This window comes from Sesamum indicum, linkage group LG8 (assembly GCF_026168435.1).
Source record: "Sesamum indicum cultivar Baizhima isolate 11 linkage group LG8, ASM2616843v1, whole genome shotgun sequence".
Lineage (NCBI taxonomy): Eukaryota > Viridiplantae > Streptophyta > Magnoliopsida > Lamiales > Pedaliaceae > Sesamum > Sesamum indicum.
In genome coordinates, this window is record NC_142664.1 from 17,539,815 (window position 1) to 17,655,603 (window position 115,789).

Here is a 115,789-nt window from a genome sequence, read left to right on the forward strand (position 1 = left end):
ACCTAAACCCCATTTGCTAACCCCACTTACAATGTCTTTTCTTCCCCACCGTCTGCTCATGTGCACTTCTTTGCACCCATGTTTCTTATGTCCGGAAAAGATTCAATTATTAACGACAATGTCATTCCAATGACTCCTTGACTCTATGCACAAACTTGGCCTAAAAGAGTAAGAAAATTAAGCACATAAACCATTGCTTAATTCCCAAAAAAAAAAAAGAAAAATCTAGTACCCGATAAACAGTAAAAGCATATATCTAAGGAAAAATCTCTTACCGATACGACGAGAGATAGAGAAAGAGATGAAAATGAAACCAAGAATTTGAAGCAAAGATGGTTTCTTTCACTCATCTTCTTTTCCAAATTGCCAATTACAAAAACATGTATGATGCAACATCCGCTTCGAATCTTATCTATGTGGTTTTACATTTAGGAATGATACATCGTAATTTAAAATGAAAAACTACTAAAAATAAAATAAAATTAAAAGAAAAAAGAAAACTCACTCAAGAATCAGCACCATTAGATGAACCCGGAGCTCTAGGTGAGGTAACGGGGAACAAGGGCAAAAGTCGGGGCTCCGAATCCCTCGGGGTATTTGCCGGCGATGGATGCAGATAGAATCCTTTTTCTTTAATGGCCTGTTCCTCCGCCGTTGTGTGCAAGTTACTATCAGAATTGCTAGCTCGGTTAAATGGGTCGGGTATTAGAGGAGTAACAGGGCTGAGCACCAGCGACGGGAAATCAAGAATACTGGGGGAAAGAATTTCCGGCGTTCCAGGTCGGGGGGAACCGGAGTACCCGGACAAGAAACCCGGCCTAGAGTTGACCAGCCCAGGGCCCAAAGGGCTGATCTTGAAGTTCTTGAGACTGTTTCTGCGTTCGTAGAGCTTGGAAGCTGATTTGTCTTTTCTCGGCCCAGTCTTGATGGGGGGGATCGGGTTCCGGACCGGGTCAGGTCGGGAGGCGACGCGGGCCGTCTCAGTGGACCCGGTTAGCATTTGAACGACTTGTTTGAAGGAGGAGGTGTCGGCCTGGACGAAGGTGGTGGGATACGGGTTGTTGGATTCGGATCTGGTTATGGGAGTGGAGGATGGTTGCGGCGTACGCGGGGAGGGGAGGCGATGGTGGAGGCCATTGCTGGTGGTGGTGCTGCTGCTGCTTGAACTGTTGGAGCTATGGCTGTTTGGGGATGGAATGAGAGATGGGTTCTCCATTGGTGGGTGAGTAGAAGTTGTGTTTTCGCTGGAGAAGGAAGAGTTTATGTTCAATGGAAAGAAGCAGAAGAAATAGAGAATAGAGAGAGTGGCATATTTTATTCTTGCATCATGACTTGGTAACTTTCTTTGGTTTGGTAAGAAAATTGCTGTTGTTTTGTACTTGGTTGAGGTAATCCGGGAGGCGCGTACCAAACACTTTCGGAAGAGGGACTTGGAGGTGCACGGCACGTGCAGGGAGAGAGAGTGTTGGTAACATCGGGGCACAAGGTCCAACTGGAACCAGGGTATTAGTGGTGATTGGAATTTCGGACCAGGAGATGATGGTGGGGACAGTCACAGAGGGTGGGAGATAACAAAGAAATAATCACACAAGTTTCAATATTTGGCATTGACTTCAAATTCCGCCCTTTCTTTGCTCACCACTACACTCAAACCTAATACAAGTGAATTTTGATGTGGAGTAATTGTGAGTGGTAGCCCTTTTCATGTTTGTATATAGTGTTGGGTAAAAGATGAAGGTAGGACAAAAGTAGGAGGAAAGTGAAAAGAGAAGTCGTGAATCCCCATTCTCGATTATTAAGCAAAGTGCTAGTTTGAACGGAAGGGACCACAACCAATTTGCTGCTGCTTTTTGAACCATGAAAGTGAGATTCAACAACAATTTTACCAGCAAATGGGATTTTCGTAGAAAGGGTATTCATCAATAATTAGATGGTTACGTTTCGCTGTACTTTGATGCGACAATTCTACACTTCCAATACGGCTCTAATTTAGATATGAAGAAAAAAAACTCGAGATAATTTGTATTCTTTATTTGTTTGATATATATATATTGTCAAATGTCGCTAGTAGTAGTAGAAGACCATTGACCACTTTTTGTGTCGAGAAACAACTTCCACCATAATTTGATTTGACTTATACAAAATTCAAATGTTGGAGTTTCTTAACCCCTCTTTTTTTTATAATTTATAAAATTTCCCATGTCCGACTCCTGCGGAGGTGTCTAATTTTACGACCACCAGGATACCCCAAGTCAATTGTAAAGGCCCACGATAATTACATAAATTTTCAATCCAAGTTAAGACCCAACATTTCCTATATTATTGGGCTCGAGTACTATTTTGCTTAGCTGGGCCTGGCCCATTAGTTAATTTGATGTTTATTAAGTACTTCTGAGACTAACAATCGTATTAACTTAAATACTACACATAGATTTTATTAATGTAATTAAAAATCTGCCAAACCCACATCTTTATTTATTGTCTGCAAACATGAAAGCATGCTAATACTATTGGCAGCCAAACAAAGCATAGGCTAGTATCAGTCTAGTGTTTTCTAGTAATGGCATGGCAATTTCTTGTGGGGTTCAAAGGCCAAGGGTCCAACATTGAAGAGTACAAAAGGCTGCTTCTTAATCTTAACAGGTGGCTTCACGGCGGGGATCAAGGTAGCGCCGGTGGCGCCGCCGTGGAGGTTGGTGGGGACGCCGCATTTAGGGAGTGGAGAAGAGACTAAGAACACCTTGCATTTGTGGGCAGTGAGAGTCCTCAGCTTCGGCGGCATGAAGAAGAAGTAGCCGTTCTTGTCGGTCTTGGTTTGCTCCACCAAACTTTGTTTTGCGTCGTTGCATTGCAGCTTCACCACCGCTCCTGCACAATACCAACATTGTAGCTTCGAAAACAATATATGTATATGTGTGTATATATAGATATTTGAGATGTGAAAAGTTTACCAGAAAGAGGAGAGGCTCCGACAAGCGTGTCGACCCCCCTGTACTTGCAAGATTTGCAGTACACAACGCCCTGAACAGCGACCAACTTCCTCAGAGGAGGATAAGTCGGCGGCTTAACTGGTGGATAAGCGGGCGGTTTAACAGGTGGGTGGGACGAGGGAGGAGTGGTGGGTGGTTTAACCGGTGGATAAGCAGGCGGTTTGACAGGTGGATGAGCTGGTGGTTTGACAGGGGGATGAGCCGGTGGTTTAACAGGTGGGTGGGACGGGGGAGGAGTGGTGGGTGGCTTAACCGGTGGATGAGCTGGTGGTTTGACAGGGGGATGAGCCGGTGGTTTAACAGGTGGGTGGGACGGGGGAGGAGTGGTGGGTGGCTTAATCGGTGGATAAGCTGGCGGTTTAACAGGTGGATGGGACGGGGGAGGAGTGGGGGGTGGCTTAACCGGTGGATGAGCTGGTGGCTTGACAGGGGTGTGGGCCGGTGGATAAGACGGCGGTTTCACAGATGGATGAGGGTGAGGGTGAGGGTGAGGGTGGGGATGGGGGCGGGGGTGGGGGTGGGGTGCTTCAGCCGGCGGGTAATGTGCCAGAGTTGCATCAGCAGAAACTAGAGTGGAGGCGCATAGCAGCAGCAGCAGAGAAAGCTGTGAAAGCAGCAAGGCATTTGCTAAACGAGCAAAAGCCATTGTATCTCCGGTTTGACGAACTGAAGAGAAATGCAGGAATTTATAGGGGTTTTGGGAGCATAAATCGCAATTTATTTCTGAAGTTTTTAATATTTTTTTTAACAGTAAAAGTAAGGAAAGGGATCAGCTGCATAAATCGCAATAAGGCCTTGAAATTTAGAAGCGATTGAAGGTGATGAGTCTGACAGGTTATGAAAAGCTCACATGCAAATTAAGGAGAACGCTCCACTCTTGTTATGCATGGAATGGATGGTTGAATTTTCGCGGTGATTTCTTTATGCTTGTTTTCAGTAATTAGATCACACCCGCATTTAATGCTGTTTGAATTTAATCACAATTCTTGTTAAGGTTTGTACAAACTTGCAATATAATATATTATCATCATCAACTATATATGCCTTCTTCTTCTAATTTGCTATATATATAGCACCAGAAAATGAAGGGTTTTTCTAGATCACCAATGCCAGCTACAATTAACCATCTTATATTAGGCATCGTTTGTTTTTCGCTATTAGATTGGATAAGTTGTCAAATACACTTTTGTAAGATATTTAATCTGTAGGATTAAAGGTAATTTTCGTCCTCTAATTTCAGGTCATTCTTGTTTTAATCCCTTAAGTTACTAGGGTTCCATTTTGATCCCATAAAACTAAAAAAATCTCAATTTTAGCACAAATTTGATCAGAAAGTTGAGTCACTTGTCAGAAAAAATCGCATGCTAGACATGTGACTTTTTAAATTAGGGCTTGCATTGTGATTGGCTGAAAATAAAAGGCTTAAAGGCAATTTTCGTCCCCTAACTTCAGGACATTCTCATTTCAGTCCCCTAACTTCAAGCCATGACTTCACAACATCATCTTTTTCAGCCAGTCACAATGCAAGCCCCAATTTAAAAAATCACATGCTTGGCATGTGACTTTTTCTGGCGAGTAACTCAACTTTCCGACCAAATTTATACCAAATTGAGATTTTTTCAGTTTTACGGGACCAAAATAGAATCCTAGTAACTTAGGGGACTAAAACGTGAATGACCTAAAGTTAGGGGACAAAAATTGCCTTTAAACCTAATCTGTATTATGGGGTCTTGATTTTTATTTTCAAGCCTATTACAAATCACTATTCTTCTTGAATAACTCAACCCACTTAAGAAGGTAAGTAGATTGAGTCGTTCAACCCAAACAGTCGAATAAGTACAGTATAACTAATGCAAAGTCTTTTTTTTTTTTTTATCATGTAATTAATTCATATCACAAAGTAGAGGGGAACATATTTCATTATTAATATGATAATATACATATATATAATTTATTATTTTACATTAAAAGTTGCATAAATAAGAGGAGCGTTTAGGTTAACTTATAAGATATTTGGTGATATTTTCAAATTAGGGGTGGCAATATGGGCTAAAATCTATATTTTTGGGTTGGGTTGGGTTTAAAATTTTTATAATATGAGTTCAATATAGTTTTATTTAAATAGATTATGGGTTCTAAGGGTCCTAAATGAATTTTTCATGTTTAATTTTTGATTAATTTACCAAAAGTAATTTTAGTAATATAAAATAGAATTGATGAAAGATATTAATATAAATTATAATCATGAGTTTGTTAAGAAAAAAGGAAAAAAAATCAACTTATTTTTAAAATTTTAACCAACGCTTTTAATTTTGATCAGAAATATTCATTACTAACATCTTATTATAAGGTCCATATTGTATTACAAACTTTATTTTAAAATAAGATATAACGATGTATAAGTTCTAAATCCATTTTGTAAAAACTTATTTTAAAATAAGATTTAATATTTTAAAATTCGAAAGATAAAAAAATATTAAATAAATTTAGTCAGATCACAGCCTCTAGATTTATTATGGTGAGGTGCAGTAGCGTTATTAATTAAGATTCTCATCGGCTGATGATTAATTAACAATCCCATTAGTCAACAGTGTATGGGTGGGCAGTAATTACGGGGCTACAGTAAAATCCAACACATATTTGGATGGACAACATTAATTTAACAAAACTTTGTCCAACAACAATTAATTAGATAGATCGCAGATCCCGCTGGTTTTCTTGTGTTCTTAAAACCCCCACAATGTCAAATACGAGGTCGTTTACTTTTGTGGTAATAAAAAGTGGTGGATAGAACTCAATTCAATAGAATGGTTGTATAGGATAATTTTGAAATGTTTTTGTTTAATGTTTACTCATTCAGTTTAATTGTGTGATTTGTAAATTTGTAAAGTGAGTGGATGTTTGCATCTATCATAAATATTGTGGGATGAATACCAAATTTAAACAACAATGAGATTGAAAATTAATTCGGCCGCTCAAAATTATTGCTAGAGATGTAAATGAGTCGAGCTCAATTAAAAATTTGGACTTGAAATTTTTTTTGTTGTTAATAATTAAAAAATTAAAATTATTTTAAAATATTTATTAATTATGTTAAATTGACAAGCACAAATTATTTTCGTATATAATAAGAATATATTCTTAGTTTTCTTCAACTATTAAATAATTTAAAGAATTAATAATTAGTATAAAATAAGAACGAATAGTGAGCAAAATTATGGTTGAATAACAAAAGGTATACAGAATCTTGGAAAGTATGAAATAAAAAGAACTGATATATACAATTAGGGCCAAACTAAGTCGACGCAGACCCTACGTAGATCTTCTTGGAATTGATCTTGGCCAGTGTTTCTGCAGCGACTCAGTAGACTTTTCGGGGGTCTGGTGGCGGAAGGCAGTGGAGCAGTGGCGGACGGCGGCGTAGGAGGTGTTGAGATGAGGTTATCAATGGTTTCGTGCCGGAGAATCTCAGATAGGAGAAGAACAAGAGAAGCCATTATGAGAGAGTGAAAAGAGGATTTGTATGGTATATGATTAGCAGAGGGGAAGATGAATACTGAAATATATAAGGACGCAGAAGTGGTTGAAAATCAAAAGCCAGCAGCGGTGGGAAGTTGGAAATTCGCAGTTGTAAGAATGATTGAATTTTCTTGCATAGAGTGGTGGTATTTAGTGAAAGAAAACATGGGGCACCAAAAGCGGTTGGCGGATGCTGACGGTTTTCACTAAATTATAAAGCAACGCCACCGCCGACTTCTCTAAACCATGAGCCCTTACCCAATTTGCTGCACATATTTATTTTGTTGAAATGGCAAATGACGCGAGGTCCCCTTCCGTAGGCAGTTTGAAGGGGCCGCGAGTTTGGGTTGAGACTCCGCGGACCACTGAATTTGGATTAAAGGTGACATATTTCTGGTCGTCAAGAACATAGAATTACAGCAGTTGATTTTGGTGGGAGAAAATTTACATTCTGCAACGTGTTACGAATTTTAGGTCATTTCTTGACATCATTTGCGGAACACAGTTCATCAAATGTAATTTGCAGGTTGACGTGCAAATACCAAACGACGGTTTGCCGGTGCGTGCAATAGTTCTGATGGCTTTGAGATTCCAGAGGCAATCAAGCAAACCTTGCAATGGACATTTTCTTAGCAAAAGAATACATCTGGTACAACATCAAAAGAAAAACTTTTCGCCAGGAGCCTAGGATAGTCAAGTCAATTTCCCGATTCAAAATTGCAACTTGAGAAACAGTGCAAATTTGATTTGTCGCCCACGCAGAATGCCAACATTGTTGTCCAAAACACGCTCATAAAACTTCCAAGCCGCATACAATAATCTTTCGGTCATAAAAACAACATATAAAAAGGGGGTGGTTGGTCCAAACATTGAAGTCAAAAATTCCTCCCACCAAAACATCAAGCCAAAATGAGCAATATCCTAGAAACTCAACAAGGCTTAGTAGAGGTTTACAGACATCAAATAGCCTAGTAAATAAAAAGAAACTTTAGCTGTTCATTCTTTCTCCCTGCAGTCTTTTCTCCTCACATACAAAATTTCTGGCAAAATATGCAAGACGAATAACAAGCTGTTTTTGTTCTTGATGGACTCATTCTTGGTGCTCGTACAACCTGTGGTCTGGAAAAGAAGGGAATTTCAGGTAAACATTGCAGTCAATCTGTTCAGAAGGTAATGGAGAAGTAAAATCCAAATGTTGAGAGCATGTGAATGAATAACAATAAATTGTCAGATTCAATCCTGCGGAGTGTAGAAATTTGAACCATCACCAGCACATGAGCGTTTTTCAATGGTTCAAAATTCAGGCATAGAAAAGAACAAGAATAATGCTAGAAAGCCAATTAACCAGAAAGGAACTACAGATCGATCAACCAGCAAAAATTAGCAACCAGAAAAGATGTCAAAAATCAGGCGTTCAGAAACAAAACCTATCATACTTGCTTGACAGGATGCACGAACTTCAGAGCATATTGGGTGTACCTTGCAAGCTTATGTCGTTCAGAAACAAAACCTATCATACTTGCTTGACAGGATGCACAAACTTCAGAGTATATTGGGTGTACCTTGCAAGCTTATGTGTAAGCCATTTGCAGGCTTCCGAATTACGTAATGACATAGGCATCAGCTTCCTTTAACAGTTGCCATAGATAAGACATATATGTACCGGTTATGAGCTATGATTACGCGTAATGTTCAAAACCAATCATTAGAGGTGTCGCATTTTAGAGAAACTGGGGAAGATTCTTTAATTGCTAGTTCATGGTGATTAGCCGCAAGAATTGCTGTAGAGCAGCCAGTCTCAACAAGTCATATTACTCCATAACCACTGATTATCACAAGCAGCCAATGTGCTACTATGACCTTAATTATTTTATCCACTGTGTCCTCGATATAATTTCACCCCCTCTCCTAATGCATTCTGATAATGCCCCTTCCCACATTTTAGACAAAATAAATGTACATATTCTTTGTTTATGTTTCGCCGCTGATCCAGATGAGGAACTCTTCAAATTACATCTTTCATCCTGGCATAGCATCTCAAGAGGAAATCTGGTCCATTTGATAATTCGCATTCAGTATACTCAAAGAAAAATTGCCTAAAAACAAGTTTAAATGTGATGCTTAGGTTAATTTAAATAATATGCAAAGAAGTATTTAGGAGAAATTGGTGAAGCTTTGATGTAAATGCAGCAACACTCTATGATGGAAGTAAAGCACTAAGCTTACCAAATAGCCTTTCACTCTCAGGCTAGTAATCATATGTATATGGTTGCAACAATTGTGAGCAATTTCTACTATTTCAACCTTCAGAGAGCATGTAACTAACATTACTAATGAAATACATAAGACGTGCAACTTAAACAATTGCTCAGACTAATATTATCAGACTTCACCACTTCATTGCATAATAAACATATCTTCAAACTGGAGATACAACAGAAACAATTACTCGGACCTCGATTAGCAATATTGTCCGACTTCACCACTTCATTGCATAATCAACATATCCACAAACTGAACCACAATAACTCTAGTCAAGCAATATGACAACAGGGAAAGACGAAGATACAAAAGATACCATCACCACATAAAAAAATCTCACACTTTAAATATTTAACCATGGCCATCATTAAACAATCAAAAGCTGACCTTTTGCATTCCCATACAGTATTACCCTTTAAGCAGCTTCCTTGCTCACGTCCTTGTCTTCAACATCATTTATTGTGGCATTTGCATCCGCACCATCGGCCTCCTCAGCAGGAGGCTGAACCTGTTCCTCCTCTGGCAATGGCTCTTCCACATAATCATTGTCAAACGCATCCTGTGGGACATCATATATTCTCACCTGTGGCTTAGATGGATCTTTAACAAGCACATACTTGCCCTCCTTCAACTTCATACACAAGTCCACAATACTTTTGACAATACCCCACATGTTAGAAGTATTCAGATTAATCTGCGTAGCAAAATCTCTGGGCTTGTACCCCACGACCGCCAATATCACATGGTTAAAATGATCCCTAGGGTGAACCCTGGAGACATAACCCAACTTCATCATATCAGCACCCGCCAACAAAGCCTGTGCAGTCCATTTTGCCAACTTATTCGCATTGTTCTTCAACTCAGTTGCCAACACTGCACCCCTCTGAGTCTCGAGCTTCTGCCTCCAGTCCACACCAGAATACTTAGGATCGAACTCATTCAATGCGTTTAGAGTCAAAAATGATCTTTGGTTGTTTATATCTACCACACTCTGCACTTCGCACCTGGATACCAAATACATGTCATCATCTAACTTCCACCTTCTATACCTGTAGGCAACAGAAGCCACTTCCTCCCCCTCATTTGCAAATGGGTTGGGCTCCTCAAAAGCCACCTTATTTCCATCCCTAATTAAAACCTGTTGCGAAAAGTTTTGATTGATATAAGCAGCTTCCACACTCAGCGAATGTATAGAATTGATATCATCCTTCACATCAGGCAAGGGCTCCTGGGATGTCTCGTGTACAGAAAGCAAATCCAACTGTGACCCATCTCTCTTATCAAAGAACAGCTTATTCCCAACACGCTGAACCACAATATCCCATGAGTAAACAGACCTAGGGGCACACATTAGTGTCGACAAAATTGTATCAGTAGCAAAAACTGTTGCTTTATCCTCATTTGCCAGGCGCCGAATAACAGGATCATCAGTGGTTGTAACTTTAAAGAAGTTTCGGCTCTTAAAACGCTCCAGCGGCCTGCAATTCTTCGGTGTAATCCGATCATAAGACCTGTCATAAAATTCAAGCCCACCACAAATCAACATATCCTCAGGCTCTGGCACCGAAAACGATAGTTTTGAGAAAGTGGAGAACGGAATCTGATCTAGCATATTCCATTCGGGTTGAATGTCAACCGAAGACTTGAAAACAGATGATTCGCGACGCTGCGGCATCTGCGAGCGGTTGAGATTATACAATCTATCGCGACGCGCGCGTTCCTTCTCCGCTTCACGTTTACGAGCCTCCACTTCTTCATCACGGCGTTGTGGAAGCTGAGAACGTTGGTGGGCGTTGAACCGCCACCTGGGGTTGAATTTGGGACGGTTAGGATTGTAGTGGTGTGATTTGGCAGAGGTGTCGACAAGGCGGAAGGAGGAGTCTTCGTCGGCCGCAAGGGTAGCGAATGAGTCGTCGCCGGAGAAATCGAAGGCGGAATCCGCTGGGTGGTGGCCTCCCTGTTTTGATCCTGGACGGCCCTGATTGGATAGATTCCTGGTCCAGTCGGCGATCCGGCCCAGTTTCTCGGAGCGGGAGAAGGGAGCGTAGGGGACATTGGAGGGTTGGTTTGGGATGGAGAGCAGGGCGTTGGAAGAATCCGGCGGGCCCCAGCCGTCAGGGTTGAACGGCACTGCGCCTACTTCGAAGCCTACCATTTTCGGTCTGTGTTTGCGAAGTCCCCAGTTAGGGTTTATTGTTATTCCGACTGTGTGAGACTGAAGAAACAGATGGGGTGAAAAGCCCTAGCAGGAGGGAATTTGGGCCTTGTATTACTGAAACCAACTGTGTTTATTGGGCCTTTTGCATTGATTTGGGCCCAGTATTTGGGCCTATCTTTAAAGGCCAGATTCCAGCTTGGTTCGGGCTCTTATGGAGAGTACTTTGGGAATTAAATGCCGAGACTGAGGCCCATCTATCCACTTTTTAAGTTTTTACTCATAAGAGAAAAATTAAAAAATTAGCGTAAATTACATTTGCTTCTCCTAAAATTTGGCATTATTAATATAAACAAATCATGTGTATTAAGTATCAGATTAAATATTCCATGTCCTCTTTTATGCGGATAATGTAGAAAGGTAAGATATATATATGTTGAATAAATGGTTTTAACGAAAATTTTGAACTGATTGATAAGTCGTGGCCACGTTTTAATTCAGAGAGCTGCTATCGAAATGGATTTAAACCTACAACAAGCATAACGTAAAGTGTAGATATGATTACTTCTATATCACATGTTATTTCGCAATAAAAGCGGACATAAAATAAACAGTGACCATGGCTAATCAAATGACTGCTTCTATCCTTTATTGTAGAAGCGCACATGAGACACAACTTATCACAAACCACTTTTGCCTCTAAATGTACAAGTGATCATTAGATAAGTCATGCCAGCCTTATTTCCTCATGCTAATTTTATGATGTGATCTACTATTCATCTTAAATAAATTCCCGATAATCGCTACATAAACATATATGAAGCCACGAAAAATATTGATCTTTTGTTGGAATTTTCTTTGAAAACCTGATTTAGGGTTTGATTGCTTTAAATTTTAGAAAAATCCAACATTAATTTTTCTGTTTTACTTAGGTAAGTGTTTTAAACTCTTTTCACTTCTTTTAACATGAATATGAATGATTAATACATATATATGTCTGACAACACATCAGTCTCTGTTATATAGAATATCATTTACAAAACTGGCAAGGAATGACACCCGATTTATTAATAAATACTTCATACGATAGATATTATTAATCAGACAGAGAAAGGATGAGCACAACTACATTCAGCAGGACATATCGTTTGTGCTTTTATTGAAATTAAAGAGCAACTTCAAGCCCGACCACATGGTCTCAACTAATCGACATCACTCACAAACTTCCTCAATCTCTCACTTATTCTCGCAGCTACACGTTCCAGCCCATGCTCTCCATTTACCTGGAAAACGACACATACAATTATGGTCACGACCAAGTCCGTTGCTGCAACTTAATCGCACTCTTTCACCAATACATTAAAAATTAAACTTCAAATTTTTACTGAATCAAACGTTAAACTAAGCATTAGTATAATATGCATATAAAGTGACGAGTTTTACGTCAAAAAATATACAATCATCGGTGTGGTTTTCTACCTCGGAGTGTATGTTGTGGAATATGGTATCATCCACTACTGAAAAACTGGCGTTAACAACTTCAGCACCTTCCTCGTGCAGCATTCGGATAACTCGGGCGTACATAAACTGATAGTCGAGTCCAGTTCTCAGAACCACGTCCAAGGCCGACCCACTTACGCTAATGCTGATGTTGAGTGTTTTGAGGTGATCAGTGGCCGAATTTTCGGACATTCTCATTAAGCAGCTCTTCTTGTGCTTCAGTTTCTCCAACTTCTCTTGCAGCTTCTTTATGTAATCCACGCTCTCAGCTAGTACTTGCTCCGGCAACAAAGAAACCACTCCCTACCACCCACCACATAAAGCATAAAATTTAGCTCCAAAATACATTTCAATGAAAACGATCAGTCACATCTTTCAATACGTGTCTTCATGATGTAAAATTAAGGTAAAACATAGCTACCTCTCTTGATATTTGATATAATTACGAATACTCCTTATTATTTGAAAAATTATAAATATCTTTCTCAAATAAAAAATAACCACACACACGTGTGTGTTTTGTGTCTGCACATGGGAGGAAGTGATTGATGAATGTGTGTAGGAATGGAGTAATATTAAAGAACCTCTTGTGGTTGATGGGGCAGGAGAGAACTGAGCTCGGAGAGTTCCTTCATCTTTTTCGTCGTATGTTTGGAGGAACTAAGGTTTCGATCCATCTTTTACCACCGTTATCGAACAAATGGGTAGTTACTTGTGGCGTACATATATAGTCAACGTGTGTTGGAGGACCTCAACTTATATTGGGAAGTTGGAGGTGAATATGAAACCACACTATACCTACATCCACACTGCATCGCAGTCGACATGGACCAATCTTGATCACTCGTTGGTGCTCAACCAACGCTATCAGCACACCGCCTTAAATGTTGATGAAATCCTACCAGCTCTATCCAAATATTTTTGTAATAATTTTTATTTTTGTGTTGCGAATAAATTATAGATACAATTATGAATTAAATAATAGTAAAAAATTGGGAGCGACGGAATCAAAACTTCAAGTGTCATTAATGTCTCAGAAAACGACTTAATATTTAAAATTTTATTATTATCATTTATAATTTAATGATTAATTAATAATTAATACTTTTAATAGTATATTATGTAGATTTTACTTATGTTAAAGAAAAAATAATAACTTGAGGAATAAAATTTAATAGATCTGCAAAATCTTGAATTCAATTTATTACTGAAGCAAAGTCAACACAACTTTAACTACCAATTTGGATCAAAGTCAAATATTGGAGGACTCGAAATGAGTACATGAAGTCGGTAATGTGAAGGCAGTGGCGTCCATAATTGAACACATTTGACTATTTGCCGCTCCATATTTGTTCTTTTCCCACATTCGCGGGGCCTTCGTTATTACAACTGTTGCCCAGTTGCCCCCTTTTTGTTTTTTCCTGTAATTTATTAAGTACAATTCTTGTCATATTACCAATTATAAGTCTTCATTTAGGGTTAAGATTTAGTTCAAGATGCATAATTGGCCGAGCTAAGCTAGTCCGGACAAGATCAGATTAAATTAATAAATAATGGGCTATTGCTCTAGACACGCTTAATATCAGACCGATCCAAATATTGAAACTTGAAATCAACCCAGTCTAATGGTTCAGGACCCGATCTTGCTGGGCCTTTTTTTTATAAAAAGGGAAAATTGCATAACAACCCCCTGTGTTATGCTAAAATTGCACAAAACTTACCTGTGTTAAATAAATAGCCATATAAGACCTTGTAAATTTTGAAACTCTGCAAAAAAGACCCCCTCCGTACAAAACTGACGGAAGGTGCTGTATACGCGGTGGAAATGAGAGTAGGGTTTTTCTTTTATCCTATTTCAGCTTTTTTAGCAGTGCAATTGTCTAAAATACCTTTCTCCTTCATTATATATATAACTTAACATCCCCTCAGAAATATACTACAAAAATAGGATTTTAAGTGAGAAAATTTTTAATTTGTCCATTTTGTTTGAATATAAATAAAAATTATATATTATAAATTAAATTAAATTATTACTTAATTTAATATATTTTCATATTTATTTATAAAATATACTAAATCAATATAACAATCCTACAATTATATGAGATTTTTTTTAACTTTTATAAAATGTTATATTATTAATCAAATTAAACTATTATTTAATTTAAATTTATTTTAATATTTATTTATAAAATATACTAAATAAATATAAAAATATCTAAAATTTATATCAATTTTTTTAACTTATATAAAATATTATATTAAAACTATTAATATATATTTAAATTAAGCATTTACTATTTTTTATTATTTTATTAAATTAGATACTTTACTAAATTATTATTTAATTTAAATATATTTTAATATTTGTTTATAAAATATACTAAATAAATACAAAAATACTTAAAAATTATATCAATTTTTTAACTTATATAAAATATTATATTTCAATTATTAATATATATTTAAATTAAACTTTTAAATTTTTTATTATTTTTAAATTTTATTAAATTAAATAATTTTAATTAATTTTTATTTATTAATTCTTCTCCGTCGTCTTCTCCAACGCCGATGAGTCGCCGGCGGTGATAAAAATGGGCAATCTTGGTCTCGTTGGAATCGTCTCGACAAGAAGAGTCGAACCGTGGTAGTCTCAGGCTGTGATTCGTCAAGACGGCGGCGAATTGACGCAACAAACATTACAGCAGAAATAAAGTTAAAAGTTTTGGATCTCACCAAAAACTTGATGAAAATGAGCAAAGTTGGTCTCGTTCGAATCTTCACATCGAGGCGAGTCTATTGGTGGTGGTCCCAGGCCGGAATGCATCCGGACGACGACGAATCGAAGCCAAGAAACTTTGTCAGTCATGCTCGAAGCCCAGTCTTTCCAGTCAATGAAAGTTCAAATTGATGGTATGAATATGTTCGTCTTGAGGAGAAGATTCCAATGGTATAAGCCATGGTCGGAAATTCTTTCAGACAACGGCGGAATTATAGAAAGAAGATTCGGAAAGAAATAGTATATATAATATATATACTATATATATTGTATATATAAATAAATATAAATAAAAATATATTTGAATTACTTAAAATTTGGATCGTTTGTTTTTTATATTCAAATATTAATGGTTGTTATAAAAAGGATATTACGGTTAATTTAGCAAAAATTAACGCCGTTAGGATTCGTCTAACGGAATGGGAGAGTATGCAATAATTTGAAAAACATAGGGGATTTTTTGCCTATTCTTTTAACACATGGGGTTTTTAGCTAAATTTTTTGAAAACATAAGGGGATTTTATGCAATTTTTCCTTATAAAAATAATATATGGCATATAAGTTTTATTTTATTATCCTAAACTAACTATTCTAATAATTTTTTTATACTTTTGAAACTCTAAAAATTATTATCTTTGTTGTTCTACTTCTAAATTTTCAGTACTTTAATTCATTAATATATTTTCAATCCTTTTTGAATTTATTATCGTTTAAATTTATTATTGAGAGCTTGTTTGTTAAATTATTATTTAAGTTTATTATATAATCTTATTTATTATTTTTTGTAATGATTTTCTATGTAATTTAATTTATTATTTATTTTATTCCATAATACAACCATAATTTAAATAATTGTTCAAAAGAAATTTTCTATTTCATACAAAAAATAAAATAAACACATTCAGCCTTAGTCGCATCCTGATCCTAGTCTCAAGCAGGCTAGTTCATGGTTGGACCTAAGTTTATAAATGGACTAAATTGGGGTCCATTTAAAGGTCTAGGATCACCTCAAGACGGTCATGAACAGTTGTGGACTGGTCCTGAACAAGGCTTTTTTGGACTAATCTGTGCCGATCCTGAGCCGTCACGGTCCACTGTGCACTTTAAGATTAATGTCCTATAAATAATTTAAAGGTTACTGATTCGAATTCCACTAAACGTGTAAATATTTTATTTCATTTAATATTTATCTTACTTAATATGAATTTATTATATTATAATATTACTGTATTATGAGTTCAACGATTGAATAGATGTACTATCGATTTATTGATGTTGATGTGTTATGTACTCAAAGTTAGGTATTGTTAGGTTCACTAACTAAAGTGAAGCACATGGATAAGTTGGGAATGATCCTCTATTCTCTATCTTGGTCTTAGGGTCAACTACATTGATATTATTTAAAATTAGACTTAATTACATAAATATCTGTATATATAAATATATATGTATATATTATAAAATTATAGGACACCTTCTGATTTTGGTGCAATATAATGTACTTTAGGAGGTGATGTGTGATTAATGAAGACCGCTGCCAAAATACCAAAAAAAGCCCTTCATTAAGGGCATTTCCGTCATTTAAGCGAGGATCCGCGTCTTTTTCATCGGTCGGATCGAACAGACCCGACCCGGATCCATCCGCCTTCGAAGACCCGGACAATGATAGCCGTCCGATCGCGGACGCGAGCCAGTAGGATGAGACCACGTGGCTAGTCAACTCTGACCTGCTGAGCCCTATATATAGACCCGAAACGTCGTCATTAAAAGGTACTTGTTACACATTTATTATGATCGAACTTTGAGATAGAACACTTTTCTCTCGATCAACCTGACTTGAGCGTCTGAGGGTCATTGTCGGGGACGTGCCCGACGTGCTCACTTTACTTGTTTCATTATCAGAGAACCCAAAATCTGATCTTGGAAGGATCAACAGTCTTTGTGGAGATCGAATCTCGAGATCGCATAATTCGACTCGGATCAGGAGGTATTTATGTAAACAGTTTCATTAAATATGAAATTTATTTCTAGTTACATCTACAATCTAGAATAAAGCAATTTTAATTTTAAAAATACTGAAGGTATATGTATAATTGAACTAATATCGGTCAACATAATTTCCCTGATTTTTCGCTGTTTGGTATACATTTCTTTTTCCAAATTATAATAAATATAATTACAAAGAAAGTGAACTATTCCTTGTATTTTAAATGACAATAATTTAAAAATTAAGATAAATTGATATTATCCACTGTAATGAGATAAAAGTGACATAAAACATTAAATTCACAATTAATTAATATTTATCTTAATTTTAGCTATAATTAACTTTTTTTGCTATGATTTTCAACTATACTAATGTTTTAAACTCGCTTAAAAAATAATAATTAATAATTATTGCACAATCGTTATTAATTAATTTCTGTCACGTTCAATTACTTGTGACCAAATCATGACAAGAAATCTAAAAATTCCACGGTACCGCGTACGCACGATTTCACATGATGTTGGAATTTAGTGGAGTCGCGGTTACGCTTTATTGGTGTGAAGGAAAGTTTAGGCCAAGTCTTGTGGCAATGAATTAAACAGATCACAAGAATCGTGTTTTCAACCAACGGAAAATAATGAAAGCGGAAAGGAGAAGAGTTAGAAAACTCTTGGACACATCAAACGTGGACCTGTCCTCATGGGCACATCAAATCCCCCACATTTTGTTTTTTTTAAATGTCCCAACACAATTTGAGTTCAATGTGATTTTTCTCATCTATAAATATTGTAGATATTTCATAAATATGTCGTCAAAATAATATGCATGCATCAAATTCACAACCATCAAAATTTATCACATCAAAAATGACATCGAGACAAAACACACGCAACACATTGTATGAGATTATACATAATATCTTGACGGCTTGGTCAAAAAATTTCTTTTAATATGATCTGAATAAGAATTTTACATTTGAGGTATCGCATTCGCATATTCAATTTAGAAAAAGGACTATTCAAACCATGAAGAAGGTCAAAAGCAAGGGGTCCCCATTAATAATAGTGTGTATGGGCACTCCTTGACTTTAGACTTAACTATATAAATATCCCATATACTTTATAAAATTATAAATATATCCCTTGAGGAATATTAATGTAATTGTCTATTAAGGATGTCAGAAGTTTGTCGAGTGTGTTTGTAATTACAATTATAATTACAATTATAGTTTGAACCCCACGTAACAACCACCAATGATACCATGTGTACTCTTATGATCTTCATTTTCCTCCCTTCAACGCGTGACTGACTTAATCAGAACCTTCTCACAGTGATGCTTACAATTTTTTGCCTTACAGTTCTGATTACAAAATTTCCAACTTATCTTTGAAATATTTAAACCTTTTGTCATTTGGATGAGGACTTTTCTAAATATGAACATGCATAATGTAATAATAATAATAATAATACCAAAAAAAATGATTAATAATCTGAAACAAGAATACAAGGAACCCATAATAACCTAAATATCTGACTACAACAATCAACGTAGAACATGTGAAATCAAACCCCTACAGTAGTAAAATTGATTTTTACTACACATTCATGTACACAGAAGCACAAGGTAATTTGAATCATCAAGCATACAAGTTGAGGGTCATACTCATATGGGAGGAATACACAGTCATCATGCATAATTACGGAGATAAATTTGCAATTAACTTATGAACCTAACTGCGCACCAACAATCTAGATTCATTTAATGAGCAGTCAATATTTCTTAGATGCTACTGATAAACGGGCGACGTGTTAATGAAAAAATACTCAGATACATGCATTCAATACCTAATCCGTGAACTTAGGTGGGAGCTTTGTCACTTGGCGATGTACGTAGAGTCCAAATATCTGATAAGAGAATAAATGTAAAGATATTTTAGCTTAGAATGCTGCAGTAATTGCAAATTTGTGCTACCACTTCTCCGTTCTGAGTAGTATGAAGCCCTTACCTGGAAATTTTCGTCTGCTTATAGCTCAGGATGTACAGCACCTCACAGAAACGATGTCGTCTGGGACAACCAAGAATGTTGGGAAACAACACAGCATGCACCTGCAGAGAAAAGGGAATTGGGGTAGGAAGGGAACCGCGTGGATTTGCTCATTTAAATACTCATCTAGGAACCCACAGTCCTGTCGAAAGATAATGCTAGTCGTAGAATAACAAAGCAGCAATGGTTCTAATGAAGCAATAATATCCTGACACACCTAAGTGAAAATATAGTAACAAAGTGAATTAGTATAGCTATATACTAGCACACAAGTGGCATGCAAAGCCTTTGGCGAATATCAAGCTAAATGATGGTGTGGAAATTAGTAATGCAAGATAATCGAAAGCTTCCGCCTTAAGTAGAAAATGACCAAATATGCAACCATAGTTAAAAAAACCTAATGATTGCATGCGTGTTAACTTGGCTTTTACATAGATGTCTGCCTAAATGCAGGCCTGCAGTCTAATAATTCACATCTGGATACAGGGAAAGAAAAAGGAAATACTGGAAAACGGCACTTGTTATAACCTTTTTTTAATTACAATGGGATCTAGTGAAACTACAAAAGCCAGATCACCCAAAAAATCAGGTAAGTTTAGGTTTAGGCGTGGACGGCGCAGTCTGATGACTAGGAGCCAGCTTTTGCATCAGATGAAGCAGGCCCTTTTTTTGGTCTTTGCATGTTAGGTTCTGCACCAGACTGAGGGTTCCATCACGAGCAAATGAAGACTCAAACTCTTCTAGTATCTTCACAATCTGCCAAAACTCGGGCCTCTTGTCTGGTTGCAATGACCAGCATTGTTCGATTAAAGCTTTCATGGCAGGCGGGCAGTCCACAGGCATGGCGGGCCTCAAGTTCTGTAAAACCCAGATAGCATTGCTTTAGTAAATGATATGAAAAATTAAATATTCTACCATTTGAAGTCTCTGAGACCAGATCAATAAAACAAAACCAGAGCTTGCTACATGAATCTTTTCTCGAACATCAAATTAAACATCAATAGTATGGTGTTCTATTAGCAATTTATATCACAATCTCCAAGTCCATAAACTGTGCTGGCTTAGTTGTATTCTAATAATTTCAAGTGATTGCAATTACGGAAATCAATAGTCATATTTGAGATACAATCGCACAACTAGATAAATGGATTCATTTGAATTAACATGCGGCCCATGATGCCATAAATTCTGTGGTAAAACAAGGTGAGGTATTATGATTACAGGTGATGGACCAAAGAGCTTCCAGAGCCAGGGCAATGTAATATTTCTTCCAACTCAATTTAAGCACCATGTTGTTTAGTTATATGCTAAGGCAGCTAGAAGTCTGTTTGAGTACCCAAGAAAAGAAGGAAGCAAGTTTGGTTGAAGTATATTCCTTTCATCACTATTGCAAATCTCAGGGCAGTACTTTTCAAATTGCATATAAATTACAAGTTCACAAGAGAACACATCAATTTGGAATGCCAAAATAGCTTTCTATATGCTGTTAATGATATGCATTAGAAGAAATCATACAAACTATCAGAGAACAACAATTATACCTTGTTCACCACAGCAAAAGCAGCTTGTATAGGTGTCATATCTTCATAAGGGATGGTTCCTGCTACAAATTCCCATAAAATGAGTCCAAATCCATATACATCGACCTTCCGCCCGTAGTGCTTCCTTTTAATCATCTCAGGTGCCATCCAACGGTAAGTACCTGGATCATCTGCCAGAAGATCACAGTATGCCTCCTCGCAAGCTATGCCAAAATCAGCCACTTTGAGGTGGAAATCTTCGGTGATGAGAACATTTTCAGGTTTGAGATCTCTATGAATGACCCCCTGTGAGTGGATGTATTCCATTGCTCTAGCAATGTCCAAAGCCATTGAGAGCAACTTGTCTAGAGGAAGAGATTTACGCCCAAGCTTGTGCAAGTACGCTCTCAAAGATCCCTCTTGTAAATATTCTGTTATGATGCAAAATACTGGTGGTTTTCGACATGCCGCTACAAACTACATTCCAATAAAATTTTAAAAAAGAATCAGGAATATGCGAAACTGATCATTATTTGTGAGGCGAGGCAAAACGCACACCAATATGCAAAATATCCATGAAAAACACATAAATATAATCTGAAGGGCACAAGCAGTCTTAGCTGTAAATCCCTAATTCTTCGACAACCAGAAAACAGAGAAAAGAGAACTGCCCAATTAATTAGTCAAGAACAGCAGAGACATTGAATAGATAGATAGCAGTACCTTTATAACATTTGGATGATGGAGACGAGACAAGAGAGTGACCTCTCTAGTAAACTGCTTCTCCAACCGAGCACCCAAGGCCCCATTTTCGTCATCATCTGGAACTCTGATTATCTTCACTGCAACCGGTTTGTCCATATAAATCCCATGGTAGAGCTGACTGTGTGCGCCATGAGCAAATCTTAGCCCCAAAAACAACTTTGAAAGATCAACCATATGCTCATCTGCAGTCTCCACAGAGGTGACCCTCCCCCCACCATGATCAAAATACTTGGTCCACGCCGAATCCTTATTCTTGGACTTGCTGCTATAAAATTTCATTGATGTGAAGTGCCTAAGGGGACTTGTAGTTCTTGGAGACTTTGATCCAGGCGACTTCGAAATTGGAGACTTGGTTCCCTGGGACTCCCTATAAAACAACTTTCCAGAACCTCTCTTTTCCAGCTCTTTCCTTCGCGGAACTGGAGTTGAGAACCTCTTCTGATGCGACCGTGCTTCCTTAAAGGTATCAGGAATTTTAATCTCTGGTTGAGGGGATACAGCCCTCGGCTTGTTGGTAGAAGGGTTATTCTGAATGTGGACAACATTTGGTCCAGTTCTCTGCTTCGCACGAGTTGCTTCTGGTCTAGATAAGTTGCCTGAAAATCTATTTGGTACAACAGTGAAAGGTACAGAGGCCAATCTGGAAGAATCAAATCGATGACAAACAGTATGAGAGAAGTTCGTTCTCCTTATCCAAGAAGTAGTCTCTTCCTCCATTCTTGCCAAGTTCAAGAACCTATTATATATCTGCTCACTACTCTGTTCAACTACTCTCCTTCAAAAATCAAGAATTTCCCCCAAAATTCACACACAGTTCACAAAAGCTATTCCAGAAAAGATTTCTACTCCCATCAGGCAACGAAGAGAGAAGAATCAAATTCCACCTCCATCAAACTCTAGGAATTCCTAAACCAATCCAATGGCAGATTACAGAATAGACCTGCAACAGATGCTATAAGAATCAAGAACCCATTAGAGAGAAGCAAAGAACTCTTCAAATCTCAAGCTGCTTTCAGAATAATCAGAACATTAATCCCGAATTCCATCAATATTATTACATGCGGGCAGACCAAACACTGTATCTTACCTCATAAAAATCCAACCAAAGGGTCCAACAACAGAAATAAAACCCTTCCAGCTTCAAAGTCAAACTCCACCTTCCTTCAAAGCCTGAAAATCCCGTACGCACCGCCAGACAAAATGAAGATCAACACGTTAACACAGCAAAAGCCAATTTAATATTACAAGAAAACAAAAGTGTACTCAATTGGCTTGAAAATAAAGGAACACCCATCATCATAATATACCCCATTCTCCCACCAAACAAAACTAATAATTGCTTCAATAGAAAAAACTTGTCTTCGCCCATTAGATTAAACAAAAACAAAGATAAATAAATAAATAAAACACAGGACAATAGGATCTTGACCTACCAAAAGGGTTATATATCCTCCATGCCCTTATTCTTGAAATTCAAAAGAGAAAAAAGGATTCTTAACCAAAAAAACCCATCCCTGAAAAGAGATGATTTTTATTCTTGTTTTATGGATGTAATAATAAAAACTCTTCAAAGTCCATGTAGAATAAGGGGTGCTGAAAATCCAATATCAAGATGATTCCGGACTCTCTTTTTCCGCATAACATTTGTATGCATACGTATGTTATACGGAGAGAGAGGAGAGCTAGAGTTGATTCCTTGGTGGACCCGGTTAAGGTGGAGCGTGATGGGTATGGTGGGAGGTCTGGTCCACTTTTCGGAAAGTCAATAGTGGACAGAGAGAGAAAAGAAAAAAAAAAGAGAGAAAATTGAGGGGTGGGGGGGGGGGGGCGACAGCGAGGGAGAGAGAGATTAGCAGTAGACTAGTAGTGTAAGAAAGGCGAGACGACGAATACAAAAAGTCACTATCCGAAAGAATTGTACTGTAGAGCACGGGGCGTAAAGGAGAAAAAGCAGAACTCAGATATTATGTGGATTTCTTTTTTCCTTTTTCTTTGAAAATAATCCCAAAAAGAAATAAATAAATAAATATCAATCACCAGCAATCATTCCATTTCAGCCTCTCATTCCCTTTATCTTCTTCTGCCCATCAAATTCTCCACCAAACCAGCGGCGGAGGTGGAACGAAATGGGCAGCGCCGACGCTCGCGGCGGGGGGCGTTGGTGGTTGGGGAGTACTCCGATTCTCTGAGGAATTTGGAGTTGAGACGGCGCTCTGGTTTGGCTTTTATCCCTGTGTGGGCTTGTCGAAGATTTCTGAACTATTACTAATTATACGAATGGTCTGAGTCGGCCCAAATAGAAGAAATGGGCCTTGGAAGTGTGAAGCCCAATACAGTATTGGTATGTGTAAAAGCATTAGAGAAACAATGCGGTGAGCGTGGATCGAACACGCGACCTTCAGATCTTCAGTCTGACGCTCTCCCAACTGAGCTATCCCCGCAAACAATACAGTGCACCAGCCGGGAATCGAACCCGGGTCTGTACCGTGGCAGGGTACTATTCTACCACTAGACCACTGGTGCTTATTGATCACAATCCTCAGTTATCTATACATAACCTTGAACTTCACTTAAATTTGATGTAATTATAATTATTTTTTTATTATTTGAAAACTTACAAATATCCATTTGTTATCAACAATCATTTAACAAATACCCTCCTAACAGTCCATTATAATTTTTCAAATAATGATCAGTACTTATAATTATGACAAACTTAAGAAGTGATATTTGCAACTTAACCTTAAAAATATAGAACCATTGAGAGATGATAGATGTTTGAAAATCAATATATTGATATGCATCATGATAACTGACGACTGGTACATGGATTCAATGTATCTACTACTCTATGTATAAGGCCAACTAAGCCGTGAACTTATCAATGAATTCAACTCAACAAGTTTGATACACAAAACTGAAACCAACAATGACTGTAATTTGTTTATAAGATTCATCTCCCCTCTACAATAGTACTACTCGAAGAGAGTGACATGGAAGAAGAAAGTCCCTGTCTGATCTCAGAAAATTCCGGGTGTGAACCAGAACCAATTCCAAGATTTTGATAATGCATAGACATAAGTTCTTTATTTCTCATCTTTTCTAGTAAGTACGTGTCCATCTCCTCTCCTTCAGCTTCGTTCTTGCCTTCAAACAATTCCACTACTTGTCTCATTGTTGGCCTGGCATTGGGGTCTGGATGCACGCATAGCAATCCCAGCTGAAGCACTCTTTCCACTTCCTCTTCATCAATCTCTCCTCTTGCCCTTAACCGTGCATCGATCACACTAAGCAATTCTCCTCGTCTCAAATGTTGCCGTGCCCAATCTACTAATGGTGGCTGGCCTTCTTCAATTGGTCTTCTACCACACATGACCTCCAAGACTAAGACTCCATAACCAAACACATCGGTTTGTGTTGATGACCGGCCGTTCCTCACAATCTCTGGTGCCAAGTACCCGACCGTTCCCACCACACGTGTGGTGCCAGCAACGTTATCGTGGTCATGGATCCTGGCTAACCCAAAATCACCTAAACGTGCATTCATTTCTTTGTCAAGTAACACGTTACTGGCCTTAATGTCACGGTGCAATACCTTGGCCTCCCATCCGTTGTGCAAATACAGAACCCCTGAAGCCACTTGCTTTAGAATTCTTATCCTATCTTCATATCTCAACAACTTACTTTCATCACACTTAAACACCCTCTTGTCAAGACTTCCATTTTCCATGTAATCATACACCAAAACTAGGCTGCCCTTCTCTTTCTTGCACCATCCTCTCAATCCCACCAAATTTCTATGCTTTACTCTTCCAAGGCTCGATATTTCAGCCAAGAATTCTCTTGTCCCTTCACTGTTTTCATGAGAAATGCGCTTCACGGCAACCTCTGATCCTCCAGGCAACACCCCTTTGTACACTTTGCCATTTCCACCAATCCCAATTACATTTTCGTTAGCAAAGCTCTTGGTTGCCAATTCAATTTCTTGATAAGTAATTCTATGCGGCCAATACTCCAATTCCCAGTCTTCCATCTCCTCCCTCTCCTTTCTTATTCTCCTACGCCTTCTAACAAACAAGAAAGCTACAACAGAAAATATGACGGCGGAAAACAAAATCCCCCCAGTCACACCTGCAACAAAACCTTTGGTCCTGCGGATTGGAGTGTTAGGAAGCTCGAACGACGGCAAACCCCCTGTGATCAACCCCTCACTTTGCGAAAAATTCGTGTTGCTGAAACTCCAAGCTAAAATCTTGTGACTTTGAATCATATCCCCGGTAGATGCAGTGAATCCCACATACATTTCATCCTCAAGAACTTGGGAAAGATTAAGAGAAACACTCAGCAGCGGCTGGTTAGGCCTCTTCATCCCCACAGGCGCCATGGTAACGTTAACCACGCTGTCAGCATAATCAATCCAAGCTTGGTAGGTTCTTCCATTATTGAGCAACAAACTCTTGAATGAACTCTCATCGGGACTTCCATCATCTTTTTTCCTGTGATCATCAGGCCAATAACCCGCTTCATAAGCGCTTACGGAATTCAGTGAGTTGACATCAATCCCAACATGATTATCATTGATATCGATAAACTCTTGGTTCCTGAAACAATCAAACTCAACCCCGAATACATGATTACTGGAATTCCCATTGTTGGTGAAGTTCAACAGCCCTAAATGTTGCGCTGAGTTGGTACCTTGGATTCCCTCGCGCGGCGCAAACAAGAAAACTAAGCCGTGCCCAGGGAGCCTGCCCTCGTAAGGCGCCATAGCGAAAATGAAAGAAGTTGAAAAGGGAAGTAGGAGGGATGAATTTGGCTGCTTCATGGGGATTCTTGAGGGGTAAAGAGCACGGCCAATGGCGAAACCGGAGTCTTTGGTAAGTGTAAGAATGCGGGATTCGATGGTGGCGTTGCCGTAGAGCGATACATCAGACAAGTTGAAGCCATTGAAGAGGAAATCAACGGCGGAAGTGAAGTTGATGGTGAAAAATGCGGATAGGATGCATAGCAGAAGTTGGTTGCGGTGTCTCTTCATTGTAGTTGAGCTGATGGAAAGAGGTAACGATAATGGAGATGATGCATTAGAGAGATGATCGAGAAGAGAGGGGGGGGGGGAGAGAGAGAATTTCAAATGGGAAAGAAAAGGTAGTCAAACTTAGACTATTGAATTGCCTTTTTTGCCCTTTGAATTTCTCTGGACAATTAATTCATTTAAAAATAATAATTAGTTCATTCCGCACGTAGTATATGAATATCAAACACTTTTGACTTTTCCTCCCTTCCATTTTTCTCCAATCAAATTATTTCTGCTACTCTCTCAATAATATTTTTTTTTCACTAATAAAAATACTAAATACTTTTCATTATATATCTAATTTTTATATTTAAAAAAAATGTTAATATATACGGAAAGGTCAATATGGTCAGTTTGTAGACAAAAAGAGTCATCATTGAACAACTCAGGCTCAAAGAAGAAAACGGAAGGTTCCAGCTAAGCAACAGACAAGAGAAGTCATAATAATAAATGCTCAGCACCAAAGATCCTTACAGCCAACGGCAGCGGTGGCGAGATGGCGGCTACCCCGCTGACCCTCCAGGACATATATAGGCTGCCTCATCTAGATTTCTTTTTCTATTTTTCCTTTTTATAATTGAAAATCTTTTGTTGTTATTATTTTTATCGAGATAGTGCTTTTTCAACTATCTCAAAATGAAATCTATTCTAAATATATATGTCATGGTTCCTTACTTCGACAGGGTACAAATATCTAAATTTGATATTTTTAGGTACTTTCTCAGACCTATTGCCGATACTAATTCAAAAATTTGTATCCATTTTTCATAATATTATGCATGGATCAAGTATATCATGGCGAATTCTTCAGAAAAAATGGCGTCTTCCACAATGAAATCTGATAAGTAAGATTTCGAGTAAGTGTTTACATAATCTTCTTCTATCCGAAAAAGTGATTCATCGAAATAATGAGTCACCATTGATATCGACACATCTGAGGTCAGAATATGTACACCGTAGTCTTTTAAAATTTAATATAATTATATATAGTTTTCTTAGAATTTTAAAAATTATATCTATTATTCTAATATTTATTTATATCTAATAAATATATTTTTTTATTAGTTAAAATTTATTTAAATAGTTAATATTAATTAATTTTATTTGTTAATTCAACAAATTTGATAATTTTAACAAACATAATAATGTATTTATTAGACAAAAATAAATATCAACGATACTCGATAATATTTCTTAAACTAAAAAATATTCGTATTTAATTACATTAAATTTTATGAAAGGTAAATATAATTATCCTTATTTTTATCAATAGATTCGGCGATGAATATTTTTGCTTTTCTTCACAAAAACCAAAATAAAGAAAATGGGGCAGTGAGGTAGCTATTGCAGAGGCGAAAAGTCCATTTGAATAAACCTCATTTTGACAATGTTTGAAAAGTCGGATCGGTGATTGAATCAAATAAATTATTGAATTATTGGTTCGGTCGAATTCAAAATATTATATATATATATATATATTTGTAACATATCAACATATTATATATCAATTTATTAAACTATATTGGGTGGCTTTGTCCGATATTAAAAAAGATAAATTAAACTTAAACACTTTAGATTATATATATAAAAAATTTAAACCAAACTTATTATCCCACATTAAAAACGCAACTTCAATGTTTTAAACTATAAACGTTGAAAAGCTTAAGCCAAATTTATTAATGCATATTGAAAAATATAAGGCAAAATTTAACACTTTAAACTCTAAATATAGATGAGAAAGCTTAAGCAAAGATAATTATACCACATTGAAAAAATATAAGCCAAATTTAAACCATTTCGGCTATAAACATGAAAAAGTTTAAGCCCAAAAAGATTTAAACTTCACTATATAATAATTTTTTTTAATGGTCAAAATCGATTTTTGACCGATTTTATCAGGTCACTGGTTTTAATCATGTTGGTTTTGGAGGTAGGAATCAGGCCGAACTCATGTTTGGTTCCTGATCGAACTGGCTGGTCCGAACCGAAAATAATGTATTTTAATATTACGTATTCATGCATGTTGGGCACGTAACATATTAACTTTAACCATTATTGACTCTAACATAATTACACATAAATATTTTATAATTTATAAAATTATATTTCTCTAAAATTTATTTTCATTTGATAAATCAGAAAATTCATAGAAGTTGCTAATAGCGGCCAAAAGAAAACTAATGAAAATCTATATTTACCATCGATTGACTTATTGCAGTTTAAAGAAATATTTTCTATACAAATCACCCTTATAGATTTTCATGCGTTAATGCACGCGACAAGATACATTTTCATTCTTATAAAAATAGTTTAGTTAAAAAAAATTATTCGATCTACAATAAGTTTGTAAGGCAATCGATTGTACATGAATTTTTACTTAACTTTTTTATAGAGGTAAGTAAATTCCATATATTTACTAATAAATAAATATATTTATTGTACAAAACAAATATGGAAAATACTAATTATAATTTTTCAAATTACTAAAAATCTATACATAATTATATCCAATCTAATTGGAGAACATTGTAATTATCACAACTATCAATGTCACTCAATTTTTTTTTCTTTTTTTCTTTTTTTAAAAAAAAAGAAAGCGGTTCGCGGAAAAGGTCTCCTAATATAAATAGAATACCAAGTAATCACTACTTGCACTTTCCCACTATTTTGATGCCAAATCCATTGCGCTTTTAAGGAAAGTTTAAATGGTGAGGCATTAAACACGCCTTTTCTTAGTTTGCAACTGCATATAGCCTGACACCATTATTTCATCTGTACCATGGCAGACATTAATGTGTTACTAAGAGAAAACACGATTCTTCATTTAGGCCTGTCTCCTGCCACTATACAAAGATGACTTAAATCCACTTCTGTTCTTGTTTAAAAATATTAATTGATTAATTAAAATGAGATTTTTTTATATTTGATATAATTATAAATAGTTTCATGATATTTGATGAAATTATATACTTTTGGATAAAGAATATAAGTTCGGAGTTATCAATTTTGCTTTTGCTATATTTTTTATTTTTAAGAAAAGAAAAACGGATGAGGTGGATGGAAAGTTTAAAAAAATATCCACTTACCTCCCATAAAAAAATATATTTATTTTTAAATAAATTAAGTTATAATTCATAGCCAACAAAGATATTTTGATTTTTTCACTATAAAAAATAAATGAAAACGTAACGAAAACTAACAAATTGACCAATTATTAGACAATAATTAAAATCTGAGAAATGTTAACAATTTTTAAAAATATTAATAATTATATTAAATTTTTAAAAAACTCGTTATAATTTATTAAAATTAAAATTGTTATTGATTATAGGTTTCACGAGGACTAGGTTGCTCATGCAAAATAACTAACATAGATAATTTCAAATTAAAACTTTACCCAATTTTTTTATTATGAGGCCTGAATCTTACCACTTGAACAGACCTTATTGGGAAACCATTCGGTAGTTTGGTTCGTTGATTTTTTACTCCACTATTAATCCTGTTAATAGTTTGAACATGTTATTATCTCCTTAGCTTATCCTTGTTCAAATTTGATCCAATTAATTTAATTATTGGGTTAAAAGTCACCTTAAATCACTTAAATTAATGAGTTTGTTCTCTCAATAAATTAATTTTTTTGTTTTTGGGAAGGAATGAATTTATTATTCATTGAAATAACTCGATTATAATTATTTCTATAAAAAATATTTAACAAAGACAGGTACAATAGTTATACCATGATGAATAATATCAGATAAATAAAATTTAAACATCTATTATTACAGTATATAACACCCACTATAATGTAGAGCAACACTCCACGCATATAACAAGGTTCGAAATCAAACCTATGACCATAGGATCCCAGTATCGCTAATTGAATTCCATTAATTTTTTTTTAGAGGATTTAGCCATTAAATTTAAAGTTGAATTTTAGTTAATTTAATTTCTATAAAATGTAAATTTATTTATTTAGTTTTGTGTGTGCCTTCACCAATTATCTATTAGTAGACTCACAACTTAATGCAATTTAAAGAAACAATTAAAATTCCCTCGATTAATTAAACAACTTGCAAATTATTATATAATTATTTTAAAAATACCTGAAAAACTATGATCGACACCTAACAACGGTATGCGACAAACATTTGCCCTAACTAAAAATAGAAAAACTTATATAATTATTCAGATGAAATTCAATGATGACCCAAATTGGTGATGGGGATGAGATTTTTACCACTGATTCTCCATCGATTTCAAACAAATTCATAGAAATCAATTACTGCATTCAGCCCTCAATTTTAGCAGATTTGTTTATTCGCTTCCTAAATTGTTTCTTTTGTTGTTCAGTGCTTTGTAATTACTGGACTTTGCGTTGAAGTCCGAGTGTCTCTCTCTTAATTGGTGGGGATTAGTGAAATGTTGATTGTCTTCCTCGGACTGTGTTTTTCTGAATCATAGACTTCTGGTTCGATCAAACACGCATAGATAAAGACAGTTTGTGTTTTGATTGGGTATGCGAAGTTTGGGAACCTTTTAATTTCTCTCTCCTCAGAAGAATTTAAGGCCTAGCTGTTGGGTTCTTGCAGCTCAGGACTCTACATTGCTGTTGTGTTGTAGTAGAGACTGATCATTGTAGTCAAGTGGGTCTCAAACTCTTAAGGGATTCAGCATTGTTCCACGTTCTTCTGCGCGATTGGGTTGGTTTTAAGTGGATTTACAAAGGCAAACTGATAAAGATTCAACTTTTTGGATAGCTTTTACGATTTGAGTATATTGGCAAAAGAGTCTGCCCTTTTGGGTTGTTTTGGGGAATTGAATATCCATTGTGAATGAGGGAAAAGGGGAGATGAGAGGTGAAGTTTGGGGATTTGGAGGACAGCAATGACTACAGGGTCATTGGGTCTTCGATCGTCAGGGAGTTATGGGTCTCTGCAGCAAGTTCAGAACAGTTCGTTATCGTTCTCAATCCAAACTTCACCGCCCTTGTCAAGAAAGCCTTCCAAGATGCTTAAGGAAAAGGACAGATTGTTCTTCTGGATCTTCAGATTTGCGCCGCGAAAGAAGGTCGGAATGCTGCTCTTGTGTCTTGTTTCGCTTGCAGTTTTCATGTGGGTTTTGATTGTTGGCAAAGGTTTGGCTTCATATTCTTCTTCTTTGATTTTTATTTGGATTGAGCTTATGGTAGAGCATGTTGAAGACAAATTGATGGTTAAGCGAATGAGATAATGTAAATTGATAATTGGACATGAGAACAGGGGATAGAATAGATCTTTTAGATGATGACAGAGCTTATGATTTGGCAGTGAAACCAAATGTGGCAGGTTCTTCTATTGCTGAATCCAACTTGGAAGTTCTGGAGAAATATATGCAGAAAATTCACGTAGTTTGCTTATGTCTTTGAGCGCTCTTATGATTTATAGAGTATGCTCTAATATTGTTGGAGGTGGGCTGATTGATAAGGCCTGCATTATTAAGCCAGCTTTTGGATCTGCTCCATGTGGAGAGTATTTATGTTTGGATCTAATTCTTATTAGTTGCAGGTGAAGATGCTCGAGAAAGCATTACTCGAAATGTAAATATTGCACCTGGGCCAATATCTGAGGAGAAAGTTAGCATCGTTGGAGCTCCACCTTCTCAAATTATTGAAATGGAGGGAAGTGCAAATGCTACCCCTCTATCTCCACCGACTGTTTTTTTCACTGGGTACAAGCTTCCTCCTGGGAATCCATGCGAGCATTTTACACTTCCTCCGCCCCCAGCAGATAAAAAGAGGACGGGGCCACGCCGTGAGTTTGAATTCTCATGCTCTTTCTTCACTTGTTCCCTTGAAACTTGATATTAGAAATTTTATCAAGATATAATGTGATATTGACCTAGTAATATTATGACACCCTTTGTTGGACTTTTGTGCTGATTGGTCTTGCAGCATGTCCTGTATGCTACCTTCCTTTGGAGGATGCCATTGCGCTAATGCCTAATGCACCATCCTTTTCTCCTGTACTTAAAGATCTGACATATGTTCATGAAGAAAATTTGTCTAAATCAGAATTTGGAGGTTCGGACTTTGGTGGATATCCTTCACTGAAGCAGAGGAGTGACTCCTATGATATAAGGGAGTCCATGAGTGTGCACTGTGGGTATGTTGTTTCCCTTTGGCACAATTTAGTCCTAATGCTGTAGACTATAGCCTTTTATTTTATATGTAAAGGTGACCGATCACTGATGGGCTAAATAGGTTTGTTGGAGGAGTGAAACCTGGTCATCAGACTGGTTTTGACATTGATGACTCTGATCTTCTTGAGATGGAAAAGTGTCGAGGAGTGGTTGTCGCATCAGCAATATTTGGTACTGGCCTCCTACAACTTTTGGTTTAATTTTAGTCTTTTTGGTACTTAATGTAGGAAATCCATTCTTGACCAGGGGCTTTTGATTTAATAAGGCAACCAAAGAATGTTAGTGAATATTCCCAAAAAACTGTTTGCTTTCATATGTTTGTGGATGAAGAAACAAAAGCCTTTTTGAGGAATTCTAGTGAGCTTGGCAGTGACAAGAAAGTCGGGCTGTGGAGGGTTACTGTTGTCCGGAATCTACCTTATTCTGATCCAAGACGTAATGGAAAGGTAAATGCCCGAAAAAGCTAGCTATTGTATTCCTTGTGCTGAAGTCGGCTTCTCTTTCTGACCTAGAATAACAACTATGCAATTATTGTTGATTTTATTGTTGATGCTGTGGTCGAGAAGGGGGTCAGGGGGAAGGACGAAGTTCACACAATTAAGATTACTATGTTTATGTTATCTTTGACAATAACATGAAGGCAGGATATTTAATTTCCTCTGATTTTCTACTAGTTGTGAATTTTGCTACTGAAATTGCTAAGTTCATTGATCCTGTAACTGAACTTGATTCATTTAATCAGAATTTTTCTGTTTTGTTGATTGTTTATGGCTGTTAATGTAAAGCAAGTGCATCTAGGGAATATCCTTCCAGTGAGACACCATTTTTTACTTTTTAGATTTGCTAGCAACGAGTGCTTCCTGATGTGACTTCAATGTTCAGGTTGTTATTATGTTCTTCGGAATGTTAACTCACTCCTTGCTTTCTGAAATGTTGATGGCATCTTGTACATCTGACGCAACCCAGTTAGCTGCTTGAACTCTTCCTATCAAACTCTCTGACCTTGTTAACACAATCAGTGGTGAATGTATGATGATGTTTCTCACATTGGTGGTATTACCGGATAGTAGTTCAAATGTTCTGGACTTTTGGTTGGAAGCTAAAAGTCATCTTTAATTCTCAATCGTTCTTTTATTTTTGACAATGAAATATGAACAAATGTGATGTATTGGTAATATCTTTATGATGTTCCATCGTTTGGTCATTAGTCACTCTGTATAACCTTTTGGGCGTGCCTTCTAGTTTTGACATGAACCTATGGGGCTTCACAGGTTTAATGTGTACGAATTCAGCTTTGTGCATAATGCTGTTGTCCTAATGGTGTCTAAAATTTGTTAAACTGAGGTTTGCTTTTGCAAATGTAGGTGCCTAAATTACTACTTCACCGCCTTTTCCCTAATGCCCGGTACTCACTGTGGATTGATGCAAAACTTGAGCTGGTTGTGGATCCAATTCAAATTCTCGAAAGGTACATCCAACATGGAACAAGTAGCCTTATTTGTTGTCGCTTCAACTGCAATTTATGCTTGAGTAGTGGTCTAATTGTCCAATTTCATGTCTAAGTTATGATAGAAAGCCTTACATCCTTAACTGATTTAGATCTTACTGTTGTTCTAGCCATCAATTTATTGGTTTGTATAAAATGTATAGTAGATTGTATAGATGACTGACACTCAGCTATTGTTAAAAAATTATTCCAGTTAGACTCTGAATTTTGACAATGCAGACCTTGAACATGTTTTAGAGATGATTTTACTTGTTATTTTTATAACAAGTTTTGTTTGGGATGAGATCAACAATTCAACAGCCATAACATTCTTATCCGATCTAGTAATCTCCAGTCAGAATGTTTTCAAAGCTTAACTGCAATATGCTGTTGTTTTATGCATTTTGTTCTATTCTCTTAAGAAAATGGATAAATAGTTAGCGAGTGAACCACACAACGTCTCTGCAAGAAATGCTTTCTGAGTGAAGTTTCTATTTTTACCTTTTCCAGGTTCTTGTGGAGGAAAAATGCAAGCTTTGCAATATCAAGGCATTATAGGCGTTTTGATGTGTTTGTAGAAGCAGAAGCTAATAAAGCAGCTGGCAAATATGACAATGCTTCCATTGATTTCCAGATTGACTTTTATAAAAAGGAGGGCTTAACACCGTATTCTGCAGCAAAGCTGCCCATTACCAGCGGTAGGGCGGTGCTTCACTAGTTTGCTTTTCTTTTCTGCTACATTTTCATTCCTTAGCTTGAATTTGATAATTTAGAATGTGATTTGCAGATGTTCCTGAAGGATGTGTGATAGTTAGGGAGCACATCCCAATCACCAATCTCTTCACCTGTCTTTGGTTTAATGAAGTGGACCGTTTCACTTCAAGAGACCAGATAAGTTTTTCCACTGTAAGGGACAAGATCCGGTCGAAGACTAACTACACTATCAATATGTTCTTGGACTGCGAAAGACGCAACTTTGTGATCCAGGTAAACTTTGGTTTGTTTGTTCGACATAAATATCTGAGTTACATAAAAAAATTTTCTGGAACAATGATCGTCAGTTATTTACTGTTGCAGGGCTACCACAGAGACCTGCTGGAGCACTGGTCTCCGCCTCCGCCTGCCAGTGTCATTTCCAATGTTCATCCTCCTCCGCCCATAGTTATGGTTGATGGGACAAAAATCCCAACCAACATCAGCACAAGCAGTCCAATCAAGAAGGTGCCCACAAAGCGTGGGAAAGACAGGAGGTGGAGGCGTCACCGGAAAATTGTCATTGGCAGTAAAGATGCCAGTACTAGTAACAATTTTGTCTAGGCAAGATTCTTAATTCTTTCCTCCCCTGTTTCAAGATCATTTAGACCGGGGCTGGGTGCTAACGTCGACATGAGAGTTGTAGGTATATCCCAATACGGCATGGTTCTTTTTCTTTTTTTTTCGTTTTCTGTACTATTTATTTTTGGAGATGCTACATTTATCAATTTTCTAATTGGTGTACATATATATTGATCGTAATAATTACAGACGGGTTTGCCACCATGCCCTTCCGGTGGTGCCCAGTATTTCGTTTCGCTCAGTTTGGTTGGTGGGATTGAAATGAATAGATATGATATTCTTATTTTTGGTGATAATTTTATCTCGTGTTTAATCATAGTAGGTAAATAGCAATGCATTATACAGTTCGTAGTAGCGAGTAAGTTGAAATCGCTAAATAGAAATAACGTCTACTGGTTAAATATTAAGTCATAGACACTAAACCTCAAATTCAAAGAACCTGCAGAAGTTCGTTGCAGGGGAGATTCATGCAATGGCGAATCGACGATGTTTTTCAAACCCTAACCCCTTAACGCCAATCGATCAGAACCCTAACTTTCATTCCCAAACTGTAGCCCCTATGTCAATTCACACACTCCATACGAGCCCATGTTTTCCGTGGTTCAGGGGGAAACTGCAATATTATTTTTGTCTTCTCTTTTTATCCTTTGTGGCAGGATTCACCGAATTTTCATATACGTTTTTATGTTTTTGGTATCTGTCGCTTGAATATTTACATTCGATCACATGATTCACATCAAGGTGAGGAATGAAGAAAGCATTCACACTGAGAGGTTGAAGTACTGTGATGTGACTGACGAGGTCAGTGTTGCATCTCGAAAGCTTACGGTCGCGCGGCATTAATTGAATAGGTCGCGTGCTGATTACTTTTTTGAATGAAATGATTGTACCTGCTTTAAGAATGCTCAACCCAAACAATAGTCTACCCTGTCAACTGATTATTGGCTTCCATTTTCCACATTACATATAGATGAGATTTCAGATATTCCATGCATTGTACTTCCTAGCGCGACTGAAAGTGAAAGCTCCATTAGTAGCAGCAAATGAGAATCCCATACTTTAAACTGTATCGAATGCTTGCCAAGGTAACATTTTGGATTGGGTATTGTGTACAATTTTATTCAGTAAGTTTTCGAATTTTGCCTCAGCATTATGCTATAAGTTGTTGGAGAAAGAGTACTTTTCGGGCTTTATTCAGAGGGAATGTTTTTGCATCTGGCTCCAAAATGCCTTACATGTTATATACATGGAACATGTTATTGCCGTTTATTCTCCCCAGGAGCATCGTTTAGAGATTGGACACTCAAATTATATGTTTGATGTTGATCAACAATTTATAGTCCTCCATATTGATGCAAATTATGCATCTGAAGTTGTACTAGCTGCTTTAACCAGTATTTGATGTTTTGATTGACATATACATACGGTTGGTCCTCTATAAAGTCCTTATGTTAGGTTCATGTACGATGCTCATGGTTGTTTATTGCTTAGACTGTGCCTTGTACGAGGTCTGACTACTCACTCATGACTTTGTATTTAGTTTTGCAGTTGAAAATTGAATCTTGACTGTTGTTTAACTTGCACATATATATGGCATTGAGATATATACAGAGTTCAACGCAGTAAGATCTATTGAATTATCAATTTATCAGCTGTTCCTCTTTTTCAAGCTTTGAAAAATTTGATATCCCTGGTATCGGTGTATCAGGAAGGAATTCCGTAGGTGATCATCGAATTAGGTCATCTGGCAAAGACTAATGTGATCTTGTAATCTTTGATTCCGTCATTTCCATTTCTTCTATAGTTTTAGTGGTTGCTGAATTGAATACTTTGCTTAATTTACTATTTGTATAAAAATGAGATGATAATGAACTGGTAGAAGAGGAATATCTTGCCCTAAATGCTCAAGTTAGGTCCATGTTGACAGAATATATCCTTGTGGGAAGGTAATAGTTTAAGAAAATTCTGTAATTGTCTTTTACATGGAGGCAATAACTAAAGAAGTACACATTCGATCATGAAGCTACTTCGGCACAGATGGTAGGCTGTTTTAAATGTTTTAGTGGTATTGGCATATTGCATCCCGAGGCTTTGTATTTACTGGCACTGCAATACAAATGATCTAGAACTGATATGGAATTTTTTCTACGTTGTTCCTCCACTGTGGTGGCATGGCTGGTGTCTTGCGGCTTTTGCTATTATGCCATTTTTCATCTTACTCCATAAACTGTTTCTTCACTGCAGGATCACCTAGTGAAAGAATTTCCACCCAGAAAACATCTTGAAGAAGGCAGTTTCGTTCTGATGTGCAACAATTTATGGAGAACCAGCAATTCCTATCCCTCAGTCTATGCATATTGAATAACTACGGGTACGAGATTGTGAAGTCTCAACAACTTTACAAGTCTGGTTTGATTGCATCCCGCGGGACAAGAGCTTTTCTTTGCTTTGGGCAAGTTTATCAATAACTGGACATAGTTGCATACATCTGGATAGAGACAATGAAACACCGTGCTATATCTTTCATTTCAAACAGGGGAGGATGCTTCATCCACTGCTTCCCTGGATAAGTAAAGCGACTTTTTGGGCTCACACACTCGATTGACATGAATCTTTCACTTTTACCCACTAAATCCGGTTATGGGATTTCCTTTCCCCCACGTTCTGCATAATCCAATAAAATACAGTATCATTTATCTTGCTGCTTCTTGACTTAATCCACTTCTGTACCGTGCAAGTTGTAGGGAGTGATAACTAGTAAAATCAATTTTTGTTGTCCCACATTGCTTTCAAAAGAAATTCTCAACTTGTTTATATAAAATCTTCCTTTCTGTACTTTCTTTTCTTATGAGTGACATGTCTGTTTTTACAATTCTCTGTTATGAGTGCACGTATTAGAGAATGATATGTTAATTTTGGGGATCAAATAGTATGACGGTTGCACCATTGTCTTACCGAAATTTTGCTTTCATGGCAATGGTTTGTCCACGACACAAGGATAACATTTTCTACATTTCCTACAAGAGTATCTTGTGGTCATCTTGTCAACTAGCATTTGCATCATGACTGAAAAGTATCATTATCTTTACTTGAACTGAAGATAAGAGTTACAAACAGAATAAGCTGATGGTATAGCATCTACCTTAAATTCTCCCTACTTTTTCAATCTTTAAATGTAGAGCATCATGTCTGAATCACAAATCATTGGGTATACTGTTATTTCTGAGTCAGTTGATCACTGAAGTACCAATTGAAAAAAACTTCAATTTACTGTCACTACAGGTTTACTAAAGTTTCTCAAAATCAAAGAAGCAACCTCTCAATCTTCTGTAAGCTGTTTCTCCATTATTCAAATAAGATGTCAATGAAATGTAGGCTTTGGCTCTTACTGTCCAGACATGTCTATCAACATCGAGTCCAAATCATCTGGTCTGACAGCATAATCACTAAAATGCCCATACTTGAAGATTGTTCATGCATGTGGGTGTCTGTCTCTCATTCAAGTCTTGTCACTGTGTATTAATACAGTCAAGCCTATATATATGGTGGCCGTAAAATGCTTTAATTGTTTGAGAATATTCCATACTATTAAAAAAGAATATGTCCAAGTGCTATTGGTGGAGCTCACTTTCTTTGCCACCTGTTTCCCTAAATATGCATATAATCACTTTTTCTAAAGCTTTTATGAGTGCTCCAACTTCTGTTTAAAATATGTAGTTATGGTAATGGAATTCTTTGTCACAAGAACAGTTCCTCCACTTTGCCAAAATGTCTGCCTGGACCCACTTTTAGGTCTTGCCTCTGCATTATTTTGAGTAAAGTTTGATGACAACATCAATACTCACTATTATATAATAATGGGTAAGTTAAAAAGAATTCCACTTATATTTATCTTAATTATAAATATTCTTTATTATTTACAAAATTATAAATATCTTCCAAAACTAAAAGTTTTCTAACAAATATTTCTATGATAGACCGTCACGACGAGTATCTATTAGACGATCATTAATTTTACAGTGTATTTCCAATTTTTTCAAACAATGAATGAGCATTTATAATTATGACAAATTTCAAAAGACTCCGTTGTAATGTACCCTACAATAATATATCGAAACATTTCATGTATCTCTCTATTCATATCTAAATATCTCTATATATATATATTTTTTATGATTTTAGAAATTTTAATGAGTAAGAAAGCTTGTGGAGCGAGCATAGGTGAGATAGGACATAGTGAGAATAATAACAGGAATTGGAATGTTAATGGTGTGGTGGACTTTATACTGTGGTTATCCCAGACATATATGCTTCTTGATTTTTCCTAAACCTGTTGAGGCACTACAAATTTATAATGTTAACAGGAGTAATTCTACAACTTTTCTTCCACAAGGGGAAAGGCAGAGAAGTGGTAGTGGGGTCCTGAGATCTTCTCACCCTTCATAGTTGCCATCTTCAATTACAATTCATTTTTCATTGTCCTCAGTCACAGAATCCTACCAAAATCTAATTCCCTGTATGTGATGGTCCCCTAAGATCACCAACAATATATGTATATAAGTAAACACCATACCAAGACAAGTTCATTAAAAAACAGGAAAGTAGTGGTGGAAGGCTTTTTTGTAATCCACCAAAAGAAGAAGACAAAGAGAAAGAAAAGGGCAATTGTCATAGTAATAAACACATTTGCACTTGTGATTGTGTGAATTGGAAAAGGGTTAAATTAGGAGCAAGTCATTTTCATCATCATCATCTTTATATATACATGCATGTGTGTGTGTGTAGGTAAAATTAAAGACCCATTTGCACTTGTGATTGTGTGTGTGCCTTTCCGACTAAGATATGTAATAGTGTTATTAGTGGTGGATGTTGTTAGAGTTGAAGACTAATGAACCAACAATGCTCTTGTCTTAATATTTATTTATTTTCTTGTAAGAATTGACGTTCAAAACATAGCTTAGAGTACTTGCCTCTCTTACAACCTAAAAACTTAGTTTAGTACAATGGAGACTGACGTCACTGTCAAAAGTGCCTTGCTCCAATTCCGACTTCCAACATCATGAGACTTGAGGTCTTTTTCAATTTAGTAGCGCACAATTATATACATACCAATATTTATTTACCTATTAAGTACTATTTTGTTTGATAAAATGTGTGTTGATTTAACATATTATTAAATATATTTAATTTTTCTATAAAATAATAATTTTAATTTTTTTAATATGTTAAGCGCATTTAAATATTAATAATATAGATAAATTATTTATTTAGCTTCATTAAATTTCAATAGACATAAGAAAAATTTATAGAGTAGAGTTAATAATAGGAGTTGGGCATCACATGATAGGCATAACCTTTTGCATTGACTCAAAATAAAAGTGCTTCCACCCATCCACTGGGCCGACACATCGGATTGTCATCACTGTGTTCCTCGCCACGTGTCTGCTTAAGACAAATTGATCAGAATCAATCTTGCTACAAATTACAAGAATTTGAGAGCAATCAATCTACCCACTCACTCTGGAAATTGGGGTTAAGGCTCTCAACTTTTTTAGATAAGCTTCAGGTTATTGGTTTAAGTTTTTTTGGATTAAGCTGTACTTATAAGAGTATTGATACATTAATTAACACGTGAAAATGTAAGATAATAATTTGATTATAAAAACATTTATTTGACCTATAATAAATCAATAGTAAGTCAATTGAACTAAATAAAGATTTTTTTTTTAATATTATCGAATTTGTTGAATTTTGACCAGTTAAGGACTTATTTGTTAGATGGAACCAAACATCAGGAATGTGAAACGTAATTCATCAAATCACAAGGAATCTATGTATAATTACACAAAATGTTAGGAAAAGAAAATATAATTATCGCTAATTATAATTTATTTTTTTTTAATTATTTATTAAATTAATATAATTTATTTACTGATTATAGTTATATTGAAGTATTAGTTGAATTAATAAATTATTTGAAAAAATGAAAGCATTAATTACCCCAAAGTTATAGAGGAAAATAAAGGTGGCAGATGTAAATTGGAAAGGACAAGGCTACTACGGTCATTGATTCCGCGACTATTGGATTTAAATTAGAGATTAATTATAGTACTAACATTTTTTTGTATTTGGTACAATTATATATCAATTTTTTTGTAATTTGAGAATTTATAAATAATACTCATAACATTTATTTTTATTTAATAAATAAATTCAATAGTTAGATAAAAGTCACCAAAATTTTGACAAAGGTATCTATTTATTAAATAAAAATAAATACAGAAAATATTAAATATAATTTTTTAAATTATAAAAATATACTTATAACAAAATTTAGGAAAGATGTGTAGTTTATACCTTTAAATTATTTAACAAAGAAAAATTGAAAAAGGTGCACCAAAGACGAGTGCTACCGGAGTGCACATACGAGGAAAAGAGAGATACTGTGGTATATTCTTGATGGTGTACAGATATAGAGCCGATTGGCCTAAAGCCTTGACCCAACGTTACGCAAACTCACATGACCACCCTGGAATGGTGAGCTAGATATACAGTAATCAAGAAACAAAGAAGAGGGCCCGTGAGATTCTGCGAGGAGCAAGTAGAAAGAAATTTTTTTCCTCTTTTGCCATGTTTGGATGCTGTGAAAAGGGGTTGATGGAGGGGATTTGGAGAGTGTCTTGTTGGCCTCTCTGAATTCCCTTCTTCAATATCTGCTTGTTTGTTGCCTGATATAATCAATTTATCATACCCTCTCTTGAAAGTTAGTTTTGTTTTTCCCTTTTTGCTTGGAAACGGGCCAAAGAATTGCGGGGAAGTTGGAGTTGAAGTGCAAAAGGAGTCAAGAGAGTGGGGGAGGTTCCTTGCTTGGAGTCAGAGTTGTGGGCTTGGTTTTGTTTGTTCAGCAGATTATGGAGATGGAGGTTTCTTGGTAGGTGTTTGTGGGTTGCATTTGGTTGACTGTTTGGGGCTGGAGGTTTCGTTTTGATTCAAAGCTGACAACGGGGTATGCTTCTTTATGTTTTTCTTGATTTCTTAGATTTTTTCTTCTTAGTTCGTGTTCTTCTGCTGTTCAATTTGTGTTTCTTTTATCTCTCTCTCTCTCTCTCTCTCTAATCTTTGTTGTTGGTTTATCAAGTGTTACTATATATGCGTTATACATGAAATCAGAAACTTTGTTGAGGTTTTAACGGAAAGTATATGAGAATTGAGTATGAAGAAGACTCCTTGAATGAGGATTCCGGGACCGAAGTTGAATATAGAAAAGACCAACTTTTTTAGCACGCTTATGTCGCCATAGTGCCTACACAGCTTTACGAGCTGCATGGCGGTAACAGATGCTTTCCTTCAGTATTTCTGTCTTTTTTATTTTTTCTTATTTTGGGGGAGTTGGAGGGTTCTGGTGAAAATTCACAAAAGAAATGAAGTTATTCTACTTGATATTGGTTCTTTTAAGAAACTTGAAAATTGGTTATTCTCTATCAAAATAACCTCTGGGAAGATCAAATTGGGAAAAGAAATGATAAAGGGAAGCATGAGAAGTAAGGGAGTTTTGCTCGGAATTTTCTAACTTCGTAGTTCACATTAGAAATGATAATTTGGTCATTCAGAACTTTTCGTGCAACGGATATTTGCTCATATGATTCTGGTATATTTCTCTGTCACATTACCTGTCTGACCAGGATAATCGTCCGTTTTTATAATCCGTTGCTGCTCAAGAAATTAGTATATCCATATAAAATAGTTTATGTGATTACACGTCAAATACATTATTAGTAGCAAATAGGAAAGATGGATAAACTCTATCATATTCCAAAAAATAAGTTTTGAAAGTGCAAGCAATCAGGGTGATAGAGATGGATTTTAGAAGAGACCTAACCCCTTAAGTATGTTATCAATATAGGTTCACAAAGATTAATCTTGTCTCCTTAAATTACCAACCACTGTCTATATGATAAATGTATGACAAAGAAGTTTCTTGGATCTCTGCCTGTTAAGTTTATTAAATTGTATGGTGGGACACTGGCATGTGGCTTAATGCTTTTGTTGATTACTTGACAGGAATTGTAATATAACTCAGAAATCATGTTTAGTGTTCTGGCTTCCTAGTTAAACTCTTTCTCTCCAATATGTTGGATTGAACTAGGTGCAATTAATCTCAATAAGCTCCTGTTATGATACTTATTGCCATTATACTCTAGAAATTGTGATAATAGAACACCTATGTTTCTTTACACTGTTTAAATTTACTTTTTATATCTTTCTTTTTTCTGCACATATAGAAGTTTATATACATTATGTCTTTTTCTTATTTGTTTATATGTCTTTGTTTCTATTTGTTTATACATTGTACTGAATTATGGTGGAACTGGGTGATAAATCTAGAAATGCTTACGGTGAGAAGAAAGTTTAAAATTACATAATCAAAAGCTGTAACTTTGTCGCTTGCATGCATTATCTCTTTTTAATGGGCTTTCCCATGCTTGCAGGTTTCATTATCATGTACTAGCTGTTAGTTGGTCTGACTTGAATAAGAGTGCTGATTCAAAACCAAGCTTGATTGGATCTATCTACAACACAAAGTTTCAGACTTACCGTTATCCTTAGCCGAAGAGCATAAAGTCTCTTCTGGGGCATCAAGGAAACCAAGCAAGTGCTATCTCCCTGTTTTGGTTGAATGCTCCTTCCGTGAGGCAAATCTTGCTCCTCTGGCATTAAGTCGAGCTACATATAATTTAGCTGCACTCAGGCGCAACTCTCCTTTGGCAATTTATACTTGGATTCTGAAGAACAGAAACTTTCTTCAAGCCCTTTGGCAAATATATGCTTTTGCAGCACTTCGGGGTAAATCTCCTATGCAAGTTTGAGTTCCTCTAGTTGGTTTTGTGCGTACATGTGTTCCAATACCCAAGGAGGGCTCTCCAGTTCTGACTGCCATTTTCGCATCCAGTGAAAATTCCAGCCTTTTGGTCTTTGAGCTGGTTGTTCGGCTAGCTGATTTGGATTTCTACCACGGTGCTGTTCACTGGCATATCCGTTGGTGAAACTTTTGTCTATTCTTGGGCAAATCTCCTTTGGCAATTTTTGGAGTCTTTGGGCTCTTTTTATCCCTGTAGTGGGGCAAATCTCCTTTGGCATTTGGAGTCTTGCGACTCCTTTTTATCCCTTTGTTGGGCAAATCTCCTTTGGCATACTATCTCCAGTCCTGGAGATACTTAAATTTGTGAAAAAGGTCTATTTCGAAGCTGAGACGCTATTGTTTTCGTCCTTTAGTCTGCACAGACTTCTTATCCTGGTTGGAGTTGATCATTTGATTCAATCTGGCAGAGGTTATCATTGGAACTTAGTCAGTCTCAAGCGTACTCAGGTGATGAGCTCTCTTTACTTTTATTTCCACTCATACATTATGCTCTTCTTTGCATTCATTTCCCCGAAAATAACTAAATATGACTGAGCTTTGATATATGTGGAGCTGATTCTGGTTCATAATGATGTCTTTTCTGGGGCGTTTGTTGGAGTACAGTTCCTGTAAAGTATCACATAGCAAAAGTACCAATATTATTATTACGTCTCATGTTGTGGCATATTTTTTTTAACCTTATCGATGTGTGTTAGCTCGTGGGTGATGGTGTCGGGAACATCTGAGCAATCTTATTTCTGAGTTAGAGTCAAATGAGAAATGCCAATTAAACCATGTTTTCCTCTGTTCAATGAATCTTGCCCCTGCCTTTTTCTGTTGGTGGTGATTTAGTTGATACTGAATTTACAAATTTATTCCTCCAGGAGTCGGCATTATGGATTCACTACTCAGTGATTTTGACAGTTTCAGTGACAGCAGCAGCTCGGAGGATCAGGAGGATATTGAGTCTCTGTATGGTGGGCAGGCCTGCACCATCTTCTCAAGTCTCGAGGAAACCATAGAAAAAATTGATGATTTCCTGTTGTTTGAGAGGGGATTCTTGCACGGGGACATAGTTTGCTTGGTGTCAGAGCCATTAGGTCAAATGGGAAAGGTGATCAACGTGGAAATGACTGTTGACTTGGAAAAAATTGATGGAAGCAAAATACGAAATGTCAGTTCTAGAGATCTTCAGAGAATACGCTCACTGTCTGTTGGGGACTATGTAGTCCAAGGGGCATGGCTTGGGAAAGTGGAAAAAATAGTTGACCATGTGACCATCCTGTTTGATGATGGAACAAAATGCAAATTAACTGTGGATGGTCCAGAAAAGATTGTTGCCCTATCTCCAGATATAGTTGAAGATCCACAATATCCTTTCTATCCTGGACAAAGAGTTCAGATTGAGTCCTCTTCTGTTTCTAGATCGACTCGCTGGTTGTGTGGTATCAGAAAGGATAAACATGAGCAAGGCATCGTTTCCAATGTTGATGCTGGACTTGTGTATGTCGATTGGCTTGGCTGTGCTGTCATTGAAGGTGAAAAGGGACCTGCTCCCGCACGTTTGCAGGATTCGAGAAATCTATCCGTGCTATCCTCTTTCCCCCATGCAAATTGGCAGCTTGGTGATTGGTGCGTTATTCCATTGCAGCAGAGTTTGCCAAGTGTTTGTGCCTCTCGCCTGGTCAAACAACATAAGCAATCAGAGATGATAAGTCAGAGTGGGGACCTCACTCCTAATTTTCAACAGATTGCTGTTATTGTAAAGACAAAGACTAAACTCGATGTCCAGTGGCAGGATGGCAGCCGATCAATGGGATTAGATTCACATATGTTGTTCCCTGTAAATATTGTTGACGCCCATGATTTTTGGGCTGATTCTTTCGTGTTGGAAAAGGGAACAGCTGATGATTCAGAAGTTCCTGGCTTTCAGAGATGGGGTGTTGTAAGAAGTGTGGATCCGAAAGAACGAACTGTGAAGGTGAAATGGTGTAAATCCTCTCTGAATCTGCTCGATTCTAAGGAAGAACAGATGGAGGAGACCGTGAGTGCTTATGAACTGGTTGAGCATCCAGACTACTCATACGGCCTGGGCGAGGTAGTTTTTAGGACGGACAAGAGCATTGTTGATCTCGGAGATGTTGATCGTGAGAGAAGCTGCACAATCTCCGAAATTTACATGGGGGAAGACGCTGATTTGAAGGGTGTTGAGATCATTGGAGATCAGATTAAATATCTCAAGGACAAATTCTTATCTTATTTTGGGACTGTAGTTGGTTTTAAACATGGGGATGTTGAAGTGAAATGGGCTACTGGTGCTACAACTAAGGTATAAATCTCCTATATTGTGTTATAAATCTATCCATTCTTCAATATCATGTATGATAGATTCTTGTGCCTGTTTAAATACTCTTTGCTGAATATTGAACATTATAACAGGTTGCACCATATGAGATATATAAGGTTGATAAATGTGAAGGTACAACTACTCCTGAGCTCGATGATGACAATGTTCAGCCACCAAATGAGGAACCTCAAGTAAAGAATCAATTGTTGGGCCAAAAGTTAAAGGTGCACACAAATTCTTATCTCTGTCTGTGTGTGAGTCTTTTTGTGCTTTGTCTTCGTGGCAATTCGAAATCTAAAGTAGTGATAATGCAGTAAATTGTAAGTCCTAGGTCAAAAGCATTAAAGACCACATTTTCTGTAAGCTGTAGCTTTCCTTAAGCTTGTAATAGCGAGCCCTGTTGCAAAATTTTCGACGTACTAAAAAGATTCAAGCTGAGAGAATAATACCGATTTTGGACCCGAAAATGGGAAGCTAGGAAAATATAGAAATTCCTAACGAGAATGGACATTTTAACTCCCAAGCTGTCGTAGTAGCTTGCTTGCTTCACTTAGAGGGATCATGAGATCGTGCTGCTACCATAGAGTTTTATGCTTGTAATTACAGCCTTAGAGGTACTAAAAGTAAATCTGTGCAGGACACCTTGGGTCTGGACTGCGATAATGCAAAGGAATCCACTTCGAATTTCATTTCTCAAGTTGCTATAGGGGTTTTCTCCAGTATAACTTCAAGCCTGTTTGGATCCCTGACTACATCCCTGATTAGTGGATATAAATACACATCAGATGGCGGGCAAATTAATGGAAAACCCCCTGCGGAGGAATCATTGGAACTTTGCAATTTGAACCTTGGCGAACAATTTCCAGTGGTAGATGATTTGGAGATGCCTGAAAAGATAACTCCGCTGCAGATTAAAGAAGCTAACGAGAATATTATGATGCCATCTAGCAGCAAGAATCCAGAATCTTTTAGGCAGTTTGATATGGTTAATGATTGCTCCGATCACCACTTTGTCAAAGAATCTGGGATGGACCTCCACTCCGCCCAGGTCAGAAATAAGACTTGCAGTTCTATAAAGTTTGTGTCGGTTGTCTTGGGCAACTTTAGTCATAGGTTTTTTCTTTTTGTACAGGTGAAAAGAGGCTGGCTGAAGAAGGTTCACCAAGAATGGAGCATTTTGGAGAAAGATCTTCCAGGTGAGAATCTCATCATATGTTGGGATTCGAAGTATAGTATTTGCCGTTAATATTCATGTCTTTTCTCAATTTTGTTAATAAGAGCCATCTTACTAGAGATGCTGGAGATTCTAGCATGTCCTAAGTTAAATTAACCAAGTATTAGAACTGGTGACTGCTAATAAAAAATGACTATGTATGCAGTAGATATTAGGATCTTCATAATGGAAATGGTAATATATTACATCTTGCTGTTGAAACATATCAATATATGACACAGCTATGTTTCTTTTGCTTTTTCAGTCAAATAAATTTTCTTACAATCTTGACAGAAACAATCTATGTGCGTGTCTATGAGGAGAGAATGGATTTGGTTCGAGCAGCAATTGTAGGCACTGCTGGGACTCCGTATCACGACGGATTGTTCTTTTTTGATATATGTATCCCCCCACAATATCCCAATGAGCCACCTGTAAGTAGTTCTTCCCGAACTTTTCAAACATTAGCGTCTTCTTGTATCTGTCTCTATATGCATACTATATTATTCTGTCTGTTTGATTCTCCACTGTCAGGTTCTCAGCCCTAGCAGCTTACCACCTCAATTATTTCCCCGTTTAACAAACAAAAGATTCGTCATAAATCTTAAAAATGCTTTTATAATACAATCCAAACGTATCTGGTGAGAAATTGAACCATTCTAGTATTAACAGTGAGATTTGTGTGCAGATGGTATACTACAACTCTGGTGGACTGCGCATCAATCCGAACTTGTACGAATCTGGGAGGGTCTGCCTCAGTCTCCTGAATACTTGGGCAGGATCTCAAAGTGAAGTTTGGAATCCAGGATCATCCACAATCCTCCAAGTTCTCCTCTCGCTCCAAGCTCTTGTCCTCAACGAGAAGCCTTATTTTAACGAAGCTGGTTATGATACGCAGATTGGAAAAGCTGAGGGTGAAAAGAACTCTGTCAGCTACAATGAGAATGCTTTTCTCGTCAGCTGCAGGTCCATGCTATACCTACTACGCAAGCCGCCAAAGGTAATCAATCTGTCACATTGAGTTTTATTATTTATCGGCAACGAATCTAATGTAAACTGTCGTTGCATTATCAGATGAAGATGATGACCTTATTTAGTTTTTACGACTGTAAATATTGTTTTGAACTCGACACCATTGTCTTCGAAATTGGACAGCATTTTGAGGCACTTGTGGATGAGCACTTCAGTCGGCGCAGCAGAAATATCTTATTGGCTTGTAAAGCATACATCCAAGGAGCTCCTATAGGGCACTCCTTCAACAGTGAAGATGCTGAACAAGAAACTCAGAAAGGAAGCTCAACGGGTTTCAAGATCATGCTCTCGAAGCTCTATTCCAGACTCGTTGAAGCATTTCTTGACAAGGGTTTCGATTGCAGCAATCTTTCAGACCAGGTTCCATAAATAAGCATATACTTGGGAAATTTGGCTATCGTTTGTGTATAATATCAGTTTCTGCAAGCTGCACGCTCGCCGCCATAAGGCGTTTGATGATGATTGATGTGTAGGGTTTTATGTGTGTTTTCCTTTTTCTTTGGCCTGAATAAGTTCAATGTACGTCGTACATAAACTCAGATAAACCATATGTAGTAATAGTGTATGATTGACTGTAATATATTGTGGTTTGCAATAAATCATGTAGCAGTGCTCTTCATTGTGTAACTTTTGACCATTACTTAACTACATTACCACCCTTGGTAGAAGGAAAAAACAACAGAAGACTACCACTTCTATTAATACAGAAGAGACTGTTCTTACCAAGTCCTGGGACTACGAGTCTGGAGCAATCAACATATTCCGCAAGAAAAGACTTGTCTAGGTCTTGAGAAAGAAAAGATTCATGACGTTGTGAAGAGAGTAGAGAAGTATTAGGAAATAAACTATTGCAGCCACGAAACCAGCAACCAAAGCTCCTGTAACATGGTCACAGAACTTAGGAACTTGTCCACAAATAGGCAGCCAACCTGCATGGCTGTTCCCATTCTTCCCCACTTGCCCTATTGCTAAACATGCTGATATGCTTGAATCCAGCAGCAAAGCCATAACCTATGCATCCATCACCAGAAAATGATGAACGAAATAAGCAATATTTACTACAACTTTTACTAGATTTTATCTATATACGGCAGCCGCAGCAGCGTTCTCTTACCAGATCCAAGATCAAGATCAAGTGCCCATATGAACTCTTGGAAGAGAAAAAGAGTAGAATAAGTGTGTAACCACTTGCAATTGCATTCATCAGCACAAAGTACCTGCAAAAACATATATACATCATAGTCTTGTCAAATTTCAACTCGAAAAGATGATGAAAATTGCTTCGTGTAAGGAAAAACGTATACAATCAGGACTGACTTGAAAGTCGGAGAATTGGTGTATTTGGCCTCGAATTTCATGTTAAAGAGTTGAGCAGAGTCATGGCTGGTGATCATGACTAGTGTTGCAGAGACAGTGGCACCCAAGGCCAGCAGCCTCAGCAGAAATATTGGGATCCTCTTGGACAAACTCATAGGATATCAACAACACGTACGTACCACTATGTAAGAGTATGTGTTGTGTGAAGGTGAGGAAGTAATTTAAACCAAGTGTGTATATATATAAATGCAAGTAAAATTATTAAGAGAGAAGAAACACAGACACGAAGAGAAACACAAACACAAACACGTACGTTGTGTTAGGAAAGGCAGATAAGTGGGAGGTGATCTTTGTCTTGTTGCCCATGTTTCTTGGTAACCTAATGACTGCTCAAAATATGTGATCTTCCCATTTCTTACCCTTCATATCAACTCTCCTACTAATACATCGATCTCAAATATTATTAAGGATAGTTACTTTTATACTTCTTTATCTATTATTTGTGTGGAAACTATTCCTGATAGCAGAAAAATAAAAATAACTTGTGTAATAATATCGACTTTTTTTGGAATAGTATATATAATCTTTTAAAAATTTGTGTAAACAATATTGACTTTTTTTTATGGATATACGTATAATTATTCAAAAGAGAAGAAGAGTTTGTGTAAACTTGTAAATATAAGGGAAAATCATATTTTTCGTTCTATATATTAATTCATTTATAATTAGATCTAATTTGTTAGACTTTCTCACATTTAGTCCCATTTGTTTTAAGAAACTTACAAAATTAGTTTCAAGTCACTTTTCCGTCCAATTTTTTACAAAAAGTCACGTGAATTGGATGGAAAAGTGACTTTTTCGTTAAAAATTGAATGAAAAGTGACTTAGGACTAACAATGAGAATTTTTTAAAATAAATGGGACTAAATTAAGAATGGGCCTATTATATGAAACCAAAAATGCTATTTTGCCTAAATATAATTACCCCTTATTATTATTAAATCCATAATTAAAAAATATTATGAAGGGCATCTTTAGTATAATAATTTATAAAGGAAATTAACAAGGTTTATCATTCTTAAATATTAATTCATGAAAGGTTTGTGTCCGAACATATGAAAACATTTTAGTCAAAAAAGAGGTCTTAATATCTTAATTTTGTTGGGAGATGTGAGGTTGAGGCAGCAGAGAGAGACAGAGAGGGGTGAGGTTGAACTACCAAGCAGCTCAGGATGTACGGCTCTAACCAGCCACCGCTAATTACGTTCACAATGTATTTGAGTTCTAACTGACCTCCACGTGTATATCTTTTGATTTGGGCCGATTTGTATGTTTTACGTGAAGTTAAATACCCATGGACCTCGATTAACCAAAGTTAAATGGACTCTCTATCTAAAACTAAAGCCCATAGGTAAACTGGGCTTATCCTTGAGGCCCATTAAGTTTTAGCCCAACCCCTACCTTAAATCATATTTTGAGTATAAAGTGAAATATTCGAATAAATGAAAGAGATCGAAATATTTTTAATTAAATACAAAATTTTCTATCATGAAGAATTTATTTAATTTAAAATAAATTAATATATAAATTAATTAAGAAAATTTTTTATTTTTATTAATATCAGCAAATTTTATAAATTATACTAATAAATGAATGAAAATAAATATCAAAAGTATTAAATACAATTTTATAAATTATAGAGGGTCAATATGTAATTATTCAAATTCTAAATATTTCAAATTTATAAACGACGCCGTTGTTTGTGTGCACTGCCGCCTCACTCTATTACCGCTTTCCGAGTCTCCGGAGTTTGCAGCCAGTATAGAAGGGCAGTCCCATTGATTTCGCGTCGCAATTTCTAACTTCTTTCGCTCGGAGTCTCTTCCGGACATTAACAACGAGAGTTGCGAGACAGTTCTGTGTGTCCGTACCAGGGCTTTGCTCCTTGAACTGACTACCATTGGACCTCAAGAACGAAGGAAATAATACTAGCTGGAACTTGATAATCAAGCAATAAAAGACACAAGAACGGACATGGAGGAAGATTACTACGAACAGGAGTACAACGAGGAGGGGTACGAGGACGAGGACGAGGACGCAGGAGGATGCATGGGCGGTTATCAGTGCTTACTTTGACGGGAAGGGTTTGGTGCGTCAGCAGCTTGACTCTTTCGACGAGTTCATTCAGAACACGATGCAAGAAATCGTTGATGAGTCCGCCGACATCGAGATTCGTCCCGAGTCACAGCATAACCCCGGTCACCAACCTGACTTCGCTGAGGTTGATTAGTTCGTGGCCTGTTTTCTGCTTCTGGTTTGAATTTCTTTGGAGTGGGCATGTATGGGAATCGCTAGGGTTTTGAAAGTGGGAGGGGTTTAATGGATTGAACTTGTTAGGATGTTAGGTTTTTTAGAGTGTTTCTTGGTGGTTTTCTTGAGAGAATTTAGTGGTTGAAGAAAGGATACGATTAAACGGAGGGGGTTTGGAGGAAACTAATGTTTCAGGAAAATGTATGATCGAAAGGAAGGGGTTTTAGGCGTTTTGTGCTCTTGGTAATTGGCATAATTGCTTGTCTTTTGAGTGGACTATTTAATTATGCGTTCAGGTAGTTGATTTTGTTAAGTGCCAGTTTCAACTTGAAATTGGAAGACCTTCAGTAAGAAGAAAAGTGAAAAGATGAGAGGCCTCGAAGCTGACCTTTTCCTAACTTTTGAGGATTTTAACTTTTAAGTAGGTTTCTGATGGAGGAATACTGGATTTTTTATAGATTCTAGATATCTAAAAGCCTTTTAAATTTTAGTTATTCAATTGCACCCATTAATTGGGTTGAAAAAGAAAACTTCTTGCTTCGCAAGGGCATGAGTTGTTACTGGGATTGGACAAGTGGAATGATTTTCATATTCTAGCATTCTCTGCATTAATATGGAATAAGCATACAGATTTTGGGAATCGCCGGAGGAATAACATGTGGACCCACTTGGCATTGTTGTTTCATGGAATCATTGGGGATATTCCTCGTGATTGGATCTGGAGTATCTGTTAGTTTGAGCAACATTTCTGCATTATTCTTGCTAGACTTTTTGTGTTTCCGAAATGTTATTAAGAACCGAAGTATCTTATGCATACAATGGAGATATTGCCTATTATCTGTCAGAAGGCTGTTTTGATGGAGGATCTAATTTATCTTGTTTCTTGATTGCTTGCAGACTATATATAAGATCAGTTTCGGTCAGATGTATCTGAGTAAGCCAATGATGACAGAATCTGATGGAGAAACTGCTACTTTGTTTCCTAAGGCTGCAAGACTAAGGAACTTGACATATTCAGCTCCATTGTATGTGGATGTCACCAAGAGAGTTATAAAGAAAGGTCAAGACAGTGAGGAAGTTACTGAGACTCAGGATTTCACAAAAGTCTTTATTGGAAAGGTAAATTCATGCAGCCTTAACCACCAAAGATTTCTCATCTTTTGAAATCGCCTTCATAACATCATCTCCCCTTTTGTAGGTTCCTACAATGTTACGGTCGAGTTATTTTACACTGTATCAAAATTCCGAGAAAGATTTGACAGAGTTGGGAGAGTGTCCGTATGACCAGGGTGGTTATTTCATTATCAATGGCAGTGAGAAGGTTTTAATTGCACAGGAGAAGATGAGCACCAATCATGTCTATGTATGTAAAAAGAGGCAACCAAACAAGTATGCATTTGTGGCTGAAGTTCGGTCCATGGCGGAGACCCAAAACAAGCCACCTAGTACAATGTTTGTCCGGATGCTTTCTCGGACTAGTGCAAAAGGGGTAATGACACATGGACATGGCATATTATTGATGCATGTCCTGTTCTTTATATGTGCTGATACTTGCAGGGTTCATCAGGGCATACATACGTGCCACAATCCCATACATTCGCACTGAGATTCCCATCATTATTCTGTTTCGAGCATTGGGATTTGTTGCTGACAAAGATATATTGGAGCATATCTGCTAGAACTTTGAAGATACACAAATGATGGAGCTGCTGTGGCCCTCCTTGGAAGAAGCATTTGTGATCCAGAATCAACAGGTATAGCCTGTCATTGCATCACGTGTTAAGATGCTAATTGCACTTTCCTGCATATTCGTCGTGGGCTCTTCAAATTCATGTGGTGTTATATGAAACAGTATCCTAGATTGAACTGGAAATGTCGGAACTTCTTTTGAAGGGATGCTGGTTGCTTTTGTCTATTTGAATTTTATGGTCTCTGGGGTTCAAAACCCATTAGGTACTGTGGATTTAACAGTCCTACTATTTCGGCTGGTGGAAATGTGATACTATCTTGTGCTTTGTAAGGCAGCATTTTATCTGGTTTCAATTTTTGCATCTAATTGGAGTCTTAATGAAGGATCTGGGAAGAAAAAAGAACGTACGGATGTATTATCGGAAGTTAAATACAAATACCTTATGGATTGTCAGAAGTGAAATACAAATACAATTCTTGGAACCAGTCATGTAAATGTTGTCACATAAATGCTTTAATCTTATCACCAATTACACTGAGAATTGTTGTTTTCTCGACTGCTTAAGCTTTGTGGCACTTTTGGCTGCCTGTAAAAGCAGCTGCCTGTTATCTTAGGCACATATCGCACTGCTATATACTTATGCATTTTATCTTCTTTTATTGTTACTTTCTTATACATAGTTCGACGATCTCATTCTACAATTACAAATGCAGGTTGCTCTGGACTACATTGGAAAAAGAGGAGCTACTGTTGGTGTCACCCGAGAGAAAAGAATCAAGTTTGTGTTACTGCAATTGCTGGACTTGATCTTTTGTTTTTCATTTGCTTCTAAATCTTATAAATAGCACTTATGCAGGTATGCCAAAGAGATACTCCAAAAAGAAATGCTTCCTCATGTTGGTGTTGGGGAATATTGTGAGACAAGAAAAGCCTATTATTTTGGGTAAGTAGTTTTCATTTCGAGTTTATTTTTACATGTGTGGTAACGCTGTTACTGAAACAATGTCTTTTGCTGCTCCACTCAGGTATATTATCCACCGGCTTCTGTTGTGTGCACTTGGCCGAAAGGCATAGGACGATAGAGACCACTATGGCAATAAAAGACTGGATCTTGCTGGTCCTTTGCTTGGTGGTCTGTTTCGAATGGTTTGTTGTTCATAGAAATGTTACACCAGTCACTTGACCTTACTAAAATGAGATGTTACTCATCTGAAATTCGGACTTCTGTTTATGGTGCAGCTATTCAGAAAGTTGACCGGGGATGTGAGGTCTTATGTTCAAAAGGTTTTTCCTTTCCACCCTTTCTGTAATATGTGGAGTGGATGATGTTGTGCTTTCTGTTGCAATTTATATTTACTTGTTTCTTTACTCCCTCAGTCTGTAGATAATGGGAAGGATGTAAATTTGCAATTTGCAATAAAAGCCAAAACGATTACCAGTGGTTTAAAATACTCACTTGCTACTGGCAACTGGGGCCAAGCAAATGTAGCGGGTACTAGAGCTGGAGTTTCCCAGGTTGAACTGAATACCGATCATCAATTAAGTCATTTCTTAAAATGCCTATTGAACGTGATGATTTAAATTTAATTCTTAGTGAGAACAGTGGTTTGGGATTAAATGTTGCAGGTGTTAAATCGCTTAACTTACGCCTCTACCTTGTCACATTTGCGAAGACTCAACTCACCCATAGGCCGTGAAGGTAATCGCTGTTTCATTCTTCCTTCAATGCTTTTGGTGGTGATGAAGTGAAATTGTTGTTAACCCCTCTCGGAAATCAGATACTTCCACTTAATTACCTGTTTCTGCCTCAGTTGCCACACAGAAAATTGGGTGGGCTCATCACGATTCTTTAGGGGAAAAGATTACTAATGTGGCTTACATGGAATGTGATCTTCAACAAATATTATGCTAGTTAATGCATATCATACTTAGTTACTTCTAGTTTCCCTTAAAATTAACTCATTGGTTTTCATAGGGAAACTCGCTAAGCCCAGGCAGTTGCACAATTCACAGTGGGGAATGATGTGCCCTGCAGAAACACCTGAAGGACAAGTGAGTGCACTTAGAATATAGCATTTACTGAATGATTTCTCTTGTTTAGGAGTTTCCATCTTCGCAAACCTACTTATAGTTTTGCTCTGCCATCAGGCATTTGGATTGGTGAAGAACCTTGCATTGATGGTGTATATAACAGTCGGCTCAGCAGCATATCCAATTTTAGAATTTTTAGAGGAATGGGGTACCGAGAACTTTGAGGTGCATGAACTGTCTTACACAGCAAATCTTAATCTTTTGATTCCTTTTTGGGCTGGTTTTTCTAGTCGATACTTCTCTCAATTCACATGATTTTTTCTTTGATTGAAGGAAATCTCTCCTGCTGTGATTCCACAAGCAACAAAGATCTTCGTGAATGGTTGTTGGGTTGGTATTCACCGCAACCCCGATATGTTGGTGTCAACTCTGAGGCGTCTCAGGAGACGTGTAAGCTTTCCTTTTTGATGTCTTTTTCCTGATGGATTTCTGCTCTCAGACATTCTGCAGTGATGGTTATAATATTCCAGCTCTGTGATCTTTGATTGTATGTTGTCTTTTCCAATATGCGCCATGCCTTCTTAAGTCGAACGCTGTTACCAAAGTGTTTCATATTTCTGCTTATAACTGATTTGTGCACTGCTAAAGAGGCTGGATTTTTTGTTCTGTGGACAGGTTGATGTCAATACTGAGGTTGGTGTGGTTCGTGATATTCGTTTGAAGGAACTCCGTATATATACTGATTATGGTCGCTGCAGTCGTCCATTATTTATTGTGGAAAAGCAGAGACTTCTAATAAAGAAGAAGGATATTCAAGCTTTGCAACAAAGAATATGTCGGGTAAACAATATTTCTGGCACTTTTATGGCCCTCATTTTGATCTGATGTCACAAAGGTCTAGCATGTCCTCTTTGTGCCATAGCTTATCTATGACGCCTTTGTTTCCAGGAATCTCCTGATGATGGTGGCTGGCATGACCTAGTCTCGAAAGGATTTATAGAGTACATTGATACAGAAGAAGAAGAAACAACTATGATTTCTATGACAATAAATGTGAGTTGTGAAGAAGCCTGCTATATTTTCTAACAGGACCGGATAGTTATACAAATGCTGAAATGCTTGTTTATTTTTCATAGGATCTTGTAAGTGCAAGGCTAAATCCAAGTGAGGCTTATTCAGATACTTATACACACTGTGAGGTTCACCCATCATTGATACTGGGTGTTTGTGCTTCAATCATTCCCTTTCCAGATCACAACCAGGTGATTCTAATTTGTCAATCTTATTGTCTCTGTTGAAACTAGCTTCAACTTTCTGACATCTGTTTTCCTTCCCGCAGTCTCCACGTAACACGTACCAGTCAGCAATGGGTAAACAAGCCATGGGTATCTATGTCACCACTACCAATTTCGTATGGTACGATTTGATTTTTCAGCACCACCACCATGTTCATCGGTTAGTCCTGTTCGCATTTGTCAAATTCTTGGTCTTTTTCTTTCAGGACACCTTGGCTTATGTGTTGTACTATCCTCAAAAGCCTCTTGTCACTATTCGGGCCATGGAGCATTTGCATTTTAGGCAGCTACCTGCTGGCATTAATGCCATTGTTGCAATTGCATGCTATTCTGGATATAATCAAGAAGATTCAGTAATTATGAATCAGTCATCAATTGACCGTGGTTTCTTCCGTTCTCTATTTTTCCGTTCTTATAGTGATGAGGAGAAGAAAATCCGGACACTGGTCAAAGAGGATTTTGGACGCCCAGATCGAGCCAACACCATGGGCATGGGTCATGGTTCCTACGATAAATTGGACGATGATGGGCTTGCTCCTCCAGGAACTAGAGTTTCTGGTGAGGATGTGATAATTGGGAAAACAACTCCCATATCTCCTGATGATGCCCAAGGGCCAGCTGCTCGTTACACGAAATGTGATCATAGCACAAGTTTACGTCACAGTGAAACTGGGATTGTGGATCAGGTCCTTCTGATCACAAATGCTGATGGGTTAAGATTTGTCAAAGTCAGGATGAGATCAGTTCGCATACCTCAAATTGGAGACAAATTCAGTAGTAGGCATGGTCAGAAGGGAACAGTGGGTATGACTTACACACAAGAAGACATGCCATGGACTCAGGAAGGCATTACTCCCGACATCATTGTAAATCCCCATGCTATTCCTTCTCGTATGGCTATTGGCCAGCTTATTGAGTGTGTCATGGGCAAAGTTGCAGCACATACGGAGAAGGAAGGAGATGCTACCCCCTTTACTGACGTGACCGTGGACAATATCAGCAAAGCTCTTCATAAATGTGGCTATCAGATGCGTGGTTTTGAGACGATGTACAATGGTCATACTGGTAGGAGGCTTACAGCCATGATATTCCTTGGCCCCACTTACTACCAGAGGCTGAACCACATGGTCGACGACAAAATTCACTCTCGTGGTAGAGGCCCTGTTCAGATTCTCACTAGACAACCTGCAGAAGGCCGGTCTCGTGATGGTGGTCTCCGATTTGGTGAAATGGAACGAGATTGTATGATTGCACATGGTGCCACTCACTTCCTAAAAGAAAGGCTGTTTGACCAAAGTGATGCTTACAGGATCCATGTTTGTGAGCAATGTGGATTGATCGCAATTGCTAACCTAAAGAAGAATTCATTTGAATGCAGAGGATGCAAAAACAAAACTGACATCATTCAGGTAATTATTTGCGCTTCAATCCTCAATATTCGGTGCCTTCTCACACGTGTGATTCATTTTCTGTGGATATATCTCTCTAGGTTGATGTGAATTGTGAAAATTTTTCAGCTGGGAGTAAAAGAATATCTTCTTTTGCAGGTCCACATTCCATATGCTTTTAAGCTGCTATTCCAAGAGCTAATGGCTATGGCTATAGCTCCAAGAATGCTAACAAAGGATATTAAAAAATCCAAAGAGCACAAGAAGAAAGGAGCTTGAAGTTCTTGGCTTGGAGAAGCTCCAGGCAACCAATGGGGCTTGGGCTAAATGCGAGTGTCACTGAGAGTTTATGACTGGAGAAGTGCATCACGAGACAATGGAAACTTGAATTACACCAATGCTGCTCAGTGCTTATGACTGGAGAATGAACAAGTTGACTTTCGTCGGGTGAGGAGGGACCACTACGAGCTGGAGAATGCTCAAAAAGCTAGTTTTGGGGTGTTGATAACTAGATGTATTTATTGATTAGCGCCCCTTCAGTTATATAAATGTTGTTGTTTGCTCAATTTTCCTACTAAATTATATTATTAGTAGTGTGATTGAACCTTACTTCAAGGCTAGTAGACAAAAGTGTCATATTCAATATAGATGGATAGATTGGTGAATCCTTTGATCGCTTGTGTCGTTCTAGCATATAGGAAGTACTTGTAACGATAGTATGAATGCTGAGAAGATAATTCACTCAGTTTATGGGATGCTTCCGGAAATTTACGAACCATTTCTACTCCTTCAATGCGTTGATGCCGAGCACAAGGTGAGTCCACTATCGGAAAATTTCATCTGCTAGGCTGCATGCTGCGCTTGACTAACGTAGATTCGAAAATCTGAAAATTAATGCATTTTCTTCATTGAATTAGAAAGACGAACATATTTGGAGTGAACTTGATTAACAATTGTTCATATGGGGTCAGATGACTGACAATTGGACAGACGTATCCATTGTAATGGAGATGGCGGCTTGCTCGGGACTCTGGTCGTTCTTCGCTCGCGTTGCCAGAATTCAGAGGCACTGGAATTTTGGGTGTGAAAGAAAAACCCTAGTCTCTGAACCTCAAAACAAAGCTAATCTGTATTTAATATGGTTTGTGTTTGGTTTCGCATGATTATTTGTCCTACGCGAGAAAAAATTAACACGCGGAGACAGTTGTGAGATCCGTAACGTTCAGTTAGTGTTATGTTTCCTGTGTACCCACCCACACCCACCAGCCTTAAAACACAAGGTTCCCAAGAGGAGACACACAAACAGCAAAAGCAACCGAATTAACATGGAAGAAGAGAAGAAGCAAGAATTCGCCACTGAAGGAGAAGAAGATGACGACGGACCGCCGCCTGGATTCCAATGCATCATCACTCCACGGCCACCACAGGAGGAAAAGGCTGAAGCCGATGACGATGAAGAAGAAGATGGGCCACCGCCTGGGTTTCACTCCGTCGGTCCGAAACCCCCTCCGTCGCTTCCTCCTGGTTAGGAAAATAAGATAAAAATAAATTCTCGTTTCATGTAAATATCAGTTTATTTTCAGTCACCGTTTTGCTTCTTGCGTGCTCCTTTCTTGAATTTCACTTCATCTGCTATTTTTTTTTTTTTTGGATATGGACTTCACCTGCAATTTATGTCGGCTTATGTTGAACTCTTCAAGAAACTTACTTTGTTGATGTTGAAGCAATTGGATCTTTAAATAGTTCCAGGTTTGCATCAATCAGGAGAGGAGTTTGGGTTTTTTCTGACACCCTGTAGATGGAAGTTCAAGATTGTGATCTTTTGCTTACATTTCATTCTTTCATGAATATATTGACAGCAGATTTTGTTGATTCTGGTCATTGCTTATGCAAGTTTTCTGCTATGACTTTTTATAACGCGTTTAAGTTCAATGTATGTAACCTTACAAGGTCTGAGTCGCTTGTTCCTTACCATATGGCAATTCTGTTGTAGTGATGGATTTTAGTTGAACAGCTGAAAGGGTTTTCTTAAGTGCTTCTTAAACAGGATTGCTCACTGTGTTTGATCACATTGCGGCATCTCCTTGTTCAAGTGTTATGTTTTGTGCACGAAGTGTTACAATTGAATTTGATGGATTTCATCGTAATTGATTATCAATAAGATCGACATGCTGGATCCATCAATTTTTTTTTGCATGGGCGCCTGGAAAAGATAACATGCGTGATGGTTTTCATTTATGCTTTCAAGTTCCCTCTACATGTTGGGAAGAACTATTAGCAATTTATGTAATACCAGTTGGTTCTCCGGGCTGGGCTATGATTACCGTTCACCAATTCATGTCTGGTATTTCATCAGCCAAAAACTAAGAAAATGAACATCTGTTGATTCATGTTCTAGTTCTCCAGTAACCGTTCAGATCACAGGCCTTAATATCCCTGATTATTATCCTTCTCTGTTTCGCGTCATATATTTACTCTTTTATTTTTCAGGTCATAGTTTAAATCATTTTTCTATAGTACTACATTGAGCATGAAAGCTCTGTCTTCATTCAGATATGGCAAGGAGCAGCAAACAAGACGACATTGATGATGACGAAGATGGGCCACCACCAGGATGGGAGTTTAGCACTCTTGTAAATGCATTACCAAAACCTCTGTCAAACACAACAGGTCACATTTTTCTTTGGTTTTTAATGCGTTTAGCTTGTGAATAATGTTTAAGCAAATCTTCTGACATTCTAGTACCTGAGTTCGTAAATATACTCAATACTCCAATTGTTAAGTGAAAAGCATCTTTATTAATGGACCTTAATCGTGGTGATCTAAGAACTAAATCAGAAAATCAGAATTGCTTGTGGGTTGTTTTGCATGTTATCTCTTCTCTGAGCATAATAAATGTGCACAAATATTCAAAGGGGGATCTAGGTAATTGTCCTGACTCAATTACCTTGTTAGATTATTTGATGTTCTGTAAATTGAGATTGCATAAATTAGTAGAGCACTGAAGATCCACTGTAATTTTGTACATGTTCTGCAGCCTGTGGCTTTTAGTGAATTGAAATTATCCTTCTTTTTTTACATGTTTTTCCATGGACATATCAGATATAAAGACAGAGAGCAATGACGAATTAGATGAAGGGCCTCCACCTGGGTGGGAAACGGTGTTATCACATCAGATGCCACCACCACGCACACCACCATTGCAGCTATCATCAACTGTTTCTTCTAGTGAGTATTTCCTCTCACCCCTTTTGTATTTTTTCATTTTCCGATACTCCATATTCCAAATAGGGCTTAAATTAAGCTATTGGATATCTATCATTGTTGCTTAATTCGTTTATAGATGATAATGTAGGCATGCTTTGAACCGTTGAATTGAAATGCTAATCCAAACTGACACTAAACACAGGATATAATGCTTTTGGATTAAAATTTTGTAATAATACTGAAGCAAATTATCCCAGTTCACCCTTGTCACCATCTTCTGGGTGTGTCAAACTGATGTTATTGCTGCATTGCCTGTATTTATGTCGATTAATATTTTGAGCACAGAAGTGGAAAAAGCAGAATGTGGAGCAAGGTTAGTGCTGCAATTGACATAATCTAGCCAATACAAAGCCATAATTACTTCTGGATTTTTTTGAAGAGACTGATAATTCTAGGAGTATCTGTTATTTAGATTTCAGGATGTGTTCTTTTGAATGCTTCACACTCCTATTCCTCATATTGATTGGGTTTTGCCATCATGAAACCAGATCAGAGCTGAATTTTGTAAATTCATATGGAAGAAACACTCTTTGACTAATTCTGGAAGTGCGAGCGAGGGCATAGTCCCTGAATGTGCATGTTGAAAGAAGGAGTTTAGGAGTTTTTGCCCATTAAAACAACCACAAACTTCAACTAGTCACAAAAAAATAGATTTCTTGACAATGCGTAATAACTGCATCATGAAATTGCTTGGTGAATAATATCAGCTATAGCTAACATGTGTACTCCTGTAGATATTGAAATGGGGAGTAAACAAAATATTACAAGAAATGATGAAGTGCTTCCATCAGCGTCACAAGGCACCACCACGCCCAGGCATTCCTCACCAGCTACACCACTAATACACCAGCTGCCATCTTCAGAACTGCCTGGTGGTATGTCTGTCAAACATCTCACTATGATAATAGAAGTTTATAGTTTAGATACAATTGACTTCATTACATGATTCTTAATCCTATATTTGTATTTCTGAGATCTCTTCTAGCTTTTCTGTACCAGACAAATACCCGTCTTATGATTGTCTAGATGTACTCAGATTTGCAAAGTTCTGCTCTTTAAGATGATACATACTATAATGATTGCCCATGAGAAAGCACAACCTGTTCGAATAGCATTTTTCACAAATTATATATGCTACTTTGAAAATATTCTGCTAGGAGGTAATAGTTTGCGCAATGGAGCTGCTTGGCATCGATTATCTTGCATATTCAGCTGATCCTTTCAGTTGCTGCTTATTCAGATAAAGGGAAGAAAGAAGAAGAGAAAAGAACTGGTGACAAAAGGCCAACTTCTGGGCACCAACCTGTGTCTCCACGACAACAGCTTCCATCATCTACACGCCCGGCTACACCTGCCACAGTGTCATCATCTTCAGGTGAGTTCATGTATTCTTGATTTTCCTTTTCCACCCTCACAATATTTTCAGCTTGAATCCCGGTTTTTACCTGTTGTGCTGTGACAGCTGCCGGGTGAATTTCTAGCATGCATAGTTTTTTCAGGTTGAGATGAAAGAAGTTGCTACTGCATCTGAAACTTCCATTTCCATTTAGGACCATTTCTTGAAAATGAAATTATAGATTTAGAGTTCCATTGTTATTATTTTTTCCAAGCAGTTCAGGTTATGGCTTCCAATTATACTTTCACATCTATGCAAAAATCACTGTACACAATTTTGGTTCATTAACCTTTATGTCTACAAGAAATGAGTTGAATTAATTCCATTTAGGGAAAAATGCAAGCAAACCCCTTGTGATATCGCAAATGAGCAAATTACTCCCTTATGAAAAAACAAATAGCGATCTTCCTTTATTTTTTAAAATACAACAATTTACCTTCCTATGTTTTTTAAAATGTAGTAATTTACCTCCCTGTATAAGGAGGTAAATTTCTTTCTTTTAAAAAGTACATGGGGGTAAATTGCTATATTTTTTTCATCGGGGGTAATATACTCATTTTCAATATCACAGGGGGTAAATTGCTATTCACCCATTCCATTTAGTAAGGACTTGGGGTGTTTGGTATCACAAGGCAGGCGTAATTGCAGACAATGCCTTGAGCTATGTCTTCTAGATACTGTATTATAGAATGAACATAGAATCCTTGTTTCTGTAGAGCAGCTTTCAGTACATGTGCTTATGAAAGGAAACATTATGTTGATGCAGAAAGGGCTCAGCTAGTTTGTGGTACTTGCCGCAAATTGTGTTTGTATCCACGAGGAGCAAAATGGGTCCAGTGTCCAGGATGCCGGGAAGTCAATTTTGTCCTTGAAGGTTAGCTTTGCCTTTTGCAGAAGATGATCTATTTCAATGAAATATTCATCATTGCGTCAATTCCTTGATTAATGCTCCCTGACTAGCTTCTCTTTTAGATGACCTATAAGGTTGTCTTTATCCTAATGATGGTCAGTTCTGGTGGCCGTAGACTCTGTTTCATTTAAATCCAACGAAATCTCATATAAAGACGGATAATTAGAGGATTGCACTGCTTGCTAATTCATTTGGAATGATTACCAGAAGAAATTTTCCGTTGGTATTTAGAATGGCTTGCTATGTTTTGGGTATGGCTTCGTTTGACATTTCTTGGATTTCACCCTTGCTTTGCAGCTCATGACATTGGCCAAGTTAAGTGCGGAGGGTGCTCGGTGTTGCTTATGTACCCCCATGGATCACCAGCAGTTCAATGTACTACTTGCCATTTTGTGACGGAAATTGGAGTACGTATCTCTTCCTTACCAGAAGTCGTTACCTAGAGTTTGAGGAATAAAACTATAGATAATTGCTTGAAATCCAGGATTAACTGCTTTCTCATGCAAATTCCTATATGGTATGAATAGTTGGAGGAAATTTATTGATTAGTTAATCTTGTTTCAATTGAATATATGAGGTCAGGAGAAATGAATATACCCTACTTATGAAAACTCTAGTTGGAAGTCTTTATCTCGGTAGATTCCCTTAAAACTTGACTCGAAGTGGAACTTATGGTTCACAATTCTTTTCTCTGACGTGTAGGCCCACAATAGGCGACCTCCTCTGTCTGTTCAGCATGCCCAGGCCCAGAGACGGCGTCGTCCCAACCGAGCTCGTTAGTCTCTGCTCTTTGTATTTTGATCTATTAGCTGATGACATCTTTCTCGATCTCCAGCTAAGAGAGATCATTTGTACCATTTTAGAGAAATGAGTGGTAGCCCAAAGCTTGGAGGAAACCCTTTGTACTTGAATATATTGGGGGTTATTGGCTTAGTGTGAACATGGATCGAGCTTAGGCTATATTTGCTGTTTCTTTCAATCTTGTTGATGTGCAAGAAATTGATGGATAAAGCTATATGTGAGTTTTCATGACTCAGGTTTAATTCTGCGGACACTCTCATTATGGTATGGTATATTCGCCGAGCATGCGAACCGTAAGTATGGAAAGCTTGGTGGAGAAGTGGACTCAGTTTTTGCGCTGGAATTGACTGATAAAAGCCATACATAGTCAATTCTGAAAACTATTGGATCCCCATCATCTGATAAGATACCAATGCTTGAAAAGTACTTTTTAATTTTCAACTTTACAAAAATATTTTTAAAGTGTTTGAAATGTCAGTTTTTGCTAATAAAACGATTAAAAAAATATTTTTAAGCGAATGCTCTAGCTGCTTTCTGTAAATAAATTTTATTTTATTTTTATTATATTAATCTTAATTCAAATTTATTATTTTTAAAAATATATATTTAAAGCTGATATTAAATTTTTAAATAATTTGAGTAGTTTAATTATAATTAAATTTATACTTTTACATATTTGTTATTTTAATATTTTTATATTTAATTTGCGTTTTGTTCACATATTATATTTGATTAATTAATAAAATGAGTTTCTTGGCAATCATGCAAGTTTAATTATTGTGTATAAATCAATAACTATATTATTGAGTGAGAGTATCATTAAATTAAATATAATTTTTAATATTCTTAAAAAATTAAATATAAAATATAGTAATTAAAATAACTTTTTTTTGTGGGAAAATAATATTATTGACAAACAACAATTAAAATAAAAAGCAAAAAATAGTATTTTTTTAACAAAAAAGGGATAGAACGGTTTTTAATCAATTAAGTTTGTTTTATAAGTGAATTTTTTTTAAACATTTAGTTTTTATCTATTTTTCACTCTATTTTTACAAGTATTATTCATTTTTAATTCTACTATAATATTCAAATTTTTTTAAAAAATTAATTTTCTAAAAGTAGAAGTTTAATGTGCACGAATTCTTGCTTTTTATTACAACGGGGTTGGGGGGAGGGGGTGTGCATTGAGGATTAAGGTGCATATGGGTTCAACAGGATCTATCATGAATCAAATATTGATGGCAGAGTTGAAATAGGCAGCAATCCTTGCAGATGCTAAACCAGAGACCAACTTACCTTAATTTCTTGGGTCACACCAAAATGATGTTCCTTATATTATGAACATCTCTATAATATGAAAACGTCTGAGAAGTTGAAGTTTGCTTTTTCTTGCACCTCTTTCTCAGCCATCATCATGTTTTCATGCAGTTGCGCTCAACTTGTCTATATAAATCCTCCTTCCATGCTCCCACTTCATCACTTGATATCTTCTTTATGAAAATGGCAGCACCAAAATGGCCTTGCTTCGCATTAATGGCACTCCTAAGCTTAGCACTGTGCTCTGCCCACCGGGTCCAAGTTTCCACCTTTTCCATGCCCGACGCAGGAATCGCCGCTGAGCCTGATCCAGATCCACCCAGGAGTGACCCTGCAGGCGTAGCATGGAGCGGTCATACTCACACCGGAGGCGGCGGAGGAATGGGAGGTGGCTGGGGTGTAGGCACGCCAGGTGATGGTGCAGGTTATGGTCATGGGGGTGGAGGTGGAGGTGGGGGAGGTGGTTGGAGCGGAAGCACACCAGGTTACGGTGGTGGTAGTGGTGGTGGTTATGGTCATGGAGGTGGCGGCGGTGGTTATGGTCATGGGGGTGGCGACGACGGCGGCTATAATGGTGGAGGTGGAGGTGGAGGTGGAGGCGACAGTGGAGGAGGGGGCTACGGCTACGGTGGTGGTTCCGGTGGGAGTCCATGGATGCCGCCGGCAGGTGACCCTTTCCATTGCCAACCTATCCCCTGCGGCAATCCCTATGGTTGCCCTGGATTTACAATATACTTAAACCACCATCAGCACCATGGATCAGGTTCTGGTATGGCCAAGAACGTGAATCATGATCATCATGATGAAGATGGGATGACCCCTTAATCCTAATACTCATACCTACAAATGGTGTCAAGTCATTCTGTAAAGCAGAGAATGGCTGTTAAGTATTTGTAATAAGACATCATTCACTCTTTCTCTTTCTCATTTTCACTATATTATAATTTGTTACTACTTCCCAACTTTAATCCCCAAATCTCAAAATTAGGAGGAATTATATTTTCTGTTCCAGGTACCATTGTATTTTTTTTTTTTATTTCAATTAAAATATAGCCGTCATGTGTTAATTAATTTGTTTTAAAAATTACAGATATAATATGCATATATTAAATGAAAAAAATAGATGCAATATGATTTAAAATAAAATATTCATGAATGGGCCTATTTTTTTAACAGTACAAGTCCAGCCCATTATAGACTTCACTTATGGGCTCACTTGACTTATATATTTTTGGGCCCATTTTGGACTTGTAGCCCAACCCATTAGAAATGGATGAGGCCCAGTTTGACAGAGAAGCGAAATAACCAAAACAGCCTCGTTGCCTTGACTCATGGGGACCGGCCCCTCTTATGCTCTCTTTCCGCATTAATTGCAATATTTTTCGTCGTCTTTTTGGTTAAAAGAAAACAAGATTTCATACAGAAGAAGAGAGAGAGGAGGAGAAGGAAGGTAAACCAGAGAATTGAGGTGAGCAAGAACACAAAGAAGAATGATTACAGATCAATGGACGCCTCCCTGCAACAGCCAATGCACCCACAAATACGCAGCTCTCATGCAAATCCCATGTATCTTTGTTTCTATCTTTCAATCGCATGAATTTGATTTATGCATATGATTGTGTATGGCTGAATTCTAGCCTTTGTTGTTGCTTTTATCTGAACTCTGTTGTTTTGTTTCGGGGAATCGTAATGAATTCTGGTTTTTGATGTGTTCCGGATTATGTCGAGCTATTCTACCCATGTATGGTGCTCTCGAACTTTTTGTAAATGGTTGGAGGATTCGAGAATCTGGGTGCTTTTCAGGGGAAATTTTGGGACTGGCTCGGGTGCTTTCATGATATGGTGTTTGCCCAATATCGAATGGGAGGATTGAGGATTTGTTATTCATATTGATTACAATGGTTTTTTTGGGTGCGCAATTGTTTCTTGATGTGTCGTTTCCTGAATAAACGCCCGATAGGTTGCATATAGTTCTCGGGTTCTGCCCGCAAAATTTGATCTTCAAGTTTGAACCTTTAAGCAAACAGCAGTAACAGCTACCAGTATTTTATGTAGAAGTGTGTAGGGTAGGTTGTGACAGGATGGTGTTTTCATACAAACCTGGTAATTTTTTGTGAATCACTATTCTTGTTGGCTTGCCTTGATGCAACTCCTGTCATATCAATCTGGTGTCTGAACTGGGAAATGAATCCTGATATGGTACATGAATGCCTTGTCCCTACAAAGTTGGTCTCGAACAACCAGAATCTTGTCCTGGACTGTGCTACTTTGGTTCTTTATCCATAAAGAGTGCAAAACTTCTATGAGCAAAACATTTTGGTTCTCCTTCGAAGAATACAAAGATATTCAATCTCAATACTATAAACGGAAAGAGTAGAAAAAGGAAGAAAATTTCCTTTGCTATCAACGGAGCTGCTCTTTGGTTTAATCTAAGAAGCCAATACGTGAGATTGGTGGTTAATAACGAAAAATTTCAATGTCTACTTATCTTTAATGTCGACATCTATAGTTTGTTAACATTTCATGGTGTATTTTGCTTTTGTCAGTTCCATTTTAATGGTTGACAAGCATTTCTTTTTCTGGGTTTGCATATTTATGTGGCATATTTGACTAACCACATTATGGGATGTTATAGGGAGAGTATTTTGCAAAAAAGGGTGTGATGCTGATGGTGACACATGGGACGAGTGTAAGTTTGAATTTCCATTTCGATAAGAACTAATGATGAGACCATGTTTTAAGCAACAGTTATTTTCAGATGTCATATCTTCATGTACAGGATATGGCCTGTATATACTCTGTCTTTGATACATGTTAAGCCAGAAACTTTTTCAGAAAATAGTATGTTCATTATTATGGCATGCTTGCTTCAAAGTTTATGAGCTCCACTGAAATATCTTAACAATTTGTTTTGTTTACCGAGTTTAATCATGCTTTATTGAAAAACTATTGGCTAAGGAGAGTTATCATCTTCAAAAAAATTAATGAATGCCCTTTCAAGATACAGGTTTAGGAGAGTGTGATGAGATGTGCTACAAAGACCCGGTCCTGAAGGACAAACAATGGAGTGCTTATATTGATCGCTCTCCTGGTTCTGCCAGCTACTCTGAGGTTACCTTTCAAACTGTCTCTGTGCTTCACAACTTCTCATGTGTCATTTTGTCATTATTTGGAAATGGTGGTTGTTCATAATTTGGTTAGCTAGTCACTTCTCTTTTGGCAGTAAAGCGTGCTACCAAGAATTATCATTCTGTTTTAGTAGTAACATACATTTAATTTGCTCCTTTTCTGCACGACAGGAATGCTTTCGTGCTTGCGTGGCCGGCTGTGGTTACAAGGTCTGTTCAAGCCTATCAGTTCAGCTTGTTACTTTATAAATTCTGTGCTAAAATTCATGTTCAAAACTAAATTGGTAAGGATAATTAAGATTATAGGGAGAATTCACATCGGATGTTAAAGCTCTGGGCTTGACTTCTCCTGCTGTTATTGAAAGAATAACCTTGACTAGTGCTTCTTCAGAAGTAACGTGCCGCATGCTGCTTAATTGGATTCTTCAAGTGCTTAGACATCCGGGAGTTTCTTTGATTATGATAAAGAACACATTTGTTGACACCATCATGCATTCTCCTTCTTTTTCAAAGAAAAAATACAAATCAGCTGCTCTAAAATGACTTGTCCATTTCCAAAATTACTTGGAAGTTATTTCGCACTTCAAAACTTTTATTGGCTTCTTTTGTTTTGTCAAAAAGTTTTTGGTTCTGCAGCAAACTTGTGAAATAAGAACATGACAGGCATTCTTGGGATCAAGAAACTAAAACATAGGGGCCTTCAGAATTCTGGAGATTAACGGAAAATCTTTTTGTTATGAACTTTTGCTTTATATATGACACTGCATATAAAGCCAGTTTCTATCCTTAACACAATATTCTCTTCCGCACGACCACTTTTCTTGCACATATGATCAGCAATTTTTGTTATCTATGCTTATGAAGCACATATTTAGGTATGCACTCAGATAGCATTGTTCTTTTTGTTTGCAGTTTGATATTCCTGCTGAGACAATCAATCAAGTTCATTCAAGACCCCCGAAGCCTCCACCTGGAGAGAAACCAGCACCGCCTGCCACACCCACTACAGATGAGATGCCTAGCACTTCTGCATAGTGAGACAATTGCTGCTTTTGACAAACTTCGCACGGAGCCTAAAATATATACACCTTCATAGGACTGTCCTGGGGAATTCTTTCAGGCAAAAGCAAACAACAGAAGAATTGTATTATTTAGGTTCGATAGTTTCTTCTTCAGGTTCACTGAAATTAGGTTCACTTGTATTATTTAGATTCCTTGGTCTCATTTCAGGTTCTTTGAACTGAACTGCCCCAGCATAAAACAGTCTGGGGATTTTTTATTTCCATGATGAATTATGGGAGATAACCAAGAATATTCGCATTTTTTATTTTTCTTGGACTAAGTAACGAGCCTCAAACATCTGCATTATTATGAATTTTGTGCTAAAACTATACATTTGCTAATGGATTTCTGGGTGCAAATGCGCCCGCCTAAGTGAATGTTCTGTTTCATCAAGTAGATAAATAAATTTTGAAAATTTCGTCATCGCTGATTAAGATGTATTCTTAAAAATAAAATTGAAAATTTTTTCATCACTGATAAAGATGTATTCTTAATGTTTCATTTTTCAAAATAGGTGGATTGATTAAAAATTTTGACACAACAGTTATGATGCTGCCCAGGATCGAACTGGGGACCTTTAGTGTGTAAGACTAACGTGATAACCACTACACCACAACATCTGCTACACTACTCGCCTGTTGATAAAATAAATTGGGAGATGTCTTTCCGTTCACGACTACACTAAATATCGCATGATTCAATTTTCAACGGCTTCTGAACTGCAAGGAGTTGCGCTAAGTTACTTTTCAGAAGTACTACATTCCACTGCTGGTTTATGAAGTAAGAGCTGCAATGATAATGAAGCCATCCACAAGAAAGACCCTCCTCCCTACTATGTATAACAGCTGGGTAGGAATGGCATGAAAAGCGTTGTATAGAATCCCTAGAGAAATAATATCTTTTACATTAAGGAAAAATTTAAAGGTACAATCCAACTGAATTCTATTTGTTCAATGAAATCTTAATAGCATCGAGATTTTCGTACACAGCTAAACTGCCAATAGAACACTCTCTCATATACGTTGATCCTTCAAAATGATACAAACAATCAGAGCCAGAAAGAATGACCAAGTCTTAATAGCATCGAGATTTTCGTACACAGCTAAACTGCCAATAGAACACTCTCTCATATACGTTGATCCTTCAAAATGATACAAACAATCAGAGCCAGAAAGAATGACCAAGTCTCGCATCTAATCTGTAAAATGAGGGTATGAGGACTTTAAATTTCACACTTGGAGCACCTATTCAGATTTCTTCAGGGACTTGGTTGATAGATTTCTCTTCATCCGGCTAAATGGGCCTACTGCCCTATCCATAATGTACATGTAGATGACCTGGCTCCAAGATCTATAAGAATCCAAATTCTCATAGAACTCTGGTGCAATCTCCCTCACCTTGTGAAGCTTGCTCCCTGGTATTCTTGGGAAATCATGGTGCTCATTGTGGTAGCCTACGCTCCATGTCATAAGGTTCAGAGGACCATAGTAAGAGTAGGTTTCTTGATCTGGATTAAAAACATAGTGTTCTGAGATAAAGTGGCCAGCCATTGGGTGCATTCCACCTCCAACAAAGGTAGACAAAATCAAATAACCCAAAGCCTTCCAGCCCCAGAAATGAACCAGAGCAACATCAAGGGCCAGTTGGATAATCAAATTAACAAATTCCCATATGCCAGGAGGTTTTGGTTTGAGAAAGAGTGGTCGAAGAGCATAAAAAAATAGTTGGAAAATGACCCATATTGATTTTGAGACAACATTTGTTACCAGCTTGGCTTCCGTGAGGCTTGGAACGTCCATATCGACTCCATCCACCCCTTGGTAGCGATGGTGCTCAAGATGATATTTTTGAAAAGTGACAGACATGGGTACACCAATAGGAAGGTTAGCAAAAATCCCCAGCCATCGGTTGTAGACTGGAGTCGAGAAGGCTAAGTTGTGGCTAAGCTCATGAATGGCCAAGAAGAGATTGTGATTGAGAAAAGAACCAAAAAAATAAGCCACTATAAGTATCTTCATCCAAGATGCATTGTATAGGAAGGTTGCAGTCCATAGCTGAAGCAATACAACTGCAGCAATCTGCAATGTACAAAATCAGGAAACATGAACCACAGCATTTAACTTGGATCTTATGCACTACAAAAATTTAAATGCACTTTATGGCATTGACAAGAATTTAGAAAATAAAAAGGTGACGAACCCATAAGAAACAGTCTTGATTCATATAACTAGTTAATCTTATTGCTAATTGGACGGAACAGATCTCTCTTCACTATTTCCAACCAAAGCAGATCTCTCTTCACTATTTTCCACCAGCATTCCAAATTCCCTATACACATTTACCTAGATAATAAGGTCAAAATATGCAGTCTGGAAGCAAAATAGTGATCCTCCATTCTAAATAATTATATATTTTGAGTTTGAGATATATGACCATATATCGGAAAACAAAAAAGAAGTCGAAGACAATTAGACACATTATCTTGCCTTCACCTGAACAGAAAAACTGAATCTCTTATCCCGCCAATGATTTCAACCATCGTGGATGGGGTGGCCACAAATGTCTCAATTACTTTGAATCAACTGAGAAAGTTGAATCTACATATAAAAGAGGCCTAACTAATTTTTTGCAAAGCGATAATGTGACCAGCAAAAAGTAGAAGCTATCGTTTCTTTGTTTCGGTTAGTCATTTTCCTCTTGCAGTTGTGAGAGGGTAGGTTCGAGGTGGTTCATGATGTGATGCAACCAAAATCCCATAAAAGATGATAAATTCTAATGGAAAAAAAGACAAATTATCAAAATTAAATGCGCGAGAGAATGCCGGCAATGTTGCATACAAAACCACATGTAAACCAACAATACCACAGCGGCCAGTAGAATAAGACAACAAAACAGTTCAGCAAATTCAAAAACCACCACAATCAGAATGTAGCTGAACGAAAACAATATGAACAAACACAAATACACGAAAGATTCACAATGTAAGCTCCCTAACAAGAAAAGAAAAAGGTACCTTAAGGAAAGCAAAGGGGTCAGGGCCGAAGAGGTGTTTGATTTGAGGGTATTGAGAGAGGATCTGCCGTCTGCGGGAAGCATGCGGCTCGTCTGTGTATGACCAGAAGAAATCCGTAGCCATTGTTTCTTCTTCGTCTTCGCCTCTCTGTTTCCCACCGTACCCCATGTCTGCCCCCCCTCTCTCTCTCTCTCTATCTGTTGGTCTTTTGTTTGTCGGAGATCCTCTCACTCTCTTTGATTGGGGCTTATGATTTTCATTTGGACGAGTGGTGGGTGCTCTTTTCCACTTATGCCCCTGCCCCATGTGGATCTCTGTATATTCCATTTAAATATTATAGGGGTAAATTATACTTAATAATTTATTTATACAAACTATTATTGTCTTTTGTGTAAGCATATAAATTCTTCCTAACAGTAAAAGATTATGATTATTTTGTATAAGGATGTTGGCGTATTTGGGATATATATGTATATATATATCATTTTTTCAGAATATAAATTTAATATGTTTAAATGATATTGACATTTTTTATAGATGTACGTAATAATTTTTCAAAATATCCCTTTATTATATTACACAATATTCGAATATAGATCATAAGTGCGAGAATATAGATGTAATAATCCCTTAATTATATTACACATTACTTCATTGTTTCCAAAAATAATATTAATTTCATTATTAATTAATTGGTAAAAAAAAAAGAATAATTTCTCATTGAATTCAGATCATATTCTAATGAAATGTACTATTAAAATTTAAAACTTAACAAATTGAATGGATAATATATTTTTATTCGAATTATTGGAAAGAATACTAGTAGCAAATTCGACTCATATAAAGTTTGTACGTAGAGAAGTAGTATTAAATATAACTTTGATTTAAAGTGTATTTTGTACAAGACAAGATTTTCTATCAAATACGCGAGTCGTCACTCGTCATAGATATGACAGATATCTGGTATCGTTGCACATGGACGTGAGACCCTCTTCTTGTTGAATAGGACTTGATAACATTAGCGAGCGGTGCACACAAATAAAAAGTTGAAACAAGTCAAAAACCCTATTTCCACTATTACTCTAGCTTAGTAGTAATAAATAATAATGCAATACACCGTAGCCTTGAAGCCTGAAGAGGGTACAGCTGCTCCTCAACTCATGTCATCAAGCCTAAAATAATGCAACATTTTCCTAACTTGCAGTACTACGTTATTATTAATTTAATATTTTCCTTCTCATCTCAATTCATTATTATATTTTGCAACCATTTCCCTCCCTTCTTTACTGCTCTCTCCCCTTCGCTACTCGACACTCTATAGGCTGTGCCGTGGCGGCACACCAGCTGAAGCCCCAGGTGGGTGCAACGGAGGAGGATTGGCGTTCAGGGGAACAAGTTCTAACAATGAATTTACAGACATAACAAAAAAATCTATACGGCTCCAGATTACAGCAGGTCTAACTTCCCTATCTCCTTTCTAGTTCTTCCCACAAGTCCCTCCTCAAGGGAGAAAAAAAAAAAAGAACTGTAAATATGATCAATTCAAAAAATGAACACTCAATACATGAAATACGCTTTATATGTGCTTAACCAAATCATCAATCTGGCACCTCTGTGATGTGCGGAATGGGTATCTCATGTCTGCGAGTAATTTCTTCTGGTCCTTGCTGTCTTATTAAAATGCTGCTCTCAGGGCTCCCCTAGCAGCCTCGCGCTTCATCTCTGCAGCTTTTCCGGTGCCTCGGAAGTACATGTATACTTGCTGCACAATGAGAAGCCATAGTGAAAACTGTTAATCATGCATGCAAACTTAATTTATACATGAAGCTGTATATTATTAAGTAGAGAAGGATATCAAAGGGGACCTGTATGACCCAAATGCTCAGAACCGACTCAAGGCAGAAGAGTCCAAAGCCGATGAAGTAGAAAACCTGCATAGCCAAGAACTATGTTAATAGTGTCGGCAGAGAAGAAAGTGAAGGATGCCTCTATGTAAATCAAGTCATCATTCTGATCTGCAACTGTAGGGCTAAAACAACAGCGACCAGTATATACTGTTCGCATGAATTCAAACTTACCCCAACCAATACATGGTCGCCTATGAGATCCACGGCTGGCAGGATACCTCTGCACGAAGCAGCACTCATGATCAGATCAAAATCGAACAGATGACTTACCAAAACAACCTAGTGCTACTGTTAATCGCCAGTATCACAGTTACAGAAAAGATCTTGGACTCGATTATCATTAAGGGGATGGAACAAGAGCCAAAACAAGGGAAAAGTCAAATCAGATAAAAAGAATTAAAAGATGTCATATAGATTTACCAACAAAATGCATAAAATTGTGATGAAAAAAATTTAAAGGCAGACATACGTCAAGGATTTTCCTCTGAATACTACAGGAGGTGCAACAGCAGCAAAGATACAGAAGCCTATGTGGAGCTGTAAAGGGATCAAATTAGTTATTATCATAATTTCAGTTGAGGTGGAATCAATGATAAGTTACGAGACTTACCAAGTAAAACAGGAAAAACCAGCCAAACTTCAGGGCACTTTCATTCCTGTAAGACATAAGGATGCCAAGTTAACTATATTTAGATCAAGAACTATTGAACCATTCTCACTACCTTTTACAAGTTAATTCAATAACAGTCTCGGCATCAAATGAAAAGATTCACCAGATTCCCCCCTGCCTCGTATGCATATCTCATTTTAAAATAATTATTTTCAAACAGATAGATGTCTTTAAGTTTGCGCCTAGAACCTGTAAAAGTGCCGTTCGGTGCAAACTATGCTAATTCTAAATGTAAAGTTGGTTTTGCGAAGAGATAGAAGCACAAACCTGAAAGCACGGTACAGTGGACGGTACCATAACACATAGGCTCCTGGAACCCCTGATATGAAGTATATAATAGCAAGAAACCAAATCTTTGCATCTAGCAGACAGATCTTAAAGTCAGGGCAGTTGGTTCAGGAAACCAGTAACAGGATAATAGAATCAACAGGGATTATTGGATACCAACCTCCATGTTTAATCCACGCAGTAGTCACAGCTATAACATTCCATAGAAGAGCAATAACGAGTCCTGATCAATAAACAGTACATAAATCATTAGTAGCACTCAAGCATCATCCTTCTCAGACCCAAAGATTAGGGGTGGGGGAGTCTTGGATTTATTACAGTTTCAGATAACATACAATAATATATAGGTAAACTGTTTCTTTTTTTCCTTGACGGTTTATATATAGGTAAACTGCACATAAAACATGATAATCTCTAATGAATCATAACAGAGAAACCAGAATGTGCAACCTCACAACCAACCATCATATGCGTAAATGCTATTAAAGAAATAGCAAAATCTTTGTGACAAACATTCAAAGGCAAGGGAAGAATCACTAGCCACTCATAGAAGAAGTCACGCCAATTGCTTCACAGAAACCCAACTTTTAACACAGTGAATTATTTGATTTTCTTTGACACACAAAATAATATGATACCTCCAAGTGATCCACAAAAAGAAGGTATTGTCTATCAATAAATTCTTCAGATTGAATTTCTCAGCAACCAAAATAAGTATTTCCTTCATGTACAGAGAAAGAACATAAAGCAAAGTTAAAGTTTTAACCCTCAATACGCATAACCAACACCCAAGTTTCCATATAAAAACCTTGGGAGACATAGCTGCAGGTCACTTATTCGTCAAATAATGCCTCTAAATAGACAAAATGCCTGTAACTTTCAAATACCATCCATTTCCACTTTATATGGACAACAATGCTTAAAGGTTGTGTAAGGATTAAGCATATAGTATAAAATAGCAAAACTGCATTAAATAACAAGAAAGACCACATAACTTCAATGATATACTACTATCAAACTTGTACATACCCAACAATGTTGTAAATGCAACATATTGTAGCTTCTGCAGGTGAATTGGTATTTCATTCGCAATATCGTGATGAATAATCGGGAAAAAGGGAGGCCAGTTTTTCTCCTCCAGAACAATACCAGCTGCAAAGAGACATGAAAGTTGTCAGATCAAAAAGCAGATATGGAAAGAGATGCTTTGTTTCTTGATATAGCGTGTGCAGTGGTGGTAATAAAAGATCCACTCAGATAAAGCACCTCGTGCAGCAGCTTCTTCTTTCCGCCTTACGTCCTGCAAAACATCAGTACTTGTTAGAAACCATATTCCGCATTGTGAAGATAATCCAGCTACACCTCTTCACATTCATTAGTGTACAAGACAAAAACCCTTAGTGGTGCTAAATGATCTTGAGCATCAATTTAGTTCATCTTCCTGATTAGGGATGGGCGTTCGGGTCGGGCAGTTCAGTCCAGATCCGACCCGATTGGGTTCAGAAACTTTTTCAGTTTTTTCCCTAAAAATTAGGGTGTCGGGTAACCCGATGACCGAATTAAAAAAAAAAACGGTTCGGGGTTCGAGTAGGATTCCCCTACCCGATCGGGTTATTACGTATGTACATTTCCTTCTCTCCTACTTGTCTTCAGTCCCTCCCTCCTCTCTCTTATTCTTCTTTTTTGATTCCAAAGTCCCAAGTTCCCAACCCAACTACTAAGTCCCAACTCCCAAGAGCCAAGACTCCCATCCCAACAAAAATCCATCTTCTTTCTCTCAAACCCTAATTTCTAAAATGTCACAAGAAAATGATGGAATTAGAATACCAAATCCAAAGGTTAGTATTATTTTTCTTTTCTTTTATTGTTAAGTTAATTGTATATTCAAATTTCTATTACTTATTGTAAACTCAAACACTTAAATTTTAAAGAAAATTGAAAATAAATAAATAAGCCAGAAACAGAGGCTGTTTGAAACAGCCTCTGTTTTGGACATTAAGAAGCTGTTTCAGCTTCTACTTGATGATTAGAAGCTGAAACAGCTTGAATTTTGCCTCTATAAACAAACAGAGGCAAAATTTTTGCCTCCATTGGTTGAATGCATTTAGAGGCAAGTTTTGCCTCTGATCTTTATTTTTTTTATTTTTTTAAAAAGAAAAAGATTGGGTACCCAACAAAAATCGGGTCACGATCAGGTAGCTATTTTAGCTACCCGAAAGTTCGGGTACCCGACCCGACGCCCACCGCTATTCCTAATAAGGTATTTTTGTACTATATAATATTCACTGCCTCCACATTAAAATAACAATGATTCTTTTCCTTTATTTCTTGATTGTACAAGAGATATCACAATTGAGCCCATACTACTTTCTTTTCGTCGCTTAGCTTGGTATTATACTTAAATTATGTCACATTCAGCAAAATAATGCATGCCAATAGATATATTACTGAAGCAATTTACATTAATAATTAAATACTGCCAAGGATTTTCTAAAGAATTACAATTTCTCATATGCTGAGTGTAAAAAATAGTATAAAAGACGTTCGCAAACTTAGACAAGAAAGCTCTCCCCAGTTTTTCAGTTTAATATGACAACTGTTACTCCCAAAAACTTAAGGGGTCAAGCACTGCTCTAGAACCTAACATGATAAAACTTAGTTCAATGTGATGTATGGATCTTTTTACCAGAATTAGAGCACCATCAATTGCAGTATTTAGAGGAAATCATTGACTGAATGGAAAATTTTGCGGGATGCATTTACACCAGGGAGTGCAAATACATTCATGTTAAGCAGATCATGAGTAACCCATTGACAATTACCTGCTCCCTCCTTTTCAATTCAGCTTCCTTAGCCTGCAGCTCCCGCTCTTTCTGTTTTAAATCCTAAATTTGCACAATCTTTCATAAGTATCCAAACAAAGCCATTTCAATAAGAAAGAAGATCAATATGGGATTGCGGGTTTAATGAATTTAAAGGAATTGTACATACTGCAGCACTATCTAGAGGAATGTCAACTGGTGCTGTAGGGTTATAGAAATCAGCAGGCTCTGGAGGAAGGGGTGAAAGCCTTGAGTTTGTAACAGGGGGAACACTTCCAGTAGCCTAAAAAATAAAGAAGATCAGTGTTTTTGTTAAGATTTGAATAAATATCTCTGCAGAGACATATAGTCATAAAGCTTATTGCAGGTGTCAATATGACCCATAAGTTGGACCGAACATGTTACCACCGCCCACCGGAATCCTATATCTGCTATAGAATTTCCTGGTTATATGAGAGCACCATAGTTTGTCAATTTTGGGGAAAATGGTAATGTGAGTATATTATCAGTCTCCATAATGCAGAGCAGCTTAAATTAATTCCATAAAACAAGTAGCTGGTAAATTCTCCACACAAGAACATATTCATGTTGAATGCTCTGAAATTTTATAGGATGTTCCCTGGACACTGGTGATATGTTTGGATTTGTATTTTGAAAAAATTTAAAATATTTTAAAATAAGTGGTGTAGGTTTAATGTTGGGATTTGGGAGACAAAAATTACTGTTCAACGTCAAATCATATATTTTTATATATATAAATATGTATATATATAAATATTTTATGTTTAATGTTGTACTTTTGGGAGACAAAAAATACTGTTTATTGTCAAATCATGTCTGTTTTATATTATGTATATATATAAATGTATATATATATATTATATATAGAAAGTTGAAAAACAGAAAAACACGCAGATAAGGTGTAAAAACACAAAAACAAACATTGAGTGTGTTTTATCTTGTCTCGGGAAATGCGAAAACACAAAACCAAACAAAGCCTAGGTTTCTCCCACCACATCTCTGCTCATTGCAATGCAGTGTTCAAGTCGGCTTCACCTTTCATAACTGGAGGCAATTAAGCAACAATAATACTGGTTTGAACTTGCTTCAGCATGCCCACTTAACCGAAAAGTGCAGCTCAAGCCTATCTATAAAGTGAATTTTGCATCCTGGTCTTTGTGGATACTCGGGAGTGCCATGGTAATGCACCGGAAAAAAGCTCAAGAGGTTTTGGGAAATGAAGTAGACATAATCTATTATCGTCGTCATCCTAGTTGCACCACTACAAACCTTGCATGCCTGCTTTCTTCTAAAATAGGGTGAGAAATAGAGATAAACTCACTGTTGTGTAAAACGGACCTCCACCGAACTTTGATTGTCCAGATGCTTTTCCTCTACCCCCTCCATCCTGCAAGTATAGGAAACATATCAGTTTGTCAAACTCAATCCAGAGCAATTACGTAGCAGCTACAGAGACCCACTTGAATATCATCAGTTAGCTCCTCACCCTCAATGAAATCTTTCATTAGTTCTCCTTTCTCACTGAGTTTTCAATAAGAAGTTGGACGCAACTTGCTCATGTAGTTTCACAAAATCCACATAGATGCTCTACAACATAAACTTTCTACATGCTAGATCATTAAACATGTATATATTAGTGTTTTCTTTTAGCTGCGGCTAAACAAACACGATGATTATACTTTTCTTATATCATGCCCAACTCCAAACAATCTAGTATTTACATCAGCAAGGAAGGAAATACCTATTTCTAAGAAACAAGGCAAAAAGCTAGGCACTCATGCATCCTTGATTTTAAGCCAACCCTTGTTTCAACATTTCATGTGCTGCGTTAAGAGAAGTTTTGAATTCACATCTACAACTCCTATGTCTACCCCAACCCAAACACCCCTAAGAATACCACCCACCATCAAAACAATTGCAAACCAACATCTTATACTGCTAAACTCAAAGAAGATTTTCAGTTTCTGTCTACCCAATTAGAATATTGAAAGAAAACAATGAAGAATTAATTGATCGAAGAAAAATCCAATCCCAGTTATCTCGTTACAGAAAGTAAAGCATCAACAGTCACTTCAGAGATTATTTTATCAGTCAAGACTCAAGCAAGAACCACCCCGCCCCCCCTCCACCACCCAAAAAACAAAAAAAAAAGGAATTAATAAGGGAGGCACAATCTCCTCGATACAATCAACTCAAAATCATATTTTTATCTGACATAAGTTCAACTACTTGTAAATCATAGCCATAAGAGAAGCATAGCTAACAAAAGCATGCCTCCAGTCATACAGCGGCAAGCACACCACCAACTGAACAACTATGCGTATCTAAAATTACAATATCACCAATACCAGGAAATAATGAAACCCACACCGGATCCTCGACTCTCGAGCACAACTACAAACAACATCCAGTAAGTATAATCATACCAAACCCCAAACGAAAGCAGTATAATAGATCAAGCCATAGAGTCAACCAAAGTCATCGAAAAACCCGGATTTTCCCTCAACAACCTTCCCATCAACTTCAAATTCTTCACTTCTAAGAGCACATACAAGTCATTCTTCAGCAACTAAATCAAAAACAATGCAGTTTCCCACACCGATAGAGAACTTACAGCAAAAGGATTAACTTCGTCTTCTTCGTCAAAAGGGTTCCGATCATAACGGCCGGCCATATTCTCGAACTATTCACTTCAATTAAATCCTCCCGCAGACACCACGAGCAGAGAGTTCTCCGAGATCTAAATAGTGCAATTGGGATAGCAAAAGTTAATAATAAAAAAAAAACCGTAACAAAGTGTTGAAGCTTAGAGAAGAAGAATATTAAGACAGCGGGTTTTAGTTTTAGATTCAAACGGTTGAAAAGAGAATGAGGAGTGAGAAAGGGAAAGTTGTGGTTAGAGAGAGAAAGGGGAGCAGACTTGTCTATGGTCAGCTTTGAAATAGACGACGCATTTTCCTCTCAAACAAATACATAAAATTATCGCCGACGTTTATTTTCTCTCTCTCCTTTTCTCGTGTTCCAATTTTTTAATTAAGGGGTTGTTTGGTTTGGGGGTTGTAAATAAATTATTGAATTTTTGTTTGGGAGAAAAGACGAAACGCCAACCACAGCGATTAACATTGGTTTAGTTGCACGATTATTGTATTTGTTCACTATCTCCATTGTATCAATCAGACTGCACATGTTTCAACTCTTAAAAACTAAGGTAAATTCCACCAATCTTTCTTAATATTTGATATAATTATAAATATTTTTTATTATTTAATAAATAATACATACTTCTTAATATTTAATGAAATTATATAATTCTTAAATAGATATATGAAAATTGTTAATTTTACCCTTATTGAATTTTTTTATTTTTTTAAATAAAAATTTATAAAGAAACTCAGACGAAGTGGTCAAACTGATGGGCAAACTTAGGTGGCCAATAGGACACTTTCGGCATTGTTGAACACAATTGTGAAGAAGAACTTAAGAAGTTGAGAAGAGTGTTTACTGCATATATAATTTGCTTACAATAGGGTTGTCCACTCCACTACTAAGTTTTCACCCTTTCAAATTGTTTATGGTTTTAATCCTCTTGCACCTATTGATTTAATGCCCCTGCCTTTGCAGGAGAGGTAAATATGGATGGAAAGAAACATGTTGAATTTGCCAAGCAAATCCATGAAAAGGCCAAAAGTAATATTGAGAGGATGACTCAACAATACATGAACTGAGCGAACAAGGGAATGAAATGAGTTATCTTTGAACCGGGATACTTAGTATGGTTGCATCTTAGAAAAGAAAGGTTTCCGGACAAAAGGAAGTTCAAGCTCATGCCAAGAGGGGATGGACCATTCCAAGTCCTTGAAAGGATTAATGACAAATCTTACAAACTTGATTTACCTGGTCAGTATGGAGTAAGTACTACTTTTAATGTTTCTGGTCTTTCTCCTTTTTATGATGCAGATAATGAAGAGTCGATCCTTTTCGAGAAGGGGAGGATGATAGGAACACCGAGGACGTCTAACAAGCAAAAGAAATTCAAGATCCAATGGACCAAGATTTAACCATTGGAAGTGGACCAATGAGAAGAGAAATGTTAAAGAGAATGCAAGAAGTAATTCAAGTCCAATCCAACTTAGTCTTTGCTAATGGGATCAAGTCACAATTAGAGAATCAACATGTGAATTTAATTTCATTAATTCAAGCTCAAGGAAAACCACAATAGGAGCCCAGCTCGTCCAAGTGCAGCCATGTGGTCAAAGGAGACCTTTGAACTACATTCAAAGTGCATTTAAACACCAATTTTCAGATTCACATGGTCATGCATGGGTTTTACTCGTTTTTTACCAAGAATGCTTAGTTTTTAGTCATTTTTTACCAAGTATTGAATGTACATCCACCAAGAAGTCACTTGAGGACATGAAAGGTTAATTTGGAAGTGTGAAAACGCATAAGAGAAAGCCTTTCAAGCTATAAAAGATAAGCTTACCTATGCACCTTTGCTAGCCCTTCTCGACTTTGGTAAGACTTTTGAAATTGAATGTGATGCAAGTGGGATTGGCATAGGAGGAGTTCTTATGCAAGAAGGTAGACCGGTTGCATATTTCAATGAGAAACTAAGTGGGCCGACACTTAACTATCCTACATATGATAAGGAACTTTATGCATTGGTTAGAGTATTGGAAACTTGACAACATTATTTGTGGCCAAAAGAATTTGTAATACATTCTGATCATAAAGCACTCAAGTATACTAAAAGTCAAAGCAAGCTTAGCCATCGACATGCAAAGTAGGTAGAGTTTATTCAGTCATTTCCATATGTGATCAAGTACAAGAATGGTAAGAAGAACATTGTTGTTGATGTACTTTCAAGAATGTATGTTTTACTTTCAATAATTGATGCTAAAATTCTTGGTTTTGAGTTCATCAAAGATTTGTATGCTAATGATGTTGATTTTGATAAAGTATTTGGAAATTGCAACCCAGGCATTGGATGGGACAAATTCTATTTGTATGATGGATTTTTATTTCGAGACAACCAGCTTTGTGTTCCTAATTGTTCTATTCATTTATTATTGTTAAAGGAAGCACATTCTGGAGGTTTGATGGGTCACTTTGGTATTTCTAAGACTTTGGGAGTCTTGAGTGAACACTTTTATTTGACAAAGATGCGTAGAGATGTTGAGAAGTTTGTGAAAAAATGCTTAATACCCATGGATTGTACATGTCCCTCCTTATTCCTAGTGTACCTTGGAAAGATATTTCAATGGACTTTGTTTTCGGATTACCTAGGTCTAAGAGGGGGAGAGATTCTATTTTTGTTGTTGTAGACAGGTTTTCCAAAATGGCACACTTTATCGCATGCCATAAAGTTGATGATGCCTCTAATATTGCTAATCTTTTCTTTCAGGAAATTGTGAGGCTTCATGGTATACCAAGAACTATAGTGTCCGATTTGAGATGCCAAGTTCCTTAGTTACTTTTGAAAAACTTTGTGGGGCAAGTTTGGGTAAATTGCTTTTCTCTACTACTTGCCATCCCCAAACCGATGGGCAAACTGAGGTGGTCAATAGGACACTTTCAAAATTGTTGAACACAATTGTGAAGAAGAACTTAAGGAATTGGGAAGAGTGTCTACCGCATGTCGAGTTTGCTTACAATAGAGTTGTCCACTCCACTACTAAGTTTTCACCCTTTCAAATTGTTTATGGTTTTAATCCTCTTGCACCTATTGATTTAATGCCCTTGCCTTTGTAGGAGAGGGTAAATATGGATGGAAAGAAACGTGCTGAATTTGCCAAGTAAATTCATGAAAAGGTCAAAAATAATATTGAGAGGATGACTCAACAGTACATGAACCGAGCGAACAAGAGAAGAAAACGAGTTATATTTAAATACTTAGTATGGTTGCATCTTAGAAAAGAAAGATTTCCAGACAAAAGTAAGTCCAAGCTCATGCCAAGAGGGGATGGACCATTCCGAGTCCTTAAAAGGGTTAATGACAAATCTTACAAACTTGATTTACCTAGTCAGTATTGAGTAAGTGCTATTTTTAATGTTTCTGATCTTTCTCCTTTTTATGATGCAAATAATGAAGAGTCGATCCTTTTCGAGAAGAGAAGGATGATAGGAACACCGAGGACGTCCAACAACCAAAAGAAATTCAAGATCCAATGGACCAAGATTTAACCATTGGAAGTGAGCCAATGAGAAGAGAAATGTTGAAGAGAATGCAAGAAGTAATTCAAGCTCAATCAAACTTAGTCTTTACTAATGGGATCAAGTCACAATTGGAGGACCAACATGTGAGCTTAATTTCATTAATTCAAACCCAAGTAAACTCACAATAGGAGCCCAGCTCGTCCAAGTGCAGCCATGTGGTCAAAGAAGACCTTTGAACTACATTCAAAGTGCATTTAAACACCAATTTTCAGATTTACATGGTCATGCATGGGTTTTACTCCTTTTTTACCAAGAATGCTTAGTTTTTAGTCATTTTTTACCAGACTATTGAATGTACATCTACCAAGGAGTCATTTGGGGATATGAAAGGTTAATTTGGAAGTGTTTTAGGTCTATAAAAGGCACATACCAGCCTGCATATGGGACACAATTCAATTATTCAAGAATTGATCAAAGTTTATAAAATATTGAGTGTTCTCTTATTTTGGAGAGTTATATACTTGTTTTAGCTTTGGTGAAACCTTTGCTTTGTCAATCTAGTCTATTAGATTGGTGATTCAAATTCACAAAGCCTTCAATTCATGCTCAACCCAAGTGTGTCATTATGTGAATTAGTTTACTCGTGCTCGTAGTTGGTTGAATGTTCTAAGTAGTAGGTCACGTTCAAATAACGTGGTTGGCTATTTACATTCCTTAGGTCGTGGACCACTTTATCCATTTCTAGCTTACACCGTAAAGATCGGGCCACCCATGATCGATACCATATCAGAACCCCACAATCACGCTTGAAGAAGAGAAGTAGCAAAAAGTTGTGAAGAGAGAAACTGGAGTTCCTTCTTTAATTCTATCGCTTGTCTATTTCAAAATAATGAAAAATTAAATCTTAAATAAAAAAAGAAAAATAGCTGTTGAATCTTGAAAACTAACCGTTGAATGAAGAAAATCTTCCACGATTTTCCTTTGAGAAGCGGCAAAGAGAGGAATGGCGCGGAATTCATGTGAAATAAGCCATTAAGACAAGAAGCTTTTTCCTTTCTTTCTTCTTTTGTTGCATCACTTAGGGTTTTCTTAATTTTATAAATAAAATTACATTTACGTATGAATTATAAAATTGATATAAATTATTTAATTAATTCCTTATCATACTTATGATTTTTATTTGGGTTAATTAGCCTAAACACCTTCTAAATACAAAATTATATTTTTTTCCCAAAAAAAAAAAACTGAAAAATTACATTTGCGTGTCTTTTGATAATTCTTCATTTATAACTATAATCATTTCATTATAGGTTGGACAGAAAATACTGACATTAGCAAATAAAAGTACATAACCTTCTAATTTTATCAATCATTTTTTGTATAAGTTATCCACAATATGACTAGATTATTTCATTTCTCAACAGCTATTTTTTATCAAATGACAATAATTTGGCAATAATTATTTTTTAACTTTATATATATTATATTTGTCCCGTTATAAATATAATAATAATAATTATATTTTTAAAATTTTAAATTATTTATATATAATCTAAATTAAATAATTTGTTGAATTTAAACCTTTTATTTTTTTAAAATCTAACGGTTGAGATTAATTGTTTAGATCTAACGATCAATATTTGATAAAAAAAAAGATCCAACGGTCATTAAAATAAGAAATAACATATATTAAATAAGGGTATAACCGTTATTTTCTAAAAAAATTGACACCGTTAGTTGGATTTAACGGAGATGGGGCGATTGAGTTGAGTTTTACAAAACACATGAGAGCTTTTAACCTATTCTCATAATATAAGGATTTTTTTTTCCAACTTTTTAAAATATATGGGAATTTTATGCATTTTGTCCCATAATTATGTCAAATTTAAAGAAAGATCATTGGAATTTACCATCTAAAAATAATAGATGAACGTATGTACATACTTCATATCAATTGCAAACAAGTAGTTTGAGTTATTTATAAGTTTAAAGACTTTATTTTTCTAACAACACACCTTAACGGGATTGAAGCCAAAACTCGCCTCCCAATATGTTCATTTGAAGACCTCCCAATTAAGGGGGAAAAAATAGTGAAATTTGGTTAATTGTATGGAAATGCAACTCAGTCCACTAAATTGACGCCCATAATTAAATGAAATGTTGACAATTCGGACAGGTTAGGCTGAGTTAGCCTTCTGGATAGTCGTTGGCAGACGCCCATTTCCACAACTATAATCCACGTTCAACAACCCAAATGTAAAACGAGTATTACCAACATGTCAAATCGTCATCAGAAAGATATATCAACATCAAATTGACAATCTCTATCCATAATATAAAAACAAAGGTACAAAAAGTGCAACCATAAACAATTACATCACATATATAAATGACATTGACAACCCAATGGTTCGTGTCTGAAAACTGATCCTCGGTTCAGACAGATGTGTGCGAAAAGAATAGCAAAACAACATCACCCGTTGATTCAAGATTTCCAGCTTTTTGTATAAATCGAAATTTCTACCAAAATTTCATAAAATTTACAAACTCCAATAGTCATCAACACTGATGTCCAATAGCCTCAGCACCCCACACAACACCATCCCAGAATGACAATGACATGGAACTTAAAAAATAAATTAATCATGAGATTTTACATTCAGCCTGATGGACTGAGAGATTACAACCCGCGTCAACTGTGGACCACAAGCGATCTGCCTATACCTCGGAGTATAGCCTTTTACGCTCCCGCCTAAGCTTTCGCTTCCGGGTTGAAGGAAATGGATCGACCCACTTCTTGTCCTCCTTTACAGCTCGTTCCCATCGTTCCTTAAATTTCTTAAGTTCTATTGTTGATTGCCTCCTAATCTGCATAAAATCCAAATCCACGTAATAACGTTAGAACTTAAGCAGCGCCTCAACAATTGGGACATCAACATCGGTAGACAGAGTGAGTTGTGGTGCCTCACCTCTGATCTCACGTCAACAGTGTGACTCTGTACGAAGAAGAAAAAGAAAGCATCAGCATTGGCAAAGAGGCCGGGAAGGGGAAAACAGAAGCAGCTAATCAACATGTGTAAATAATAGGAAGTTATACCTTGACTGTCTGTTCAAGATTCGAGACCTGTGTGGATAAAAGCACAGTAAATTTCCAGCGAATTGAAAGTAAAAGGCCAAATAGTACAAGAAGCTTAACATCCTTGGTGGATGTGGCTTGACCACAATCAGGACAACAAAATTTACAGAAAAGAGAAATATAGGGAAGTATAGTCAGTCACCTTTCTTGCTGATTGCCCACCCAAAGTTTGTATACTCTGATGAACTATGTATTCACTATCAACTACTCCCACCTTTTTTGTGCGATCCCCCTACAAAGGTTCAAGTTAATCAGAATAAACAAAGCCAATTTACGTTCTGAAATGTCATTGCTCCATTATGGAGCAGACATTTAGCGTTCGACCATCTGAGGGAAGTAAGGAGAAGAACAAAAAAAATTATAACTAATGATCTAGCACCATGTCCGCACAAATGGATGGTAACATCAAACAGATTAGTAACCTGTGCACAATAGCCGAGTTTCATGTCCATTCCCCATCCATGAACAAGATCATTCTGGCAATTGGCAGAACTGTGTCAGATTTACGGGAATAGAATAGAAGTACTTAGTGACTCTGTAAAAGTTCACATTTATAACCAATGCCCGAGGAACTTGTAAGAGAAAACAACCAAAAATTTACCTGTATCAAATTCCAGGCACAATGCCACGCTGATCTTGAAAATACAGGAGCCATTCCTTCCACAAACCTGCAAAATGCCAAGCAATTAATCAATATACTTCTATTTGTTGAAAAAAATTGGCACCGCAACTGTGAGATACTAAGAGCGAGAACAGCGACAAGGTTGAAGGTAGAACAAACAAATGAGCCAAGTGTTGTGAGAAACAGACCTTATATTGAATAAATTCAACAGATAGTAAGAAAGTTTCGTAGTGATGCTAACTTACCCAGTGCATGGCGGCCCCTCACTATCATCTGAACACTTTGTACTACCTCTGGCATCATAAACTCTTCTGCTTAAGATAAAATATTTAAGAACCAAAGGTACAGCATATGGTATTGGGACGTCAGATTACACAGATTTTGTACACAGCATACCTATGGAATATTTTCGTTCTCTTTCTTATCGTGATCCTGTGATGTATACCAGTAGAATTGGGGTCCAAAGCTGGCTGTGATATCTCAAGTCCTTCTGATTTTACAATTTCCAGATACCTGATGAAGGATAAAGTTAGAAAAACCGAATATCAAAAACCTATGAGGAATATTGAGAATTCAGTGAATACAGGTCAAGTTACGTGTCTGTAAAATAGAACTATGCTTTTTATGTAATCATAAATAGACACGACAGCCGGATGTAAGGCAACTATACCTTCCAGGGTGGAAATTCTGGACACCCAAATCTTCATCCCACAGGAATATGTAATCATAAATAGACACGACAGACGGATGTAAAAAGCGTTTTGCAAACCACCTGAACATGAGAAAACATGTTTTCAGAAAATAATGTCCTATTAGCATTAAAACTCACACTGTGAAGATAGCGTCCGCGTAAATACAGTCAAGAAATTTTCCTTACCATTTCGTTTGGTTGTGAGCAACTATATGTACAGCTTCCCTACTCCATTCCAGGTCCCACCACCCATCCAAGTTTCCGTCATAGTGGAACAAAATAATAGTAAAATTCTCTGGAAGAAACTGAATCCAAGAAGGTTAGGCAATGGTTGAAGCAAGTTCAAGGAGTAATCGTTCATGAAATATTCCTCGTAATTGAATCAAATTGACTCTTGTACCTTTCGGACAATAGTATCAACATTCTGCTTTTGTTTAATTCCAACAGGCATTGCTAGCAAGTAATTAGAGCTCCGTGATCTCATCTGAAAATGCAGAAAAATAAGTATGAAGTAGTTTCATCATTCAACCATCAGTAGTACATGAGACGGCCATGTGTGCATGGAAATAAAAAGTGATTAAACAATCAGTCGACCAAATTAGATCATTAAAAATTGAGAGAAGAAGGGAAAATTTAAATTGTTGTGTTAAGAATCCACATCAATTCAATATTACGTAATACCTTGGACTTAGAACTGCTTGTCGTCCATAGAGGCCTTAACTCCAGGTCTGACCTTGGTTCGATGATACCACGAGGCAAACTATTCAAACCCGACGTAGCAACAACTGAAGCCTAGATAGAAACATCGATAGCACCTCAGTAGCAGGAAAAAAGAAGACGACGAAAACGAGGAAGAAAAGCTTCATACCCATGAAGTCGAAATAATAAATAAGATACATACCTTTGGTTTGTAGAAAGGAAGCAATTTCGACTCCACCTGATTAAAAGGGAAAAAAAAGGTGGAAGTGGTTACCACTGAGAGACTTGCAGACAGAATTATCTTATCATGGGCAACGGTAAGAAGATTACAGCATCATAGTAATCTCTTTGAAAATGAAAGAGACAAATGCAACTGTGCGTCCACATTCATATGAAAACAACCAAAAGGTTCTTAAGCCAACTATGTCTTAACATACCTCTGTCTGTTGATACTGATAATTTGTGGTCCTATAGATAATGAACAACATTACTGTACAGATAAATCCCATAAACGGCATCTGTTTCATCTTTGTTCCGCATATTCCCTGCAGTGCCACTTACACATTAGTCATTCTTATCTTTACAAGTGATATTCCTCCTACCAAAAGATGTTGAACAAGTTCAATTATTCAAGAAACAGACTCTAAGAATCATAGCAAATAAAAGTAGCAGCGCAGTACCCCGTCAAATAAGAAACGCCATTTCTTCGCCAGCCACCTCCATGATGTTGATGCTTTCATAGGCAGCTACGGGTATCGGCAGTGTCTCATAAAAGACTACAATAAATGCATATATATCTAATGTTATAATTCATCTTCAGATAAAAATGACTCTGCAAAATTGAAATAGCCAGTGAACTCTAGCTAACAAGTGTTTGACTTTATAATGTAATAATTACACTCCTTAGCTACAACTTGCTCAAATTCATCATAATAGTTGAAAACTAGACAAAGAAAATGGAGTGATGTTATAAACTTCGAACATCACTTTTAGAAACCATCTCGAGGCTCAAATTCAAAGCAAAAGTTGATGTCTAGGTGCTAACACGGACTAAGAATGCAAAAAGAACGTCATTGATGAATGGTCCCTGCAATAATTGATACTGAAGCACTAAAGGCACTATAAGTATATTACATCCTCAGCCCACCCCACTTCTTTGATGTCTTTTCTCTTTATTTTCTTTGTTGTGGATTGTTGTGTTTCATCCAGTACAATCACCTAGCACAGCTTGAATGAATGGTAAGAAATACAAACCTCAATAACAAAAAATTAAGGTTTTTCGATAAAATTGAACGATTTCCAAGTAACGGCAAGTTTCCTTTACTTTTCCCAACGTTAAAATTATATAGACGACGACAAATGAAACCATAACTTGCAGTACATGCCCTTCCTACAAGGGAGCAAGTGAAGACTCTTCTTCACTTTCCCCTTTAACCTCGATGTCTGATATGATTAAACAACCAAAAGATTTACCATCAACCAAGAAACACAATTTACATAATTGCTCCGCCCACAAAACAGATTCATTTTCTTTTCCGAAAACCTAAATTCAGTGAACAACAAACGACTAATCAAACAGCGAAACACTACAATTAGTAAAGCTTTAACCGAATTCAGACATCACACTCAAAAAAATCTAAACAAGCCCAAGAAAACAAAAACAAAAAAAACGCGACTTTCCTTTTCACCGAACCAACATTTCAAAACTGGACAAAGGGTACAATCTCATTTCACAATCCAAACAACTCCACACCATCAAGAAACACCCACAGGCAGACACACCAAAAAAAAAACAAAAAGGAATTCCGAGAAGAACAGAGCACATGTATGTATTACCTTCGAGCCCACCGCTTCAATTGTTTCGAGGCCCACGTGATCACCAGGTGATTAAATTCCAAGCTGAATTAAGCTCCTGTTAATTCCTTGTGTATATCTGGTACATGCCTATACGTATGAAAGCATGAAGTATAGATACAAAAGCGTATATATCAAAGTAAACGGTGGCGATTTCTGTGTGTGTGAGTGTGTGAAAAGGGAGGAAGAAGAAGGAGTTGACAGCTGGGAAGAGAAAGCACAGGAAGAGCCCACGTAGAGAGCGGCGAGAATAAAGAAAGCTTGATGGCTGAAGCATCTGCAGAAATGTGAATTCATTCCAATTTATACTGCAACTTTAATTAATTATTAGTATCAGTAATGATGATTAAGTGTGTATTATTATTATTACTATTATAATAAAAAAGCGTATAATAAATGTTTCTATACGTAGGAAGAGGACAGAGATAGTATATGTATACGTATAAACCGCTGCTGTAATTTTCTGACATGGGAAAAGACAAGAAAGATTTTGGACCACCTAAGGATGTTGATTGTTGACCACTGCCGTATTATTGTCCGAAAAGGTCAGTGAGATCTCTGATTAACAACGTTAAATGTGTATTATCAAGATTAGGTTTGTTAATATCATGTTTACAAACGTTTAAAGTAAACTTAATGGAAAAATTATATCTAATTTAGATTGGATTTGCTTAAATTTGAATCAACGATACAACAGTATAATATAAATATTATATGATTGACGTACAATTCAAATAAAGTAACTAATTACATAATAAGTATATAACAAGTGTTATATAATTAATTCGATTCAACAAAATTTGATTTGAATAAAAAAAGATTCAATAAAATTCAGTTTGATTGTGGAAATTAAGGCTCAAATTATGAATTTAAATTCTATTAAAATATAGTTGTTGATTTACTTTAATAGTAATTAGTTATCTACTAACATTTTATATTGATAATGAAAATTTCTAATGTAATTATAATCAATCGTTCATAAAATAAAATTAAATGTGGAATTTATTGTTAATAATTTAATTTTATTTTCTTGAAATGATGACGACATGATTTACATTAATATTAATAAATTAAAAATGCATTTATTTAATTGATAAACTCACGTTATATTAAATTTATTAACAGCACGTTATAAATTCATATTAAATAAAATAAATATTTAATGAAACTCGACTTCATGATCTCGATGGAGTATTATTATTAACTCCCACCATAAAAAAGAAAATATAATATAATAATAATGGTGTGAGTGGGAATTGATTTGCCCCGGCAAACACGTTGTTCTTAAACTAATTCTATATTTGTAGTTTCAATAAAATTTGAGCACTACAATGTAAATATTTATAATCTAATCTTGTGGAAGTGAAGTGAAGTAGTAATTGCAGTTTGGTCCCCTCTCCTGCGTTAATTTTCCCGAAACCCCATACGACAGTAATATATAAATAAGTTTGAGTTGAGGTTGTCACTCGTCACGACATTTATATAAGTTGGGTAGAATTAATAAGTCAAGTCGGGTATTGATATTCTTAAGTTTAGAGATAAATATTGATTTGTAATAACTCAAAAATATTATATATATATATGGGTTGAAATTGAAAAAATTTTGTAGCAATCATTAAGAAAAAACACATATATGTAGAATGATGTGTGAACTTAGCAAAAATCATGGTATTCATGTGCACTTTTGCTTAATGGGATGAAACTTGTGATTTCTTGCACTTTTTCTTTTAATTTTTCTTTATTCATACGATGAGTTGTAACCACGTCGTTTGTTTGCACATGAATTATGCTATTTTTGGTAAGATACTTTTGTATTTGATTTTTCTACTTTTTTTTTTTATGGTTGATAAATGATAAGATATAAGTTTAATTACCTAAGTGATAAATGTGGGGCATGGCCCACTCCTTATGTGGTTTTATCTAAATAAATGTCAATTTTGGGAGAAGTTTAATTTTTTGGTGTTGTAGGAAGTAACAACCAGCAAGATATGAAGCTCTTTGTGTTTGGTAAACCACCCTCTAACACCAAACACCGCATTTAAATCATACCCACTAATACTATTCAAATAATTAAAACACACACGCCATCTATTGGTAAGAGTTAATCAATTCACTATCCACTACAGTCAACTTAGTCGAAGAAGTTGAAACTTTATGATTTTAAAATCGTGGCTTTGAATTCCATCAATGTGTATGGACAAAATAATAACAATACTAATAAAAGCTTAAATTGTTAAAAGCAGTCATAATTAGTTGAAAGAAAAGAGGAGTGTGTATATAGTACAGCCACAACCGCTGATAAGTATACAATTATCTTTTAAAAAGTAATAATCTTTACCTTTATATCGAGAAAGAGCACCTAATTGGTGTGGTGTCTCTTCCATTTTTTTTTATTTTTTTTTCTTTCTCTCAACTTCCATATTTTTTCTCTAAATAACTACTCATAACCTCTGTCATTTTAATTTATTTAATTAAAATATGTTAATAATTATACACAAATTTTGATGTGGGACACACACTAGTTATTAATAAAGAAATGGTGTAGGTTTAGAGTGTAGAGTGGTGGAGGTGTGGTTTAAGATAGCACTCCTATTTTCTTAAAAATGTAGTTATTACTATAAATAATAATGGAGTAGAGTAGTACGTAATATATTGGTGGACTCCCTCTTCCATAATTCAAAATGTAGTTTTGGTATAATGGTACAGCTAGGGAAGGTTGGAGTGGAGTGCTTCCAACGTTGTTCACCTCACCAAATACAATACTACCTATAATAATTAGGCTAAATTATATAACAACTTTTTTTTTTATAATTATAAATGTTCTTCTTTATTAAAAAAATTACTAAATATTTAATAAAATTATAAATAGAGATTTGAAATTATCAACTTTATTCATATTGTATTTCTTAAAAAATTCCAACAACTTGAATGAAATTTTTCAAAAATTGTAAAAAGATCATCCATTTTGTCCATAAAAGAATTTAAAAAATAATAAATTTATAATTCATAATTTATAAAGATTCATTATAAAAAAATGAATAAAAACTAACAAAAGTAAACTAGACATTGAACGACCATTCAGATTTGGAATATTATGGTATTAATAATTTTTTAAATAATAAAAAATATATTTATAATTATTTTAAAATTTAGTAGAGTTTGTTATAATTTAAAATTAATAATTATTGATATTATAGTATCCGGAGCAGAAGCAGTTACTGCACACGGACAGTAGTGTAAATGAGTTACACCTCACGAGGACGAGGTATTAAATTTTGTAGAGTAGAGGGAGGGGGGTCTTGTTTGTCCACGTGCCCTCCATGCAAGCTGCTTGCCCTTTAATGGGCACAGACCGGAACCCTTTTAATTTCCACCTTTGCTAGGAAAATGGACCAAAAAATTGATTTCTTCTACCTCTGCTCTGGACCAAACAAAACAATAAAAGAAAAAAAAGGAAAAGAAAATAAAAGCTGACGTGGACTCTTGACCACTGATGCACACGGATGCCTTATGGGCCCATATGTTGGACTGGATCGGCCCGCTTGTTTCTTCATCAATGAATGGGCCCAACAATTGTGGCCCAAGAAATCTCCTCGGACCCACTTGAGTCCAACAAATTACTTTGAAAATTGAATAGAAGTTTGACAGAATTCTCGCAGCAAATGAACAATTTCAATTTTTAATAGGAATTTACACATTATATTTTATTTAATAATTATTATTTTATCACTAAATTGGATACATATTTTTCGTTTTTCCAGATTATTGATGTTTGATGTATATAAAGACTACATACATATTAAAAAGGGGAAAACTGCTGCAAGAGTCTACCCCTATGCCCACTGTTATACAAGAATGCACCACAGCTGACCAAACAACTGCATTTGCATAGCTCCACATCCATTCAACAGGTAGCAAAAAATACGTACCAAAATTGCAGCACTTTCACCAATATCTCTTGCAAAATTGTTGTTACTGGTAAAATGTAGCTATGTTTTTTGGCTCTTCCTCTTAATGCAGGCTACTGTTGTTCGAGAACTAGGTGTAGTTGTTGTGCCCATCTTCCTACAGCTCCTCCGCGCCTACGCCACCAGCAATTAAGCATATACGATGTAAAAGTCTCAGAAATTTCAACACAATGCCAGAATTAGAGGCAGAAGTTTAGAATAAGATACTCACTTCACGAGGTCTGGAAGATTTTTCTGTATATTTTGGAGATGGGAAGCGCATAGTTTGCTGCATTCAAGTCTGCGAGTGAAACATTCAAGTATTAAATGTAATGCAATTTGGATATATTCGCAATGTACAGGCAAGTTGACATCAATACCATTACCTTTCTTGTGCATGAAGGTCAATCCCAACTGTTGGAGGTGCTGAAACTGTTGAACGAATTACTGCACCGTACGCTGATGTCAACTTCAGAAGCATCTCCAGTGAAATACTAGCATGCCTATACATGCAACACAATTGAAAAGATTTTTGACCAAATCAGAAGCAGGACAGAGTAAAAGATGAATTACCACTTTGCCTTCAGTAATAATCAACCAATATTAATGCTCTGAGACCACAAATCAAATTAGAAGCTACTTGTAAGTTTCGAGGAATAACCTCTAAGAAGCTTTTCTGTTCTTTTCACATATTCCAAAATTGATTTTTCATTTCTCTTTACTATTTAAAGTTTCTAAGGAAAGAACCTCCAGGATTGCTGATGAAACAGTTACCTTTCTGCCTTGCTTTCAGACAATTCTAAGAGCACAGGAAGCAAGCAAGAGAATAGGTCCAACGTAAAAACATCCATTCTTTCTATGAGAACATCAACTACATCTGCGTGTACCTGGACCAGCAAATTTATATGAAGCAAACATTGTGGGTTGATCGCCAAATGGCTAAAGATATTGAAGTATTGCAAGAAATACCCACAGAATGGTCAGGCAATCTCCTCAGAGCATTTATGGCTCCCTTGACATCATTCATTTCCCAAAAATGCCTCACCACCTTCGAGGTAATGAAGTTTTCCATTGTGAGAAACTAATAATGCATAAGGCAAGCAATTTTCTCTATACATACAAGCCATTGTATTGCTTAGGCTCATAAGAGCACACCAAAAAGAATCTTGATTGCTGCAGATTTCAAGGACTCAGAGACAACAATCAATATCCTAACTGGTCTTAGAACAACCTCCCAGGAAAAATACCTGTAACTTCGTCAGTCGTGACCGAAATGTACTCAATACCACATCATGATTCTGCATCAGGTTTTGAATAACATTATTGTCATCCACAGTTGCATCCTCCCTCATAATAATTTTCTTATCATTATTCTGAATACAGGCAAACAAGTGGATTAACATTTGACTGAAAAGTATAAATTGCTATGGCAGGTAAGATAACTAGTTAACTACAAAGGATAGATAGCTCTACCTCAGACAGGAGTGTTTCGACAGGCTCGGTGGTCACAGAGGCGCTATCAGGTACCCAAATTTCATCAACAGGATCAGTGGTCATAGAGGCGCTATCAGGTGTTCGAATTTCATTGACAGGATCAGTGGTCACAGAGGCGATACCAGGTGTCCGAATTTCATTGACGGGATCGGTGGTCACAGAGGTGGTACCAGGTGTCCGGATTTCATTAACAGGAGTGGTCATAGAGGTGCTATCAGGTGTCCGAATTTCAATGACAGGATCAGTGGTCACAGAGGCTATACCAGGTGTCTGAATTTCATTGACAGGATCAGTGGTCACAGAGGCGATACCAGGTGCCCGAATTTCATTGACAGGATCAGGGATCACAGAGGTGCTATCAGGTTTGGAAATGTCATTGACAGGATCTGTGGTCATAAAAGTGCTATCAGGTGTACGAATTTCATTGATAGGCTTAGTGATCACAGAAATGCTATCAGGTGTCCGAATATCATCCACAGGCTCACTGGTCACAGAAGGGCTATCAGGTCTCTGAATTTCCTTGACATCAAACATTTCCTTTTTTTCAAACAACTCAACCAAACTGCGAGTCCTTCCATGTGCCACAGCCACTGCCAGCAGCAAAGCATGAGAATAATTAGAACATTTGCATTTGTCATTTCTGACTTGATAATAGTGTCAAATAGCAACCTCCTTTGACAGCTTTAACAGGATTCAACCTTTTCCTGAAATTGAGGGTCTGATCACCTGGAACAAGTGAAATAGAATTAATTTTGGGACTATGCATCATGAAATGAAAGAAAATCCCATTTATTGGAAATTAGAACAAAATAGGCACGTGATGCCTGAGAATTTCTAACTGGTATAATTTTTACCAATCCACTAACAATGTTGAGCAAATTCCTGCAATATTATCAAGCTATACTTCATAGGAGTAGACACTTGTTGGAAGTTCTTAACATTTTCTCCTCTCCCTTTCATAGTACAGTCAAACCTACACAAACCACGCTTTTGCAAATGCAGAGAAGTAAAAGCAAAAATGAGAATTCATTCACAACCATAACAGATTCAGTCAAAGTAGTTAACCTCATTATGGGGGTTCTAATCCGAAGACTAGACAGCATATGAAGACTTACTATCAAGGTGCCTAGGAAACCAAAGAATCTAAGCACATACATATAAAAGTAGATAGAGCAAGAAATACATACCTATATGCATTAAAATCATACTGAAGTTAAAATGTAAAGAAGCAGGATATGTGGAGATTTTAGAGCAAGAAACTTAACCAGTTTCTCTACTTGACTCGGTTGCCAATGACGGTTTTATATCAAACTTCTCCACAAAATTCTTGATACTTGATTTTTTCCCCTCAGGGTGTTCCCCAGAAATTTCCTCTACAACAAGCCCACAGCAGACATTTGGATCCTCTTTACTGCTTACTGCAGTTCTGATAGTTTCACAAGGAACAGCTTCGAGGGTTATCTCCAAATCAAATTGACTGTCAGATAGCCTCCTTTTATGCCGGGGCTTAGCACATTCAGCAGTGCTGTCCGTAGTGGAGGCAATCGATTCCCTTCTAGATCCCACCAAATCTTTTCCATCAGGACCATCAGAAGGTACACTGCTAGGCACTATGAAAGATCTATTATCAGCAGGTTCATTAGTTTCTGCATGCGAGCTCCCTGCAGGACCCTGCTTCTGAGTTCCCACTATACTGATTCCGTTGGAATCAGATGGGAGTACAATCTTAGGAGCGTCAAGCAATTCAACTGTCTTTGAAGTGATAGAATTTAAAGCTGCAGCTTCATATGGAGATAAAACAAATATTGAAGTCATTATCAAGTAGTTCGATTACCTTCTTCCATACAAAAAGTAAACATAAAAGTTAAACTTACAGTCAACATAAATTGTTTTAATTTCCTTAGAATCATTATCTAGTGTTCTTTCACACAGATTTGACTCAGGCTTTGGATGGCTTTCTTCATTCTTCAAAAGACTTCCCCGACTATCACATTTCTGCAACGAGTGGCTATGTTTCTCCAGTCCTAATCTTGTCAGATATGGCTCTATAAGCTAACACATAAGTGTCAGTTGATTATTTGAAAGAAACAAGAGTGCGCAAAGACAATCCAGAAAGTGAAAGACTGGATAATGAAGAGAAGAGGTCAATACCGAGATATCTGCCACCCAAACTGCAATGGAGTTTTTGTAATATGCACCACTCAAAAGTTTTCCATTGTGAATGCAAAGATCACTAAGTGTTGACCATTCCATGTCAACAGAATCATGGCAGATTACAGGCTCCCAAGAGTAAACCTACAGTAGAGAGAGAGAGAGAGAGCACATGAACAATACCTTCTTATAATAAAGCAACAGTGGAGTTTTAAGTTTCTAAGGAAACCTTTAAACTATCATCCAGTCCACAAAAAAGACTTCTTCCGTCAGGGTGGAAGGTCATTGATCGGACTCCTGTAGCCTGAGTGAGGAGACAAAAAAAAAATAAAAATGTGGAATACAACTTCCTGAGGACTTTAATAAGATAGGTTAAAAAGAAGGATGGAAGAAAGAAGGCAAGAGAAGTGCACACAAGGGAATTTTTTAATCACATTGGGTTGTGATTCTTCCCAGAGTGAATATGAAAAATGGAAAACAAAACTCACATCAACTAGTTGTATATTAATTGTAATGAATAATGAACAACAGGAGTGGGAAACTACAAAGAAACGTATCACTTCAGAGACGGTCAACATAAAATAGAACCTTCAAGATGCCCTTCCAGCAATCCGCGAGGACTTTATCTCAGGACAGATTTAACGGATAAATTTACAATAAGCTAAAATGTCTCATGCAAAATCCATAGCTTGAAGAGAGCAAAGAACATTCATCAACATGAAAGGACATTAACAGTTCACCTTAATTCTTATACATGGAAAATTCAAGAAGCATAACATCTATCTGAAGACAAATACTCCGGAATACTTACTTAAAAAGAGAGTAGTGCTAGGATGATATAATAGAATGGGCAATCTGTAGCTTGTACATTAGCTTTCAAAAGCTTTCAAGAAACAAATGATAAATGAAAAATTAAGTGCCATACCAACCAGCATTTGTTTAGATACTCAGCATTCTTCCATTCCAGAGTTGGCTCTTATATTGAGCATATAGGAACTTAAAAAATTCACTTCCTAGCTTTTGGAAACCAGAATTCAGTCTCTTATGTTCTGTACTCAGCCATATATTCTTGTTCTGTATACAAGTAATGTGTACAAAGACAGGTCACATCTTGAAATAAATGATTACACTTACTTTTTATCTGTTTCAATTTCAGAATAAGAGAGCATAGACTAAATCTCGATTCTATATTCAGTTCCTGCTTAATGTTCCCCTCTTTCATCTCATATCTTTCAGTGGAGGTAGCTTTAGAAGTCTTCAAGTATTTATAATGGAAACTTTAACCTACCTCACGTTTCGCAGATCCAATCATCTCAAACTTCTCCAGATCCCAAAATTTTACAGTATGGTCTGCGGAACCTGGAACACAATAGGCAAAATACTCCACTTAGCGAATCGACAATATAGACAGACCAAAACACTTGAAGAAACTCCATATGCATACTCACCAGTTGCTAAAAGAAACTCGAGAGGATGGAATTCTATGGTGCAAACATGTCCTTTGTGGAGCTTGAAATTGTGCAAAAGCTTCCCCGCAGTCAAATCCCATACCTGTAGAAACAAAAGAAGAGCATGCAACTAAGAAAGATAGGTAATTACTAATTGTAAATAAATCTGTTGTAACAAACTTACAGAAATACCTTTACGACATTATCAAAACCACCAGAGGCGACCCAACGGCCATCAGGACTGAATCTTATTGTACTGATCCCACCAGTATGACCCTTATATGTGTGGATGCATCCTTTCTTTCTAATATCCCATATCTTTAGATTAGTATCCATGGAACCAGATGAAAAAAACTCACCAAATGGATGGAACTCAACAGCAGTGCAATAGGATCTGTGTCCAAAAAGAGTGCGAACAACTACACTTCAAGAATATGAATTAGATCAGCAATAAGGTCAGAGTGGCTGGTTTTGTAAGGATGGAAGAGACTCCTTTAAGGCCAGAACCCTACGTAAGAAGTGAAACACTAGAAAACTGATTTTATGTTTAACATAAGGCACAGGAACAAATATTTCATTAAACAATAGCCACATTCCCGGCTTGTTGTTTGATTCCATGTTCAACAAGTTCAACTTTGTGACTAAAGTTCAAAGCAAATTACCATTCCTGACATTGAATTTTGCCCTATGTAGAACACAGTGAAAATAAATGAGCTTACTTTTTCTTTCTGCCATATCCCACAGCTTTATGACTCCGGAAGATGATCCAGCTATCACTAATTCCTCTGCTGAATCAAAACCTGCAGACACAACTGGACTTGTGTGGCCAGAAAGGCTCTGCAAACCACAGGGTCATCTTCACTCAGTTGTATAATGTGACTAAAAGTATGCAAAGTGTGATGCAGTATTTTCCCAGAGTGGAAAAGGAGAAGCTTTAAAAACAAGGGTTACTGGCAGTTATAAACAACAAAAGATGGATATAACGAGCAGCAGTCGTTGATGATCAATATATGACGAACTCTTTACATTGATTCCAATATCTAATTCCACTCAAGGTAGCATTCCACAAAGAAGTATATCATGTTGGTCCAAACATCAACTCTTAGATGTGCAATAGTAAACAAAAGCCAACTTATGCGCTACATTATTTTTAACTAACCATCACAGATGCAGCCTTGCCTATCGACCAAAGATTCACTTTCCGATCATCTCCACCAGTAATAAATAATCTGCAGTTCTTTCTCCCGAAGTTCAAACAATTCACATTCCCCGCATGTGCTACAAATTCCTCTACATTAGAATATAACTACATGTTATTACAAAATCATCTCCAGTTAGGAACTATTATCAGTTTGGCTGCTACGCTCACACAATATATATATATATATAGATATATATAAAGATCAGACATTATATTGCAAATAACGAAAATCAGAAGTTTTGCTGCCACATGAGAAAATTGAAAATCAAGAATAAACTTATTCAAATCGTTGTGTTCACCTCGCATCCAAGAGAGCACAAGCTAGAATAGATTATCTTGAGAATCAACAGCCCTCTTATCCATTGAGCAACTTCCATTGTGATTCTATTTCTCTAGAAAATTACTCCGCTCCCAAATTTAAGCATCTAACTTGACAGGAAACTTTAAATTTACGTAGAAAATACGAACCTTTATGTACTTTTAGTTTACTGTTACCCTAATAATTTACAACTAATGGCCTCAATTGTTTTAAATAAGAGATAATCTTGAAAAATAAAATTATTTTAATAAATGAAACCTTGTTTTAATACGTTCTATATACAAAGAAAGACAGACAACTACAGTCCTTCTCTGTTAAATTTCCAATTCTTCCGATTAAAGTATTTCCTTAACATCATGAACACGTATCAATGTTCCAAGATAAACAATGCTATCACTGAAATCCAATATAAAACCCTAAAAACACATATCACGGCCGACCAGACGAACACACTGGCATGCACACATTCACATTACATGCAGACGCTCAAAATCATAAACATAGAGAAAAACGCAAAACTCAGATAAAAAAGGTCATGGGGATACGCAATTTATATCGGCGTTTCGCCATCTTGTCTTTGAACTACGGCCAGGAACCGGAACACCTAAACCACGCCGTCGTTGGCGCCCCGGCGAAGAATCAAATCATCGTACGCGAGAGAAAGACAGTCTACAAATATATTTATGTATATGTATAAATTATTATATGTTTGTAAATAAATAAAAACATTTGCCACCGAAAAGGATCTCTTGATGCATATTACACCCTCCGTATCTATTTTCACAAAACTGAAAAAGAAGAATATAATTGAACTTTAATTATTTTTAAGTTTATATGTTTAAATAGTAAACTAAAATTTATTTGTAATTTCTAAATTCTTTTCTTATGTGAAAATTATGTTAGACTACAATCTCCATTTAAAAATACTTTCCATTCACAAATGTTGGTTTGTGACACCACTTCATTAATTTTTTTTATTGGGATGATAATGACGGGCTGATTTATGTATTTTATTTTTATTTATAATATAATTTATAGTATCAAAACTTATTTATTATATATCTATAGAAATAGCGTACCCCTACGGCTAGTGTTTATTTATAAAAAAAAAAAAGGACAAATAAGCACAAATTTAGAATAGAGATGAGAATAAATTAAAATATTTATTTTATGAACTATTATGTTATTAAATACACTGTGTGACAAACATGATTAGAAATTTATGATTTTCATTCTCCTCGGATAATAATTATTGGGAACTGGTCAAATTATTTCAATATTCTAATTGACATGGAGTGTTCCTGTCGAGAGATTACATACTCATCATCAACCAGTTATTGCAGGGTAATAACACACACAGCTGCTGTAAAAGACGATAACTCTATATATGATCCTTGAATAAATCATTTCTGTAAAAGGGCTATATATATATATATGATTCTTTAATAAATTATTCACAATGACTTTTCAGCAGGTAATAATTAAATCCGTAAAAAGGGCTTTTTGGTATAAACAACACCACAGGAAGTTACATAGAATATGATGTACTATAATTTTAGCGAAGTTTTGAGAATTGAGGATCCTTATATCATCCTAACTATTACATGCACAAAAATCTGTAACATAGAGTACAGAGCGCAGTTCCACCCACCCTGAGCACTGCTATAGGTGGTCAGGAACAGGTGATCTGTCTGCGCTTAACCATGTTTTCCAAATTCTGTGACACCAGCGAAGTCAAATTAGGATCCTCAAATCCAAGCTCCGGACCCAGTCTGCAGCAGAAATACAGAAAAACGAGGGCGTTAGTGGCAACTGATATTAATGGGAAAGACGATGCAACAGATGATAAGTTGAGTTGGCTTACTTGGGGTCAAGAACCAACTTTTGAACTTCTTTAATGGCTGAACTTGCCGCATATAATGATATTTTTCCAACCTGAATCATCCAGTAGATGTATAAGCAAACTTATTCTACTACAGTGTTGGAAATGCAGGATTAGGATGAGTGAGAAAATTAGAAAATGTCTGACCTCCAATATTTGAAGCTTTGCATCATGGTCATTTGGAAGTCCGCGAATTTCTTCGGACAATTTAAAAGCTTCGCCCAGACTTTCAGGAGAAAGAAAATCAAGTCCCAACTGAACTGAGGACTGAGGAAATGGATGAGAGAGAAGCAGGATCAGTTTACATGAATAATCTTTTCATATCAAGGATCATTTTACATGAATAAGCTTTTCATATCAAGTACATATATCGAGAATGGTTATCTCTAAATATATAGCTAAATGGAAAAGGTCTAAGCAAAATTTTGAAATATCAAATATTTAGTTACTCATGAGAAACCAACACAAAACAGATTCCCAGGGACAATATTACGCCTCAGGTTAAGATACATGAAGTTTGATAACGGCCAAAAGCCATGCCCAGGCAAGCTTATTTTGATGTTTGTTTCAGGGCCACAGCCCATACCTAAAAATAATTGTCAAAACTGAGGTTAAGGAAAAGGAAACGATTTCCCAGAGCATTAAGCAGATTAGTTGAGAATGATAATAAGATAACTAAGAACCACTTAGCGTTTAAAATGTAACTCATCTCAAGCACAAATCGGCTTGATAGAACTGGCAAACAGAGAGGGCCACTAATCAGTGGCTCACCTGAAGATGTCTTGCTTGGAAAGGACATCCAGCAGGGATGAATACAGCTTCCCCGATATGCTGTTCAAATGACCAAGGCTCCACTCCTGAGAAGAAGAGATCCGAACGTGATACTTGATTAATTCAAAAGACATTTGTTTCCTTGAGAATGCTAGCCCCAGGCTCCACTCCTGAGGAAGCTCAATGTAAATAGTGTCACTGACCACATCTAAAAATCATGATACAAACATCCAGCAGATTTCAGGATTTTGCGACATATTACAAGCAGAAAAGTGCTGCATGGCCAAGTAAATCATAACAACAAACTTACAATGGCACTTACCAAATTCCTCTCTCAACTTGCTTTTATGATGCCTATTCAAGTATACTATCCCATCATACAGAGGTCGAGACACCTGCTATTCAAAATGTAGTTTAGCTACAAAGCCATATATTTGACTTTTGATCAAGTATGCTTCTAAAGAAGAAAAGTAACTTACATAGTCATCAATGAGATTATCAGCCTTCTGAAAGTTCTTCCAGTGCATACTTATATACTCCATTAGTTTGGGTATATCCTCTCGACGGAAGACATCCCAGAAAGCTCCTGCTTGGGTCTTTTCTAAAATTTTCCGATTAGATCCATTCTCAGAATCATTGACAGCTTTCTCTCCAATAGCACTGCTTCCTTCAATTTCTTGATCATCCTTTTTCTCATAGTCATAATGTGCATTGGTCTCAGAACCGTCCGGTCCATCAGGGGAAAAGTTGGAAAATCCACCACTGTTTAAGTGAATATCAGGATCAATGCACATTTCCTTTGTTTCAGATTGTGCCACAGCATTTTGTATCTCAGTCCTTGTCCCCTGTACACCTTTTAATTTCACTTCACATGCATGCACCAAAAGGAATACCTGATTCCACAGGAGGAGATGGTCAGTCAATTTATCGAGATTCGCATGGCCATCCAAGATGCATCAGTTAGACAGAGCAAAAGAGAAAAGAAAATAATGATCAGTTTCTTTGGGCTGAGATCCTAAGATGTTCATAGCTGTTATCAGTCCCAGAAAAATCAGTTTTATTATACTCCCAACAAACTTAAAATTCAATTATTGCAATTTAGCTCAGACAACAGTAAAATATGTCCATATCTAGTGTGATTAAGACACAAAACTTAACCTGTTAGATAGGTAACAAACCACATACACATCCTTGTTCAACCTCCCCCCGGGCCCCCCACCCCCCAATCCACCATGCAACGCCATTCCAAAGCCATTTACCGCCACCAAGGGAGCTCTCTCAAACACTGTCCACCATTACAACATTTAATTACCTTGGATAGTGGTTTTATGACCTTAATACATAATATACTTCAATAATGCCCAACTCAAGAGCTTAGAAAGTTATTTACACTTTTGACAGCACGGCCACGATGAACTGAATAACACAATTGAAAAGGGGCACTGGTGCTCACCATGTCACGCATGTTGAGATGAAGATTATCCGTGGAATCACCCTCACCAATTTCTTCTACTTTCCCATAAGAAATAAATATCTTAGGACCCACATCATTTTGTAAGGAATAATGAGGCAATTTTGCAGCAACATTTAGAAGACCCCATTTGGAATGGATGAACTCAAGCAGGGGAAGTTTACTGATGAAGTCAGGTCTCTGATATAATAGAAACTCTTCCGAAGCACTGGGAGAAGGCCAATCCTTCAACTTTAACAATTTTGGCTGACCATTGTCGTGAACTCTACCATCAAAGTATCCGTTCATAAACTCTTCAAGTTCAATATTAATCTGCAATTATGTTAAGCCAAAAGGAATACACACTGGTATACATATTGGAGGGAACATAAAAAATGAGAAGGAACAAGCTAGCCCCAATGGACTTCGCAACAAAATGTAAGAAAATTAAACCAATGCCAGCCAACACAATAATCAGTATACCTCAGTCCATTTACTGCAGTCAATAGCCTTCACAGTTCTGTTTGTATCTCTCATTCTCTCTTCTGCAGTCTCTTTAATTCCTCTCCATATAACCATAGGATCCCAGATTGTCATCGCAGAAGCATCACAAACCTCCTTAATAATGACCGGTTTCCCTTTGCTCCAATGCATTCTAAAGTCTTTAATCCCTTCATTCTTCAGATCTTCTGAAGATGGACAATACAAGAAGTTATCGTTGTCATTCTCTCTGTGCGCAACCTGCCAAAGACGGGCACTAGCTCCAGTTTCCTCTGGATTCCCGGAATTACATATCTTACACCCATTGACCATTTCTTCAACATTTTTCACCAATTTGGCAACCCAATTCATCTTGAAAATGCGCTTTAGAGTCAAAAGGGACGAGGCACAGCCTCCATAAGCCTTTGGCGGACATGGAATACTTCCATCACTATTAGCTTTCCAGTCAGCAAATTTGACAAATGAATTTAGCTGAACATCTGATAATTTCACGCGCTTAGACGCCATTGGTTTGTCTTTATCATCAGTTCCACAGGCAATAGGGTTCGCTTCTTCCTTCACAGAAGGTTTGGATGCTTCCCTGATATCATTGCAGCAACTAAGGCATAGATCATACGAGCAATTTGTACAGTGCCGGTGATAATCAATGATGGGTATCCTGCAGAAATCACTGGGGGGGGGGGAGGAAACCTCATTCACCATATTTTGATCCAAGCATTTAAAAATCTCTAATCCTGTATCAACTGGCTTAGAGAAGGATACAAATGAGAAACAGACATAGTGAGGGGTGCAAACATGCCACAACATTAGGGAGGAGAGCAAGGATATTGCCACATCAAATAACTAGAACTTTCTCATGTTTACAGTGTACAACAGGAAAAAGATGCAAATAGTATTTGAATCTGCATCGACTCACCAGCACATCTGCTCATCAGCATTTAATTTAGTCCTGGCAAGATCTATTTCATTTCCTGAAAGATACCATTACAAATATTCATCATGCAAACACATCAATCATAAAAAAATTTTACTTTTTGCATGCTACTAAAGCATAAACGAATCATACCTCGGAGCCTCTTTTCCAGCTCCACCTCAGAGCACTGTTCTGAATGGATGCGCTTCACAATAGGAAGCACTGCAGACAAAAGGCAGTAGAGGTACTGCAATTTGTCTTTGGCAGGTATCTCCCGAATCCTTGCCTTCAACAGAAAAATTATAAAGATTCTATCAAACACAAGATTAATATTTTCTTAAGATTTACAAATTCAGGGACATAAGAAGAGTAAGTCACAGTTGGACAATAGGGTAAATAGGAATACCTTAATCAGATTATCCCCTCGCATACACAACCTGCAACTACATGTACCACGGCATGCAGGACAAACCCTCTGGACTTCCTCAATGGGTATGTCAGAATACCTGAGAAATTATGCATCCCACTGTCAGTCTAGGAGTGAATAAAGAGAAAAAATAAAAAGTTTCTTTCAGATGGTATTTTATCTAACCATGTTGAAATGCAGTTCTCACAATATCCTCTTCTATCACACTTAAGACACCAAATCACTCTACCCCTATTACTGCTCCGACACTGATGACAAGGCTGTCCCCCAGTATCATCAGAAGACTCCGAGCTTCCATCAGAAGTCTCCTACAAGAAAGTGCCCGTTCAGTAAAATGTGCATAGGCAAGGTGGAATGTATATCAGGTACATGTAATAAACAGAAGTAGTTGAGCCCAGAAGAATAAAACACTTCAAGTCAACATGTTTCAGATATGTCTAGGCTTAATAACAGGGTTGAGTAAATCACAATACCCCACCCTCATCCTCCCAAAAGAAGCAGAGTATTTTCAAAATCGTAAAGCAGGCCAATTTAAAATGAATTCCTCAACAGAGTCGATTTGCAATAAACAGAAACCTTCGCACAAAGACCATAAAAAGGGATAAATAACAGGAAGTAGAACAATTTAATTATAGCTGGAGAGATTGTTTCTCAACTCACCGACGTAGGACTAATCTCAAACATCTTTTGTGGTCTGCTTCTGTCTGAATCCACAGCAGACGTGGGTGGTGTTCTATAAGACCGTCTGCTGTCTTCATACTCAGAACCATCTCTGTCAAGATCATCAGTTGATCTTAGAGAACTTCGACCAGAAAAACTCCTAACAGGTGGCATTTCAGGTGAATCATTAGCCTGGGTTTTTGACAATTTCTCCTTCTTCTTCTTACCAGAGGATGCAGAATAGTCCCCAAATTGTGAACTGAGTGGTAGATCCATATCATCGCTCTTGCTCTCCAAGTAGATATCACTTTCACCTAAAGATTTCCTCTTTGCTTTTTTCATGCTTGCACGCATTGCAGAATTTGCTGCCCTCTTCTTTGCCTGGATGTAATGCTTTTCACATACTGTCTTGTCAGGCATGGACATGGCGGTGCATCTCCATTGTTTCCCATCAGACCTCTTACACCTCAAATCATCAGGAATTTCCACGTTGTCCTCACCTCCCCCAGAAATTGAACGTGGATGATCCATCATAAAAGCGGCCTAACAAGATCCAGTTGTGCCAAAACAGCAAAATCAAATATTTGACCCTGCAACGTTCATGTACAAATATATATTTATATATCAAGACCATTAAAGGAGGACATATTTACATATGATGGAGCAAAGACCAAAATGGCAAAAATAAAGTAATAATTTTCTATGCTACTCTAAAGTTACAGACAAAGAATGGGATAAGGAATCAGAAAGTATGTTAAAATATGCTTGGACAAGTGGATGAAAGAGAACAATATCAAGAACGCAGCTTGCAAGTTTCACTAGACTTTGCAAGGATAACAGTTCAATTGCCAAATGAATTACAACGTTAATGAACACAATTCGTAAGATAACAGCATATGAAGTAATAGAAAAAGAACCCTCCTCATTATTTCCTATCGTTAAAAGCCTAATACACAATACAAACAACACGTGTTTGTTTAACGGCAACCAACAAACAAGAGATACACAATCATGATACCGTAACTTCAACCTTAACTTCCTTCAATAGTAAAAACTCTGAAAAAATCGAAACCCTAATTCAAATAAAAATAAAATAAAAAAAAGCCTGCAGTATCAATTCAGAGGATCATAAACTTCCACCGCAGACAAAAAGCTTAACAGAAGATACATTAATACGTTCATACCACCCCATCATACACATTCAAATACTACATGTACACAGTGCATAATTATATACATAAATAAATCCTACACTGTGCGTGTGAGAGGGAGATACACAGCGTACCTGAAGTGTATGTATATGGAGGTCCCTGATTTCCTCGTGGATTCCCGAGTTTCGTTTGGGAGAGGAATTTATAATTCTTTATCTGCCGTAGTTGCGCCAATTTTGAAGAGCAGAGGTGTAACCCAATTGGGGAAGAACTAATTAGCAGAGAACTGCGGTAATCGCAGTAGGAACTGAGGAAGGAGAATTGAAACGACGTCGCAAGACCTCGCATACTTACACAACGTGTGTTTACTGGTGCGTACTTAGAGTTGGGGTTGTCCACAACGAATACAACTCACTTTTTACATGATTTTGTACTTGTATTTCTTTTGTTTGATTTGCTTTCTTTGTTTTTTTTTTTTTTTCTTTTGACTCTGCCACGGTATTACATAATTTCTTTTTATATTTTATGAATTGATTAGACCGTTCTTTTCTAATATTTGACATAATTATTTAAATTTTTTATATAATTTGAGAATTTACGTCAAAATTACATCAAGTATCTTTAATATTATTTTTGTCCAACTAACACATCTATCAATCAATAAAGATTTACTGAATTTGCTTATATTAACAAAAAAAAAATGAATAAAATTCATATTTATCCAAAATTGGCTTGTTATTCACTTATTTTAGGTCAAATATATATTTTATAATCAAAATATCTATATAAGGGTGAAAATATATCTCCTCACAAGCATTAGCATGGAAAAATATATAAGGGTTGTTTGATCAGAAAATAATTATTTAATTTGTAATATGTCAGTAATAAGTCAATCGAATGTAAATATAAATTTTCATTCAATTTTTTTGCTGATTTTAGCAATTTCAGTGGATTTAACTAATTGAGAGGTCTATTTATTAAGACAATCATAAATATCATAAGTGTTGAATATAATTTCACAAATTACAGAAAATCTGAGTGTAGTTATACAAATGTTAGAGGATGGCAGTATAATTATTTTTTTTTGTGTGTGTCCAATATATATTGCTATCAAGGTTTAACACCTTTTTTTTTTTTTTTGTTTTCCATAACATATGTATCAATTTATATTTCACTAAAAAAATTTCAACAAAATGCCAAGTATAAATAGAAATAAAATAATATTTTACAATAAATCAAGATAAAAATAAAATAAATACTCACAAAAATTCGAACTAATAATTTCATAATTATTTATCAGACTTTAACTAGTTACTTGTATTTAATTTCACCATTCAAATGAGTGTGCATAATTAAATAAAAAATTTAAAAAGTAATTTATATTTGTTAAAAATATACTTTAATTGAATAAATTAAAAAAGTTAAGAGTTAGTAAAAATTGAGAAGAGTGAGCAATTTAGAGGTTAGAAGAGTGGGAAGGTGGGAAGTTAATAAATAATAGACTAATTAAATTAAATATTAAAAAAATATAAATTAACATATAAAAAAAAAAAAAAAGTGAGACTAAAATATGCTCTCACTTAATGTTAGTAGGTATTGATAACTGAAGAAGAACTGAATGCTTGCGACCAAATTGGAGATATCACACAACCCTCATGCTAATAAGTTGCAAGAGCTGGATAACTTGATACCGTCACGACATAAGTTGTTAACAGGGAGTGTTTAGTGTGTTCTCCAGGCATGATTCAAGCGCATTTCTCCCCGTGTATGATGGGTGACTAATCCATTGAATTGCTTCCACAGACAACATAACAAACAAACACATACTAACAACACAGGTTCATCTACTGAAACACCGATGCTAAATTTTTTACTATAGCAGAACATCGGATTAAATACATACATTACACGCAACCTGAGAGGATGGAGTGAAAGAATTGAATGCCTCTCATCACGTTTGATAAGGGCTGGTATATACACGTATTGGGTCACGGAATCTTGAAATTTACCTACTTCAACTAAAGCTAGGCAGCGCGCGGAGGTTGGGTGGTTGCTGATGTGAAGGCCACCGCAAGCGCTCTGGTGGGAAAGGAACGGGAGCTGGATGTGCGATAAATGTGGGAACGTTGTCACCAGGCATCACTACTGAAACTTCTCTTGCATTGACGGTTGTCTAAAGAAATGACCATGGGAATTATGAGTTAGCAGAGATTAATGTTATAGATAAACCTACATTTGATTCATTCTGAATTGCAATAAAAGGCCTGCACTGCTACATGTTCCAGCTTGAAGATCAGAATTCAACACATAATCCTATGACCATTAAAACTTTTAGCATAAAACAGATAAAGACAACTTCATCCTTATCTCAACACTGTCCAATCTTATTAATCTCATATTTAGAAACATGTAAAACTATGTTGTCTCAAGATCAACATTACTGGGCCATGATATATTAAAGAAAGACAAAGAACATTAAAGAAATGTATAGTGCTATAACTCACAATACAAGCTGGAAAGCAGACAAAAAACTAGCAAGAAAACAAAGAGATTTAAAGCTAGGCAGCCTGTCGCAGACCCGGGGATTCAGCATTCACGCAACATAAATAAATGTAATGGACGAAAAGAGAGATCATCTACAGAGGGAAAGCCCAGAATCAAGAACCATATATATTAATTAGGCGTGTTCTCTCAATTCTCATTAATGTGTGTAGGGACGAACAAACCACCTAACAAGGTATGGATGGCCCATTTCTTGCAGTATATCATATACAAGGGGGATTCTCAGTGTACCCAAAATCCCAGGAACATGCACATGCAGTTATCTTTAAGAAAATCTTCTTGACTTTATGTAATGGAAAAATAACAATTTAAGTGGCTAAAATCTCATCAGACAATTTTGCAGCAGACTGAAGGCATAAGAACAACATTGTACCTGTTAAAGATTGAAGCTTTCAATACTGTTTTTTGAAAGTGTTGTCTAGGAAAAACATAAATGTTCACTCACAATGGTTTGCAAATGAGTTCTACATATAGCTATTACTTCTATTCAACACAAGGAAAAAGGGATTAGAATTTCTAAATCAAGAAACTGACGTCGAAAATATTAGGACGATGCAGGCAAACGAGGTAATGAAGAAAAAGTGGAGAGAAGGATAAGAAATGCTTTTGTCAGAAGAGCAATCATCACAACCTTTGGAGACTGAAATTTAGTCCAAATTGCCTAAAAATTAGGATCAAAGAAACGAAACTGAAATACTCGAAGAAGCATATAATCAAACAGAAGATATACTAACTTTAGGAAATGGGTAGCCAATCTTGGCATTGAAGTCACCAATATGATTCTGGGCCTCGATGTCAGACCGGCGGCGGGGGGCAGCGGGCGGCGAGGTGGTTCTAAGGAGCTTCTCGAATATAGCCATGACAAGAAACATGGAGATGAGAATTGCGGTGGCTACAAAGCCAAAAGAAACTGCATTCACGGAGTTATCAAAGTGCGTCCAGTGATCATCTTTCTGTAGGTAGAGCGGAGCACCAGTGGGCGCCGGTGGCCAACCACCCAAACCCTCTTCTTCCCCTGCCATGATACACACAGTACACCAAATTCGCCAAGATTGAACAGCAGTAGTGCTGGCGACTAATCAAGAATGGCGTAGGAGACAGTTATGGCAGTTTGGAAAGACACGGGGAAGCTTTTTCCAGGGACTTCTTCACTGCATTGCTATCAAGGCATGCAAGAGCCTTTCAGTGAATGCTAGATAAGAATCTTTCCTCTGGAGTAGAGAGAGAGAGAGAGAGAGATGGCAGCTCTGCTCAGTATTGTTTGACAGTTGAAAGGAACATCTCGCTCTCATCTTCCTCGCTTATCTGTGTGTGTGTGTGTGTGTGTGCGCGTGTGGATGATTTACATTCACATGCAATTTGCTTTTCCTGACTTCATTTTTGCTCTTTTATTATTATTATTATTATTATTATTATTATGTGGTTAGCCCTTTACGCATTACTCCATTTCCTTTTCTTCAAAAATTTTTATCCAAAAGGTTTAATTGAATTAAATTAATTAAGTATAGAATAAGTTTGTATACTGGTTACGTAATTAATTATTTTTATTGAACTATACAACAATTACACGATAAGTATATTATTTTTTGCTATATAATTTATTCAAATATGACAAAACTTAGTTTAGATTATAATTTTTCGAAAGGTCAGTGCACATTTTATTACATTTTAATGTGTGGTAAAAGATCATTTACCCAATCGGACACACACATATAAATAAATAAAAGATGCAACAAATAAGAGTTAGAATAAAAGATTGGGATAGTTATATCTATACTCACGAGGCGCCTACCGCAAAGCGCAGTCTCCGGACACACCTCTGCTCGGCACTAACGCAGCGCGCCGAAAGAAATCAGAGTAGGGAGGAACGAATCACACAGCAGTAAATTGCACACGCGATTTCGAAAGGAGCTTGTATTATTGCTGAAAAGTACGTATACAGCAAACAACGATGCTAGAGCAAGGGGATCGCCTTGAGGGGGGAATGAGTTCAAGAAGCACTATTGGTCTATTTATATAAATTACTTTGTTATT

The 115,789-nt window shown here is 36.7% G+C and overlaps 18 protein-coding genes, 1 long non-coding RNA gene and 3 other non-coding genes across 37 annotated transcripts; 6 read left to right on the forward strand and 16 right to left on the reverse strand.

The window, feature by feature from the left end:
- Positions 1–320: 320 nt before the first annotated feature.
- LOC105167898 (VQ motif-containing protein 4) lies at positions 321–1,460 on the reverse strand. Its single transcript, XM_020695591.2, has one exon. It carries the CDS (start codon positions 1,214–1,216, stop codon positions 506–508), a length of 711 nt encoding a protein of 236 aa, XP_020551250.1. The 5' UTR covers positions 1,217–1,460; the 3' UTR covers positions 321–505.
- Positions 1,461–2,409: 949 nt separating this feature from the next.
- LOC105168580 (uncharacterized) lies at positions 2,410–3,702 on the reverse strand. Its single transcript, XM_011088715.3, has 2 exons — positions 2,952–3,702; positions 2,410–2,868 (listed from the first exon to the last, which is right to left on the reverse strand). The coding sequence occupies exons 1-2, from the start codon at positions 3,634–3,636 to the stop codon at positions 2,555–2,557; spliced, it is 999 nt and encodes a 332-aa protein (XP_011087017.2). The 5' UTR covers positions 3,637–3,702; the 3' UTR covers positions 2,410–2,554.
- A 2,494-nt stretch (positions 3,703–6,196) lies between these two features.
- LOC105167899 (eukaryotic translation initiation factor 3 subunit D) lies at positions 6,197–11,001 on the reverse strand. 2 transcript variants are annotated; one of them, XR_848287.3, is made up of 3 exons: positions 9,159–11,001; positions 8,965–9,023; positions 6,197–7,628 (listed from the first exon to the last, which is right to left on the reverse strand). XR_848287.3 is itself a non-coding variant. In XM_011087761.3 (2 exons), exon 1 carries the CDS (start codon positions 10,924–10,926, stop codon positions 9,187–9,189), a length of 1,740 nt encoding a protein of 579 aa, XP_011086063.1. In that variant the 5' UTR covers positions 10,927–11,000; the 3' UTR covers positions 6,197–7,628; positions 9,159–9,186. The 2 variants fall into 2 exon arrangements, 1 of the variants encoding a protein (XP_011086063.1); XM_011087761.3 differs by lacking the exon at positions 8,965–9,023 and having other exon boundaries at positions 9,159–11,000.
- Positions 11,002–11,989: 988 nt separating this feature from the next.
- Positions 11,990–13,185, reverse strand: LOC105167900 (transcription factor bHLH162). The gene is made up of 3 exons (XM_011087763.3): positions 13,011–13,185; positions 12,406–12,729; positions 11,990–12,209 (listed from the first exon to the last, which is right to left on the reverse strand). The coding sequence occupies exons 1-3, from the start codon at positions 13,101–13,103 to the stop codon at positions 12,129–12,131; spliced, it is 498 nt and encodes a 165-aa protein (XP_011086065.1). The 5' UTR covers positions 13,104–13,185; the 3' UTR covers positions 11,990–12,128.
- A 6,388-nt stretch (positions 13,186–19,573) lies between these two features.
- On the reverse strand, positions 19,574–23,729 carry LOC105167901 (Protein kinase superfamily protein). Of its 5 annotated transcripts, none has more exons than XM_088883984.1 (5): positions 23,560–23,729; positions 22,610–22,692; positions 21,481–22,462; positions 20,779–21,234; positions 19,574–20,095 (listed from the first exon to the last, which is right to left on the reverse strand). In XM_088883984.1, the coding sequence occupies exons 3-5, from the start codon at positions 22,237–22,239 to the stop codon at positions 19,823–19,825; spliced, it is 1,488 nt and encodes a 495-aa protein (XP_088740110.1). In that variant the 5' UTR covers positions 22,240–22,462; positions 22,610–22,692; positions 23,560–23,729; the 3' UTR covers positions 19,574–19,822. The 5 variants fall into 5 exon arrangements, with proteins under 5 accessions (XP_088740110.1, XP_088740109.1, XP_011086067.1 ...); XM_088883983.1 differs by having other exon boundaries at positions 21,481–22,474; XM_011087765.3 differs by lacking the exon at positions 23,560–23,729 and adding an exon at positions 22,956–23,323.
- A 161-nt stretch (positions 23,730–23,890) lies between these two features.
- TRNAF-GAA (transfer RNA phenylalanine (anticodon GAA)) lies at positions 23,891–23,963 on the reverse strand. Its single transcript has one exon. It is a non-coding gene; the product is annotated as a tRNA-Phe (tRNA).
- An 11-nt stretch (positions 23,964–23,974) lies between these two features.
- TRNAG-GCC (transfer RNA glycine (anticodon GCC)) lies at positions 23,975–24,045 on the reverse strand. Its single transcript has one exon. It is a non-coding gene; the product is annotated as a tRNA-Gly (tRNA).
- Positions 24,046–24,297: 252 nt separating this feature from the next.
- LOC105167903 (L-type lectin-domain containing receptor kinase VII.1) lies at positions 24,298–26,622 on the reverse strand. The gene has a single exon (XM_088883081.1). It carries the CDS (start codon positions 26,555–26,557, stop codon positions 24,476–24,478), a length of 2,082 nt encoding a protein of 693 aa, XP_088739207.1. The 5' UTR covers positions 26,558–26,622; the 3' UTR covers positions 24,298–24,475.
- A 4,149-nt stretch (positions 26,623–30,771) lies between these two features.
- LOC105167904 (putative hexosyltransferase MUCI70) lies at positions 30,772–35,835 on the forward strand. 2 transcript variants are annotated; one of them, XM_020696485.2, is made up of 9 exons: positions 30,772–31,730; positions 32,134–32,385; positions 32,526–32,736; positions 32,835–32,944; positions 33,020–33,219; positions 34,138–34,241; positions 34,770–34,957; positions 35,047–35,246; positions 35,337–35,835. In XM_020696485.2, the coding sequence occupies exons 1-9, from the start codon at positions 31,481–31,483 to the stop codon at positions 35,574–35,576; spliced, it is 1,755 nt and encodes a 584-aa protein (XP_020552144.1). In that variant the 5' UTR covers positions 30,772–31,480; the 3' UTR covers positions 35,577–35,835. The 2 variants fall into 2 exon arrangements, with proteins under 2 accessions (XP_020552144.1, XP_011086071.1); XM_011087769.3 differs by having other exon boundaries at positions 30,774–31,730; positions 32,140–32,385.
- A 566-nt stretch (positions 35,836–36,401) lies between these two features.
- Positions 36,402–38,297, forward strand: LOC148787261 (uncharacterized). The gene is made up of 2 exons (XR_016066876.1): positions 36,402–36,679; positions 37,839–38,297. It is a non-coding gene; the product is annotated as an uncharacterized LOC148787261 (long non-coding RNA).
- Positions 38,298–42,012: 3,715 nt separating this feature from the next.
- PHO2 (phosphate 2) lies at positions 42,013–49,712 on the forward strand. 3 transcript variants are annotated; one of them, XM_020696291.2, is made up of 9 exons: positions 42,013–42,600; positions 44,084–44,961; positions 45,378–46,822; positions 46,933–47,064; positions 47,478–47,888; positions 47,973–48,036; positions 48,348–48,487; positions 48,742–49,053; positions 49,128–49,712. In XM_020696291.2, exons 3-9 carry the CDS (start codon positions 45,389–45,391, stop codon positions 49,452–49,454), a joined length of 2,820 nt encoding a protein of 939 aa, XP_020551950.1. In that variant the 5' UTR covers positions 42,013–42,600; positions 44,084–44,961; positions 45,378–45,388; the 3' UTR covers positions 49,455–49,712. The 3 variants fall into 3 exon arrangements, with proteins under 3 accessions (XP_020551950.1, XP_088739564.1, XP_011086073.1); XM_088883438.1 differs by having other exon boundaries at positions 45,418–46,822; XM_011087771.3 differs by having other exon boundaries at positions 42,016–42,600; positions 49,209–49,712.
- On the reverse strand, positions 49,668–50,823 carry LOC105167906 (CASP-like protein 1C1). The gene is made up of 3 exons (XM_011087772.3): positions 50,403–50,823; positions 50,200–50,302; positions 49,668–50,096 (listed from the first exon to the last, which is right to left on the reverse strand). Exons 1-3 carry the CDS (start codon positions 50,555–50,557, stop codon positions 49,866–49,868), a joined length of 489 nt encoding a protein of 162 aa, XP_011086074.1. The 5' UTR covers positions 50,558–50,823; the 3' UTR covers positions 49,668–49,865.
- A 1,328-nt stretch (positions 50,824–52,151) lies between these two features.
- Positions 52,152–59,890, forward strand: LOC105167907 (DNA-directed RNA polymerase II subunit RPB2). Its single transcript, XM_088883401.1, is given in 22 exon segments — positions 52,152–52,497; positions 52,499–52,682; positions 53,609–53,830; positions 53,910–54,200; positions 54,269–54,278; positions 54,281–54,465; positions 55,115–55,179; positions 55,258–55,344; positions 55,427–55,547; positions 55,641–55,685; positions 55,779–55,916; positions 56,028–56,100; positions 56,377–56,453; positions 56,550–56,657; positions 56,766–56,882; positions 57,108–57,272; positions 57,381–57,485; positions 57,569–57,694; positions 57,772–57,829; positions 57,832–57,848; positions 57,934–59,136; positions 59,275–59,890. Coding segments are annotated over 22 exon segments (3,579 nt in total). The 5' UTR covers positions 52,152–52,435; the 3' UTR covers positions 59,395–59,890.
- A 397-nt stretch (positions 59,891–60,287) lies between these two features.
- On the forward strand, positions 60,288–65,734 carry LOC105167908 (uncharacterized). Its single transcript, XM_088883402.1, has 8 exons — positions 60,288–60,639; positions 61,669–61,785; positions 62,218–62,343; positions 63,117–63,257; positions 63,623–63,757; positions 64,545–64,652; positions 64,986–65,095; positions 65,391–65,734. Exons 1-8 carry the CDS (start codon positions 60,441–60,443, stop codon positions 65,466–65,468), a joined length of 1,014 nt encoding a protein of 337 aa, XP_088739528.1. The 5' UTR covers positions 60,288–60,440; the 3' UTR covers positions 65,469–65,734.
- A 2,446-nt stretch (positions 65,735–68,180) lies between these two features.
- On the forward strand, positions 68,181–71,279 carry LOC105167909 (defensin-like protein). The gene is made up of 5 exons (XM_088883165.1): positions 68,181–68,375; positions 69,445–69,498; positions 69,817–69,920; positions 70,109–70,147; positions 70,850–71,279. The coding sequence occupies exons 1-5, from the start codon at positions 68,300–68,302 to the stop codon at positions 70,970–70,972; spliced, it is 396 nt and encodes a 131-aa protein (XP_088739291.1). The 5' UTR covers positions 68,181–68,299; the 3' UTR covers positions 70,973–71,279.
- A 267-nt stretch (positions 71,280–71,546) lies between these two features.
- TRNAV-UAC (transfer RNA valine (anticodon UAC)) lies at positions 71,547–71,619 on the reverse strand. Its single transcript has one exon. It is a non-coding gene; the product is annotated as a tRNA-Val (tRNA).
- A 264-nt stretch (positions 71,620–71,883) lies between these two features.
- On the reverse strand, positions 71,884–74,244 carry LOC105167910 (sphingolipid delta(4)-desaturase DES1-like). Its single transcript, XM_011087777.3, has 2 exons — positions 74,013–74,244; positions 71,884–73,077 (listed from the first exon to the last, which is right to left on the reverse strand). The coding sequence occupies exons 1-2, from the start codon at positions 74,178–74,180 to the stop codon at positions 72,244–72,246; spliced, it is 1,002 nt and encodes a 333-aa protein (XP_011086079.1). The 5' UTR covers positions 74,181–74,244; the 3' UTR covers positions 71,884–72,243.
- Positions 74,245–75,394: 1,150 nt separating this feature from the next.
- On the reverse strand, positions 75,395–82,667 carry LOC105167911 (secretory carrier-associated membrane protein 5). The gene is made up of 13 exons (XM_011087779.3): positions 82,335–82,667; positions 81,042–81,107; positions 79,869–79,982; positions 79,700–79,762; positions 78,144–78,177; positions 77,907–78,029; positions 77,038–77,100; positions 76,857–76,950; positions 76,530–76,575; positions 76,389–76,456; positions 76,091–76,139; positions 75,878–75,943; positions 75,395–75,774 (listed from the first exon to the last, which is right to left on the reverse strand). Exons 1-13 carry the CDS (start codon positions 82,392–82,394, stop codon positions 75,688–75,690), a joined length of 933 nt encoding a protein of 310 aa, XP_011086081.1. The 5' UTR covers positions 82,395–82,667; the 3' UTR covers positions 75,395–75,687.
- Positions 82,668–88,356: 5,689 nt separating this feature from the next.
- Positions 88,357–93,164, reverse strand: LOC105167912 (uncharacterized). 2 transcript variants are annotated; one of them, XM_011087782.3, is made up of 16 exons: positions 92,861–93,164; positions 91,705–91,800; positions 91,462–91,569; positions 91,227–91,262; positions 91,007–91,117; positions 90,726–90,809; positions 90,512–90,630; positions 90,305–90,406; positions 90,031–90,147; positions 89,880–89,945; positions 89,614–89,680; positions 89,435–89,488; positions 89,155–89,244; positions 88,974–89,000; positions 88,846–88,872; positions 88,357–88,744 (listed from the first exon to the last, which is right to left on the reverse strand). In XM_011087782.3, the coding sequence occupies exons 2-16, from the start codon at positions 91,762–91,764 to the stop codon at positions 88,595–88,597; spliced, it is 1,218 nt and encodes a 405-aa protein (XP_011086084.1). In that variant the 5' UTR covers positions 91,765–91,800; positions 92,861–93,164; the 3' UTR covers positions 88,357–88,594. The 2 variants fall into 2 exon arrangements, with proteins under 2 accessions (XP_011086084.1, XP_011086085.1); XM_011087783.3 differs by lacking the exon at positions 92,861–93,164 and adding an exon at positions 92,159–92,824.
- A 3,223-nt stretch (positions 93,165–96,387) lies between these two features.
- LOC105168583 (katanin p80 WD40 repeat-containing subunit B1 homolog KTN80.1) lies at positions 96,388–104,117 on the reverse strand. Of its 4 annotated transcripts, none has more exons than XM_088883087.1 (18): positions 103,984–104,117; positions 103,078–103,208; positions 102,638–102,755; positions 102,111–102,337; positions 101,919–102,021; positions 101,759–101,829; positions 100,700–100,774; positions 100,471–100,614; positions 100,194–100,371; positions 99,585–100,094; positions 98,989–99,045; positions 98,299–98,909; positions 98,073–98,198; positions 97,799–97,873; positions 97,600–97,712; positions 97,212–97,328; positions 97,058–97,126; positions 96,388–96,960 (listed from the first exon to the last, which is right to left on the reverse strand). In XM_088883087.1, exons 1-18 carry the CDS (start codon positions 104,006–104,008, stop codon positions 96,900–96,902), a joined length of 2,811 nt encoding a protein of 936 aa, XP_088739213.1. In that variant the 5' UTR covers positions 104,009–104,117; the 3' UTR covers positions 96,388–96,899. The 4 variants fall into 4 exon arrangements, 3 of the variants coding, with proteins under 3 accessions (XP_088739213.1, XP_088739214.1, XP_011087019.1); XM_011088717.3 differs by having other exon boundaries at positions 96,390–96,960; positions 99,585–100,100; XM_088883088.1 differs by lacking the exon at positions 97,799–97,873 and having other exon boundaries at positions 99,585–100,100.
- Positions 104,118–104,919: 802 nt separating this feature from the next.
- LOC105167913 (JmjC domain protein JMJ24) lies at positions 104,920–111,582 on the reverse strand. Of its 4 annotated transcripts, none has more exons than XM_088883816.1 (14): positions 111,328–111,582; positions 110,043–110,585; positions 109,548–109,690; positions 109,362–109,461; positions 109,109–109,241; positions 108,959–109,013; positions 108,025–108,712; positions 107,545–107,874; positions 106,571–106,984; positions 106,414–106,486; positions 106,092–106,299; positions 105,468–105,587; positions 105,303–105,373; positions 104,920–105,210 (listed from the first exon to the last, which is right to left on the reverse strand). In XM_088883816.1, the coding sequence occupies exons 2-14, from the start codon at positions 110,574–110,576 to the stop codon at positions 105,173–105,175; spliced, it is 2,907 nt and encodes a 968-aa protein (XP_088739942.1). In that variant the 5' UTR covers positions 110,577–110,585; positions 111,328–111,582; the 3' UTR covers positions 104,920–105,172. The 4 variants fall into 4 exon arrangements, with proteins under 4 accessions (XP_088739942.1, XP_088739941.1, XP_088739943.1 ...); XM_088883815.1 differs by having other exon boundaries at positions 110,043–110,632; positions 111,328–111,581; XM_088883817.1 differs by having other exon boundaries at positions 106,092–106,177; positions 110,043–110,632; positions 111,328–111,579.
- A 1,291-nt stretch (positions 111,583–112,873) lies between these two features.
- On the reverse strand, positions 112,874–115,091 carry LOC105167914 (uncharacterized). Its single transcript, XM_011087788.3, has 2 exons — positions 114,490–115,091; positions 112,874–113,366 (listed from the first exon to the last, which is right to left on the reverse strand). The coding sequence occupies exons 1-2, from the start codon at positions 114,775–114,777 to the stop codon at positions 113,208–113,210; spliced, it is 447 nt and encodes a 148-aa protein (XP_011086090.1). The 5' UTR covers positions 114,778–115,091; the 3' UTR covers positions 112,874–113,207.
- Between the last annotated feature and the right edge of the window lie 698 nt (positions 115,092–115,789).

Bases quoted from the DNA above. Each gene is read 5' to 3' on its own strand.
- LOC105167901 (XM_088883984.1), bottom strand. From the start codon at position 22,239: ATGGAGGAAGAGACTACTTCTTGGATAAGGAGAACGAACTTCTCTCAT. The intron at 21,235-21,480 runs GTACTGCTATCT...ATTGGAATGTAG, and splicing joins ATCATCCAAATGTTATAAAG to TTTGTAGCGGCATGTCGAAA. The intron at 20,096-20,778 runs GTATAATTGTTG...TGGGTTTTACAG, and splicing joins CTTTTGCTGTGGTGAACAAG to AACTTGAGGCCCGCCATGCC.
- LOC105167899 (XM_011087761.3), bottom strand. From the start codon at position 10,926: ATGGTAGGCTTCGAAGTAGGCGCAGTGCCGTTCAACCCTGACGGCTGG.
- LOC105167906 (XM_011087772.3), bottom strand. From the start codon at position 50,557: ATGAGTTTGTCCAAGAGGATCCCAATATTTCTGCTGAGGCTGCTGGCC. The intron at 50,303-50,402 runs GTCAGTCCTGAT...ATGTTTTTGCAG, and splicing joins ACCAATTCTCCGACTTTCAA to GTACTTTGTGCTGATGAATG. The intron at 50,097-50,199 runs GTAAGAGAACGC...ATGGATGCATAG, and splicing joins TGATCTTGATCTTGGATCTG to GTTATGGCTTTGCTGCTGGA.
- LOC105167911 (XM_011087779.3), bottom strand. From the start codon at position 82,394: ATGGCCGGCCGTTATGATCGGAACCCTTTTGACGAAGAAGACGAAGTT. The intron at 79,763-79,868 runs GTATGTACAATT...GTGCAAATTTAG, and splicing joins TTCCTCTAGATAGTGCTGCA to GATTTAAAACAGAAAGAGCG. The intron at 78,178-79,699 runs GTAATTGTCAAT...GATGTTTTGCAG, and splicing joins AATTGAAAAGGAGGGAGCAG to GACGTAAGGCGGAAAGAAGA.
- LOC105167898 (XM_020695591.2), bottom strand. From the start codon at position 1,216: ATGGAGAACCCATCTCTCATTCCATCCCCAAACAGCCATAGCTCCAAC.
- LOC105168583 (XM_011088717.3), bottom strand. From the start codon at position 104,008: ATGGCGAAACGCCGATATAAATTGC. The intron at 100,775-101,758 runs GTAGGTTAAAGT...CTCCTCACTCAG, and splicing joins TTGGATCTGCGAAACGTGAG to GCTACAGGAGTCCGATCAAT. The intron at 98,910-98,988 runs GTTGCTATTTGA...TGCTGCTGGCAG, and splicing joins TGTTAAAGCTGTCAAAGGAG to TGGCTGTGGCACATGGAAGG.
- LOC105167904 (XM_020696485.2), top strand. From the start codon at position 31,481: ATGACTACAGGGTCATTGGGTCTTCGATCGTCAGGGAGTTATGGGTCT. The intron at 32,737-32,834 runs GTATGTTGTTTC...TGGGCTAAATAG, and splicing joins TCCATGAGTGTGCACTGTGG to GTTTGTTGGAGGAGTGAAAC. The intron at 34,958-35,046 runs GTAGGGCGGTGC...TGTGATTTGCAG, and splicing joins AAAGCTGCCCATTACCAGCG to ATGTTCCTGAAGGATGTGTG.
- LOC105167903 (XM_088883081.1), bottom strand. From the start codon at position 26,557: ATGAAGAGACACCGCAACCAACTTCTGCTATGCATCCTATCCGCATTT.
- LOC105167908 (XM_088883402.1), top strand. From the start codon at position 60,441: ATGGAAGAAGAGAAGAAGCAAGAATTCGCCACTGAAGGAGAAGAAGAT. The intron at 60,640-61,668 runs GTTAGGAAAATA...GTCTTCATTCAG, and splicing joins CCCTCCGTCGCTTCCTCCTG to ATATGGCAAGGAGCAGCAAA. The intron at 61,786-62,217 runs GTCACATTTTTC...TGGACATATCAG, and splicing joins ACCTCTGTCAAACACAACAG to ATATAAAGACAGAGAGCAAT.
- LOC105167912 (XM_011087782.3), bottom strand. From the start codon at position 91,764: ATGAAAGCATCAACATCATGGAGGTGGCTGGCGAAGAAATGGCGTTTC. The intron at 90,810-91,006 runs GTATTACGTAAT...CTGCATTTTCAG, and splicing joins CAAGCAGTTCTAAGTCCAAG to ATGAGATCACGGAGCTCTAA. The intron at 90,407-90,511 runs GTAAGGAAAATT...TCTCATGTTCAG, and splicing joins GCTCACAACCAAACGAAATG to GTGGTTTGCAAAACGCTTTT.
- LOC105167909 (XM_088883165.1), top strand. From the start codon at position 68,300: ATGATTACAGATCAATGGACGCCTCCCTGCAACAGCCAATGCACCCAC. The intron at 69,921-70,108 runs GTTACCTTTCAA...TCTGCACGACAG, and splicing joins GTTCTGCCAGCTACTCTGAG to GAATGCTTTCGTGCTTGCGT. The intron at 70,148-70,849 runs GTCTGTTCAAGC...TTTTGTTTGCAG, and splicing joins TGGCCGGCTGTGGTTACAAG to TTTGATATTCCTGCTGAGAC.
- PHO2 (XM_020696291.2), top strand. From the start codon at position 45,389: ATGGATTCACTACTCAGTGATTTTGACAGTTTCAGTGACAGCAGCAGC. The intron at 46,823-46,932 runs GTATAAATCTCC...ACATTATAACAG, and splicing joins CTACTGGTGCTACAACTAAG to GTTGCACCATATGAGATATA. The intron at 49,054-49,127 runs GTAATCAATCTG...TTGCATTATCAG, and splicing joins TACTACGCAAGCCGCCAAAG to ATGAAGATGATGACCTTATT.
- LOC105168580 (XM_011088715.3), bottom strand. From the start codon at position 3,636: ATGGCTTTTGCTCGTTTAGCAAATGCCTTGCTGCTTTCACAGCTTTCT. The intron at 2,869-2,951 runs GTAAACTTTTCA...GGTATTGTGCAG, and splicing joins CGGAGCCTCTCCTCTTTCTG to GAGCGGTGGTGAAGCTGCAA.
- LOC105167910 (XM_011087777.3), bottom strand. From the start codon at position 74,180: ATGGGGTACGGTGGGAAACAGAGAGGCGAAGACGAAGAAGAAACAATG. The intron at 73,078-74,012 runs GTACCTTTTTCT...TGTACATTGCAG, and splicing joins ACCCCTTTGCTTTCCTTAAG to ATTGCTGCAGTTGTATTGCT.
- LOC105167900 (XM_011087763.3), bottom strand. From the start codon at position 13,103: ATGGATCGAAACCTTAGTTCCTCCAAACATACGACGAAAAAGATGAAG. The intron at 12,730-13,010 runs GTTCTTTAATAT...GGTGGGTGGTAG, and splicing joins TGCCCCATCAACCACAAGAG to GGAGTGGTTTCTTTGTTGCC. The intron at 12,210-12,405 runs GTAGAAAACCAC...GTCGTTTTCCAG, and splicing joins TCCACAACATACACTCCGAG to GTAAATGGAGAGCATGGGCT.
- LOC105167914 (XM_011087788.3), bottom strand. From the start codon at position 114,777: ATGGCAGGGGAAGAAGAGGGTTTGGGTGGTTGGCCACCGGCGCCCACT. The intron at 113,367-114,489 runs GTTAGTATATCT...TCATTTCTTTAG, and splicing joins TTGGCTACCCATTTCCTAAA to ACAACCGTCAATGCAAGAGA.
- LOC105167913 (XM_088883816.1), bottom strand. From the start codon at position 110,576: ATGATGGATCATCCACGTTCAATTTCTGGGGGAGGTGAGGACAACGTG. The intron at 109,462-109,547 runs GTTAGATAAAAT...ATAATTTCTCAG, and splicing joins GAGAACTGCATTTCAACATG to GTATTCTGACATACCCATTG. The intron at 105,588-106,091 runs GTGAGCCACTGA...CCATTTCCTCAG, and splicing joins TCCAAGCAAGACATCTTCAG to TCCTCAGTTCAGTTGGGACT.